This window comes from Neomonachus schauinslandi, chromosome X (genome assembly GCF_002201575.2).
Source record: "Neomonachus schauinslandi chromosome X, ASM220157v2, whole genome shotgun sequence".
NCBI classification, from domain to species: Eukaryota; Metazoa; Chordata; class Mammalia; order Carnivora; family Phocidae; genus Neomonachus; species Neomonachus schauinslandi.
Genome location: NC_058419.1, coordinates 108,022,597 through 108,166,775, shown reverse-complemented (window position 1 = coordinate 108,166,775; position 144,179 = coordinate 108,022,597).

Genomic DNA, 144,179 nt, shown 5'->3' with positions numbered 1-144,179 from the left:
TATGGGTAGGGTAGTAGGGGTGGTCATCATCAGAACACCCATCAACACAGCTCAGGGAGAACTGAAGCAGGTTTTGGGGTATGAGGCAGAGGCCAGCCCTGACATTCGTATTCAAATGGAATCAAGTAAAATTTAATCATAAGGGGAAAAGCTGCCACAAAGGGCTAATATCCTTCAGTGGCAGTGTATAAAAGAGGATGGGTTGTGTGTATATAAATCTCACCTAACAAAGCAGCTCATGTTTTAGAGTCTGTATCCCCAAACTGTGTCTTAGAAGCCAACCCAAAGACATAGATTCAAGTGCAAGTAGTTTACTAAGGGTGTGATCTCAGGAGGGAGACACAGTAGAGGAGTAGGGAAGTGAAACAAACAATGGAATCTTGATAACAAAGTTGTGTTATTACTACTGTGGGCAACTGGAGCTTAATCTCACTGGGAACCTTGGGATGTGGAGTAGAACAACACCTCAGAGACATCCCAACTGAAGGACAAGGGCACTAAGATATCTACACACCAAGTTCTGTCAGTCACTGGTCAAAGGCTGTTCTTATAGGGAGGCATTTAGTTCCTGGCATTTCTGGCCTCATGTATGTATGGGGGAGTAAAGGCGTTGAGGAGTGTAAGTTCAGAGAAAGGGGATGTCTGGGTGGCTCAGTTGTTAAGCGTCTACCTTCGGCTCAGGTCATGATCCCAGGTCCTGGGATTGAGTCCCACGTTGAGCTCCCTGCTCAGCGGGGAGTCTTCTTCTTCCTTTACCCCTTCCCCCTCCCATGCATTCTCTCTTGCTCTCTCTCAGATAAATAAATAAAATCTTAAAAAAAGACTAGGGATTACCTTCAGCTCAGGTCATGATTTTGGAGTCCCAGGATCAAGTCCCACATTGGGCTGCCTCCTCAGCGGGGAGTCTGCTTCTCCCTCTGACCCTCCCCCCTCTCGTGTTCTCTCTCTTTCTTTCTCAAATAAATGAATAAAGAATCTTTAAAAAAAATTTAAAAATTAAAAAAAAAAAACCAGTAAGTCCAGAGAAAGCCCAAGTGCAAAGACAGGCAGATGCCAGCAGTCGGCAGGATGGTAAGGGCTGAGGGGATACTGGTGTGGTGGTTGGGAAGGGGAGGATCTGCCATGCTTGATAAGTAACAGTTGTAATTAACTTTACTTAATAGGGTATCTGAAGTCAGGTTAAGGGGGAATTTAGGTTTTGTATGCCTTTTCTCCTTGTTTCAACTATCTTAACCATTACTGTGACCCTCCTTCTCCGTGGCTAAGAGAAAGCAGAGGTAGAGAGCCAAAAATTTCTTCTCCAAAATAATTTTTATAGTTCTCAGATTCTCAGCAGTATATCCTTGGCTGTATCAGAAGTAAACACTGAGGCTGTACCCAAAGACTGCAGCGCTACTTGTCTTCAGTACCAGTGGGGGTACAGTATGAGTGGAATTAAATGAAGGTTGAACATATAAGGCACTTAGAGAACCACCTCTCACCAGTCCGAGGAAGGAGTCTTCTGTTCAGCTCAAAGCTCATACTGTTCTCAGTCCTCTTGGATGACTCAGGAGAATGGATCTTTTCAAAGGCATTAAAGGAGGCTGTAAAAAGAAAAATGGTTTTAAAAGCATGATGAAATTAAAAAGAAACCAAAACAAAACTCCTGGCATCTGTGCCCTGAAACATCATCCAACTCCCATAATAAGTGCAAGCACAGTCTTTCATTTGGGAGTGCTTGTGGTCCTGGCATTTTTCCCTCCCTGAAACTAGAGAGAACCGTCTCTCTACCCAGGTCATTGAATAATAAAGTTTATGTTGCTACTACCAACACTGATTTTGCCCTAACCACAAGATGTTGTGAGAAAGAGCCATTTCTGTGAGAAGTCCCAAAGACTTGTATTTCAGAAGGTAAAAGTTTTTTTCTTTGAGTGATAATTTATCATTATTCCTCAAACTGATCTTTTCTTAAAGAATGTATGAAGCCTAGAAAACATTTTAATGCTGTAATTATAGAGGGCTAGTCTGTGCCAAATGGATTATGATAAGCCTTTACTGTGTAGCTGGGCCACCAAAGATTTGATCAGGTCAGAAGAGAAGGAATTAATCTGTGATACTTTAAAAATTGGGTTTTGAAGTTGATTTTTAAACTTAAAACAATTTTTTTTGTCTTCAAGACTATCCATGAAAGTCTTTTGAACATACTATGGACTCAGAAGTCAGGTTTCTTGTGAATGTGTGCGTCTAAATGTGTCTATCGACCTCTTTCCACTCAAGAATCACTAGAAAGAAGAACACCTTAATCAGAAATGGCAGAGATGATTCACAAATACCAATGGAGTGTTTTTTTGCTAATTGAAAATATTTTTATAGTGATCACTTAAACTCTTTCACATCTAGAGTTCAGAGATTGCCTGTTATTATTCCCTAACCTAATGCATCTCTGCAGGGAAGTACCTAGTATTTTAACAGGCTCTTTAGTTTGAAATGATAATGAGAAGACTTACTTTTTTTGAAGAAGAAAAGTCACTGATGATTTATTGGGAATTAGGAAGGCTTCATTTATCTGGGTGGTGATGCTGAAATGGGGAAAGGATATGAGGTATTTAATCCACAATGGCCTCTGATAATGTCCAGCTAATATCTAGCTGTCTGTCCAGGGGGAAACTGAGTATTTCACAGTACTTTCGGCTTTGTAATTTTTGTTGTTTTTTTTTTTTTTTAAGTTTTTTTTTTTTTTTTGAGAAGGGGGGAGAGAGAGAGAGAGAGAGAGAGAGAGAGAGAGAGAATGAGCGGGAGGAGGGGCACAGAGAGAGAGGGAGAAGCAGACTCGCGGTTGAGCAGAGAGCGGAACATCGGGCTTAATCCCAGGACCTTGGGATCATGACCTGAGCCAAAGGCAAATGCTCAACCCACTGAGCCATCCAGGTGCCCCTTTGTTGTGGTTTTTATTTGCATCTGCTTCTGACTACACATATACATGGATTTGACTCAAATGAGAAGATGGCTCAACCTGGCCTTGGAGAAGGCACTTGGTAACAGAGTAAGTTTGCTCACTTGTAAAATTATGGCTTCCATGAGGTCCTTTCCTTAATTACAGCCACTGTTCTGTCTATATTACATAACTTTGCACCTATCTCCTTGTGGATAAGCTAGTCAGAGGGAAGGGAAGCTCTGTGAAAGAGGAAGAAAAAGGAAACTAGAAATGAAGAATATTTCACTTCTTTCTTCTGGGAAGAGTTTTCTCAACTTAATTGTAATTTCCATTAAAAAAGAGGAAGCTAGTCTACTTCATTATTTCTTTTATACCTAAGAAAGCTGTATGAATGCTGTTTCTCAGGCTCATAAAGGAAAATAAGAGAAAAATGTCTTTATTCCTATCTCATTGCCTTCAATGACTGAAACACTTCCTCTAGGATTCCAAAACAGTATATGAATGGGAGGTTGAGAAGAAGATGTATTTGGAGTGGGATTCCAGCAACCTAGCTACAGGGACTAGACCTGCAGGGACATGCATCTCCTTTCCCATATTTCCTCAAAAAGCAGAGTGTCAGACATTGAAGACAAATTACCAGTGTACTGCATGAGTGTGGTAATGATTCAGCTGGTTGGGGCCAACACATTCTTCTTCTAATAGACTAGAAACATACTTTTGGTTTTAGGACTACTAGTTAAATGGTTTTCTTTTTTATTAACTCCATTTCAGAAGGTTCTATGCAAAGACCTTTAAATTAGTTGCACACAAACACAGATGCCCCTTTAACATGGATTTCTTACTTAGAAGTAAAATTTTACTGGGTATAAGCCTACAGATTGTTTCTGAAAATGTTACATAAATGGAATTGGGCACAGTTGAGAATTGCTCACTACTTCAACAAGAGAGAGATTATTAGTCAACTTTTATCATATTCTCCGAACCCCCAGAGAAATGTAATTTTAAAGATTGGGTCCTTAATGAAGACCAAGTTATTCAATATTAAACTCAACACAGTGAAAAACAGCACCCCATTAAGGTTTTAAAACTGTCAGCCTTGATTCTTTTTAATTTGAATTGTTTTCTTTCAGTATGTTAGCTATGTAATATGCAAACAACCTCAACATTAATATTCACTCAGTCTGATGCTTCTGATGTAGACAGATGCTAGCAGAGTAGAATCTCTGTAGACCTGAATACTCTCTGAATTAAGAAAACCATCCATAATGAGTCTAGCTACAATGCAGATAAAATGTAACCCCATCTTACATGGCCTTAGCATTTATAGGAAAATTCATTAAATTAGCTCCAGAAAGAAAGACAAAAGGGCACATTTCTCTACACTGATGGAAATCATAGATTTTTTTTTTTAATTGAGGCTCTAAGAACCAGGGATGGATGGTATCTCACTTTCTAAATGTCTATACATTGGAAACAGGATTGATAGTCTTATTAGTTTGTCCTTTGTGTACTTAAAACATCCCAAGTCTCTGGTGCTAAAAGATTTATACATCATTTTATATTTATAACTCATTTCTATTCATTACTCTTCAGGGTAGCTGCAAGAAGGTTGTTCTGGTACTGGCCCCAGGTTTTAGAGAGGACAACAACTACTGAGAGATTATGTGATGGGATGAAAGCTTGCAAGTGGCAGCAGTAGATTTATAGCAAACTGAGTTTTTATTGTCTCTTAGAATATGTGATCAGAAGTCAAAGAGAAGCTTTGGAGATTCAGAGGATTTTGCTCAGATAAAATAAATTCCCCTAAACCTAAGGTAGCTAGCACCTTACCTACCAATGCTAGATCCTTACAAGTTTCCTTGGGACTATGTGTTGTGGGTAGTAAATTAGGGGAGTAAGTAAAGATCAAGTAGATTGAGGGAGATGGTTGTTATTTATCAGCCCCAAATCATCTCTCCATGTCATCATTCTTGCACACCATATATATAAAGATGGAAAGAAGATGCCAACATAATAATATAATGTTAAAAGTTATCCATCAGGAAACAAAATGTAACTGTGCAATTTTCACCCCTTCTCAAGTAAGAGGAAAAAAGTGGGTACTACATTATACTCATTATCCTAAAATTAACTATGCTGGAAATTTCAAAGAATAGGAAAGTTAACCACCACCATTTCTTTGTGTAAGAATGGCTTTGCTCCCATGTATGTGCTTTTGGGAGCAACACACCATGAAATTGTCTTGGCACTATTTCTAAAAATATTTTTTCTGAGTACACTGTTCTGTGAAGTTTAAAAAAACATTAATTGCGATAAAAAACACATAACATAAAATTTACTACCTCAACCATTTTTAAGTGTACAGTTCAGTAATGTCAACTAAATTCACACTGTTGTGCAACCAATCTTCAAACCTCTTCATCTTGTAACACTGAAACTCTATATCCATTAAACAACATTTCCCTAGTCCTCTCTGCCCCTAGCTTCTGACAACTACCATTCTATTTTCTGTATCTATTAATTTGACTGTTCATATTCATGCTGTAATGTGTCAGAATTTCCTTTCTTTTTAAGGCTGAATAATAATCAATTGTATGTTTATACCACATTTTGTTTATCTATTCATCCGTAGACTGACAGTCGGGTTGCTTCTACCTTTTTAATATTATGAATAATACTGCTATGAATAAAGGTATACAAATATCTTTTTGAGAATCTGTTTTCAATTATTTTGGGTAAATACTCAGAAGTGGAATTGCTGGATCATATGGTAATTCGATTTTTAATTTTCTGAGAAAGTACCATACTGTTTTCCATGGTAGCTGTACCATTTTACATTCCTACTAATAGTGCACAAGGGTTCCAATTTCTCCACATCCTCACCTATATTTGTTATTTACTGTTTTTGTTTTTTTATAGTAGCCATCCTAACTGATGTGAGGTGGTATCTCACTGTGGTTTTGATTTGCATTTCCCTAATCATTAGTGATGCTGAGCATCTTTTCATGTGCTTGTTTTTATATATCTTCTTTGAAGAAATGCTTATTCTAGTCCTTTGTTTTAAAATCAGATAATTTCATTGTTGTTGTTGAGATGAATTCTATGAAGTATTGTGGCAAAAGGATCCCTGGTCGAAGAGTTTGGGAAACCCTGACTGTTTTATCACCTTCTTGAAGATTTGCAGTGTGCCTATATCATGTTAAAGGCTCTGAGAATTAGTAAAGAAAGATGATAACTTTGTGTAATAGAGTATTTTCCATACATAAATACTGTGGAACCATTTTACACTGAACACTTAGTCTCATCTTCAGCCAGTGGGTAGCCAGTGAATTCAATTTGTGAAAAGCTCTTCTAAGGGGCGCCTGGGTGGCTCAGTCGTTAAGCATCTGCCTTCAGCTCAGGTCCTGATCCCAGGGTCCTGGGATCCAGCCCCGCATCGAGCCCCGCATCGAGCCCCGCATCGAGCCCCGCATCAGGCTCCCTGCTCGGCGGGAAGCCTGCTTCTCCCTCTCCCACTCCCCTGCTTGTGTTCTCCTCTCGCTATGTATCTCTCTGTCAAATAAATAAAAATCTTTAAAAAAAAGAAAAGAAAAGCTCTTCTAAGGTTTAAAAAATGAACAGTTAATAAAGAAACATATCCATATGAGAAGGAATGCTTTTGTAGTAGGCTTCGTCATGCTGTGTCTCCCACGTAGACAAGCTTTTCTCTTACATCACTTTGCAAATATTGAGTGCTGACTCAGTGCTGGGGATTTAAAAAACCTAGGTTGTAGCTACTTAGTTCAACAATCTCTAGGGGAAGAAAAATAATTATAATGGAATTCGGTAAAGATGCTGTGATAATGCAAGACATAGTATCTTAAGTAATTTGGTCGCAAGTAAGAGAAAGCAAATCAAACTAGCTTTAGCAAAAAGAAAGGAAAGTGTAATAAGGATACAGAAGGGTATCATGAAACTCAAGGGCAGGAATGCAGCCAGCTTAGGGAAGACCTGGAAAGCAGCCAGGACTCTATCTGTCCTTTCTTTTCTCTAAGGGTCTGTATAAATCTTCTATGCACAATATTCTTTTTATATAACTCCCACAAAGCTTTTTACTTCACATGTTATAGTTGTATACAATTACAGAGAATTTTTTTTCAGTTCCAATTCTAAATTCCAAGGAAAGAGAGTGACTAACTCAGCATGTGTCAAGTATCTACACATGGTTCAGTCGACTGTGGCCAGTGGGATGGAGTCACATATCAAAACATGGCTGCTATGTACCCAACAAACTCTCCAACTTCATCTCTTTTCACTTCTTTCATACAACCCCATGTTCTAGTGATAACAGTAGTAATTGTCTATTGAGGAAACCCAAAATAATTAACATAAGCATTTGCTATTGATAAAGTAATTCTGGATAAACATTCAAAGCCATATCTACATATCAGCAGTAACTAATTACAACATACAATGGAGAAGTAAAAGCCATTCACACTAATAATAAAAAGATAATTCAAATAAAGATTATGCTTAAGAAGAATGTGCAAGACAAAAATTTTAAAATTTAAATGACAAGTCATTGATCTTGGCTAAAAATCTGAATTGGGCTTTCTAGAAGCTGAATTCTAAAATTCAATTACTGCCATCCTATAATGCCTTTCCCTTTATACCAACTTGGATAAAAAGTGAGAGTAGTCATTGAAGTGAACCATCCAGCCTCAATGAAACAGATAACAGATATCTACTGACTTATGCTGTCATCTCCCTTTATATATGTTAGCAACTTGAACTAATTGTTGAGGTAATGAATAAGTAAGAGAGGATTTAGGCAATTTCAGGAAAGACAGATTAGCTCCCAGAAGCCAGAGAACAATAAATCAAAGTGGAATCCAGGTCTGAGAAGTTGGCAGAGAGCAAATTTATTGCATACATAAAATATTTTAGTTAAATACTACTCACCTGAGATTCTGTCTTTTCCTAATTTGCAATATGAGAGGAAATTTGTAGATTCAGAAAGGGAAATTTTTGGGAATAATGTTTTACATGTTTCACAGGGAAGTATTTTCTCATTTTATGGGTTTGAGAAAATTTATTCTATCAATGATTTCACAAAAAAATATTGTATTTTTACTGTAGGCATTAGATAGTTTTAACTTAGGTAAAATCCTAAATTGGCTATCCTGTTCTTTAAATACGTTATATTACTTTTGTTGCTAAAATTTACGCTTTTCACTCACGTAACTTTTCCTCTTCAAATAGTTTAAATTCATGAGGTTAGATAGTGCTGTTTTTCTCTTCTATCCTGTGAAGCTTTAACTCTTTAACCTAGTGAAAGCCTCTTATTTTTTCAAGATGCTGATCTCTTGAGGGATACAGTTACTTGAATCCTTGGTGCTTAAGGTTTTATTACATTTCTTACTGCAAGCATTGGAAAATTACCATTTTCAAATTGTCATTAAATGGAAATAGCTCACTGTTTGCTTCGTATTTCTTAGACTCAATTATTATTTGGGAAAGTAGAGAGTAAAAGTAATTTCAGTAGAAAAGTAAGTGACTTATATTCCCCCTTTTATTCGAACTTGGGTATATATAGTAACTCCTATGATTAAAGTTGCAACAGCAGAAGTATATAGGTTATTAAAACTCTCCTACCTGATAATTTAAAAAGAGAAGCATATCTGTGACATCACCAAATTTCTTTTTTTTAAAGAAAGATTTTTTTATTTGAGTGGGGGAGCAAGTGTGTGTGTGTGTGTGTGTGCATGCACATGTTTGCACACTCGTTTTTTGAGCTGGGGGGGGCCACGGGGGAGGGAGAGGGACACTTGATCTCACCACTGACAGACCATGACCTGAGCCCAAATCAAGAGTCAGCCTGCTTAACCAAATGAACCACCCAGGTGCCCCATCACCACATTTCTTAAAGACATTTTAATATGCAAACAGATTCACTTATTTACTGATCCATTTAACAAATTCAACTATTAACCAATTTCCAGCTTTGAGGATTTTCAATCCATGCTTTAAATTAGGGGTCAGCAGACTTATGCCTACAGGTCAAAACCGGACAATTCCTTGTTTTTGTAAATAAGGTTTTAATGGAACACCACCAAACTCATTCATTTATGTATTGGCTCTAGATGCTTTGACACTACAACAATGGAGCTGATTAGTTGCAACAGAAACCATATGGCCTGCAAGGCTGAAAATATTTACTATATAGCCCTTTACAGAAAAACTTTGCAGGGAATTCAAATTTTAGCCCCAAAATGTAAAGATCTTGGAAGTTGTCAGTCCTGTCCTTATAACTTATGTCCTTTCAGTTGAGCAAATTGAAAGTCTACAACTTTTAAAGGACTCATCAGAGAATTAAGGTCAAAGTGCCATCCCCTAATCTGTATAGATAGGTGAATGCAGAGAGTCACTGTCAAAATTTGCTTACCTGGAACAGAACCCACTAGGGCCATTAACTGGTAGGAACAATTAAATGGTAATCATCACTAACTGCTGGAGCCTAAGTATGGACTAGCATGAGAGTAAGAAAATCCTGGGGACTTAGGGAGCCCCCACACTTTCATGGGATTTACTTCCAGAAACATCACCAGTGTGAAATGCTGAAAAAGCTGCCCTTGAGGCTCTGGCAGAGGGACGAGAAAAGTAACCACTGTGAAATATGCCTGGAGTGTTTTATATAACAAAGACCTTGTCCCACACTGGGGAGGAACATTCTCTCATTCTAGCTACCTCTAGCCTTCCTGTCTCACTGAAAGAGGGTGAGCTAAAAAATACTTGTGAAGGTCACCATCTAGGGACATAGATGCAATAAAAGACTAAGATTTAATCATAAAGTAATAGCATGCTTCCCCTCCTCCTCACCCCTTATCACCAAACAGGAATCCAATACAGCAAGAGTGAATGAAACTGAATGAGCTGTAAGACACAGACTCTCTCTGAGAAGGAGTATTCAGGGAAGCCTCAAATCTGCAACAGAGACTAAGACAAGAACACAAAAAGAATTTGAATCCTCTGGCCCCTACAAGTGCAGCGAACATTAAACACAGTCCAATTCCTAACCTGATTAACATAAAAAAACACACTAAAGACCTATTTTCCTCAGTTTCTATTCCTAAAAAAATCCTGTCCAGCTTTCAACAAAAAATTAAAAGACATTCTAAAAGGCAAGAAAACAAATGTTCTAAAGAGACTAGGCAATATCAGAAACACACTTAGAACAGATGTTGGCATTATCATATAGGGAAATTAAAATATGATTAATATCTTAAGGTTTCTAATAAAAAATAGACAAAATGCAGGAACATGGGTAATGTAAGCAGAGACATGGAAACTAATAAAAAAATCAAAAGAAAATACTAGAAATTTTTAAAAAGTACTATAATGGAAATGAAAAAGGCCTTTGACAGGATTGAGTAGACTATCAGTGAGCTTAAATATAGGTTAAGAGAAATGAAATTCAGAGAAAAAAATAATTAAAAAACAAAATAGAATATTCAAGAACCATAGGATAATTTCAAAATATGTAACATTATGTGTAACTGGAAAATGAAAAGGAGAAGAAAGAGAGAATGGAAAAGAAAGAGAGAATGGAGAAGAAATATGTGAAGATAAAAGACCAAAAATTTTCCAATATTGACAGAAACCAAACCACAGATCCAGGAAGCTCAGAGAACATCAAGAAGGATAAACAAAAATACCATGTCTATTTTTATGATATTTAAACTGCAGAAAACCAAAGGCAAAGAAATTTTTGAAAGAAACCAGAGGGCAAAAGCATCTTATCTATAAAGGAAAAAGGATAAGAATTATAATATACTTCTTGTCAGAAAACCATGTAAATGAAAAAAGTGTTGAAAGAAAAAACAACAAGCTAGAATCTACATCTAGCAAAATTATCCTTCAAAAGTGATAAAGACTTTCTCATACAAACAATAATTGAGAAAATTAATCACCAGTAGACTTGCCTTACAAAAAATATTAAAAGTAGTTCTTCAGGGAAAAGGATGATGATATAGGTCAGAAACTTGCATAAACATAAAGGAAGGAAGAGCATCAAAGAAGGAGTAAATGAAGGCAAAATAAAATATTTTACTTAATTAATTCTTTATTGAACAATAATATAACCATGCAAAGTACTACTAGTAACAGTGGGTAGTAGCAAAGAATAAGTAAACTGAATAACAGTAATATCAGAAGGGATGTGAGGAGGGCGCCTGGGTGGCTCAGATGGTTAAGCGTCTGCCTTCGGCTCAGGTCATGATTCCAGGGTCCTGGATTGAGTCCCGCATCGGGCTCCCTGCTAGGTGGGGAGCCTGCTTCTCCCTCTGCCTCTGCCTCTCTCTCTCTCTCTCTCTGACTCTCATGAATAAATAAATAAATAAATAAATAAATAAATAAATAAATAAATAAAAAGAAGGGATGTGAGGAAAAAATTGGGAGTATTCATTTTTAATGTCCCGGCACTACAACTGAAACACTATAGTGTTGTCTGAAGGTAAATTTATATTTGTTAAATATATATATTGCAAACTCTGGAAAAATGCTAAAAATGTATCTAAGTATAATTGATATGTTAAGCAAGCAGAAAAAATGGAATCATATAGAATGATCAATTAAAACCAGAAAAGGCAGAAAAAAATAAAAAAGAAACAAAAACAAACAAATCAATAGAAAGTAGTTATAAACATGGTAGATACTAACCCAACTGTATAAAAAATCACTTTAAATATGAATGGGATAAATATACCAATTAAAAGACAGAAACTGTCAGAGTGGATTAGAAAAAAGACTCAACTATATGTTGTCTACAAGAAACCCTCTTTAAATATAAAGATTTAGATAGGTTCAAAGAGATGATGAAAGATACACTATGCTAACACTAATAGAAACAGATGGAGTAGCTATATTAATTTTAGTTAAAGCAGACTTCAGAATAAGAAAATCATCAAGGATAAAGAAGGATACTACCTAATAATAAAGGAGTAAATACTCTAAGAAGACATAACAATACTAAACGTCTATGCACCCAACATGAGAGGGTCAAATATAGGAGGCAAAACTGGCAGAGTTGAAAGAAGAAAAAGAGAAATTCATTATTATAGTTGGAGACTTCAACATCTGCCACCTTGAGTAACTGATAAGCCAAGCCACCAGAAAATAGGTAAGGATAGGTTGTGATCAACTTGATCTAATTGCCATTTATGAAATATTTCTTTCAACAACAACAGAAAACACATTCTTCTTAAGCTCACACAGAACATTCAGCAAGAGAGAACACATTTTGGGCCACAAAACACACTTTAACAATTTAAAAGAATTGATATAATACTCTGAATTGTCTTACTCAGAACACAATGGAATTGAATTAGAAATTAATAACAAAAAAATAGCTGGAAAATACCCAGATATTAGGAAATTAAACAATACACTTCTCAATACCGCAAAGGTCAAAGAAGACTCAAGAGAAATTAAAAACTATTTTGAACTAAATGAAAATGAAAAGACAACTTGTCAAAATTTCTGGGATGCAGCAAAAGTGACAATTGAGGGAAATTTATAGCACTAAAAACACATGTTAGTAAATAAGAAAGATCTAAAATCAGTAATCTAAGTAAGCATCTAGTTTAGAAAACTCGAGAAAGAAGGGCAATTTAAGCCTAAAACAACAAGAAATTAAAAAAAAATTAGAGCTCTAATTTTTTTTATATTTCTTGTTTTAGGTTTAAAGAAACTGAAAACAGGTAAATAGAAATCAATGATACCAAAAGCTGGTTCTTTGAAAATATGAAAATTATTGATAAACCTCTCCAGGTTGACCAAGAAAAAAAGTGAAAAGGCAATAAATTACCAATTATAGAAATGGAAGGGGAAAATTCACTACTAATATCATGGACATTAACAGGATAATAAAGAAATACTATAAACAACTCTATGCCCCCAAATCTGATAACTTAGATGAAACCAACTAATCCTTTGAAATACATAAACTTCAAAAATTCACACAAAGAGAAATAGATGATCTGAATAAGCATATGTCTTCTAAAGAAATTGAATCAATAATTACTACTGTTCCCTCCTCCCACCCACCCTAAAAAACCCCAACAGGCTCAGATGGTTTCACTTGTGAATTCTACCAAATATTTAAGGAAGAAATGATATCAATCCTCCACAGTCTCTTCCAGAAAACAGATGTAGAGGAAATACTTCCCAATTCATTCTGAGGTCACCATTACTTTAATACCAAAACCAGATAACAACATTATAAGAAAAGAAAAACTACAGACTTTCTCTCATGAAAGATGGAAGTAGATACAAGAACCTTCAAATAATATTGCACAATGCTTAAAAGGAATTTAACACCATGACCAAGTGAGATTTATTCTATGTGAAGGTAGTTCAATATTAAAAAAAAAAAAAAAAACAATGTAATATGCCACATCAACAGACTAAATAAGAAAAATCACATTATTATGAGTATCCCCCCTTTCTGTAAGTTTGCATTATGCCAATTTGCTCTTACAAAAGATCTATATTAGTGCATGCTGTTGCTAAACAAAATATCTGAAGAGGATATTAGGTTTTATGAAAAAAGTTGTTACTGTACTAATATAAGTCTTCTGTAAAAGTGAAGTAGCATAATGCAAACTTTTGGAAAGTGGGGGATACTCTTTGCTTTATAACATTTGAGCTTATGAAAGGTTTCATAGGAATGCTTTACTTTCAGATAGTGGGGAAACCTGTACATCAACTGATACAGAAAAAAAATTAGATAAAATCCAATACCCATTCATGATAAAATCTCTTAGCAAATTAGAAACAGAAGGGAATGTCCTAAACTTGATAAAGAACAACAACAAAATACCTACAGCTAATATCATACTTAATGGTGATATACTAGATACTCTTCCCCCAAGACTGGGTACAAAGCAAGGAAGTCCTTTCTTACCTCTCCTATTTGACATCATACTGGCCATGCTATCAGTGCAAAAAGACAAGAAAACAAATAAATGTTATACATATTTGGAAGGAAGAAACAAAACTGCCTTTGTTGGCAGATGACATGGTTGTATAGAAAATTCCAAATAATAATAATAATAATAATAAAACCTGCTGGATCTAGGGGCACCTGAGTGGCTCAGTCAGTTAAACATCTGACTCTTGATCTCAGCTCAGGTCTTGATCTTAGGGTTGTGAGTTCAAGCCCCATGTTGGGCTCCATGCTGGGTGTGGAACCTACTTAAAAACAACAACAACAACAACAAAAACCCCTCCTGATCTAAAAATGAGTGTATATCGAGGTTGCAGGATGTGTGTTTAATACACAAAAGTCAACTGCATCCTGTGTGTGAGTAGTGAAAAATTAAAATTTGAAATTAAAAAAAAATACTATTTTCAATAGCACTAGGAAGAAAATGAAATAATTAGGCATAAGTCTGAGAAGAATTATATAAGTTGTACATGCAGAAAACTATGAAATTCTAATGAAAGAAATATGATCTAAATAAATGTAGAGGTATTCCATGTTCATGAACTGGAAGACTTATTATCATTAAGTTGTCAGTTCTTCTCAAATTGATTAACAGATTTTTTTTTCCCACCAAGTGAAAAGTAAATATTTGGAAAATACATGTTTCTAGGTACACACACATTTAAGACAAGCCCCATCAAATTCCCAAAAAGTCCTTTTGTAGATACTGACAGTTTGATTCTAAAGTTTATATAGATAGACAAAAGACCTAGAATAGTTAATGCAATACTAAAGAACAAGAACAACTTGGAGGACTCACACTACTCAATTTCAAGACTTACTACGAAGCCACTCAACATAGCATGGTATTGGCAAAATAATAAACACAAAGATGAATGGAAAAGAATAGAAATTCTAGAAATATACCAATACAAATATAATCAACTGATCTTTGACAAAGGATTAACAGCAATTCAAGGAAGAAAGGATAGTTTTTTTTTTTATGTTGCTGGAATAGTTAGGTATCCATATGCAAAATAGTAATAACAACAATGATGACAGCAATAAAGAAACTAGCCACAGACCCACCAACTTTCACAAAAATTAAATCAAAGTGGATCACAGACTTGGATATGAAACACAAAACTATAAAATTATAGAAGGAAACAGGAGAAAATCTAGGTGGTCTTGGGTTTGATGATAAGTTTTAAGATACAATATCAAAAATGTAATTTATAATAGAGAAAAGTTTATAAGTTGGACTAACTGAAATTAAAAACTTCTGCTGGGCTAAAAATCTGAAGACACACCTTAACAAAGAAGATACACAGTTGGTAAATAAGCACATGAAAAGATGTTCATTATCATTTGTCCTTAAGGAATTGCATATTAAGACAAAAATGTAATACAACTATACACCTACTAGAATGGCTAGATGAATAAATTCTGGGGAACCTAATGGACAGGAGGGTTAAATTCGTAAACAATACTGTACTGTACACTTAGAATGTGACTAAGAGAGTAGATATTAAATGTTCTCACCACATCAAAAAATTAAAAAGGTGACTATATGAAATAATAGATTTGTTAAATAGCCTTATTGCAGTGATTATTTCACAATATAAATGTATATCAAAGTATCATGTGTACACCTTAAACTTACATAATATTACATGTCAAGTACATCTCAATAAAACTGGAGAAAACAGCTAGAATCAGAAAAGACCTGACCATACCAGTAGCTATTAGAATGTGGAATAATAGGAACTCTCAATCACTGCTGAGTAATGCTATTGCCACTTTTGAAGACAGTGTCTTGCAAAGCTAAACATGGTCTTATAATATGCCTACACAAAAATGAGCATGTGTATAACACCCAGTACATCAAAAACTAATGATGTAATGTATGGTGATTAACATAACATAATAAAAAAAAGTGGCATCTAATTATATTGGAAATTTAGCTTTTTCTAAGAATAAAGTAAAAAAAAAGTTGAATTAAAAAAACGAGCATGTGAAGGTTCATAGCAGCTTCATTTATAGTTGCTAAAAAACTGGAAACAACCAGGATGTTCTTTAATAGGTAAATGATTAAACAAGCCTTGATACATCCATATAATAGAATATTACCCAAAGCTAAAAAGATATGAGCTATTCAGCCATGAAAAGACAGGATGAATTCTAAATGTGTATTGGTAACTGAAAAGGGCCAATCTTATTCCAGTACTATACAATTCCCAATTACCTGACTTTCTAACAAAGGAAAAACTATAGAGACATTAGATTGTCCCGTGGTTTCCAGGATTGAATAGATGAAGCATAGGGGATTTTTTTTTTTTTTTAGAAAAATGAAACTATTTCATATGGTATCATAGTAATGGATATTTGACACATGAATTCATCAAAATCCATGGAAATTTACAGCATAGAGTGAACCTTACTGTATCCAAATTAAAAGCAAAATCATTAGGAGGTCAAGGAATCCCAGGATGGAACGCATAATGTGACAAAATAAACTAACCGCATTACAAACATGTGAAACAACTTTACAGAAGGGGGAGGGGGTTAGTTGGTGACCTACGTAACTTTGGAAATGAGCAGAATTTATAAGACCAAAGGTAAAAGAAACTATATATACCCATTGTACTCTAGTTGATAAAGTTTTTTCCTGTGGAGCTATGGGTTAAGAATTCTGATGCCACTATACATGTGTACTAGGACTGAACAACTAAATAAATAGCTGGGAGATGGTGGGGGACAGATATCTCACTTGGATTGGGAGTTAACAGATAAGCAATGGAAGGAGGTTAGAATAATTTTCTGTGGTATTTGATTAAAGCTGGGGATATCAGTATGAACTCATGTTCAGGTTAAGATAGATACAAATGGTTACATATAGAAATAATTATAGCTATGTGTATATATGCAGATTGGGACACACACATATATTCCCTTATCTGTCAGTTGGGAGAGCAGAGAAGCAGTGACACCTCAGTAGCAATGAGCACACCTAGCAACCAGCTCCCAGTTTCTAATACCATTGTCCAATAAAAGGAACCAGGGCTCCTTAGAGAAATGGTTGAGTCTAGAACTTGGACAGGTAAAATAAAAGTTGAGGCTGGAACAACTTATTAGTGCCAGAAAGTAAGCAAGGGCTCAAGAAAAACAAACAAACAAACAACCAACCCACAGTGATTTGGATATGTCAAAGGGATACTGGAGCCAACTGAAAGAGCTTCAAATAACCAAAGCTGAAATAATCTGAGCAAATAACTAAGTAAATACTGGATTATAACCCAAAATATAATATAAATATCCGTAAGTCCACAGTGATTTTAAACACACACACACACACACACACACACATTAAATGAATGACTGAATAAATAACTAAACGGAAGAGACAAAACAAATATCCTATGCAGAAGAATTCCAAATAATTTATGCAGATATTCCAGCATCAATACTCCCCACTCCTTAAGCATGGATTATGCAGGGTGACTTCCTTCCAAACACCATAGTAGAGAGACAAACACTACCTCTGTCAAGTCAAGATCAGTATCAACAGTGATAAGTCATAGTGATAACATACTGTAGCCATATTATGTGATGAAAACAGCATTTTATCTCAGTGATCTTCCTTCCAAAAACCTGTAACCCCACTCTAATCATAAAAAAATCTGATAAATCCCAACTGAGGAACATTATCAAGAAATCTGATTATTAATTCTCAAGGTCATCAAAAACAAGGGACTCTGAGGAACTGTCACAATAGAGGAGCTCAAGGAGATATGACGACCAAATGTAATGTGGTAGGTATCCTGGATGGGATCCTGGAGCACAGAAAGGACATTAGGTACAAACCAAAGAAATCTGAATAAATTACAGACTTTAATTAATACGAACACACCAGTACTGGTTAATTAATTGTAACAAATGTACAAATAATGTAATATATTAACAACAGGGGAAACTGGGTGTGGGCATATGGGAAATCTCTGTATTCTCTCTGTAATTTTTCTGTAAATCTAAAATTGTTCTACAATAAAAAGTTATTTTTTTAAAAAAGAAAAGCTTTGCTGACCCTACTTTAAATGAAAGAAAAATGGAAGTGGTTGCTTTGTGGGAGGGTAAAAACGTGAATTTGTTAAAGGAAGATAACAAGATGGTTTTGGATTACCCCCAACTAGTTAAGAGTCAGTTTAGGTCCTAATTCTTCTTTGTGTAAAATTAACTATCTTTTGGAGTGGGAAGACAGCGTATTGCATGGCAAAGAAAATTGGAAAGAAATACACAAAATACTGTGATATTCAACCCCAAACAGCTACTTGCGAATATTTGATAGGGATTCATTACATATATCCTTTACTTTAAAAATTGCAATTTAAATTCTCAAATTTTATTATATTTAAAGAAGTATTTGTTTGTAGAAATGGGTTATCAAGAAATGGAATTAAATGCGAAGGAGCCCTTCTGATAAAAGGCGAAACTTGGAAAAAAAATTCACTGCTTTTTTGAAGCAACCCCACAGAATTAATTCCTTCATGGTGCTGAAGGCTTTTGCTTTGAAATTCATTTTATTGACCTAAAGCTTAAACTGCAGTGTGACTCAAGGATAATTGACAGGAGGGAGAGAACATCATGCTACCATTGTCCACGTTATGCCCTCAGTCATTCCCTTGTTAAAAGATGCATTATGTAAATGGATCCTCCAATGAATTTTGCTAGCATTTTTGTTGTTGTTGTTGTTCCTGGTAAAGTATAACTCATGATCAATTACCCATTCAGATGTGTCTATGTCAACCAAAACCTAAAAATCACAGATAGAGATATGTGAAGAGTTGAAAGTGGCAACAGCATGTTACGCTATTCATTAATCAGAATCCAGATTACTCTTCAATTAAATACTGTGCAAATTAGAGGGAAAACAGTGGTCTCATATCTTTGACGGAGTGGCTGTCAAGTATTTCTCAATGAAACAGATTATTTCTACTAATTGTTCTCATAAAACACACAAGAACTCATCGCTGCTAGAAGAAATAAAAAGTAGTGGGCTTTTATGAAAAACAGATACAAATGTTGAATAAATTAGAAATAGCTATGGTTTACCTTCAACCTGATAGTTAGCCATGCTTCAATGTCAGCCTTTATTAATGGGAGCCCCTGAAAAAAATGAATCTGTTTTAAGGCCATAAAGAGAACCTAATTGATACAAAGGGACACATAAAAACTAATTTGAAAAAATGCACTATGTCCTTGGGTTTTGGAAATAAAAGATTAGCTTTCAGTTCTCTATTGGTGGTATGTTTTACTAGCATTAAGAGGAAAAAAAGGAATCTTTTTAAAAAATCTCTCATATGTGCTCTTTCAGTATCAAAGTATTCCAAGAGAAAGTAACTTGAGCAAAATAAAGTTGATGGCCCTGATCTTAATTGATGTTTAACCTGTCTGTGTTACATTAAATACCACGTTAACTAAGAAAAATTCAACCAAGTGAATTTTAAAGATCTAATTGGCTTTATTAAATGATTCATGAATTGGACAGCATCCCATCTAGCAAATAGGAGGGCACTCTGAGGAGTTGCACAAAATGGAAGGTTTTTATAGAAAGAGGGTGGGCCAAGAAACCCAGTGAAAGAAAAAGATTGTCCAGGCAAGACTGCTTTCCCTTGGAGGAAAGGCAAGGGGTCTTTTCATACAGGCTACCTCATCTCCCTTTGGGGGATGGAGAGGGCCTGCGTGGCACATTCCTAAGCCTGATGGAAAAATTCCTGACTGAATGGTTAAGACTACATTTCTAGGGGAGCATTGAAGGCATTGAAGGAGGAATTACATTATGTACTAAGCCCCGGGTTTAGGGACTTGGCCTAAGTGACACCATTTTGGGCCTGTGGGTTTTTGTTGTTGTTGTTGTTGTTATTGTTATTGTTGTTTTAACACCCAGAACCCAGAGCTATCAAGCAAAACTGTTTGCTTTTAAACCTGAGCATGTTTCACATGAAACAGCTATCTATTAAGTGAATCAGAATCGTATCATTCTAGGACATCAACATTTTGGGGAGGGACCTGAAAATTAAAATACTGAATAAAACTTCTGACAGTTCCATTTGTATTTGAGGTGTCATTTGAACTGCTTTCTCACAGCAAAAGAGTGATTAAACCTCTTTATCTTCACTTTAAAAAGGGGAAGGGCTTTGACTACATGTGGGTACATGTTCAGTGTCAACACTGAGTCATCCAAGGAGGGTAGGTTTTATTAACCAGAGGTAATCGATACAGGCCTTAGTGTCACATAGGTGTGAAGTCAAGCCACTGTGCCTTTTCTGGGCATGATTTTCCCCTCATTTCTCAGTTCATTAGTATGCAGCTGGAAAATACCAGCAAAGAGCACGCCAAGGCAGACAAAAGACTCAAGGGAGATTTAAACTCCATGACTATACATATTCCCATAAAGTTTAAAGAATACAACCACTCACAGCAGGGCAAACCCCCACAGTTTCCTTTCAGTGCAACAATCCACATTATCCCTGTGGCTAGAATGATGAGAAAATGAATTTGAAAATCTCTGCAGAATGGTGCTGATATCTTTGGTCAGAAAGTAGTAGCAGGAATCCCTTTTATCTTCCTGGATCTACAGCTGTTTCCTGATAGAAAATGGCCTAGTGAGGTTGTGACCGAAACATTGGGCCAGAGAGGCCAGAGTTGTAGGCTTATATCCACATTTCTTGATCACGACTGTTTCTCTGCAGTGGAAGAAGACCAGAAGTTGGTGACCATTATCAGAATATTTAAATTCAGTTTTGCTTCATCTGGATATTTTGAGGAAAAAATGCTATCTTTTTTAAAAAAAGATTTATTTTATTTTATTTTATTTTTAGAGAGAAAGAGAGAGAGGAGGGAGAGAATCTCAAAGAGACTCCCTGATATGGGGCTCGATCTCATGACCCCGAGATCATGACTTGAGCTGTAACCAAGAGTCAGACACTCAACCGAATGGACCACCCAGACAGGCCCTATCTTATTTTTTAACTTCTTACCACTAGTAATAAACAATTACCATGTACTGAGTAGTTCTATGTGCCAGGCTGTGTGTTATAGGCTTTTGGTACATTATTCATCTAACCCTGACAAAACTCTAAGAGGAAGGGATGGGATTCTGATGTGCATTTTACAGATGAAGAAACAAGCTCAGAAAGATTAACATTCATTGTCACATGTTTAATAGTCAAAAGTGGCAGAGTCTTGCTAAATCCCAGGTGTGTGTGTCTATGTCTGCATCAAACAGTCTTCTTTCTACAGATTTCCGTAGTTGCCTAACTCCTTAGCATTTTCCCAAGTATGTGCACATCTGTGCAAAATGGAAAATGCATTTGTTCTAACTTGGTCAGGTAAAAACATTCAGGCCTGGACCACCAAGTTACTACAGCTTGATGGCGGTATGACTGATTTTCAGAAATACTGACTGAAATGAATGGCAATAACCATTGGCAAAGTCATTCCAATGGCTTTTGTGACACCATGGTCTCATTTTTGAAGATCATTGTGCATTAACCTTTTACTCACTGATTTCATCCAGAATGTAGTTTACCTCGTTGCCCCTGAACAATGAGCACAACCCTGAATTGTCTTCTCTTATTTCACTTCCTTGGAATGACTTTAGATTTATTTCTCTGGATTACAATGAGAAAGGGACAAAATATTTTTACTGGAGGTCAACTCTATTACATTTAGAACTAAATGGGTGACACCAGCATGAATCAGTAAGGGCTGGGGACCCTATTGGAGCAATAAGCAAATAATTTCCAACTTAATAAGGGAAAAAACTTGGCTTTAGTCATCCAAATACATGACTCTGTTATTTTAATCAAATTTACCACATGTCCTCTATTTTGCCGGCAGTATTATAGGAGTAGATTTCAATGGAAAACTTGGGCAAGCTACAAAACTAGCACAGAGATATTATAAGTTAATGTGGAGAAATTCATTCATTCATTCTGCAAATATACTTGAGCACTTTCTGTGTGGCAGGCACTGTTTTACATATTGAGTTTACACTAGAAAACAAAACAGAATAATCCTTATCCTCACGGAGCTTATATCCTGATGAGCAAAGGCATATATATATATATATACACATACAGTATTTTACTATATATACTACATATATCTAATATATATTATATAATACTAAGTGCTTTGAAAAGAGTCAGTCAGAGAAGAGAGAGCAGGATTATTGAGGGTAGAAATAATTCTAGATAGAGTACTCCAGGGGTTTTAAAACACATCTGCAAATTCTTTGACACATTTCCCATGGAAAGAACAATCTGTATGTTCCATCCACTTGAATCTGGGCTGGTCTCTGTGATTTGCTTGTAACCAATAGAATGAAATGAAAGTGAAGTTGCATCATTTTTGAGGTGAAGACATAAAAAAACAGTGCAGCTTACAATGGAGTCACTAGAGTTTTCCCAAATGCATCCTAAGAGGTAGTAAATCTTACCCCAATTTTGAGAATCACTGGTCAAGAACATCTATTAGTTTGAGTACAGTGTAGGTCATTTCTTCTTGACTTGAGTAAGGACCGTTGGTTTTCACCCACTTAGAGCAATAGTATAATGACTCTGTGTTCCTATCTACACATTTTTATGTAGACGACAAACCTGGGAGTGGAGGATAAGGAGCATTTAGGTAGAAATGGCTGTGGTTAGTTCTTGAGAGAAAGTCGTGCTCCATTATACTTATTAATTATACTTTGCTAAATATTCAGAGCCTTCTCCACCTGCTCAGTGGTCTCCTCCACTCCCGTGGGGTTTGGCTCATTCTCCAGATACAGATGTATACCTTGAAAGATATCAAGTCCCAATGGCACTTTCTTCTTTCCATGTACAGCCAGGAAAATAGAAGTTGCTCTATGTATTTCAAGTATGAAAGGTTTTAATACAGGAAAAGAGAAACATACATAAATTTTGTAAGATCTGGGGGAACAAAGTTCAGGGAAGTGGCCAGAAAACATCTCAGTATGAAGCATCCAAGCAGGTGGTTCTCAAGAACCACCTTGCAAAGCCCTGCAGTTCAAAGAATCTCTGGAAGAAGCCAGATTAACCACCTGAATCTGCAGCAGTGAGGGGAGTGTTTCTCAAGATTTTGCCCCCTGAGAACCTCTGTGAACTTTGTGTTTGTTCACAATTTCCCCAAATCTCTTCAGTCTCCCTCTTCTCAGACTCAGTCTTGGAACCAAACACGGAGAGAGGATTCTCAAAAATGTAGTCCCCATTTTCTCCTCAGCAATACACTAGAAGTTAGAAGGAGGTGGTGATGAAGACAAGTTGACAAGAGACAATCCAGCCCACTTGCTTTATACAGCCTTTGTGGTGATTAAATGAAATGATGCATATAAAATGATGGAAGAGCATTTAACTGGAATAAATGTTATCTATTATTAGTATTAGTATATTATCATTGGCAACTGTATGCCTGAGGAGGAAGATTGATATGATCCTGTTATGCTCTGATATCTTTATTCAGAACTAGAAATTTTGGCCAAAACCCCAGATTCTTTCTCTCTTAGAAATGTACCATTCCCTTTAGTCCAGATTGAGATTCCTTTCCAGAAGGGAATTTTGAGGTACATATATAGACAAATTAAATGTAACTCTTACAGTAAATTAAAATACCATCATCCAAAACTCTAACCTGATATAGGTTTGGACTTTGTATACTAATTCAAAGATAGGGAAACCTTTAAAGGGTTTACAAAAAAGACACAAAATTATAACATCACTTTTACTGACAGAAAATATTTTCCAGCATCTCTTTCAAACTAGCAAATAGGTATTTAATATACAGTGTTTAAACTTTTTAAAGCGATTTTAGTTATTTAAGCTGGGGCAATAACATTAAAGAAACACAAACAAATGTTACTTTTCAGCTGTAAAGGAAAAGATACCATAATGAATTAATAGGTCATTTATCTGCCACTGGACACTTTTTATGCTTGAGAATATATTTTATATCTCTCCATTAACATGAGGTAAGCATTAACTGTGGATTTAAATTGGAGCTTTCAGAATGCCTCAGTGCACACTTCGTACATAATTTAAAGGTATTCATGTAATCAAGCTTTGTACCAGAATTGTTCCCTCTCAGTGCTAACAAGGGCACGATCTGATATTTGTTTTGAAGAATATAACCAGAACGGTCAATACGGTGTTGCTACTTCTGCTCTTTTGAATCACTCTGTTACTTTTTTTAAAAAGTATTCAAAGCAACCATCAAATAAAATAAATGACAATTTGGGAGTTACAGGAAACCCTTCTACTTCAGTAATTGAAAGCATAGTGATGTTTTTCCTTAAGGCACTCTCTTACAGAAATGTTCCATGTATTTAATAGATGGAAAATATCTCCAGATTTCTTCTGGGATTCAAAAAAATTTAACATTCCTACCACTCCAACTGTATCAGGTCAGTCTTAAAGATTATTCTGTTGGCTGGCCAAAGAGTTACTTTGATGTTACTTGTCCATCTTGAAAAATATCTGTATTTAATATACTATAAAAATAAAAGGTGATGCAAAATGTTGCGTAAAAAATTCTTTTAAAAATACTAGAACTTAACATTCTTCATTCAAGTACAGAAACAATGCTACATGGGAATTATATTCTAAAGTTGCTTATGTTTAGTTCAACTGCTTTCACAATCACAAAATACCTCTTTCAAGTTGGTAGTTACTGCTAGAGATAAAGGAAGGGAATGTCTGTGAAAAGGGAGAGACATGCAGGAAGCATCACTTGTTTGGTAATACTCATTTTATTAGGCTGGATCATGGGTATATGGGTGTTTTTTTATTATTATATTTTTACTATAGGTATATGCATGTAATTTTCTATATTTGAAATATTTTTATGATGAAGTTTCTGGGCTATAGTTTATAGACATCTTTCAACTTAGTAGATAATGCCAAACTGTTTTCTAAAGCAATAATACAAATTTATACCTCCATGACCAGTGTATAAATGTTCCAGTTGTTTCACATTTTCACCCAAACTTGGCATGATCAAACTCTAATTTTTTTTTTGCCAGTTTGGAGAGTGGAAAATTATGTCTCCAGATGTCCTGGTAAAATGGCAGTTTGAACATACGCCTTTATATCTATTTTTCCCCAAAGTCAACTTAAACAGCAGTAAAAGATTTTTAAAGACATAAACCCATAGAAAAAAAGAGAATAAAATACAAGACAAGAGAAACAAAATTTTGGAAGTGTGAAACTAGAAAGATGAGTAGAATCTTTCTCAGCAGACACAGGAAAGCTGAGTCCTAGGCTGCTTGTAGGAAAAGCCAAGAAGCAACAGATTTACACTGAGTAATCAGTAATGCTGGTATTCCTGGAACTAGAAGTATAGTTGAGACTGAAAACAGAAGAACATGTTGAAATATAAAACACTTACGGTCCCTAGATAACCTCCATAGTCATTACAGTTGATCAAGTACTCCTTTGGCATTCTGGGAGAAAATTAAAGGGATTATTATCTAGGATTTGAAAAAAAATAAAACGTAAAACCTGGAAAACACTAGGCATCACTGAGAGCAAACATATAAAACAACCACAACAATACAGCTGGATTAAGTGAATGTCTATACACTGAAAAGGAGCCCCACACATCATTTCCCCAAAATTTGGCATCAAGGGATATATCCTCAATGCAATAGATTGAAGGATTATTTTCTGAGGTCATGCAGCAGGAAAAGAAGAAAGGACATAAAATCATAGTATCAAAGGGTTTCCCACCCAAGTGGCCCAACTAAGACTTGCATACCTTGAGTCCCACAGTCAATAACTGCCACCGTATCCCACCATAACTTTTAGTTAGTTCAAATGACTGAGAAGCACAGACAAGAATTACAAGATTTTGGAGGAAATTCTCTATCATGGAGAGACAAAATGAATAAAGAAGAAAATGACTTGTAGGAAATGAAAAATATGCAAGCAGAAGAAAAATTAAATAGGTACCCTATTTTGTATATATGAAATAAAAACAAGATGCTATTTTTAAAAATAAAAGAACATTCAGAAAATAAAAAATGACCTTTTGGAAATTAAAAATATAACAGACAAACAACTGAGCTCAAAGTACAGGTAAAGAAAATTTATCATAAAGTTGGGCAAAAATACAAAGAAATGGAAAAGAAGAAAATAGAGAGGAGAAAATCAGGTAAATAGAACCAACACTGCAATGATTTGAATTTCAGAAAAAAAAAATCAAGAAAATAGAAGGAAGAAAATACTCAGAAGGGATCAAGAAATTTCTTCTGAATAGAAGAACATGACTTCTGACTTTCCAGATTGAAAGGACCAACTGAGTCCCCAGCAGAGTGGGTGAATACTGACCTGCACAATCATAAAATTTCACAATAGTAACATAGGGAAGATCTCATGACCTTTGAGACAGAGAAGAAATGGGGATCGGAATGGCATTTGGTTTTTTACATATAAGATTGGAAAGTTGAAGACAGGCAAACAATGACTTAAATTGGTTTTAATTCAATTTCTTGTTTTTAGATGACTGTAGATTTACATGCAGTTGTGAGAAATAATACAAAGAAATCCTTTATATCCTTTCCCCAGTTTGCCCAAATGATAACATCATGTAACACCATAGTGCAGTATCACAACCAGGATATTGACATAGATATGATTTACTAATCTTATTCAAATTAATACTTGTACTCACTTGTGTGAATGTGTGTATGTGTGCTTGTATGTACTTCTATTCAAATTTATCATGTGTGGGTTTGTGTATTCACTACCAGAGTCAAGATACAGAACATTTTCATCACCACAAGGATCTGTCATGTTGCCCTTTTATAATCACGTTCATCTCCCCCTACCCTCCTCTCAGTCCCTGACCCCTGACAATCACTAATCTATTCTTCCATTATCATTTGAAGAATGTTATATAAATGGAATCTTACAGGATGTAATATTTTTGGATTGACTTTTTTCATTCAGCATAATTCTCTGAAGATCCATTTAAGTTGTTGTACATAAAAATAGCCTGTTTAAAAAAAAATTCTGAGTAGTATTTCATGGTATTAATGTACCAGTTTGTTTAACTATTCACTTGCTGAAGGACATCTGGGCTGTACACAGTTTTGGATGTTAATAATAAAGCTGCTATGAATATTTGTGTATACAGGTTTTTGTTTGAGCATAATTTTCATTTCTCTGAAGTGCCAAAGAAGGCAATTGCTGGGTTATATAGTAATTACATGTTTAGTTTTATAAAAAACTGCCAAACTGTTTTCCAGAGTGGCTGTGCCATTTTGTTTTCCCAGTAGCCATATAGGAGACGTCCAGTTTCTCCAAATCCTCACTGGAATTTGGTGTTGGCATTTTTAAAACTTTAGCCATTCTTATAAGTGTATAGTTATATCTCATTGTGGTTTTAGTTTGCACTTTTCTAATGGCTAGTGAAGTTAAACATCCTTTGATGTGCTGACTTGCTATCTGTATGTCCTTGGTAATGAAATCTCTGTTCATGGTTTCTACCCATTTTGTAAGTGGATTGTTTTTTCAATATTGAGCTTTGAGAATTCTTTACATATTCTGGATACTAGTACTTTATCGGAATATAGGGTTTTTTAAAAAGATTTATTTATTTTAGAGTGAGAGAGAGAGAGAGCAAGAGAGAGTTGGGGTGGGGGCAGAGGGAGAATGAGAGAGAGAGTCTCAAGCAGACTCTATAGCAAGTGTAGAGCCCGATACATGGCTCAGTCTCACGACCCTGAGATCATGACCTGAGCTGAAACCAAGAGTTGGACACTCAACCGACTATACCATCCAGGTGGTCCTTTATTAGAATATAGTTTAAAAATATTTTCTTCAGTCTGTAGCTTAACTTTTCATTCTCTAACAGGGTCTTCTGTGGAGCAATACTTTTAAGCTTGGTGAAGTCCTATCAATTTTTCTTTTTATAGCTCATGCTTTTTGTGTCAAGATTGAGAACTCTGGGCTTAGCCATAGACCCTGGAAATTTCTATTTTTTTTCAAAAAATTTTATAGTTTTAGGTTATACAGTTACGTCTGTGATCCATTTTGAGTTAATATTTGTATAAGATATAAGGCTTAAGATGATTTTTTTTGCATATGGATGTCCAAATGTTCCAGCATCATTTGTTGAAAAGGCTATTCTTCTCCCATTGAAGTGTTTTTTGCCCTTTGTCAAAAATATATTAGGCATATTTCTAGGTTCTCTTTATTATTCTGTTGATCTATGTTTCTATCCTTCTGCCAGTACAACATGGTTTTGCTTACCACACTGGTGTATGGTAAACCTTAATAGCAGGTGGAATGATTCTTCCCACTTTATTCTTTTTCAAGACTGCTTTAGCTAATCTACTTCTTGTGTTTCTTTATATCAATTTTAGAATAAGCTTGTCCATGTCTACCAAAAACCTTGGTGGGATTTGAATAGGAATTGCTTTAAATCTAAAAATCAATTTGGGGGGAGTTGACATCTCTACTATATTGAGTTTACCAATCCATGGATAATGATATGACTTAAAATTTTTGAGGGAAAAAATTTACAATCTAGGATCCTATGTCTAGTTTTATTTTAGAATAAAAAGACATTTTTAGACTTCTGGTTTCTGGTTCTTCATGGAAGGAACTTGGAAGTTACTACTCTGTCCTAACAATGGGTAATAAGGTAAACAAACTAAAAGGTTAACACTTCTCAAACCTGTAAGAGAAGTTAGGTCACAGGGCAAACTGCTGATACTCAAACTGGAGAGTCTGACAAGCAAATACAGAGAATCACTACTTACTAGAGTAGAAACTTATGAGCTGAAACCTCTTTGGGAACTACCGCTTAGGTAGGAAAACCAGAAATATAACTGATGAATTGCTAAAAGTTCAGAATGAACGAGTCTAAGAGGCTAAAACTCTAGGGGGACCCAGGCACAGGGGGCCTCCCACACTTTGATGAGTTTTACCTCCAGGATCTCAATCAGAAAATATCAGAGAAAAATACCTTCATGCTTCTGGCAGGGGATGAGCAAAAGGAACCATTTTGAAATAAGCCATTTTGAAAGATGCCAAGTGAACCAGTTTGAAATATACCTCAATTCTTAACAGGGTCTGTCCTCAGGACAAACTATTTCACCAGAGGCTAATCACTGGGGTTTTACCACAGCCTAGATGACTTGGGGGAAGGGAAATACCCAACTCCAGCCCACTCTAGCCTTCCATATGGGAGAAGAAAAATACCCACCCAGACCCACTCTACCCATCCTGTGCCACCTAAGTGGGGAAAAAACCTGAGAAGCACTTGTGAAGTTCACAGTCTACAGGCATAGGCTCACCAAAGGACTAAGACTATAGGACACTTCCACTCCTCCACACCTTACCGCAACATTACTGAAGGCCTACTTATAGTATTTCATTTTACCAAGTATATCATGTTTGGCTATTAAGAAAAAATTTTAAGACATTCAAAAATGAAAAAAAACAAACACAGTTTGAAGAGACAGAATAAGCATCAAAACCAGACATGGCAGGGATGTTGGAACTATCAGACTGGGAATTTAAAACAACTATGATTAATATGCTAAGAACTCCAATAGATAAAGTAGATAACATGCAAGAACAGATGGGCAATGTAAGCAGACAGATGAGAATAACAAGAAAGAATTTTTTTAAATGTTAGAAATCAAAAACACTATAAGAGAAATAAAGAATGCCTTTGATGGGCTCATTACTAGACTGGTAAGAATTTCTGAGCTTGAGAATATATCAAGAAAAACATCCAAAACTGAAAAGCAAACAGAGAAAGAAGACTGAAAAAAATAGAATATCCAAGAACTGTAAGAACTACAAAAAGTGTAACATATGCCCAATGGGAATGTCAGAAGTAGAAGAAAGAGAGAAAGGAACAGAAGAAAAAATTTGATATAATATGTAATATTAATATCTTATATAATAAATATTTGATATCAAATATTTTATGTAATACATAAGGAAACAATAATGTGAGCTAAGGGATAACTGTACCCAAAATAATAATAGCAACAATGTATTCAATTATGTATGTTTATGTATATATCTTATGTATGGGTATATATATGTTTATGTAGTATTATGTATAAATAAAATGAATGACAGCATTGATACAAGGGCCTGGTGGAGGGATTAGGATTCTTGCAAGGTACTAAAACTACCTGTGAAATGGTATAGTGTTATTTGAAAGTGAACTTAGATAAGTTGGAAATTTATATTGCAAACTCTAGGGCAATCACTAAAAAGAATTCAAATAAAAATGAAAAATTAAAAAAGAAGTATAACTAATATGCTAAGAAAGGAGAGAAAATGGAATCATACAAATGCCCAACTAAAACCAAAGAATCAGAAAAAGAGAGACAAAAAAAGGAACAAAGAACAAGGGCAACAAATGGAAAACAGCAATATCCAGTTATATGGATAAAATCCTCAATCCATAGATCAATGGAACAGAACAGAGAGCCCAGTAATAAACCCATGTAAATATGGTCAATTAATTTACAACAAAGGAGACAAGAATATACAATGTGAAAAGGATAGTCATTTCAATAAATGGTGCTGGGAAGAGTGGATAGCCACATGCAAAAGAGTGAAACTGGACCCCTAACTTACACCATACACAAAAATCAACTCAGGATGGATTAGACTTGAATTTAAGGCCTGAAACCATAAAACTCCTAGAATAAAGTATAAGGGGTAAACTCCCTGACATTGGTCTTGGCAATGATTTTTTGGACATGACACCAAATGTAAAAGTAACAGAAGCAAAAATAAACAAGTGGGACTATGTCAAACTAAAAAGCTTCTGCACAGAAAAGGAAACCATCAATAAATAAAAAGGCAACCTACAGAATGGGGGGAAATATTTGCAATTCATGTATCCAATATGAGGTTAATATCCTAAGTAAAGAACTCATACAATTCAGTAGCAACAAACAAACCACCACCACCAACAACAACAAAAACCCCAAAACAAACCAATTTAAAAAATGGGCAAAGAAACTGAATAGGTATTTTTCCAAAGATGACATATAGGTACCTGAAAAAGTGTTCAATATGACTACTCATCAGAGGAATTCAAGTCAAACCACAATGCAATATCACCTCACACCTATTAGAATGGCTATCATCAAAAATATAAAAGGTAAGTGTTGGCGAGGATATGGAGAAAAGAGAACCCTTAGGCAGTGTAGGTGGAAATGTAAACTGGTACAGCTACTTGGAAAACAATATAAAGGTTTCTCAAAAAATTAAAAATAGAACTATACTATGATCCAGCAATCCCATTTCTGGGTATATAAACAAAGGAAATGGAAACAGAATCAGAGATATTTGCCCTTCCATGTTCACTGCAGCAATATTCATAATAGCCAAAATACGGAAACAATCTAAGTGTCCATCAACAGATGAGTGGATAAAAATATGTGATATACAATGACATATCTGGTGAGGGTTAGTATCCAAATATATAAAGAACTTATACAACTCAACACCCAAAAAACAAATAATCCAATGAAAAATGGGCAGAAAACATGAACAAACATTTCTCCAAAGAAGACATACAGATAGTCAACAGACACACAAAAAGATGCTCAACATCACTTACCATCAGGGAAATGCAAATCAAAACCACAATGAAGTACCACTTCATACCTGTCAGAATGGCAAAAATAATAATAATAAAAAAAAACACAAGAAGTAACAAATGTTGGTGAGGATGTGGAGAAAAAGGAACCTTCATGCATTGTTGGTGGGAATGCAAACAGGTGCAGCTACTGTGCAAAAGAGTATGGAGGTTCCTCAAAAAGCTAAAAATAGAACTACACTATAATCCAGTAATTCCACTACTGGGTATTTACCCAAAGAACACAAAAATACTAATTTGAAAAGATATATGCACCCCTATGTTTACCACAGCATTACTTACAATAGCCAAATTATGGAAGTAGGTCAAATGTCCACTGAGAGATGAATGGATAAAGAAGGTATGGAATATTACTCAGCCATAAAAAAGAATAAAATCTTGCCATTTGCAACAACATGGATGGATCCAGAGAGCATATACTAAGTGAAATAAGTCAGTCAGGGAAAGACAAATACCATATGATTTCACTCATATGTAGGATGTAAGATACAAAACAAACCAAGAAGAAAAGAGACAAACCAAAAAACAAACTCTTAACTACAGAGAACAAAGTGATGGTTACCAGACGGGAGGTGGGTAGGGGGATGGGTGAAATAGGTGATGGGGATTAAGGAGTGCACTTGTCATGATGAGCACTGAGTAATGTAAAAAATTGTTGAATCACTATATTGTATACCTGAAATTAATACAACACTGTATGTTAACTATACTAAAATTATTAAAAAGTGATATATATACTATGGAATATTATTCAGTCATGAGAAAGAAGGAAATCCTGCCATTTGTAACAACTTGGATGGGCCTTGGAGGCATTACACTAAGTATACTAAATCAATAGAGAAAGACGAATGCTTCAAGGTTTCACTTATATGTGGAATGTAAAAAAAAAAAAAACATCAAACTCAAAGAAACAAAAAATAGAAAAGTAATTGCCTGGGGCTAGGAGGTAGGAAAAATAGGGAGAGGTTGGTAAAAGGGTACAGATGTTCAGCTAAGATGAATCAGGTCTGAGGACCTAATGTAAAACACGGTAACTATGGTTGATAACACTGTAATGTATAATCGAAATTTGCTAAGAGAGCAGAACTTAAATATTCTGACACACACACACACACACACACACACACACAGAGAAATATGTGAAGTGATGGATATATTAACTAGATGGGAAGTATCATTTCACAATGTATATGTATACCAAGTCACCATAATGTGTACTTACATATCTCAGAATTTCATATTTCATTTATGCTTCAATAAAGCTAAAATTAAAAATAAAGTCTCTAGGGGCACCTGGGTGGCTCAGTCGTTGGGCATCTGCCTTCGGCTCAGGTCATGATCCCAGGGTCCTGGGATCGAGCCCCACATCAGGCTCTCTGCTCGGCGGGAAGCCTGCTTCTCCCTCTCCTGCTCCCCCTGCTTGTGTTCCCTCTCTCGCTGTTTCTCTCTCTGTCAAATAAATAAAATAAAATCTTAAAAAAATAAGTCCCTACAACTGACTTAAAAAAAGAAACAAAACTGGCAGATATTAATCTAATTACATTAATAATCACTTTGAATGTCAAAATGTCTAAATGCTTTGAACTAAAGACAGATTTTCACAATGAATCAAAAAAGACCCACCTATATGTTGTCTGAATAAACCTGTATCTATCAAAGAAATTGCATCAATAACTAATAACATTCCCAAACAGTAAGCCCCAGGTCCAGATGAGTTCATTGGTGAATTCTACCGAATTAAGGAAGAAATTATATCACTTCTCTTTCAGAAGGTATTGTAAGGAGGGTGCCTGGGTGGCTCAGTCGGTTAAGCAGCTGCCTTCGGCTCAGGTGCATGGTCCCAGGGTCCTGGGATCAAGCCCTGCATTGGGCTCCCTGCTCAGCAGAGAGCCTGCTTCTGCCTCTCCCTCTGCTACTTCCCCTACTTGTGCTCCCTCCCTCTCTCTCTCTCTGCCAAATAAATAAATAAATAAAATCTTAAAAAAAAGAAGGTATAATAAGCAGAAGGAATACTTCTAACTCATTCTATGAGACCAGTATTACCTTAATGCCCCAAATAGAAAAAGACATTATAAGAAAACTAAAGACAAATATGTCTCATGAACATAAATGAAAAAGTCTTCAACAAAATATTACCATATTGAATCCAACAATGTACAAAGAAAAAAGAAAATACACCATGACCAAATGGGATTTAACCCAGGTATGTAGAGCTGGTTCAATATTTGAAAATTAATGAACGTAATCCATCACATGAAAAGATTAAGGAAGAAAAATCACACAATCATATCAAAAAATGCAGAAAAATCATTTGAAAATATCCAACACCCATTCATGATAAAAGTTCTCAGTAAACTAGTAACAGAGGGGAATTTCCTCAACTTGATAAAGCATGTCTACAAAAAACCTGCAGTTATTATAATTATTGGTGAGAAATTAGAAGCTTTCTCTCTAAGATCGGGAAGAAGGCAGTGATGTTCCCTCTCACTACTCTTTTTAAATAACATAATGGAAATACTAGCTGAGTATTTCTTGTCTTGCTAAAAGAAAAGGAAATAAAACACTTATTGGGAAGGAAAAAGTAAAACTGTCTTTGTTCATGGATGACATAATTTATTTAGAAAATCTGAAAGGATCAATTAAAATGAAACCTCTAGAACTAATAAGTGATTATAGCAAGGTTGCAGAATATATGATTAATATACTAAAGTCAATCCCTTTCCTATATATCAACAATGAATAAGTAGAATTTGAAATTTAAAAACACGATCATTTATATTAGCACTCAAAAACTGGAATATTTAGGTTTAAATGTAAGAAAATATGTCAAAGATCCTGATAAGAAAAAATACAACACATCGATGAAAGAAATCAAAGAAAAACTAGAGAGATAGTCCATGTTTATTAATAGGATGGCTCAATATTGTCAAGATGCCAGTTTTTACCAATTTCATCCATACATTCAATGCAATCCCTATAAAAATCCCAGCAAGTTATTTTGTGTATACTGATAAACTGATTTCAAATTTTATATGGAGAGGTAAAAACTCAGAATAACATATTATTGAAGACAAACAAAGGTGCAGGATTGACATTATTCAACTCCAACGCTGGGATTGGTGAAAAAAGAGACAGATCAATGGAACAGAACAAAGAGCTCAGAAACAGATCCAGACAAATGAGTAAAGGCAATACAATGAAGCAAAGATAGTCCTTTCAACAAATGTTGCTGAAACAACTGGATATCTGCGTGCAAAAAAAGCATCTAGACATATCTTACACTCTTCACAAAAATTAACTCCAAATGGATAGAGACCATTTGCAAAAATGCAAAACTATAAAAATTCTAGAAGATAACATAGAAGAAAAGCTAGATGACCCTAGGTTTGGTGATGGTTTTTTAGATAAAATACCAAAGGCATAGTCCATGAAAAAAAGAACTGATAAGCTGGAAAGAACTGATAAACTGGATTTCATTAAAATTTAATTTTTCAGCTCTACAGAAGACACTGGCAAGAGAATAGAAAGACAAGCCACAGACTGGGAGAAAATATTTGCAGAAAACATATGTGATTAAAGAACCATTATCCAAAATATACAGAGAATTCTTAAAACTCATCAATAAGAAAGCAAACAACACAATTACAGAACGGGCCAAAGACCTTAATAAACACCTCACCAAAGAAGATATACAGATGGCCAATGAGCATGTCATCAGGAAAAGATTTTTATTTTTTTATGCCAGGCATCTGTGAACATTACCACCCAGGACAACAATAATATAATTGCTTGGCCTAGGATATTCATACAATCTAGAGAATATAAACTAGGGCCCTAAACACATCTTAGGGGAAATTCTCTACCAGCACCCCACTCCCCACCGTCCCCATGACCATTCAGATCCAAGGTTTAGAGATAGGAAATTTCCTTGCTGTCTTCTTCTCTGACACATATTTTAATCTTTTTATTGAGGATATTAACCCTAAATATAGTCAACAACATCCAGGCTGCTTCCAAACATTTCATGGATCCTCAGCTTTGCCTCCTGCTCCCCATATGCCTGAAATTCTAATGCAAGCACTGGTTTGAGAGCTTGCTTACATCTCTAGAGTTATTTTATTTTGACCATCAAGGATTTCCCTTACTTCCTTTCAGACTCATTCACAAACTTTCAAAAAAAATATATAACTTATTCATTTTTGGTGTTATTTTATTGCTAGAATTTTTTTCTGGGTATTTAGTGTTACCCCCAGCCTATATTTCAGAGAAAGAATTTCAGAGAGATTATGTGATCTGGATCAGTGCCTTAAGACAAACTACATAACATTAGCCCCTTCTTTTTAAGCTTCCAGTTTCTGGGAAAGTAATTTCAGAAATCCAGTGAAAATTCCCAAAGTCAGTTTTTCCAGTGGCACAAATAAAACCAATCTGCTCTCAAGAGACTTCTGTACCAACACCTAGCCTGAGTGAGTGTGGAAGCTTCTGTGAGTGAAAAAGTGTTGGCGCATATTAACTTATCAGTTATAAAAGCAACCTTGGAGATTATGTTGAACTGAAAAACTTTGAAATGGATTCCATAGCATATTTCCGAATGAAAAAAGCCAATTACGTACATAATAAGATAGAATTGACTTTATTCTTAAATGCCTGTTGAGAATATCTGAATACTTTCTCCAGATCTGGGTGGGAATGCCTGCTTCTCCATATCCTTGCAAACATAGGATTGTATATTCTTACCAGATAAAACTAATGGACCTTTGATGTCAAATGACAATCTATGGAATTTAAAGCTCTGAAAAGTGACTCTGGGATTGTATAAAGTTCTCCTTTATCTGAATATACCAAAGGTTTATGTAACCATTTCCCTATAGCTGAACAGTTCGACATTTTTTACTGTATCCTTTTGTAAATAATGATGCAATAAATTTGTTTGTACCAAAAAAGTTCTCCTTTAGTAAATAAATAATTTCATAAATACTTGGCCTTATGTAGAGTGAGGAGATATCTTACTGTGGTATTTGTACCCTTACGGATGATTTCTGTTTTATTTTTGTTGAGATAATATTTAACTCCTGTCAATATATGAAACAAAATAAGAAGATGACAGAGAAGCTGTTTAAAAACTTTAGTTCTCTGTACACCAATTAAACTTCAATTAAAAAAACTTGAGTTCCAGAGTCCATTGACTTGAGTTTGAACCCCAGATTTGCTAATATTAGCTATATGAACAGGGGAAAATAACCTGACTCAGAGATCTGAAATGTTCATAAATTTCTTAGACCATCAAGTTAAAAATAAAATGTAATTTAGGAATAAGTTGTAAATTTAATTGAATCTAATATATTAACAGATTATTCTACTTGATATTTTTCTTCATATAGAAGAAATTAAGTTAGCAGGAGGTAGAACAATTTTTTACCTTTGTACCTAAAGATTAATTATCAAAAAACAAGGTAGACAAATATATCTCTGCTGTTTCAAAGGCCCTTGTAAATAAATTTGAAAGTTAACTTTATGTAAGAATTGTTTTCTTTGTCAAATCCCTTCAACTTTGTCTACTTAGATTTCCCTCAAGGATTCATTCATGAGGTATTTGTATACCTTCTAAAAGTGATTCATATCCCAAGTGGTATGATTCCCAACACCATATGCTTAGGCAAAAATGCTATACTAATCTAAATAATAGGATTCCCTTCCCACTGAGACTCTTTCACTAGCCCAACAACCAGCATTTTCTAAGTTTGCAAACTTTTTGTAACTAAACACTGGTTGTCTAACAGCTTCTATTATTTGCCCAATAATAACTCTTGTATACCCCTCTTTCTTAGGAGCTATGCCAATGTTTGATCACAGCTGTGAAGAATTTGAGTCAAAAAAGAAGATTATGAAGTAGGGGAACCAAGTCATGGAGCATTGAGTACTTGCCAGGGAATTGATAAAGGGCTTGGATTAATACCTGGGAAACACAGCTTTATCTAATACTTACAAAATCCAAGGCATAAAATATATAAAATATGACATGCTTCATGACTACAATGATCCCTCCCAGCCAAAAAAGGGTATTGAGACCGGTTTAAATAGGCTACACTCTGCATGGCTGGCTCTTAATGTAACAGGTGTGATGGGCCTTTGTGCGATAACTCCAGTGAAAACTGTATTTGGAACTTATTTCAGGATTCAGACTAATTAACTCTTTATTTTTTAATAAGACATACTTTAAAAATCTTACTGAAGCTACTTTTATGCAATATGAGGTGAACATCATTAAACATTCACCAACTTGTAGAACCATTTGGCAGGTGAAACCTTGTTTTACAACTGGGGAGATGGGTGTAAATCTCATTTTGTTCCCCAATAGTGGTCCCATGTATCATTGCCAAGTCAAGAATGGTCTCAGCACTTCTCAATTCTCCATTTGAATTACATTCTTCATATACTGGATAAATTTTATAGCAATCCAGATGTCAGTTACAGCCTAGAGAAGTTTGTTTACCTGTCAAATTCATGTCTTGCAGGAAGTTCAGTGCCATTTTCTAAACTTCAGAATATCATCAGGGAGGTTATACTCTTACGGTCAACCTCTGGCTTTACTGCCCTGTTTCTTTTGAATTAGTGCATTGTACATAAGTGTTTTACTATTCAGTGTATTTTCCATAGCATCACTTGCCCACTTACTCATTTACCAAATATTTATTGAGGGCCTATTATTTGTTACACCAAATTAAATGTGAGGCACTAGGCTGGTTTTAGGGGAGCCAATATGTTGGTGTGGGAAGGAGACATTTGTTAATCACAGAAATAAACAGAACTTATAAATGATAAGTGCTATGATGAAGAAGGGTATGTTTCCAAAAACACATAATAAGTGGATTTTATCTAGTAGGAGGTTAGAGACAGCTTCCCTGGAAAGAAAATGGCCATTAATATGTGATCCAAAAGAACTGGAGGAGTAAACTGAGCCAGAGGAGAGGGTAAGAAAGTTTCACGTTTCATTTAATGGTAATGCTTTAAGCCCTAATGTAAAGGGTTCAGGTCTATAAGACAGCTTGGAATAGGAAAATTATAAAAAGTAACAGAAAATATATAGTTCATGAGGTAGAAGGATTCACCCTGTAACAGGAAGAAAGGCAGCCATCTCTTGTCACAGAAGCAAAGAAGGATACCCCAAAGTTAGAATTTCTTTGGTCAGTATGTTAGTTGTGTGTATGTTGGGGGGAGATAAAGGAGTTACCATCTGATGCAAATAGATAGTTCCATATGGAAAGGCCCTCTGGTGGGAAGAAAATCATAAAGGAAGCAGTAGTGGCTGAAGTACACAAATCAGGAGGGAATATAATGTGAAATCATACTGGGAAAAGTGACCATGTCATATAAAAAATTTAGGTCATGTTATGGATTGTGGCCATTTTCCTAACAACAATGAAAAACCACTTGTAAATGTTCTAATCAGGTTTGCATTTCAAAATAGCACCAGAGTTACCGCCATTTGGAGTATTAGTGAGTGGAGAAGCCAAGAATTAAAGTAGCCTATTCCTGTAGTCCACTTGAGGGTTGGAGATAGCTTAGGTTAGGGTGGTGGCTGCAGATATGGAAAGGCACGGGAAATTTGACATATATTTAGGAGGCGAAACTGAATGCTTTGTGATTAACTGGATATGAGGGTTGACATTTATTTTTTTTTAAGATTTATTTATTTCAGAGAGAGAGAGTGCAAGGGGGAGGAGCGGAGGAAGAGGGAGAGCAAGATTCAAGCAGACTCTGTGCTCAGCACAGAGCCCGATGCTGGGCTGTATCCCCTAACACTGAGATCAGACCTGAGCCAAAACAGAGAATCAGACACTTAACCCACTGAGCCACCCAGGCGCCCTGAGGGTTGACATTTAAATAAGAGTCCATGTACTACTCCTAAGTTTCTTCCTTAAGTAAGTATTGAGTGATGATACCATTCACTCTTCACTATAAGAGGACCAAGTAGGGAGATCAGAAATTTGATTTTTGACATGGATTTGACACATCTAAAAAGAAATGTCAAATAGGCATTTGGAACTATCATTTAGAATTCCAAGGAGAGTTTTGTTCTGAAGAAACAAAATTTTCAGTCACCAGATGATGAGTGCTAATTAAAAGCCTGAATAAGATCACTTAGTGAGAGAACACAGAATAAGAAGAAAAGAGAACTTCAGTTATAGTTTTGAGGAACTGCAACATTAGGTGTCCAGGGACCAGAATAGTATAAGGCTGCAAGTAAGGCAGCCAGCAAGACATTAGAGCAGAGGGAAAAAACAATACAACAACAACAAAAAATAAAACAAAAACAAACAAAAAAAGGGAGGATAATGACTTTCAAGTGAAGGGATGAAACTTTTTCAGAAAGAGAGTGGTTAACAATGTCAAGTGCTGTGGAGATCTTGAATAAGTTAAGAATTTAAATTTTCTGTTGGATTTAGTGAGATGACAGTGATGGGCAGAGTCTGGATTAGAGTGGGTTGAGAAGTGAAGGGGGAACCAAAAGGAGAACAATTTTGCCAATTACTTTTTCAAGCAGTTAAGTAGCGAAGAAAAGAGAGAGAGGGCAGTTAATGGTGGAGACATAGGAGCAATGGAAGGCTTTTTTTTTTTTTTTTTTTTTAATGGTGAGGACTTAATTGCTGATGTGAAGGATTCAGTTCTACAGAGAATTTGGAATGTAAGAGTGGTAAGGGATAACAAATACTGTACTGAGGCAGAAGGATGCAGCTTACATAGGAGGAGAGGCAGCCTCTTTTTTCAAAGGAAAGAAGGATATCCCCAAGTTTAAGTTTCCTTGATTAGTATATTAGGTAGGGGGGAGATAAAGGAGTTACCATCTGATACTTCCTCTTTCCATCTAAAATACCAGGTTATTGTTCGATTAGTGAGGGATGGAGGAGTAAGCTTGATGCTTTGAGTAGAGTGCAGAAGGTGTGAAATAGCTGTTGCAGAGAGTCTGTGGGCACTGATGAGGACCCCTCTGAGGTTGGAGTTTTTTACTTATAACTGGACCAATCTTCCCTGTTAACAGGACTTTCTCTGGTGGTGTTTAACTACAGGAAAAAAGAAGACAGATGGCTGAGCTATAGAAGGTTGGGTTTTAATTAAATGCCACACACACAAAAAGAACTGGCCCAGACAAAAAACTTAGCTTCCTTTCTTAATTCCTCCTACTACCACACACACATCCTCAAAAGCCCATTCATAAAAGGTCTTTGATTTGTGCATTGGTTTACTTAATTTTTGTGGACAGTAGGAGGTTTACATTGCAGCACTGTAGCCCATTAACAATTGTTTAGACATCTTTTTCTTAAAACTCCTTCTGTCACCCCATTCTGTTGAATGGCTCTTCCCTCTTTCCCTTTCTTTACCTCTCCCTTTTCTCTAGTTTCTGTTAATTTCCAATGCAGAGTCACTGAGCCACCCTTTTTGTTTTATTGCTTCCTGCTAAACTCCACCCTCAGAATGTCACCTTCTCCCAGAAATAACTTAGCAACATGTTTTCCTAAACAAAGACAGTTCCCGCCCTAAGGTAAGTTCAAGTGCTGGTAGTTAAGGGGATAATTTTTTTTCATCCACGACAATAATATTATTATTTAACTCTCTCTGTAATAATTTGCTCTAAAGAGGTCTTTGTTGTTTTCAATGCCCAAAGAAACATGTTCATTCTATCTTTTATCCTCAACCACCAAATGTATGACCAAGGGAAAGTCATTTCATGGTTCTAGATGAGGGACAGACAAATCGCAGTCTGAGGGACAAATTAGAACACAGCCACAGTCGCTGTTTATTTATTATCTAGGGCTGTTTCTGTGCTACAATAGTAGAGTAGTTACGATAGAAACTGTTCAGCTTGCAAAATCAAAAATATTTACTACCTGGCCATTGAACGAAAAATGTTTGCCAACCTGTTTTAGATCCCAGTTTATCTTTCTGTACAATGAAGGAATCTGAGAATATGCTCTCTCATTATCTTTTCAGTTTTAATATTTGAAGGTGCTAAAGCTATAACTATTAGCTAAAAAGTCACCTCATCTGAGAGGATTTGACTACCATTGAAGAGTAGCAATTCTGGCCCCTATCATTCTCTATACTTTTACTTTGCTTTATTTTTATTAATAGAATATACTACTCCAGCATGATATATGATATATTTATCTTTCCGTTTCCCTTTATTGGAAGATACATTTCATGAAGGAAAAAGCCATTTTGTTCACTGCTGTACCTTAGTGCCTAGAATAATCTGGCACATGAGAGATGCTCAATTAATGTGTTAAATAAATGAATAGATGAGAGGATGAAATACTCATTGGAATTTCTTTCCAGTCTCATATACAGAGACCAGAGACATTTAGAAATAGATGAAGGTGAGTCCTCATTACTGAAGCTTTCATAAGTTGCTCAGGGTTCCTAGGGGATTTGTTATGGACTGAAGGTTTTTCTCTCTCCAAAATTCATATGCTGAAGCCCTAATTCCCAATGTGTCTGAATTTGGAAATGGCAAATTATTTTACCTTTGCACAGAAACTCGGACCCCAGCAAATACAAGAGAATACATATGGGGTTAATAGAAAACCTCCTTTCTTTCTCTACTTTTACAATTCCCCAGAGGAGAACTCAATCACCTGGTTGCAACAAATATTTTCATTGTCTTTCCTCAAATTGATTTCTTCAAGAACACACTATAGAAGGAATACAATGTCTCCATCATTCTGTTATCTGATTTTGATAAGATGCCTTGGCTTTTTTCTTTTAAGTTCAAGATTTTGTTTGTTACTAGCTACATGGATTACTGATTCTTTGTCGGGCTACATTAGTATGTATATGAAGGCCCCTTAACCTCATACCCCTCATATATTAACATTATTTGCAAATCTTGGCTTCCCCATGAATTTTATTCCTATCAGTTTTCTGAAGCAGCAAGTAGAAAGTAAAATAGCACTGTGATCATTATTTTAAAGAAAAATATAAAAATAGAGGCGTGCATATTGACACAAGTGTTAAGACAATTTGGTTCCAGCTCCTGATTTAACTAACTAGTTATACTATCTTGATCAATGTCACTTAATCTTTTCTAAACTAAGATTCTTTATCTGAAGAATTAAGGGAGTTAACTTAAACCTCACTTACTTCTTACCATACCATCTGGGGTGATAGATGTTCCCTAAACTCTTCTCTAAGTTCAAATATTAGCCCATGATGCTAAATCCTTGGCCCATAGTCATATTAGCATACAATATGTAGAAATTAAATTAGATTCCTCAATGTCATTTCAAGCCAATTTTCTAGAAGCTCAGTTGATTGGAATAAATTTAATTGCTCAATTGTTGGACTTTCTTATTCAAGTGAAACCAAATTTCACAATGCTGTGCAATTCACTCATCAATAATTATTAGCAAAATCATTTGAAATATATTCAGTCTGCAATTAAAAAAGAAAATGCCCTGTAAGTAACAAAGTCCAAGAATGAGAATGATTAATCCAAACCATTGAAGCTTGATTATTTGTCAGAGGCATCCTCATTAGAAATCTAATGATTAGAGATTCCAATGACATCCATTTAAATTTTCAAATCTCTATTTAATTTACCACATTGTTTTTCAAACAATGACATTAGTCTTTCTTTTTTAACTTGAGAAATCTGGTCAAAACCTTATGCAACTGATTTTTAAGTTAAAAAGAACCAGTTCCAAAATTTTTTTCCAAATATCTTTTCAGTATTTATTTTTCATCTTTAATAGACTAACTGGTATTTGTAATAAGTCACTTGTAATTCATGGCAAATTTTTCCCTATTAACCAATTAAAGGATTTTTGTACTGAAAGCATAGTTTATCATGATAAAGCACTGCAGAAAGTTTTCTCTCACAATGCCTATTTCCCTTTCCTCACTATAAATGATAAAAATAGCAAAGAATCAGTTCACCAACCTTCATGAAGCTAGAAGTGACCATATGACCCATGTTCAAGCAATGAAATGTAAGGATTTGTATATGAGTGTGCTTCTAGGAAAATTTTGCTTTTATGATAAAAGGGCCATGCATGGCAATACAAGACATTTCCCTTCTTCCTGTATTGATAATGAACTTCACAATGGAGCTGTAGAAATTCCACTGCCATCTTGATGTCAAGGTATGAAGATGAAAGGCCAACACACCAAAGATGGTGAAACACAAAAAGAGAAAGAATCTGAGTCCTTAATGACACTGAGGGGCAGCTGCACAAACAAAACCTACCATTATGCCTGTGAACATCTTCTTATGTGAAATTTTCATTTCTTTCAGCCAAAAACATCACTTGACAAAATAGTTGGTATGGTTTGTTTTGATTTGCATACTTAAAAAATTTATGCACTATCTCCCATTTGCTAAACTTATTATTTTTTCTATTGTAATGTTTTAATTAAAAGTATCTTTGTAAAACCAGTGGAATAAAAGGTCCTTAAGAGATTACTTAGATCTTTATGCCTTCACAGAGAAGCTAAATAGTCCCTCAGACATGATGATTTCACTTAAGGTTTAAAAGGAAAAATAGTCTGCATTCTATCATTAACCCCTTCTAATGGCTTTTGGGAACATTAAGAATATGGGAGAGGAGGTAGAGAATAGCCCAGCAAAACTTCAATTGACTTCTGGCAGTTGCTGTAAATCCTAAGAGAATGGTATAAAGTCAGGCAGTGTGAATTTAATAGCATCTCTGGGCATCCTGGGAATCTCCCACAGTGTCTCAATATGGCAAGCAGTTATTTGTTGCTAGTGCCCTTTACACCTGCACTTATTTTAACTGTGGATATTACGTTTATTTTTTTTTTCTTTTGAGTTGTTTTTCTCACCCTTCATGAGATCTGTCCTATATTGGGAAATTAGGTCAATAAAATTCAACAAGTGAGATATGAAAAAATTACAATGAATAAAAGTGAGAGATAAAGGAAAAGGGCAATATTCAAGGTCACATCAACAATGTTTAACATTCAGTTTCACACATAATCTAGTCAGGCATGCATATATACGATGTGATGAACTGTATCGAAAAGCAGACTCTTCTGGTTCCAAACATATGGGTGAGAAAACCTATAGGAGAACCTTACACCATCCTGATTTAATTTCCCTAAGATCTTCAATAGTTTTTCCCCTCATAATCAATAGGGCAATGTGATAATAAAATCTGGGCTACAAAGAAAAGAGTAACTTGGGTTGGGAACAAGGTGATAACTCTCAGAAAAGAGGGTTCAGGTTTCCCAAGACAATCATCTATCTACAGTCACATTTTGTAAATGTGGAAAGGAAATGTACGTGGGTTCACAGCATTTCATTGATGTGGCAGGTTTAAAAAGAACATGAATTATGTTTTTTTGATATCTTTCTTTCCTATATCTCTTATTTTATTACTTAAGCCCTATCAAAAAATATTCTCAATATTATCCCTCAGAGCCAGAAATAGTGATTTTGTCCTGTATTCATCTTTACTTCACCAAAACCTGCCACACTGAAGAAAATAAATATATAAACATAATCTGAACATATTATGCAAAGATAAGTTGGCTATGAATAGAAAGACACAACAGATACCCAGATAGGAATGGGTAAGGCACAAGATTCTCCCTTTTCCAAGGAGGTCATCGGGTGTCTTGTTCTTTGAGGAGAATAAAGAAAATAAAATGGCAGTCAGAGAATTCACTGAAGGCAATACAAAATATGAGCCATAGAGTAGACGCTACAAGCAGTATTTGAATAGTTGAAAGAAGGAATAAGGTGCTATTAATAGTCAAATGAAGGAATTAATGAAGTGATATTAAAACTATAACAACAGCCTTACAGTTTTTTTTTTTAAAGATTTTTTTTATTTATTTGACAGAGAGAGACACAGCGAGAGAGGGAATGCAAGCAGGGGGAGTGGGAGAGGGAGAAGCAGGCTTCCCGCTGAGCGGGGAGCCCGATGCGGGGCTCGATCCCAGGACCCTGGGATCATGACCTGAGCCGAAGGCAGACGCTTAACGACTGAGCCACCCAGGCGCCCCCAGCCTTACAGTTTTTGGGAATTAAGGAAATCTTATTTTAAAGAGCTTGTTTTGCTTTTAGAACTGTAGCAGAAACTATAAACACTATGAGTTGTGCTCTAAGATTAAAATACAGACACAGACATTTATTAAAACATGCATTTATTTAGCTAATAAAAGATATGGTTGTGTTCACCTGGGCAGCAATGTGAAAGGAGGGATGTTTTACATGAGTTTCGGAAGGAGGCACATTCTGCTGTTAGATGAAATACTCTATAGATGTCAATTAGATATAGTTGACTGACAATGTTGTTGAGTTCAGTTATATTCTTACAGATCGTCCATCTGCTAGATCTGTTCATTCTAGCCATTCATCCTCTAGGTAGATGGAGGTTCAAGTCTCCACCTATAATAGTGCATCCATCTATTTCTCCTTGCAGTTCTATCAGTTTTTGCCTTAGGGATATTAATGCTCTTTTGTTAGGTGCATGCAGATTAAGGATTGTTATGTATTCTTGGAGAATTAACCCCTTTACCATTATATAATGCCCCTCTTTATCCCTGATAACTTTCCTTGCATTCAAGTTTGCTGTCTGAAATTAATATAGTAATTCCAGCTTTCTTTCGATTAGTGTTAATGTGATATATCTTTCTTCATTCCTTTACTTTTAATCTATATATGTCTTTACATTTAAAGTGGGTTTCTTATAGACTACATATAGTTGAGTCTTGCTTGTGAAGATCCACTCTGAAAATCTCTTTTAATTAGTGAATTTAGACCACTGATGTTTAAATGTGATTAGTGGTATGGTTGGATTAATAGCTACCATATTTTTTAACAGTTTTTTTTCCTGCCTTTTGTGTTTAATTGAGCATTTCATATGATTCCTTTTTCTCTCCTGTCTTAGCATATTAACTGTACTTTTTCTGTTTTTTACTTAGTGGTTGTTTTTGAGTTTACAATATACATTTACAACTACTCTAAATCCACTTTCAAATAACACTGTATCACTTCATGGTGCAAGTACCTTACAATAACAAAGTATACCTAATTCCTCCCTCCCACATCTTGTATTACTGCAGTCATTCATCTTAATTATTCATAAAGTATAATTGATGAATACATGTTGCTATTATAATTTTGAATAGATATTATTATGTTAGGTCAATTAAGAATAAGAAAGATAAAAGCTTTTCTTTTACTTTCAGTGATTCCTTCTCTGATGTTCTTCCTTTATTTATATAGATCCAAATTTCTGAGCTATATCATTCATCTCTTCTCTGAAGAACCTTTTAAAACATTTCTTCCAAGGCAGGTCCACTGGCAACAGTTCTCTCAGTTTTTGTTTGTCTGAAAAAGTCTTTATTTCTCCTTCACTTTTGAAGGACAATTTCACAGGGCATGAATTCTAGTTAGGTGGTGTTTCTTGTTGTTGTTTGAGTCAACACAATAAATATTTCACTCCATTCTATTCTGGTTTCCATGGTTTCTGAGACGTCCAGTGTAATTCTTTGTTCCTCTATAGTAAAGTGTTTTTCCCATCTGGCTTATTTCAGGATTTTTTTCTTTATCTGTTTTTCTGCAGTTTGAATATGGTATGTTTAAATGTCATTTTGTTGTTTTCTTTTTCTTTTCTTTTTGGGGAGCATTCATTCTCTCAGCTTCCTTGACCTGTGATTTGACATCTGACATTAATTTGGGAAAATTTCCAGGCATTATTGTTTCAAATATTTCTCCTGTTCCTTTCTATCTTTCTCTTCTCCTTCTTCTTCTGGTATTCCCATATGAGTGTTACACCTTTGGTAACTGCCCAACAGTTCTTTGGATATTACATTCCATATTTTTCAATGTTTTTTCTCTTTGTTTTTCAGTTTGGGAAGTTTCTATTCACATATCCTCAAGCTCACAATTCTTTCCTAAGCTGTGCCTATTCTGCTAGTGAATCCCATCAAAGGCATTCTTCATTTCTGTTATGGTGTCACTGATTTTTATCATACGCTAGGGACTCTAATGGAAGTATTAGACAACACGTAAGAACAGATGGGTAATGTGTGAAGAGATGGAACTGTTTAGAATAAAAAAGGAATGCTAGAAAAAACTGTTGTGATACTCTACCAATTTTAGTTCTCTATAAATTAATACAAATTCAATAGAATATCAGTTCATATATTTTTGCCAGTATGATAAAAATCATTCTAAATTTCACTTTAATAATTTGGACTCTGACATATGATTACTTGGCCTAGAAGATAGAAATCAGATAAATATCCCAAAATCTTAGAAGAAAAGAGTAAGAATAATGACTTCTCTCTCATATTACAGACAACCATATGCTTTTCTCTGTATTTCCTCACTTAGTAGAAGACAGATTTTAGACAAGGCAGAAAGCCAAGGAATAGAATTTGTAGTCTGTGTGCCCTTTGAGTTTACAAGCTTGAAGCATATATAAAGTATTCAACAGTCAATAAATTATTAATGTTGCAGTCCATAGTAATGGTCATGTCACATATTGGTGCCAAGAGTCTACAATACTCAATTTCCACATAATAATCTTAAGCAGTTAGTTCCACTAGTGTTCACTGCACACACTGATGACGATTCTTTGCTTTCCTCAACTTACATTTCATGATATACCCTCTGGCCCTGAAAAATATTGCCTTTATTTATTTATCCCTGTGTTCATCATGTAAGAGTTAGATCTATTATTTTTTAAATTATTGCACTGAATGGGAGGCTTTAACATGGTGATACCAAAATGCATTTGTTTTTCAAGGAATTTAAAATTTAAGATTGTACTTGCTTAAGCTGTAGGTTAGAGCTGGTTGAGCTAGGGTGTATCTAATGTGTGCATTTTATCAATAAAGAAATGTTGGACCTAGTAAATATGATCACTTTGAAGCATGTGGGGTGAATGAAAGTACTCACATAGACATTCCATTTTATTCTAATTAAGGTGCCCCTTAGCATATATAAGGATGTATTTCAGAATAAAGAATGGACAGAAAAAGAAAATATGACAAAAAGGAAAAAAACAAAATGATCAATCCAGTAAGTCCAACAGTCTAGTAATAAGCATTTCAGATACCCATAATTAATATTATAGAGTGGGAGAAATAAATGGAGAAAGAGGAAAAAATTTTCCCTAATCTCAATATATAGTCTCAATTAAAAGTGTCCTCATTGTAGGTAGGAATGATGCAAGTAACTTACACATGACTTATTCTTGGGATATGTTTGAACAATGAAAAATAAGAGTGCAAATGTTTTCAAAGACAGAATGAAGAGTCACACAGTGTGTGTGTGTGAGAGAGACAGAAAGATAGTTGACGTTCAGAGGAATCTGGTAAGAATCAGATTATACAAAAGCATTACTGCAAGCGAGAACATCATGCAACAAGGCCTTCAACATGGAGAGATAAAATAAACTTAGAATTTTATAGCTAAACAAATTATGTATCAAACAGCAAACTAGGAAACTGGTAAGAACTCAGAAATTTTGACAACCATGCACCCTATCTGACAAAAAAGACAGTTATTTCCAGGAATAAGGAAGGCTAGAAGACTTGACCAATTCACACACTATAAACACAAAAAATGTTGACTAAAATAAGCAACCCACCCCCCAAAAAAAACCTTATATGCATTCATGAGCTGGAAAGACAATAAACATTCCATAGCTTTTAAGAAGTAAATGAAAGGTAGAACTTAAGAGGTAAATAGGGTACTGTTTCCCTAAGACCATTTGACCAGTACTCACAGCTTCTTTGTGAGCAGGGCAGAGGATGCAAAATGGAGAACCTGCCTACTAAGAATTAACAATTGTAAGTTATCTTTCACATAGTTTAAACCCATACTAGTTGGTCCAAAATATCTCAAGCTCATATTCACTTAAAAGTGATGTTCTGTAGGGGGAGTCCCTGGCAGAAGAAAATACAATTTGTTTCTGGGAGACTGAAACTTCAATACATGCCTCAGAATTCTAAGAAATATTAACTCAGAATAAAAAATAAATATAAAAAACTCCACAAAGAAATAGGAAATCACAGGCAATAGCTAGAAGAAACAACAAATAGTAGAATCAGAGTGATAATGACTTTAGATACTGAAATTTTTAGACCTGCATGATGAACTAAGTATATTTGATATGTTTCAAGTCATCCAACAGGAGACCAAAAGTATGAGTTAGAATATAGGAACTATTTAAAATAACAGAGAGCCTTAGAAAAAGGACCAAATAAAATTTCTGAATGTGAAAAAAAAGAAAATAAAAATACAATTTTAATTTTAAAAAGTTTGTTCCGTAGTCACATTTAAATGCAGAATTAGGCAACGAGAAGATGAATCAGGGGGCACCTGGTGGCTCATTCAGTTAACTCTTGGTTTCAGCTCAGGTCATGATTACAGGGTTGTAAGATCAAGTCCCATGTCAGGCTCCACGCTCAGTGGAGAGTCTGCTGGAGATTCTCTCTCTCTCCCTCAGCCCCACCCCCGCAGTCTCTCTTCCCTTTCTCTCTAATAAATAAATAAATCTTTTAAAAAAGATGAATCAGAAGAAATGACTGAAGGAGAAGAAACTGAAAGAAAATAGAATGGAAAATATGTAAAAAGGCATGGAGTACAGGTAGATGACAGGAGCTATCGTATCTCTACTTGGAATTCTAGGAGGAGAGAAGAGAGAGGTTTGTGTGAGGGAAGATTTGAAAAGACATGTAATAGTTTCCCAGAAACTAAAGACAACAGTTCCTAGATTTCAGAAGTCCAGTGAATCCAAAGGGATGGAACTTCACAGTGACAACCTACCACGGGGCAGGAAGGGCTTCAATTTCAATTTAATCAATGTCTTCAAGGTTGACATAATACTAGAATATTGATTTATATAATTAATAATTTCTTTATATTAATTTATATAATTATATAATTATAATTTATATAATTAATTTATGTAATATATAGTTAGAAGAAGAACAATCACGTAGTCATCTAATAGATATGGTAAAAGCTAGTAAAAATAAATACCATGTCACTATAATAACCTCTGGCAAAAAAGAACAGAGAATTTTCTTCATCTAACAAAGATCATGTACCAGAAACTTACAACAAATAGAGGAGGGAAGAGAAGGTGGGGGATAGGGTGAAAAATGACAAATTGCTTGTATGTTATGAGAAGGAGGGAGTGAGGGGGAGACTGAGTTTCTCTAAAGAGGATAAATCCTGACACAGGGACTATTACAATGAAGTGATAAAACCCCAAAGGTATAAAAGCAATACTTTTGATAGCAGTTTCTTCAGAAGTAGGGCTAAGAATGGAAAGAGGAGAAAAAGATACATTTCACTTTGTGTTCTTTTGCCCCATTGAATATTATCCCCTCAACATATGTGCACGTCTTTTATAATATAAATTTAACAAAACATAAGCAAATAGAAAAGAAAAAGAAGTTCAAGGCCTCTTTCTGTGTTGATTTGGACATATACTCTTAGATAAGTGGAAAAAGGAAGCTGTAGGTGAATATATGCACATAATATGCTCACATTCATAAATATGTTCTGACAGCATGTACAAAACATTGAAAATAGTCTGGGAATAAAGAATGAGGTTTAGAGTGACATATACTTTATACTTCACTGCCTCTTGTCATATGTGTACCTTTCCCATTGAGGTATTATTAATTTCACAGTGACAAAGTACCACAATAAACATTATCTGTAACTCTTCCTCCCCCACAACTGAAATTATTGTTCCAGTTTTTTATTCACTTAAAAAATATTATGCCCCTATTGTCCTCAGAATTCTTTCTATAAAATTGGGGATTACAGATGCTAGGCATTTTGTAATAGGCAGGACAGTCTACACAACAAGCAGTCACTCACCCAAAATGCCCACAGCACCCCCACTGAGAAAAACTAGTTTCAGCTTAAGGATGGACTTTGTTGGTTTCTCTGTGCACAGTGTTTCTCGTGTCTGATGTCTTCCTATTTTTTGGATTTTTTTTTTTTAAGTTCTAGATTGTACCTTTCAGTCATATTGTTTTTTTGGAAAAGATTACATCTAGTATATTTTCCAAATCCTTTCCATGTTTAAGAACCTCATTTTTTCCCCATGATTAAATGGGTCTAGAATTCAAGGTTCAGAATCATTTGCCCTCATACTTTTGAAGACATTTCATCATTGCCAACTAGCATTCCCTATTGGAAAAAAACAAAAGTCTAATTCTTCTTTATTATATAACCACTTTTTTCTCTTTTTCTAGGATGTTATCTTTTGGGCTCAGAAAAATCCCTAGCATGTGTCTAAACGTAGTTCTTATTTTATTATTTCTTTCTGCTATTTAGAGTCTGTATCCTTGAACTTTCTTCTTGCTATTAGAAAGAAGAAATAAAATCACAGAAGCAGGAAAATGTCTTGGTCTTGCCAATGCTAATATATTAGGGAAAGAACGGATCGGGAAAGTAAGTAGGTAAGATTAAAAGCAGTTATTTTGGGGGCACCTGGCTTGCCCAGCTGGTGGAGCGTGTGACTCTTGATCTCAGGGTCATGAGTTTGAGCCCCACGTTGGATGTAGAGATTATAAAGAAATAAACTTAAAAAAAATAAAAGCAGTCATTTTATATAACTTTCTTTTTGGACCAGTGATACTTAGTCTCTCATGGGTAAGAATATCACTTCTCTCGGAATTGGAGTTTCCAAAAGCAATGGACTATTTTTTGTAATTTATTTAATTGCCTAGAGATATAATTGAGAAAATTATCTGACAGAACCAGCAGTGCCTTGGTTTCATATAGGAATGGGTAAATCTGCAAATTAGCCTACTTGCACAAAAGCTTTAATGGGCATTTAAAGACTTCTGTAATAACACTTTTAATTCAGTCCAGCTATCTTTACCAAAGCAATTTGGAGATAATTTCAGAAATTTTATTCAAATAAAGGAAGGTTCAACTGGTTATCATTCATGTGATAAATTCCATCACCAGAATGCCACCCATTTCTACTTGCTTCTTAATAAACACCTATCACTTTATTAATGTTCATCCACTCATTTGTCATATTCTGGGAAGGATGAAATAAATCCTTACCTCCCCACTTTATAAAGGATGGGGCTGAAGTTCAAAAGAAAATAAATGATACCCTTGTTTGCATTAATTTATTTACTCGCTCAGTCAATATCTCTTGAGCTCTTACAAAAGCCAGGCACTACCACAGCTACTGATAATACAAAGATGACCAAGGATTTTTCAGTGTACTGTGTAAGATAGGCATATAAAGAAATTACTACAATACAATGTCTGTAGACTATTTGCAAATTAAACAGAAGTTTCCCTGTATCAAAATCTTTGGTATCCCAGTCAATGAGTCTTTCTTTTTGTTCAAGAGAGCCATGCTTTCTTTTTTGTCACCAGGTTCTTCCTTCATCCCAACCATCTTCAGTGATACTTCTTTTTTTTTTTTTTTAAGATTTTATTTATTTATTTGAGACAGAGAGAATGAGAGAGACAGAGAGCACATGAGAGGGGGGAGGGTCAGAGGGAGAAGCAGACTCCCTGCCGAGCAGGGAGCCCGATGCGGGACTCCAGGATCATGACCTGAGCCGAAGGCAGTCGCTTAACCAACTGAGCCACCCAGGCGCCCCTTCAGTGATACTTCTAAAGCTCAAGTCTAATAATGTTCTTGACTGATAGAAACACTCAAATTACCTTCTCAACCCTAGGAAAAGGGCGTGTGGGATCACACACAAACCCCAATCTCACTTTTACTCTACCATATCCCTTTAATATCTCTTTTAATATCTCCACCTCATTTAACATTTAAACCATACCAAAAACCTACTAATTCCCTCCCACTCCCCAAATTTTATATTTCTCTGGCTTTGCACACACTTGTATTTGCCTATAAGGTTCCTCTTGTACATCCTCCAAAGGCTTTTTAACTGTTACTTCCATTTAAGTAACAGTTAAATGAAGCCTGATGTAATGTCTAAGGAAAAAGTTACCACTGTCTTTTCCTCTGATTGTATCTTGTTTTACCTATATCATAGGCCTTACCATTTATTCATTTACTACATATGTGCATACATGTATCCTGTTAACTCATGAATTCCTTGAAATCACGGATAAAATCTTCTTTATCTTTTTATAAATACTACCTATAAACATGCTAAGGTATGGGAGATGATTTAAAAAAATTGTCAAACAACTGTGTTCTCAGCAAGAGTATTATGAGTGGAGAACATGGTAGATTGGCTTTCTTTTTTTCCTCAGTCTAAGGCAGTGGTTTTCAAAGTGTGGTCTCTGGACCTATAGTATAAACATCACCTGGGAATGTGTTAGGAAAGCAAAGTCTTAAGGCTTATTTTACCCTCCCCACACCCAAGACCTATTAAATCAGAAAATCTGGAGGTGGACTCAACATTTTGTGTTTTTACCAGTCCTCTAGGTGATTCTTATAGAGGCTCATGTTTGAGAACTACTGTTCCAAAGAAATTGTCCTAGTGGTGGCACTGTGTCTGGTGGCCATTTTATTGCTCCTCAAATGAAATAGATGGTATATATGAAGATAATGAAGTCCTTAACTTTCTATAAGATTAATTGTGGATAAGTTCTAAGAATTGGCCCATAGAAGAGAAGGCAAATTCTCAAAGGCCAGAATGTCACAGGACAATTGCATGAAACATGACATAAGAAAACAGATAATGTGCTAAGTAATAAATGATAGAAAGGGAGCACAGTATACCAAGGAGCCACAACAATATGACCAGAAAATGAAGATAAGTCATCAGGAGAGAGAAACTACAGAATAGAAGAGCATGTGTGTAGGAGCAGGAGAAAGGGAGCTGGCAGCAAAGTCCAAATACTTGGAAAACCAGTAACTGGAGACTAGATTACTATAAAAGGATAAAGAAGATATGGTGTGTATACACACACACACACACACACACACACACACACACACACACTGAAATATTACTCAGCCATCAAAAAGAATGAAATCCTGCCATGTACAATGACGTGGATGGAGGTAGAGAGTACTATGTTAAGTGAAATAAGTCAGAGAAAGACAAATACCATATGATTTCACTCATATGTGGAATTTAAGAAACAAAACAGATGGACATAGGGGAAGGGGAAAAAAGAGAGAGAGAGAGAGAAACAAACCATAAGAAACTCTTAATGATAGAGAACAAACTGAGGGTTGATGGTGGGAGGTGGGTGGGGGAAGGGCTAGATGGGGGATGGGGATTAAATAAGGCACTTGTTAGGATGAGCACTGGGTATTGTATGGAAGTGATGGATCACTAATTCTACATTTGAAATTTTACCAATTTTACCATATATGTTAACTAACTAGAATTTAAATAAAAACTTGAAATAAAAAAGGAATATTTAAGTCTTTTCCACATCCAGAAGAATGCTACAAAAGATCAAAGAGAGGGAAATGCAACACATAGAGTTGAAAGGTAACTGCAAGAGAGACCCAAGCACTCCTGGTTGGAGATAATTCACTTACTTCCTATGTGAAGAAGGACTGGGAGTTAACAGTAGACTCGTATCTACCATAATATCTACAACATTCTAATCAAGTGGTATAGCCAAGTTGTCAAGAGACTGGGCTTTGGCATTCAACACAATGAGATTCTAACACTGGCTTCCCCAATTATCAGCTGTGTGGTCTGAGCTTCAGTACACTTATCTAAAAAAAAAAAAAAAAAAGGAATAAAAATAGTCCATCACAACAGAGAAGTTTCAATAAATGATAAAATGGCAATAAAGCATCTTGTGATCTAGTTGACACAATAAAGTATTCAATACATAATGTTTATTATATTTAGTTTAAGAATTTGGTCCTAAGTTCTGCATATAATTGCCATAATTACCTGCATAAATTTCCCATAATATGATAAAGTGATTCTTATATAAACCCTCTTATGTCATAAGTGCAATCAGTAACCTTAGTCTAGTGTGGTGGTGGTGGTGGTGGTGGTGGTGGTGGTGGTGTGTGTGTGTGTGTGTGTGCATGTGTGTGTATATGTGCGTGAGGCAAAATTTCCAATTCCATGATGCCCCTTCAGTTCTCTCCTACTTATTTTGGGGTTTATATTCATCCCTACTCAAATAGTGGAAGAGGTTACTTGATTGCTATAGTGAAACAACTGATTACATATCATCAGAGCAAAATAAATTCTGTGGTATGATGCTATTAATTTGGCCAAAAATATATTTCATACATCATATTGTGGTCTACTCAAAAACAAGGTGTAATTTTTACTAAAACAATAGAATAAGGGGCCCCATGTCACGTCTTCCATCTTTTATTAAGAGGCTTCAAGGAATAAAGTGAAATGGATTTCCTTTACTTTGCCACCTGCTCACATTGATTTGATTAAGCCCAGAGAGATTCTAGCAAAAATCTAATTTGTAGGACTTTAATCATGATGTGGTGTAAGGTGCCAGTTCATGAGCTGTGAGATCTTAAGTAAGTCACTTCATCTCTCTGAACCTCAATATTCATGTGTAAAATGAGGATGCGGTCATGCACCCACTGTCCTTCACATGGTTATTTTGAGATGCAAAGGCATGGGAAGGCACCGCTTACAATGTGTAAACATTAGTTGCTATCTATTCCTAGTTGCTCTATTAGGAAGTATTTCTTCATATTTCACCAAAGGTTTCACCTAACCCTGCCTGAATGAATGCTGTTTTAACTTGCTAGGACAGATCTGTAGATGTGTTTTGGTTTTGATCTGTAATCAATTCATACAGAGAATAAACACCATAACCATCACCTTGTTTTGCTATATAATCAGGCATTTTAGTTCTGCCCTGTTAGAGAAACAAAAATTCCTTATGCTTTCAAATTGTCTACTGATGAGTGGACTGCACTCCCCCCAGCCCAAACTTTATAGTCTTTAAAAAATGGAGACACCAAGTACAGTGTTTATTACAAGAGGCATTAATAACAGCCTACTGAATAAAAGCTGTCTGTTATATGTCAAGTGGTTCCAGAGTACTGTGCCTCAGAGTTCAGAAAATAAAGCTAACCTAAAAAGCAGGTGGTGAATCCTAATTCAAGAAAAGATGTTTGTTGTAACAGGTTGTTCTTAGAGCTAAGGAAAGTCTTTATCATCTCTCTGAGCATAAGGTGTTCTGGTATTTGGGAAATGGGTAAATAAAGAGCTACTGTGTAAGTTGTAGAGGGATGGCCAATTACAGAAATAGAATACAGGATATGAATTAGCATTAGAATTGTATAGATGTAGCACTGGGTAGAGGAAGATTGGTTTAAAATATGAGAGATGGTTCCATTTCTAATTGTCTGCCTTATTGTGTAGGTTAGAGCAAGTCACTGAAATAGTGAACCTGTATTTTCTTATCTATTAAGTGAGGAACATAATCTCTACCCTGAGAAATTGCTGCAGACATATAATGAGAAGTTACATGTGAAAGTATTATATCCTGGTACCTAACATAGAGAAGGTACTAAAAAAAATCTTTCTATGACTTTTCTTGGATTTTTAAAAAAAATTCTTTTCCTTTTCTTGCTTTCCTTTTCTTCATCTTTTCTCTTCCCTAGGAACCAAATGATACCTTTTGGGTGGGTTTAGAAGACATTTTAGGAAATTATACAGTGACTTCAAGCTAGTTTAGTGGGTTTTTATTATCACTGTATTAGTTGTGAAAATGGCTGTTTCATAGACATTTCTGGATAATAAAATGCTTGTATTACCCAGATTTATATATGCATAAATATAAGAACTGGTGAGTGACCAGAAAGAGAAGAACAAAAGCCTACCTCAGAAAAATGGTTGATTCTATGGCTTGGGGAGGGAACGTAGAAGGTAGATCTAGAATATTTTGTGATGCCATTAAGTAAAGAGATCCTCAAAGAATGACCAAAACATGTTCATAGAACAAAGGAACAAGCTTGAAGGGGATAGCAAAACCTGGGACAAATGGAGCAGCAAAGTAAATTATGATAGTAACAAATGATAACTACTAAAATATAAATTCATTATTCCTTATAAATATAAATAAAATAAATAAGTCATGGGATGAAAAGTACAGCATAGGGAATATAGTCAATAAGATTGTAATAACTTTGTATGGTGATAGATAGTAACTACACTTATGGTGCTGAACACTTCATAATGTTTATAATTGTCAAATACTATGTTGTACACCTAGAACTATTATATGTCAACCATACTTCAATTTAAACAAAAATAAAGGGCCCCTGGGTGTCTCAGCTGATTAAGCCTCTAAATCTTGATTTTGGCTCAGGTCATGATCTCAAGGTCCTGGGATCAAGTCCTGTGTTGGGCTCCGTGTTCAGTGGGGAGTCTGTTTGATGATTCTCTCTCTCCCTCTCCCTCTGCCCCTCCCCCCCACTCCTGCTCTCTCTCTAAAATAAATAAATAAATCTTTAAAAAATAAATAAAAACAAAAAATAAAAAGATATAAAAATGAGTAGGAAAGAGGGGCGCCTGGGTGGCTCAGTTGGTTAAGCATCTGCCTTTGGCTCAGGTCATGATCCCAGGGTCCTGGGATCGAGCCCTGCATCGGGCTTCCTGCTTGGCGGGGAACATGCTTCTCCCTCTCCCTCTGCTGTTCCCCCTGCTTGTGCTCTCTCGCTCTCTCTATCAAATAAATAAATAAAATCTTTTAAAAAAATGAGTAGGAAAGAAGGCAAAGCTCTTCATTAAAGAATGCTAACTAATGAATGTAAACAAAATGGCAGGATTAGAAAATAACCATTTTGTTACATAATGATAATAATTCAGGCAAGAATCTTCACACTAAAACTAGTAGGTGACTATTTGTTGATGAACAGGATATTTCTATCTTCCCACAAAATACTTAGTAATTATAAAGGGAAAAATACTAACTTTATAATGAAAAAAATTGGTGGACACCACCTTCACCAAGTGATTAAAATTACCATCACCAGTAACAAAACAACCTAACATCATGGCCTCCTGATATAATGCACTTGAGAAGGACATAATATCCCTTTTGTGGTATTCTAGCCAAAAATGTACAATCTGAATTTAATCATGAGGAAACATCAGACAAACCCAAATTGAAAGATAGTCCTCAAAATAACTGTCCTGTGCTCTTCAAAAATGTCAGTCTTGAAGGACAAAGAAAGGCTGAGGAAGTGTTCCAGATTAAAGGAGACCAAAAAGACATGGTACCTAAATGAAACACATAATTCTGGACTTACTGGCTCTTTGAATAGAAGAAAACATATTTTTTACTAGAAAATAGCACATTATTGGGACAATTAGCATAATTTTAGTAAGTTCTGTTGATTAGATGGTAGTATTGTATCAATGTTAATTTCCTGATTTTGGTGGCTGTAATATGATTATACAGGGGGGTGTCCTTGTCATTTTGGAAATAAACCCTGAAGTATCTAGAGAGTGCCTTAGTTCCAGCTACTATGATAAAAATACCATGAGCTGGGTGGCTATAACAACATTTTTTCTCATAGTTCGGGAGGCTGGGAAGTCCAAGATCAAGGCACCAGCCAGTTTGGTGTCTGGTGAGAGCTGGCTTCTTGGTTCACAGACTGCCATCTTCTTGCTCTGTCCTCACATGGCAGAAGGGGCCACAGAGCTCTCTGGGGTCTCTTTCATAAGGGCATCAATCCCATTCCTGGGGGCTCTACCCTCATGATCTAATCAGCCACAAAGGCCCCCACCTCCTAATGCCATCACAATTGGGAAGTTATTATTTAACATACAAATTTTGGGGAAACACCAACATTCACTCTATAGCAGAGATAATAGGGCATCATGTCTAAAACTTACTATCAATGGATGCAGAGGAAAAATTATAAAAATCATCTATGTATCTATCAAGAGAGTACAAAGAATGGTAAAGCAAATACGATAAAATATTAACAATTGGGGGAGCCTAGATAAGGACATATAGGAACTTTTTTATGATCCTTCCAATGTTTCTTTAAGAGTAAAATTATTTCAAAATAAAAGGTTAAAAAAATAAGAAAAAGCAACACCTTGACAATGGACAGATTTTGACCCAAGCTTTGCCTTCAAAGCTCTGTGACAGTGAGAATCTTAAATTCTTCAGGCTCAAGTTTTCTCAAATGTAAATGGAGGAAATGATAATATCAATCTCCTAGGTCATTAATAGGATTAAGTAAAATGAATCATATTAGGTGCTTAGCACTGTGTCTGAAATGTATTAAGCACTCAATAAATTGCAGCTATTGTTGTTCTTACATTACAGACCTAAAACGAATTTAGTACATCATTTCTTTTTTAGACCTTTATTTGGAATTCCCCCATGTGTTCATAGGGCCTTATATCCAACTTCATTTTACTACCAGTTAATACTTTGCTATCAATATGTGTTTGTATGTCTGCTTTTCTCACTATAGAGGCAGCTCCTTGAGGGTGATAAAGCTATTTTCTCATCTTTGTGGCACTAGTGCCTAGCATAAAACTAGGTACATACACTCTGAGGAACCTTACAAAAGATAACACTCGCACATAGGTGTCCTATGACTATGGTTGACTAAATGATAGTAAGGAATACTGGGAAAGCACTGAACAAAGTCCTATAAACCAAAACATTTAGGATGATGCTGCTTTATTCGCACCAAGCAACTGTTTCTTATGTTCTATAAGGCTATATATATCATCTGTAATTGTGATTGAATTTGAGACTCTAATTTCATTAAGATAACCAACCAAAGACTACCGACTTCGGTTTGCAAAAGAGGCAAAAAGGAAGCAAATGAATGGATGCATTGTAAATATTGTCCTTTGAAATCTGGCAGCCTGGACTGCTCAAGCCATCATGATTAGTTATAATTCAAGACAAATGAGAACAAAGAGTGTTTACCTACTGGCTCAAAAGAAATTCCAATTCCTTGGGTTCTTCTTACTCCAAAATACAAAAATTTGTGCCAGGTCAGAGGGTAGTTTTGCAAAGCAGTCAGATGCGTCTATCACAAAGTCATTTATTTAGAATTCTGCTCGGTTTCAGCCAAGGAACCCATTTATTCTCTAATTTGCCTTTGTTTTTAATTATTGTGTTTTGCCTTCCTCCCAGATCCATTAAAGTATCACACAATGATAAAATTGAAAAGAGTTTTTTCCCAAAAGATTTATGTTCAGGGATGATTTTTCTTCATAGACTATTTGAAAGATTCTCAATATTTGCTCAAGAGTTAAACTGCCCTTCAAATATCCTTTTTCATTTTGAGACATATTCCCTGAAAACAGTCCCCATGATAATTATTCTGTGGTCTTTGGAAGAAATTTGTCATTCAATTCGAAGGCAGACTAAAAATGGTCAAATGTTTGTGCATCTAAATATGGTAAATGTTCCTACAAATAAATATTAGCTTCATTTTTACTTGACATATTTATATAGCTGTGTGAAATTGTTTTGTCTCTCTTTTCAAAATGTACAAAGGGCTGTTAAAGGAGATATTTGTCAGGATAACATTTAATGCCAAATGCCAAAGATCTCTGGGTATGTTTTTTTTGTTTGTGTGTGTTGTATGTTGCTTCTTATACCTTGAAAAACACACTGTATACACTTGTATAAGAACATGACTAGAAAACAAGGTATGGTTATACTTTATTTTAATAAAAAATGAAGTCAGAAGAGAAAAATATGATTTAAGAATATGAAAGAGGAGGTTAAAATTCTTTAATGTGAATAGAAACTGGTAGAAAAGAATGACTGAAATAATGCATAAATCTCTAAGGCACAAGAAATCTTGAGGTACTAGTTTGATTGGATATCAGAGACACGTGGAAAAAGCCCATCACTAGTTCAGGATTCACCATTCACTAGAGTAATTAGTATTTCATCTCCAAGGATTAAAATAATCAATATGTTGACTATATCCTTGTAGGGAGTCTGAAATGTACTTAGGATTCTCACAAAAGATAAGAAAATAACATTAAAACAAGTGTGTCTCACTCAGGGCATTTTTAGCTATCTTTCAAATAAGTATTTTGAATAAAAGCAGAAAAGAGAAAGTCCTAAATAATTTCCCTATAGGGTATGGGTAACTACCAACAAGTGTGGGAAAAAAAAGATCAGTCAACGGACTTTTGCCATTAGGAAATAAAGAATTTAGGAATTAAAGTGCCTGAACAACATGGTTTCATTCACTATACAGTTGTCTTTCCAAGACCACAGTATGAACTCAAAAGGCATCACACTCCCTGAGGTGTTTTACATCTAGATGTAAGTTGAAAGCACAGGTCCTCCATCAAAGAGTGGACTTGAGAGTTTTGAGAGGAGATGCAGCTAGCTCTCTACCAATGGAGTATTTGGATTTTCTTCTTTCATGCTCTGTTGTTGCCATCTTGAAATTCTTTATTTCCCAACTTTATTGAGATATATTTGACATGAAACATTGTGTAAGATTAAGCTGTACAACATGATTTGGAAGGCAGCTATGTTCACCTCTATATTACTAATACTGCACTACAACATGATGTTTTGATATATATATAGGGAAAGATTACCACAAGAAGGTTATTTAACACCACCATTACTTCACATAATTACCATATTTCTGTGTGGTGAGAACATCATAGATCTACTATCATAGCAACTTTCAACTATATAATACAGTATTGCTAACTATAGTCATCATGCTGTACATTAGATTCCCTAAAAGTTATTCACCCTATAGCTGAAAGTTTGTACACTTTGGCCAACATCTTATTTTCCCCACCACCTAGCCACTGGCAACCACCATTATACTCTTTTTCTATGAGTTTGGTTTTTTTAGATTACACATACAAGTGAGATTATACAGTATTTATTTTTCTCTGATTTCTTTTACCTAGCATGATGTCCTCAAGGTCATCCTTGTCACAAATGGCAGGATTTCCTCCTCTATTAAGGCTGAATAATATTTAATTATATATAATAAAATATTATACATTGAAATATATATTATTTATATAATGTATATTATGTATGAAATATACATAAATGTATAATGTATATTACATATTATACACACACACACCCCCATCTTACTTTTTAAAATTGAATGAGTTGACACACAATGTTACATTAGTTTCAGGTGTACAACATAGTGATTGGACAAGTCTAGATATTATGCTATATTACCACAAATGTAGTTACCATGTGTGACCATACAGTGCTATTACAATACTACTGAATAGATTCTCTATGCTGTACTTTTTATCCCTGTGACTTATTCATCACATGACTGGAAGCCTGTATCCCCCATTCCTCTTCATTCATTTTTGCCATCCTCCTACCCACCTCCTTTCTAGAAACCATCAGTTTGTTCTCTGTATTTATGGGTTGGATTCTGCTTTTTGTTTTGTTTTTTAAAATTCCACACATAAATTAAATCATATGGATTTTTTTCTTTATCTGACTTACTTCACTTAACATAATCCCTTCTAGGTCCATTGATATTGTCACAAATGGCAAGATCTTGTTGTTTTTTAAGGCTAAGTAATATTCCATTGTGTGTGTGTGTGTGTGTGTGTGCATGTATGTGTATCACATCTTCTTCATCCATTCATCCATCCATGGACACTTGGAATGCCTCCGTACCTTGGTTATTACAAACAATGCTGCAATAAAATATAGGGGTACATTTATCTTTTCAAATTAGTGCTTTCATTATCTTTGGGCAAATATCCCATACTGCAATTATTGGGTCACATGGCATTTCTATTTGTAATTTTTTGAGGAAACTCTATATAGTTTTCCACAGTGGTTGCACCAATTTATATTCCTACCAATAGGACACGAGGGTTTCTTTTTTTTTTCCCTACATCCTCACCAAGACTTGTTATTTCTTGAATTTTTCATTCTTGCCATTCTTACAGGTGTAGGGTGGTAGCTCACTGAGGTTTTGATTTGCATTTCTCTGATAATGAATGGTGTTGAGCATCTTTTCATGTGTCTGTTGGCCATATGTAGGGTTTTTTTTTTAATTTTATTTTGTAGGTCTTTTTTAAAAAAATGTCTATTCAGGCCCTCTGTCATTTTTAATTGGATTTTGTTTGGGTGTTGAGTTGTATGAAGAAAAATTAAGAAACAGTTCTATTTGCAATTGCACCAGGAAGAATGAAATACCTAGGAATAAACTTAACCAAGGAAGTGAAAGACTTGTGCTCTAAAAACTATAAAACACTGATGAAAGAAATTGAAAATGACACAACAAATGGAAATATAGTTCATGCTTATGGATTCAAAGAATTAATATTGTTAAAATGCCCATACTATCCAAAGCAATCTAGAGTCAACGCAATCCCTATCAAAATACCAAGAGTATTTCTCAGACAACTAGGACAAATAGTACTAAAATTTGTATGGAATGACATAAGACCCTAAATAGCCAAAGTAATCTTGAGAAAGAAGAACAAAGCTGGAGGTATCACCATCCCAGATTTCAAGATCTTTACTAAGCTATAGTAATCAAAAGAGTATGGTACTGGCACAAAAATAAATACATAGATCAATGGAAGAGAATAGAAAGTCCAGCAATAAACCCTTGCTTATATGGTCAATTGATCTACAACAAAGAAGGCAAGAATACACAAAGAAGAAAAGACTGTCTTCAATAAATGGTGCTGGGAAAGCTGGACAACTACATGCGAAAGAATGAAACTGGATTGCTTTCTTACACCATACCACAGAAATAAACTCAAAATGGATTAAAGACCTAACTGTGAGACATGAAACCATAAAATTCCTATTAGAAAACATAAGCAGTGACTTCTTTGATCTCAGCTGTAGCAACATTTTTCTAGATATGTCTCCTCAGGCAAAGGAAATAAAAGCAAAAATTAACTTGGGACTATACCCAAATAAAAAGCTTTTTCACAGTGAGGGTAGCCATCAGCAGAACAAAAAGGTAACCTACTGAATGGGAGAAGGTACTGGCAAAAGGTATACCCAAAATCTAAAATATATAAAGAACTTAAACTACCCCTGGAGTATGGGATCATCATGCATTTGGTTACATTCTAGTAGGCGAACCCAAACAGCATTCTTCTGCAAAGTAATTGCTACCTATATTATGTGGTCTTCTTAGGTTGAACAATAGTCTAAATTTCTTACTAGCTGGATATAGACCTTAATACATTTCAAAGTTGAATGATGACTTGAGGAAGTAATAAATAACTCTACATAAAGACCATCCTGTGATCCTTAAAAGCCCAAGATCATCCCAAGACTACTGTTATTTTTGAAAAATTTAAGGAACTGATCAGGATCTATATAAAGGGTCAACTTGTAAAGATATAAAATATATAAACCCAAGGAACTTCTGAGAAACATGACATCGTCCTTAGTTAAGTGGTCTTTCCTTTATTTTGCACAGTAGATCATTTTCCTGGGTTATGATGCTTACCAGACTTCTTATTCTGTTTATCCCTCAAGTGTGAATTTCTTCGTTCAGAATTTACCTTGAATATCTTACATACAAACACATACAGGATTAGAACAGAGAAATGCAAAGGCACTTTAAGGCACAGAATATAGTTTCTTGGTCAGAAAAAGATTGTTTCAAAGGAAACAAGAAATACAAAGAAAACAGGGTATCAATCTGAAGAAGTCATTCATTCATTCACTCATTTTCTCTTCAATTATTATGGAGATTGTTTTTGAGCCTCAGGGCATGCCCGGCAAGCACTGGGAATACAAGGAGAATAAGGAGAGTTTGAGAAGTCAGTGCTAATCAAGCTTTTCCAAATGCTTAGCCACAGAAAGAGTGCCCGGGGAAGCAAATGCTATACTCTTGCCCATATGGCAGACGTATCCCTATTATGGACCACTGAGACTGATTTAGGAAATCCTTGAATCACTTCTCTCTTTGTTCTGATTTCTTACTCAAAAAGAGGCCTTATAAAAATTTGCTTTCCCATGTAATATGGCAACAAGGATAAAATATATTTGCTCTATGAGCACAGTCAAGTATCTACCAGGGGAAGACTGGGTGGTTATATTTCACACTGCAATATAATTGATTGGTATTTCAGTTTGTAGACTTCAGCCTTAATGTAGTATCACTGTGAGCAAGTCTCACCAAATTTTCTACTTGAAGGCCTTTATATAATATAGTTTCTGTACCTTCAAGGCTAAGGACTACAACTTAGAGGTGGAGCTCTTTTAATAATATCTCAATTCATGCCTTCCATTTATATTGCCGCTCGCAATGCTAGCTTTTTTCTAGGTTTCTTGACCATCTTTATCCTTGTTTCTTGTTCGTGCAATATAACAGAAGAACATGAGTTTTCCACTATTTTTTTTCTGTCTGGTATTCTAACTAAACATGCTTATTTCTGCCTCAGAGTCTTAGCATTTATTACTTTTCCTGGAATGTTCTAGATGGCTTCTCATTATTCAGGTCTCAGCCCAAGTGCCACCTATTAGCAAGGCCTTCTCAGACCATGCAATCTAAGGTAGTTGCATCTCTGTCATCACTCTTCATTGTATTAACCTTGGTTATTTTTTTATGAACTTAGTTTGTCTCCTCCCACTAAGATATAAGCTCTCTGGGGGTAGGGGCCTTGTTTGTCTTGACTCCCCAAGCTCTAGAACAACATAGGAGCTTCATAAATACTGGTTTCTATGAACAAATGAATGAATAAATGAACATGACTCACAGATTTAGGCCAGGATTCTACCTAACATCCTGAAGCAAGCTACCTGAGGAAGCAACTTAGCTTTCCTGAGCCTGATGCACCATCTGTTAAAGAGGGATGATGATTCTTTTCAGAGAGGATTAACTGAGATGATATGTGTGAAAATGTTTTCAACAAGATAATTGTCAACAAATACTGTTTTCCTTCCTATTCCTTTTTAATGCATTTTTTGAAATGCAAAGAAAGTTATTTTTAAATTCATCTAATTAGTAAGTAACAAAATTATTTTTGCATTTTTCTTCTGCACCCTTAAAAAGTCTGGGCTGATCAAAAGGAATGAGATCTTGCCATTTGCAACGACGTGGATGGAACTGGAGGGTATTATGTTGAGTGAAATAAGTCAAACAGAGAAAGACATGTATCATATGATCTCACTGATATGAGGAATTCTTAATTGCAGGAAACAAACTGAGGGTTGCTGGAGCGGGGGGTGGGGTGGGAGGGATCGGGTGACTGGGTGATAGACACTGGGGAGGGTATGTGCTCTGGTAAGCGCTGTGAATTGTGCAAGACTGTTGACTCTCAGATCTGTACCTCTGAAACAAATAATGCAATATATGTTAAGGAAAAAAAAAAAAGAAGAAGAAGGTAGCGGGAGGGGAAGAATGAAGCGGGGGAAATCGGAGGGGTAGACGAACCATGAGAGATGATGGACTCTGAAAAACAAAGTGAGGGTTCTAGAGGGGAGGGGGGTGGGAGGATGGGTTAGCCTGGTGGTGGGTATTGAGGAGGGCACATTCTGCATGGAGCCCTGGGTGTTATGCACAAACAATGAATCATGGAACACTTCATCTAAAACTAATGATGTAATGTATGGGGATTAACATAAGAATAAAAAAATAAATAAATAGAAAAAAAAAGTCTGGGCTGCAATCTCACACACCTTGCTTTATAATTTTTTTTTGATTCAAATCCAATATTCTCATTTCAACAGAAGTGAGCCTAGAACATTGACTTTGTTTTTATCAATGTTTTATTTTTTAATTCTTCATCCTGAGAAATATACTGTAGCACAACATTCTTTCCTCATTATTGATTGTAGTAATAAAAATAGCTACAATTTACTAAGTACTTCTATGTGCTTGGCAATGTACTAAGTAAGCATTTTACACATATCATTTTACCTAATTCTATCTGGTAAATATTATGACACTCATAATATTTAAGTGAGTACTATGATAATCACTGTAGATGATAAAACTGAAATTCAAAGGGACCTGCCGATGGTCACACAATTACTGAGGAGAATAGAAGAGATTTGAAGCCAACTCTCTGACTCGAGTCTTTGCTCTTAACTACTGTATTATACTGCCTTCTCTACTGGGCCTTTGAGATCCAAAGATCAGTAAGATACTGTCTTTATCACTGAGAAGTCTACTGTCAGATGGAGAAATGCACATAAACAATTAACACACGTGTGATGAGTATTATAATAGAGTATATACAACTGTTCTCACAAAGAATGAATAACTTTGTATATGGAAGTTTTGGCAAAGCTTCACAAATGAGTAGAAACTTTCATATAGAAAATGGATGAGGGGAGGGTAAATTTCCAAATCACTTGGAACCATGGGTGCAAAGCAGAGAGGCATGGGAGAGCACAGTGTGCTCAGAAAAGACTGAGTTTCCATGAAACTGAGACCTAGAATGAATTTGTGTAGGGGGTGGGAAGGAAATGTGGCAAAATGTAGGAAAAGACTGATGAAATCGAGAATAAAGTTTTGAGGTAAATTGTTAAGGAGTTTGGATATTAGCCAATTTTATTTCAGAGAGAAACATCATCAGATCTGCATTTCAGAGAGATCATTTTAATTCTGATCTTACTTACTTGAATAGTAAGAGCACAGCTTCATTTGTAACTGTCATTATTACTCAAAATGCAAATCCAGGGGCGCCTGGGTGGCTCAGTCGTTAAGCATCTGCCTTCGGCTCAGGTCATGATCCCAGGGTCCTGGGATCGAGCCCTACCCACATTGGGTTCCCTGCTCAGCGGGGAGCCTGCTTCTCCCTCTCCCGTTCCCCCTGCTTGTGTTCCCTCTCTCGCTGTGTCTCTCTCTGTCAAATAAATAAATAAAATCTTTAAAAAAAAATGCAAATCCAGCCCCTTTCCAATAGTGTGTTTCATCATTGTTTTCAGACCCTACTGACCCAAACCAGCCAATTTTCTTTTTCACTTTCCCTAGAACCCTTCAACAATTAATGATTATTCATTACAAAAAAGAAACACGTGTCCCTAACATAAAAAAACAGAAGAGTTTCTTTGAACCATTGCTCTATTTAAATCTGTAATTATACTTGCATATATGTATTTGGGATTTTCCCTGCTTTATCCTACCTTAGCTACCTGTAGATAAATGCTGACGTTTGGGGTTTCTTTAGCAACTTCTGAAGACTTTCTCTTCATTTAAAAAGAACTGCTACCCTCTCCTCCATCTCCCCATATTTATCCCAAATAATTACTTTTTAAATTGTTCTTAACCTGGTGCTTACAATAGGCTGGTAACAGCATAGCCTAAACCCTTCTGTTTTTTGGCATGACATGTATATAGACCTGGCAGGCACTCTGTGTCCTTGATTAGATGGTTGCTAATCAGGAAAGGAGGACATTCCAACTGTGCTCTCTGGTGACACTAAGATTTGTGCTCAGGAAGAAGCTTATGTTTTTTGCCTCCCTCTGTCCCTTCAGTGATCACATCCAAGTTATTTTCCAATTCTTGTTGCTGTCTGCTACCTATACTAAATGAATACTAATAGTGTTTATAAAAACCTTTATACCCATCTAAGCTGTTAGCCTATTAAGGTCATTTTCTTTGGAAACATTTTCTTTTTTCAGGCTTATGTTTTCCTCTCATCATTCTGTCCTTGTCTCTTTTGAAAATGTACCATATTTTTTAGCATGTTCAAAGGCAATGAAGTCTTTTTATTGGTCAGTTTTGGTCATTATAGGTATGGATGGATCCTCTGGTGTCGAGGTCATCAAAGATCCTGAGAAACGTCTTAAAAATGAATAGCCTGGGACCTAAACCAAAGCAACACAAAACCCACTGGCTTAACTGCCCCAAGAGAAGGCTAGACATGTTTTCCCTTAAGAATACTTCTGATCAGTCCCCAACACACACAAGATGATAAATGATTATCAGGGTAAATTTTTATATTACAAGTTACCACATGATCTGAAATCAGCTACCCAGTACCCACAAGCTTGAACTGAGAATATTTTTTATGCACACACTCCTACAAAAGTTAACTTGTTTTTTTTTTTTAAGATTTTATTTATTTATTTGACACAGAGAGAGATAGCTAGAGCAGGAACACAAGCAGGGGGAGTGGGAGAGGGAGAGGCAGGCTTCCTGCCGAGCAGGGAGCCCGATGCGGGACTCGATCCCAGGACCCCAGGATTATGACCTGAGCCGAAGGCAGACGCTTAACGACTGAGCCACCCAGGCGCCCCCAAAAGTTAACTTCTTACTGAAGGATGCATCCTTGGGAATTATTGTCTCTGATGTAGAAGGGGAACTTGTTGCTAGGTACAATGCCATCACTGGGACTCAAGCCAAGTACATGCTAGAAAGCCTCAACTGTTGATCGATGGCAAGTACATCAGCTTGTTTAAAATACCATGGGGTTCTTCAGGCATTTCATTTCCTAATTGTGAACAATTATTTGCATTTAATTGAGATCTCATCTTGCTGCCTGGATGTCAGATGGCAACACCACCAGAGCAGAGGAAGTAATTACATAATCTCCAATATCTTTTCATCAATTAATTTATTTGGATAAATTTAAATGGTAACATAAGGAAGTGCTTGATAACGTTAGCTACAGGCAGGCAAGGAGGGGGGGAGGTGATCATAAAATGAGTCATCTACATTCTCCAGCTCAACCATATTATGGTGAGCTCATGCTTATTAAAGCAACACTGCAATCTTGAACTTGCTTTTCAGTAAAGATTAATGGAAATTCTGGTAGGGCTTGGGAATGTATTAAACATTTTTTTCTGATAATTTACCAGTGTTCTTACTCAGTTTATCTAATTATAATCTGAAACTCATAAGTTAGGGATAATAATAACCCTGTTGAAAGTTTTTTTAAGTATAAAATGAGATTATATATGAAAAATTATGTCAGTTACTGGCCAATGGCTGTAATTTCTCAATGCACGAAAGTCACTGTTTTTGTTTTTGTTACTATGTCAATTTATTTCTAGAAAAATACAAGGCAACAACTTTATGAAATACCTCAGTAACAAAATTTTGTTACTAGAAATGAGTTAGGAAATGGGAAAGAGTTCTTTCTTCTCATTCTTTCAAATGCTAAGAGGAAGAACAGAGGCCCAAATGACTAATCTTGGATTTGATGAGTTATTACACATTTCATGGAACTGTGGTTCTCAAACTTTTGGTGTCTGTAGCCTGCTTTGTTGAAACAAAAGACCACAAAGACATCTAGTCAACCTACTCCCAGATGCCAACCCCAAATAAACCAGCCTAAGAACGTGGAGATTAGAAAGAGCACGTGTGGTAAGATAGGAAGAGAACTAGTATCCTGTGTGCCAATTATGTGCTTGGAGCTGAGCCAGACACTTGACATGGGCAGGTTTTAGAATTCATCTCAATTACTGCTATTAAGTTGCATTATCCCTTTTTCTCAGTCAGCTATACTACTAACTCTTGCACTTGTGCATTAAGGTGGGTAAGGAGGATAGGGAAATGGTGATGGGAATAAGGACAGAGTAATAAACAATGGCAATACCAGACCATCAGAGAAGATGCTCTCTGATGCCTGCTGCCTCTCCTTCTACCCATGCCTTCAGGTGGCCTTCCTACAGTTATCCTGAGATGATGGAAATAAACTGCATTGCTTATCAGCACCATGTGAGCAGCAGTGCAGCAGCTGTCCAGACCTTCCAAGCTGTACTTGTGAATTTCCAGTCACAAAGTAATTCAGATTAAAGGGACTTCTTTTATCTCTTCTGTCCCTTCTCCCTCTGTTGACAGGGAACATCATCCTGATACCATAGGCGCATTATCTCATCTGCTTTTCAAAAAGAAAACCTTCCTAGCTTACTGAGGATTATGAGGCAACCATATTAATTCCATCCTTCTTAAGTGGTTTATCTGTATTGATATGGGTTGTGACCAGGGGTGGATTTCACCATGCACACCCATTTGCTTACAGTGGGCAAGAAATGAGAGGGAGCACAAAATGTATGTGTTTACATAAGTACCTATAAGAGGCAGTGACCTCCAAATGTATCCCAAGGATAAGTACAGATTGAATGTTTTAAGATTATCTATTGTTTTAAATTATTAACCATTATTTTTCCCTGTAGTAATAGAAATATTCACAGATCAACTATCTTTCCTTAGGCACTCTTTAATGTACAATGTTCTGAAGCCATTACTCACAGTATCTCTTCATGGGAATTACAAACAGTTGAACAACCTTTCAAAAAAATTCTTCCTTTAAGTCTTCCTCCCATTCTATATGTATTTTCCCCCTGCCCGTATTTCTGATTTTTCTTATCTCTTTCTCATAGCATCTCATCTTTCCTTTTCAATGCTTCTTCTTTTCACTGTATTATATTATCCTAAAGGCTCTTTGTTTTCCATACAGATTAGATTATCCTGTCCTCCTCTAATTCAAGAAAAGTAGTTTTTGTAAACAAAAATTTCCATACTCAGAAGGCATCAGGAAAGTTGTTTGCTTCTAAGCTAAAAAAGAAAACCCTTAACATGTTTTTAAGTGCAATTAGGAGTTTCAGAATCTCAGGATACTATTCTGAACCTCTCCATCTTTTGAGATGCATCAATGTCTAATAAATATATCATTTGCAAATTCTATTAAATGACACAAGCTCTATATGCAATTTGGAATACCTAAACAGCCATAGTGCCTTGACATTCATTTTCAGGCATTTCAAATTGTCACCTGTAAAATGGTAGTGGACTTACAAATTCAATACAGGCATAAGCAACTCAACATATCTTTGGGTTGCCAGAAGCTAATTCCAAGGGCTGTTTAATGCACATCACAGAGCCTGTTCTCCAGACTTTTCTCCCTTTAAAGTTTGCTTTCCTGAGAGTGACAATAATGAGGCATCCATAGACAAGTAGGCACAGTGAAAGTATTTCCCATCTTACACTGCCTCAATAACCTAATCTCTCTGGCAGAGTAAGACTAAAGAAAATGTGGAAAATGTGGCAGGGAAACACTAGAATATTTCCAACCACTGCCTCCAGTTAGAATTACTTTCTTCTAAACTAACTTGTTCCTGGAAGCTTAAAAGTTGAGTTAAGCATCATTATTGATAACATGAAATTTGGAGTTAGAAGAACCTGAATTCAAGTAATGACTCTGGAATTCACTTGCTCTAGAACCTTGATTAAATTTCTTCTCTATCTAGACTTTGAGTTCCTCATAGGTAGACTAAATAGTACCTTTTTCATAGCATTGCTATGAGCAACACAGTAAACATTGTTTAAAAATTATTTGGCACATTGCCAGGCAAGCAGAAAGGGGTCAGTCAATGGTATTTGCTATTCTTTTTATAGAGTTTTATCTTATACCCCTTTCCAACCTCATGAAACTATGTTGGAAATGTTCCTCTGTGAAAATATGATTAAAAAGAAAGGAAAAAACTTCAAAGGAATGTCCTTCAGGTCCTGACATTGCATTCTATAACATTTATTGATGATAGTAAAGATAAGAATAGGTGAGATTATGCTCTTGTGACAAACAGCTCTAAAACGTAAGCAACTTGTAGGTAAAGGTTTATTTCTCAGTTATTTTACAGCCTAGTGTCAGCTGGACAATTGACTCTCCTTGACAGGTCTCCTCCTAGTATAACTTTGGCATCTAGGGCCCTTTCCTCTTATATTATAGCCACCTTGGGGGATTTTTATGGAGGGTATGTATGGTGAAGCCTTGGAGAGGGATACATCATATCTGCCCACTTTCTGCTTGCCAGAATCAGTCACATGGCACCCAAATAACATAGAACCCAAGATAAAGAAGGACCCATGGGTAAACATGTAGGCAGCCTATGCCACTGTGATGATCACAGCAAGGAGAGAATGATGGTATGCTAAGAAATTTTGTTATTGTTAGGTTAAGATGATGCAAATATTAGGCTGCCTTCTCATCTAGATACAATATGAACTTGTCTCAAAAATCTAGGTATTTTGACTGAGTCCTTTAGAACAGAAATGAACACATTTGTGAATTTTTCTTTACCTATGGATTATAAATGCTTTTAAATCAGTTTCAGATTTTCTTGCTTTTGCCCTTTTTTTTGTTCACTATACTCTGGAAACTTCTGAGGCAAGTGAGGATGTTGCATTTGCCTCCCAACAATTTAATTAATCAGAATAGAAGCTGTGTAAAAGGAGGAGAGAACTATAGCTACACACATCAACATGGATGCATCTCAAAAACATACAGTTGAAGTTGAGTTGAAGAACTAAGTGGTAAAAAATACGTAGTGTATGCTTTCATGTTCAAATCCTGGGGAAAAAAGGAACATACTTTTTTCAGGAAAAGTATGTGAGGAGGGGTGACATCAGCATCATAGTAGCATTAATTCTTCCTTTTTTCTCTTCTCTTTGATTGATTTATAACTACTCAGATATTCATAACAGGAAGAAAACCCACCTTTGCAAAGCATACTGGGGTACTGGAAAAATCTATCCATCTATACACCCAAAAGTAGGTGGGCCAGACCATGGAGGAGGTCTGAGTGAGTGAAGTGGTAAAGCCATTAGTAGCAGAGGAGGTAAATGCAGAGAAGGCACGGGCCCTTCCAGCAGTGAGCTAGCACAGCCTTTCTGGCAGAGGACATGGAGGGTGAAGGCCCAGTCACATGTGCTGCAGCTGGAGAGACCAGCTGCTCTCTCTGAAGACCACAAAGACTGCGGGAAAAGGAAAGGAAAGTAGGCAAAGAGAACTGAAGGAAAGCATCTTCTGCGGTCTGCCCCAAGAGGCAAAAGGACCACCCATAGGCCTCTGGGACCCCACCCCCAACTTGAGGATCTCCCTACAAGGCTAAGGGCACACCCAAAGCCCCAAGTGCTAAGTACACGCCTCCCCCTGCTTTGCAGCCCCCTATTGCCTTTTTTTTAATGCCTGCACTCTTTACCTTAGCAGTAAGTCAGCTCCAGTAAGAGAAACTATAAACTAGTGCTATAGCATCACCTTCTGGAAAACAAAAGGAAGGTTCCTAACTACCAACCTGTTGAACAGTTAGAATCTTTCCTGAATAAGAAAGGAGTTTCATAGTTCAAACGTGGTGGCAGAGGCGCTTCTCATCAGACATCATGAAAAATCATAGTAATATGGTATCACAAAAAGAAAATAGCAATTTTCCAGCAACTGGATATGGAATATTGAAATCGAACTGATAAAGAATTTAAAATAGCTGGTATGAAGAAATTCTACAAACTACAAGAAAACTCAGAGAGGTAATATAATGATCTCAGGAATAAAATTAAGGAAAAGAAGGAGTACTTTACTAAAGAGATTGAAATTCTAAAAAAAAAAAGACCAAACAGACATTCTGGAACTGAAAAACTCAATTAAATGAGATGAAGAATATACTAAAATGCATTGGAAACAGAGCAGATCATATGGAAGAGAGAATTAGTAAGCTCAAGGAGAGAAATACAGAAATGACTCAAGTGGAAGGGGAGAGAGAACTAAGATTTTTTAAAAGTGAAGAAAACCTATGAGAACTCTCTGACTCCATTAGAAATCCAACATGAGAATAATGGATATCTCAGAAGAAGAGAGGGAGAAGGGAACAGAAAGCATATTTAAAGAATTAATAGCTGTGAATTTCACAAACTTGGAGAAGGAACTGGATATACAAGCCCATGAAGTGAAAGAATACATTAGTATCTCTACACGAAAAGACCTTCTCCAAGACATTACCACCGTCAAAAGTCAATAATAAAGAATTTTAAAGGCACCCATGGAAAAAAGACAGTAACTTGCACAGGTACTCCCATCAGGCTATTAGCAGATTTCTCAGCAGAAACTCTACAGGCCAGGAGACAGTAGAATGACATATTCAAATTACTGAAAGATAACAACTGCCAGCCCAGAATACTCCATCTGGCAAAGTTATCCTTCAGATATGGAGAAATAACGGCTTTCTCAGGCAAACAAAAGCTGGAATCACTACCACTATACTTGCTCCACAAGAAATGTTGAAAGGGCTCTTCAGTTGAAACAAAAACAGAAAATAATACAAAACTCTGATTAAGTTTACAGTCAGAATTAGAACACTCTCTTTTTAAAAAACAGCATATTAAACACTTAACTACAGCATAAAGGTTAAAGGAAAAGGCCACTAAAAAGAAGTATAGCTACTGCGACACTGTAACAAAATCACAGCATAAAAAGAGGTAGATTTTGATATCAAAACTAAGAAAGGGGAAGAGTAAAAGGATTAAACCTTCACAGGCAAATAAAGTTAATTACTATTGGCAAAAAGGACTGTTGTATCTATGAGATGTTTTATGTAAACTTCATGGCAAACACAAAGCAAATATCTAGAGCAGAAACAAAAAACATAAAAAAGGGGAAACTGATCAAATGACCCCGGAAAACCACTACATACAAAGGTAGAAGGAAAGAAAAGTGATAGGCAAAATAACCAGAAGGCAAAAGATAAAATGACAGTAGTAAATTCTTACATAACAGTGATCACCTTAAATGTAAATGGATTGAACTCATCAGTCAAAAGGCACAGAGTAGTTGGATGGATAAAAAGCAAGACCCAACTACATGCTTGCCTACAGGAGACTCATTTCAGCTTTATAAACATGCATAAGCTCAAAGCAAAAAGGTGAAAGATGATATTACAAGCAAATGGAAATGCAAAGAAGGAGAGCGTAGCCATACTTCTATCAGACAAAATAGACTTCAAGGCACAAAGTGTAAAAAAAGACAAATAAGGTCATTCTATATTTAGAAGTCAATACATCAAAATGTTTTAACAATCATGAATGTATATGCTTCCAACACCTGAGCACTGAAATATAAGCAACTAATAATAGATCTTAAAGAAGAAATAGACAACATTACAGTATTTGTAGAGGACTTCAGGATCCCCATTATCAGCAATGAATAGATCGTCTAGACAGAAAATCCAACAAGGAAATGTTGGAATTGACCCACCATTTAGAACAAATCAACAATAGGAGGAAAGGGAGAAGGATCTACACATATGTGGAAACTAAGCAACACACTTCAAAACAACCACTAGGTCAAAGAAGAAATCAAAAGGGAAATAAAAAATTATCTCAAAACAAATGAAAATGAAAATACAACATATCAAATATTGCGGGATGCAGCAAAAGCAATTCTTCTGAAAGGAAAGTTTATACATAGTGGTTCAAAGGGGCACATGAACCCCAATGTTTATAGCAGCAATGTCCACAATAGCCAAAATATGAAAAGAGCCCAGATGTCCATCAACAGATGAATGGATAAAGAAGATACGGTATATATACATACATACAACGGAATATTACTCAGCCATCAAAAACAATGAAATCTTGCCATTGGCAAAGACGTGGATGGAACTAGAGGGTATTATGCTAAGCAAAATAAATTAGAGAAAGACAAACATCGTATGATCTCACTCATATGTGGCATTTAAAAAACAAAACAGATGAACATAGGGGAAGGGAAGGAAAAATAAAATAAGATAAAAACAGAGAGGGAGGCAAACAATAAGAGACTCTTAACTCCAGGAAACAAACTGAGGATTGCTGGAGGGGAGGGGAGTGGGGGGATGGAGTAATTGGGTGATAGGCATTAAGGACGGCACTTGATGGAATGAGCCCTGGGTGTCACATGCAACTGATGAATCACTAAATTCTACCCCTGAAATTAAAAATACACTATATATTAACTAAATTGAATTTAAATAAAAAAAATTTTTTTAAAGAAACAAGGCAAGGGTGTCCACTCTCACCACTTCTATTCAATATAGTACTGGAAGTCCTAGCTAGAGCAATTAGGCAAGGCAAAAAAATAAAAGACACCCAAAGTAGAAAGGAAGAACTAAAACTGCTATTATTTGCTGATGATATGATCCTACATACAGAAACCCCCCCCAAATCAGTTAAGAAACTGTTGGAATTAATCAACAATTTTAGTAAAGTGGCAAGATAAAAAATCAACATACATAAATCAATTACATTCCTTTACACTGATGAAGTATCTAAAAAATAAAAAAATCATCATATTCACAATAGCATCAAACACAATAGAATACTTAGAAATAAATTTAACCAAGGAAATAAAAGATCTACACAAAGAAAACTACACAACTGTGCTGAAAAGAAATCAAAGGTGATGCAAATGGAAAGACACCCCCATGTTCATGGATGAGAAGAATTAATATTGTTAAAATGGTCATACTACCCAAATCCATCTACAGATTTAACACAATCTCCATCAAAATACCAAAGGCATTCTTCACAGAAATAGAACAAACAATCCTAACATTTGTGTGGAACCACCAAAGACCCCAGAAAGCCAAGGAATCCTGAGAAAAAAGAACAAAGCCAAAGGTATCATGCTGCCAATTTCAAATTATACTATAAAGCCATATTAATAACAATATAGTAATGGCACAAAAGTAGACATGTCAACCAAATGGAACAGGACAGAGAGCCCTGAATTAAACCCCAACATATACAGTCAACAATTATTTGGCAAGCTAGCCAAGAATACCCAATAGAGAAAGAATAGTCTCTTCAACAAATGGTGCTGGGAAAACTGGAGAAACACATGGAGTACAAGGAAATTGGACCTAGCTCATCCCACTCACAAAAATTAACTCAAAATGGATAAAAGACGTAAACATAAGATGTGATGCCATAAAGCTCCTAGAAGAAACCATAGGGAAGAAGCTCACTGACCATGGTCTTGGCAACAATTTTGGGGGTATGATGCCAAAAGCACAAAAACAAAAGAAAAAATCCACAAACGAGTAAATCAAACTCAAAAGCTTCTGCAGAGCAAAAGAACCAATTAACAAAATGAAAAGACAGTCTACAGAATGGGAGAAAACTTTTGCAAATCAGACATTGCCTAAGAGAGTAATATCCAAAATATATAAAGAACACAACGCAGTAACAAAAGCAAAACAGTCCAACTTACAAATGAGAAGAACTAAATAGATATTTCTCCAAAGAGGACATCAAAATGGCCAAAAGGCACATGAAAGGATGTTCAACACCACTAATCCTCAGGAAAATGCAAATCAAACCACAATGAGCTATCACCTCATGCCTGTGAGAATGGTTACCATCAAGGAAGCAAGAGACAACAGGTACTGGTAAGAATGTCGTGGAAAGGGAACCCTTATACATCATTGGTGGGAATCTAAATTGGTGCAACCACTATGGAAAACAGTATGAAGGTTCCTCAAACAATTAAAAATAGATCTAGCATACGATCCAGCATTTCCACTTCTGTGTATATAACCAAAAGAAATGAAAACAAGTTTTCCACAACAGATATGCCCTCCCACGTTTATTGCAATATTTTTTTAAAAAGATTTTATTTATTTATTTGACACAGAGAGACATAGTGAGAGAGGGAACACAGCAGGGGGAGTGGAAAGGGAGAAGCAGGCTTCCCGCCGAGCACGGAGCCCGATGCAGGGCTTGATCCCAGGACCCTGGGATCATGACCTGAGCAGAAGGCAGACGCTTAACGACTGAGCCACCCAGGCGCCCCTGTTTATTGCAATATTACTTAAATACTCAAGACATGGAAACGACCCAAATGCCTATCAGCAGATGAATGGATAAAGAAGATGTGGCACATGTGTACAGTGGAATATTATTTGGCCACGAGAAAGGAAGATATCTTCCCATTTGTGATACAGATGGACCTTGAGCATATTAGGCTAAGCAAGACAAGTCAGACAGATAAAGACAAGTAAGTACTGTATGACAGCACTCATATGTGGACTCTAAGAAAGGTAAACCTGTAAAAAACAGAGAGCAAAATGGTGGTTACCAGGGGATGGGAGTGGGGGAGATAGAGTGATAGTGCCCAAGGCTACAGACTTATAATGATTAGTAAATAAGCCATAGAGATCTAATGCACAATAAAAGAAATATAGACAATAATATTGTACTAGAATTATGTGATAAATATCACTACATGAGCAATCATATGACAATATATAAATGTAGCAAAGCAACACACTGTATACCTTAAATTTATACAATGTTACACATCAATTTTTTTCAGCAAAAAAGTGGAAAAAATAGAAAATTCAAATTTTGGCACAGTGGTTACCTTTCGGAAAGAGGGAAAGGAGGCAATTCAGAAAGAGAAATTGCGGGGGTGGGGGACTTCAAATGTTTTAGTTATGCTCAAGTTTTGCAGAAATATTCATTTTGTTATCAGTTTTTAAGCTAAAAAGATATGTTTGATATACTATTCTCTATACACATTTAACAAAAACACGTAAGAGATAAAATCTGAGCTGAAAAAAGCCAATAAATTTATGGGTTGGTACTTTTTTAACCGAATTATGTCATTTTACAGGTTTATATTTAGATAGGGGGTACTTAGATGTATTATTTTTTGTAGTCTCAAGATTAGACTTGAATTTTAGACAGTTAATTCTCTATCCGTGGTCTAGTTTTCACTTTCAAAAGAAGGCAAGTGGACCCACAGCACTCCAACTTTGCTATGTCTGACCTAAATTCCAGGGGTTCCATTTGTCTTTTGTTATGTAACGAATCACCCCAAAACTCAGAGCTTAAAAAGAGCAACACTGTGTTCTCTCTCATGATTTCTGTGGATCAGGATTCCAAAGAGTTTGTGGCCAGATAGCTGTGGCTCAGGATTGCTCATGCAGTAGCAACCCGATGATGACTAGAGCCAGACCATCTGGGGGCTGGCTAGGCACCTCTCCCTCCACACAGAAGCATCTCAGGGCTTCTCCCCATGCATTAGCTTGGGCTTCCTCACAGCACGGCAGCTTCGGGGCAGCTAGACCATTCCCACAGTGACTAAGGGCTCTAGGGTGGGTTTTCCACTGAACGAGGTTGCAGCAGAACTTCTTCTCATGGCTTCAGCTGGGAAGTGAGGGAGCATCCCTGTGTTGTATTCTACTGGTTACAAGCGGGTCACAGGCCCTCCCAGATTCCAAGGAAGAGAAATTCAATTAGACTACATCTCTTCATGAGAGACTGGCACATGAATGGGAAATACCTGCTGCAACCCCTTTGGAAAATATAATCTGCCCCACACGGGTAATTGCGATGGTGACCATATAGTTTATTATACAAAATGGGACAATTCTTGAGACTAAAAGGGGGTGTGATTAATAATTACACAGAAATAACAGGTGCAAAGCTGGATTGTACTGAGCATATCATGACATATGGTCACCGTGGTAACTAAACTTAAGAATTAGATTGGGTATTTCCTACCTGAAGATATTAAGAATATATCACCTTTGAGACCTGCCTCATCAGAATTCACAGGCTTTATCTCACAGAGACAAAATGCACAGACATATATTTAAAAGAGTAATAAGAATGGAAAAATACTTTGTAATTGCTCTCTCTCATTTTATCATGGCTAGGTCATCCTTCCCTCCCACAGGCAGTCAAATATTTAAAATTGCAAGTTGAGAATATTATCAGTGAAACACACAACAGAAATTTCAATGCCTTTCAGCAACAGGCACTTTAAGCTTTATGCAGATATTCTTCTTGTTTTTAATAATCCTACTCTTGCTGGGGCTTTAACCCAGCGTTTCACATAGTGTGTTCCATGGAACACTGTGATAGCTAGCTTAGCTGACAAAAAATATTTTCCATGGTGAAAGCAGTTTGAAATCCCTGAAAAGTATTTTCCTCCTCTTGGGTTTCACAATTCCTAGTATGAAAGATTCTAAGAAGTCCCACAATAAGAAAAACTTGTTAAACTCTGTTCTTCGATCTAATTGAGCACTTCTAGAATTCATTTGGCCACAGAAACAGTTTTTCTTCTCCTGAACATCACCAATTAACACTTGTAGGATTAGTATTCTGTGAAATGAACTTTGGGGAACATTGCTTTAACCTAAGCCAGAACATGAGTCTTTTTAACATTTATCAAGAAAGTTGGAATGATCAAATACAATTAAATCAACCATTTTAAGTAGAGAAGAACTGAGAAGGAAGTATTTCAACTGTTTTACTAACAGATTGATTAAGTGTTTTAAAAAGTTTGTTGCTTCTAAGTATAAGGGCTTAGATTAATAAACCTGCCCTGGGCTAATTTTTAATGAACATGTTCATCAAATAAAACTTAACATCTTAAAAACAGACCCTTATTAGCACCAAATACTAAGGAGTACACAGATCAATGTTATTCACATTCTATGTTGCCATATGGAAACTGGAGCACAGGTTTAATGACAACTGTAGACTCTTCCTTTTTCTGCACATTTTAAGATGTACTAAATACAGACAGCCTTCCAATATTAGTGTAAGATGTCTAATTTGGGCAGGGCACTGGTAGGTTAAAGAAAACCTCAGTATATGGAAGAACACCAAGGGAGTAGAGTTTTTAACACATATTATAGAATTCCAGAAATTTAATGAGAGGGTATTTTGAAATTTTACATACCTCAAGGATAGACTTTTTAAAGAAACTGAGTAAACTATTCTTCTACATCTGTAAGTACTCTCATGCGACAACCATGACACAAAGTCCAAACTCACTTCAACCAGTCTATTTTAGTTGCAAAAGGATGCTAACAATGAATTAATACTAATAAACTGTACAGAACACTCCAAAAAAGACAACAAATGATGACACAGAAAGTGAATTGTATGTTCTAATGGAAACACGATATGATTATCTCACCTAGTATACTTATACTCCATAGAAGTACACTCACTACATATAGAGAAAAAATTGTCTTGAGAAATTTGCAGAGATGGTAAGATAAACCAGATAATAGCACATTTATTAACAACTCTGAAGGGGAAATTTAATTACCAAACCAAAAAAATATGCCATATCATAGAAGATGGGTTTTTTTCTGCACTGAATATTTGAAATTATCTAGAAATAACTGAACTCTGGTTAGACTTCACAAAAAATTAATATTGGGTAAATGTATTCAAACTGGCCTGTTTAGGAAATATTCTTGAACTTCTGAGAGGCAGTTAAGCATAATGGTTAAAAGTGCTGTCTCTGGAATTGGATTGCCTGGATTTTATTCATTCAATGAATATTTGTTGTAGGCTTAAAACATGTCAAGTGCTGTCATAGCTACCGTAGATACAGTAGTGAACAAAAGAAGACAGAAAATCCCTGCCCACATGGGGCTTACATTCCAGGAATGGAGACAGATGAAAAACACCTAAGAAAGTAAAATGCATAGTGTGTTGATAAACGATGTGTGCTAAGGAGAAAAACAAAGCAAAAGTAAGGAATAGGAAATACCATTGGGTTGGGAGCACTATAATTTGAGACAGATGATCCGGGAAGGTCTCCTTGAGAAAGGTAAGTCTGAGTAAGGATCTGAAGGTATCTTCATATCATCACATACCTTCTCCTCCATCCAACTCACTCTCCTTCCCTGGACCCTATGTACTCCATGCTCATTCTCTAAGTCTTGGCTCATACTCTATCTACTGTTGAGAATTCATTCCTACTTCTTTTCCTTTCCTCCTAACTCCAGGTTAAAATCAAATTCTACCTCCTCCACAAAACTTTATTCTTCCTCCCTTGATAGAAATTAGTAACCTCTCCATTCTTCAATAATATCCAACTTTCTCCCTCTCACATTACCCGTTTGCATGTGTTTGCTGCCTTTACAGAAAGGTGCTAGGATAGAGAGGGAGTTGTGGTGTTAATCATCACACCAGACTATGAATATAGACCCTACCTACTTGGGCTGGGTTGCCTTGTCTTGGTCAACTTATTTCATTTCTTCTCCTGTAAGATGATAGCAATAACTCCGTGTCTGAAATTGTCATGAGAACTACACAGGATGACCTATGCACCTTGACTGTGATGAGTGATGAATAAAACAAATACTTGTTTCCTTTTCCTCTATGTATCTTATTTCTTATTAGACTGTAAGATTCTAAAGGTGAGGGATTATATGTGGATTATATTCATTTGTATCTATTTTAGGAGCTAGTACCATGGCTTTCAAGCTATTGTGATGATAATTTATAATAAGAAAAATGCATTTATATTATGTCTTAGTCCACTCATCCATCTCATAATACAACAAATATACATCTACATATAAATGGACATATAAACACATATTCATATATATATATCAACCCACACACACCCATTAACTGGACAAAGTTTTGTAAAATAATACCCTTACTGAATGAGATGCATTCTGCTGTACTTTATTTTCCTTCACTCCATTCTATTCTTTTTTATTTTGTGTCATTAAAAATCCAGTTGCTATCTACAGATTTGATTTTCATGACCCACTAATGGGTCTAACTATGAGTCTGAAACAGTGAAAAACACTGGGCTATCCCACAGTTGATAACACATTTGCTAAACAAGTACTTGGGACGTGGAAATTTGTTTCAGAGTCCCTTGCCCTCGTCTCCCTGGAAATCTCCCTGCCAAAAAGGATCAGACAAATGAGATGTGTGTTTCCCATTAGATAACTTGGACTCTGGGTCATTCTGCATTTGGGATGCACCCTCTTCTATAATCCGTACAGCAGAAATATGCTATGGACTCTGACATCCACTTACAATTTCAGCGGGTGTTACTACGCACTGGCCTTCTGTTGGCATATGACACTGAGCCTGGGCAGCCAGCTACATAAAGCCCTTAGGCTTCTGGGCCAGTACTGGGCAGTGTGTCCTCTGTACAAGCATTTGGCTTTTTTGTTTTCCCGGGACCATCGCTGACTGATTCCCTGCTTCTCCCCTGGTCTCTCTTAGAGGTTCTGACAAGCATGGAATAAATTTGCTCTTTTCATTTTTAACCCCAATCAAATTGAAAATCAATACTCCTTCACAAAATACAAAGGAAGCACAAGAAAAAAGTGCTTTCACATGGGGCATGCATACTCTTTTCCACATCATAATCTCAGGCACATGAAACCCCTTCCCAATTCAAATGACTCAACTCCAAGGAAAATCTGAGTTTTCTCCAGAGTTCATCCAAAATCGATCAATGTCTCCAAATGAAACCACCTCCAAATCTTCCGCCTGAGGCTTTGCACAGTACAAAGTGAGAAAGAAAGCATTTCAGGCACACCCACTAATCTCTCCCACACATTTTTAAGAGTTCTGCTCTTATAAAATTACAGCCCCTGGCAGGGGGACCCTGCACTGTACTGAAAAATGATTGGACTAACTGAAATTAAAGCAATGTGTGCCTGGAAATTAACTGCTTCTCGCTGTGCAATAGAAATACGTAGAAAATTACTGCCCACCTGGCCTATACCCGGCGAGGTATATCAGCCGCCGAAAGAAACATGGGCCACAAACTGTAAATAAGATTTTGGTGTACATCTGAAAGAGGTTCATTTTGACGCCAGAAATAGTGTTACAAAATGTAGGATCTTCCAAGCAGGGATTCATACACAGCCCCAGCTTGTATAAAACAAATTAAACAGACTCCATCATTTACATGTTTCTTGCTGTTTATCACACATGAGTAAAATGAGATTAGAAAGAAAGATGGCTTTTTCTCAACATCCACAAGAGTTACAAAAATTTAATCAAACCTGGGTTGACTGGGTAGAATTATTAGAAAGGAGAAAAACAAGCTTCCACATAGAATTGTGCCTTTCAGTGGTGCTTATTTCCCCACTTTCATTTCTGGATCTACTTCTTGCTTGGCACATAGTAGGAAGTCTATCAATCAATATTGGCTGCCTCGAATGGGCAAATTACTGTTAATTTAAGCCTCTATCAAAAAACCCAGGCATTAGCCTTTTATTGACATTAAGTGAGGGTCTTCTATGTTTCAGCTCTTTGCTTGGGTTGGGGGGCAGTGCACACAAAAATGAAAAGACCTATGTTCTCTACAACCCAAGAAACTCTCAGTTAGCAAGAAGGGTGAATAGAAACAATTACAGTGAGGTATGAGAACTGTTCTTGTAGAGCCATAAAGATAAGTCTGTAGCAAAATATAGACAAAATGATGACAGAATCAGGGAGTACTTCATAGAAGGAGGGGCATTTAGGATGCATCTTGCCAAAGACAACACATCCCACTCTCCCCCATGCAGAAGTGCAGTCTTTAACAATATGGTCTATTTTGTCATGGACACTTGATTTCAATCTCAACTCTGCCCTTATAAGACACTTACAGGCTCTGATCTCCTATTTTCTTATTGTATAATAAAGATAGAAACGTTCACCTCATAGGGTCGTTGCAAGGATTTAATGAAATGATTGCTACGTGGTGATGTCGTTGCTATCCCACCCATATCCCCTCACCTGTACCCCTTCAGGACTGGGTGGCCTAACTTCTAACCTGGGCTTTTTTGCTGGAAGGCTTTGCTTTCTCCAGCCATCAGAGTTTACTCTGCCAGCCCACATGTAGGTGAGAAGTGCTGGGGAAGTAACATCTCACGGGAGTGCCTATGGCCAGTGACTGATGGAGTTGTGCCAAAAATATCCCAGCTCCCTTGACCCCTAGGTGGGATAAATCTGAGGCACATGCAATATATAGTTTCTGAGAGTTTCTCTGCGGGATTAAGCTCCAGTCACCCACAATGGTATCTGGCTTTAGGGTATACCTTCTACGGGCTACCCACCTTTTCTTATACCACGTCCCTACTTCCCTACCAACACTCCCGGAGACTTTCAAATAAACTGCTAACACCTGAATCCCTGCTTCAGGCTCTATGGGATCATAGCGCCTGGCACACTGAGAAAGAGAAAGTGAAGAGTGAGTGCTAGGTGCTGGAAGAACCACACCTTGTTTCCTTCTGGTCAGGTGGCTCATACAGCCCTTCAGCTGCCTCCACATTAGAGCCGGAGGAGAAATCAGGCACAGCACAATGGACATACGCTTTCAGTTTTCTGTACCTTGCCAAGTTGCTATGGGTCCTTTATAAGCATGGGCATAAGGCTGCTCATGAATAATGCAAACAGCTAGCTCTCTCGCTTGCTTTTTCTCATTTCTCATTGTGAAGACTCTTTTGTGGATTATGTGCTCAAACACAAAATCTCATTACCATTTTTTTTTGTTTCCTAGCTAATATTCAAGAATAAAGAAACTGACTGGATTTTATCATTTACCTCTGTTACCATATCCATGGGCGTATATAATAAATGGAATCAATGAATAATATGATCCTAGAACTGAAAAGAACTTGGAGAACATATAGTCCTAACCTATTATTTATCAATAGGAAAACTCTGATTAAGAAAAGTCAGTGACATGCCCATGACAACATGGCCAGCGAATTTATTCTGTGACTCTCTGTCTAGGTAGCAGGGAAATAGTGAAGTCAGCTAGGCCATGATGCTGTTCCACAATCTCTTCTGTCTCCATCACTGTCCCCATTGGTCCTCTACCTTTTTTCCCATTTAAGATGATCAATCTGTGAATGCTTCCCTTTCATCTGTCAGGTCTGTTTTTAGAAAAGGACCTAAGATCATTCATAGTAAAAAATGACTAGAAACAGCTTCCACTGTGACATACACTAAGGATAATTTTATTTTAGCAGGAATCAAACTATTAAGCTCAAGGGATGAACTGTTTCAGAAATCTACAAGTAGGCAGGGGAGGTAAGGGAGGTAAATGGGATTCTTCTTTGCATGCCTGAAATCTCTCCATTTATTATGTTCTTCTATGAGTATGTTGCCCAATATTAGGCATAATATGCTTAAGCAGTAATGCTATGAGATACTGTGGATAAGAAAACATTTAATATAATGACCCAGGAAGTGCCCAAGGAATTTGTAATGGGGCATCCATTTCCAGCTCACTTCCCAAGGGGGAAGTGACCTTTCCCACAAAATAGATTTTCAATACTCTTATTGCCACAGTCCAGACAATGGGAATCCTGAAGAGACAATCCACCAAAGAATAACAAGAAAAAAAGGAATGGGGAAGAAAATGCAGAGATCCCAAACACAAAGGCTAACATTCCCGAATGATCACTTAACATCTTTAGACTTCAGTTTTCTCATTTGGCCACTGGGGCTACGCACCCTTGCCCTCTCTACCTTACAAGCCTATTGCAAGGATGACATTAATTAAAGGATGAGAAAGTAAAGTATATATAGTGTCTGTATATGAGTAGACAAATGTTTTCTTATCCACAGTATCTCATAGCATTACTGCTTAAGCATATTATGCCTAATATTGGGCAACATACTCATAGAAGAACATAATAAATGGAGAGATTTCAGGCATGCAAAGAAGAATCCCATTTACCTCCCTTACCTCCCCTGCCTACTTGTAGATTTCTGAAACAGTTCATCCCTTGAGCTTAATAGTTTGATTCCTGCTAAAATAAAATTTGTCCTGTTTTCTGAAAAGAGCTTTTTCAGGGATTTTCAAAGTATATCTAGAATAATGAATTGCTCCCTTTAAGGTTTTATTTTGCTATCAAACAACAAAGAAACTCAAAACTGGAACTATATGCTGGGAAAGAATGTAATATGTGACTTCCCATTACTATCACCTTTAAGTATTTCCATTATCTAGGTGGAAACTCTCCCCTATAGTTTGGAAAGGTGTTAAGAAAACCACAAATTGGTCACTATTGGCAGTTATAAATTTCAGATACCTCTTTCCAGGCCCAGATGAAAAGCTGGGGGAAAAAATGAAAATCATAGAATTTTTTTTTTAAGAGAGAGAGAGTATATGCATGCAAGGGTGATGAGGGGAGAGGGGGAGAGGGAATCTTAAGCAGGCTCCATGCCCAGTGCGGAGCCTGAGGTGGGGTTAATCTAACAACCTTGAGATCATGACCTGGGCTGAAACCAAGAGTCAGATGCTTAACCAGCTGAGCCACCCAGGCACCCCCAAATCATAGAATTTTATAGCTGAAAGGATGCTTTGTTAGATTCTGCAATTTATTACATGAGACTGAATGGTTGGCTGACCTTATGAAGGCCAATGACTATGTGTTATTTTATTTTGGGTTCCTTCAGAAGCAAAGGTGAATCAAGGGGAAATGAGACACAAAAGGGTGGAAAGCCCATATAGGGTGTATTATCAAGGCAGTTGACCCTGTGGGAGACTGGAACTTAATTTGGTGGGGAAATTCTGGAAACCAGTATAGGCCATATGTCTCAGAGTTACCCTGCTTAGGGAGCTGGAGTTTTTATATCCTCATTGTTTGAGGGCTGCCCCCAGGAGGCAATAATACCTCAGCACTTCCAGCCTGCTGTACTGGCAGTGAGGTAAGCTACAGCAGCATGAGAATGCTCTCACAGAGGTGCAGATGTTGGTAGATGCTGGGTACTGAGGTGGTAGAGGCAAGCAGACACGGGTAGTTCCCCATGAGTATCTGCTATACACTGTGAAGTGGCTGAGCTAGAACTTGAATCCAGGTCTTTAGATGCCTTGTCCAGGCACATTCCTCTCTGGCCATGCTGGCTTCTACTATACCTCATCCCTGTTGCCTACTAACCATGTTAGGTTCTGTATTAAGTAATGGAATTGAAAATATAAGGTGATGGTCATACATTGGAATAGCTTGGTGTTTTAAAGCATTTATTTTCAAAAGTTACTTCCAGTCAGTCACACCATTTGGGAATTTATAGTTGAATTGTAATAAATAATTCTATGGTTACTCTATTGACTAAACAGAATGTATTTTTGTTTCTTCAAAAGAATGCTATGTTGGGGTGCCTGGGTAGCTCAGTCGGTTGAGCGTCCAACTCTAGATTTTGGATCAGGTCATGATCTCAGGGTCGTGCAACAGAGCCCTCCCTCGGGCTCTATGCTGGGCATGGAGTCTGCTTAAGATTCTCTCTCTCGGGGCACCTGGGTGGCTCAGTGGGTTAAGCATCTGACTGTTGATTTTGGCTCAGGTTGTGATCTCAGGGTTGTGAGATCAAACCCTGTGTCAGGCTGCATGTTTAATGCAGAGTCTGGTTGTCCCTCTCCCTCTGCCCCCACCCCAGCTTGCACTCTCTCTCTTAAAATAAATAAATAAAATCTTTAAAAAAATAAAAATAAATAAAAGAGTGCTATGTTTGTAATAAGAACAGGCTTAGGAATTTGGTAAAGCTTTAGCTGTATTTGAGGTACACACACAATTTTTAAAAATACATACATTTCTGCCAACGTCAACATGCTTACTGCTAGGAATGGCAAGCCCTGCATCACCAATCCCAACTCCACCACTGTTTATCATCTATATTCATAGGGAATTTATCATCTATATTCTGTAAAGACATAGCATGGACTTTTGGATTTATACTACTTCATATATCACATAGCTTCAAGTCCTAAGTCAATTTTCTATAGGGAATGTAGATGATATGGCAACCCAAAGCTCAGTGTGATTAAAAATCATGAAAATGGGACATATAGCAACTTAATACTGGGATTAAAATAATAAAAATAATAAAATAAGAAGATCTCATTTTACCTACCATATTTAATAATATCAACCTCTCCCTAACAAGTAATGTGAATGATTTTTGGTATTTTCAATCACTAGCAGCCTTAGCGTCATCCCTTGGTTACCACCACTGTCTCTCCTCTTACTCTGAATCTTTATTATTGTATTAAAGTCCTACTTACACGTATCTTTCAATTCTTACCCTTATTCTATAGTATCCCAAGACCAAATTTCTTAAGGCATTCTTCTAATTGAAGTTGTCCCTTAACTCAAGAACCTATTTCCTACCACATCAAAACCAAATTTGTTTAGTTTGAAATGTTATTCAAAATCTTGCCTCTCTCTGACCAAACTTGATCTCCTCTACACAGTAAAGTGACAACTTTTCACTTAAGCTTCCCCATTTAAATGTCAACTAAAAATTAAACTGTGAGGTTTTAAAGGTAACTAAGATACAGAAATGAGCTAGAAAAGTAAGCTGGAGAAGGATCATATAAGAGTCTTGTGAACAATATTAAGGCATTTCCTTTTTTATCCTAAAATGAATGAGAAACTACACAAGAATTTTAAGTAAGAGAGTGATATGATCACATATTCTTTTTTTTTATTCTTATGTTAATCCCCATACATTACATCATTAGTTTTAGATGAAGTGTTCCACGATTCATTGTTTGTGCATAACACCCAGTGCTGATCACATATTCTTATAAAAGTATCTGACTACATTTTAGAGAACAGAATTGAAAGGTAAGACAGATTATCTCTTGACAACTCAGTATTACTACAACCTCTTCTAAATTCTCTTCACCATCACTACATTTCTCAGAGATTTCTTCTACTTACTGTTTTACATTATAGTACATTAATGAGAGGCAGTAGTATACGATTTTTGAAGGCAGAAAAGGAAGCAAAGACATTGTTCTCTTGAAGCAGTTGCAGTAAGACCAAAGGGAAAAATGTGACATTCACAACAGCTTCCTGGTGAGCTACCAACGTACCAGCTTCAGGCTGAGTCTTTAAGTGTCAGCTTCCCTGATCTTCAATGTCAGCTTCCTTATCCTTTGCTCTCCCAGTTCTTCCAATAGTTATGGAGCACCATTTCCTACATTAAACCTTTTATACCTGCCATAAAGACAGTGACTTCCATTCCCCTAATCTCACCTTGACTGATAAAGACATGTCAAAAAACCAGGATGAGAGGTGGGTAAGGAGGTTGCAGCTGTGATGCAGGTGAGACAAGATGCTAGTCTGAATTAGCTTAATGGCAATGGGAGTAGCAGTGGTGGCAGTGAGAGATGTTCAGGAAGTGGCACAGACTGGGCTTGCTGGTTGAATGGACAAAAGGGTGAGGAAGAAATCGCAGATGACTGCCAAGTTGCTGCCTTAGCCATTAGACAGACGGAGTGTTATTCACTGTAAGAGGCAACAAAGAAGGAGAAGCAGGTTTGGAAGAGAGCTGATGAGAATTTCATTAGACCCATGTGGATCATCAAAGTACAGATGTCTGGTAGGCAAAGGGCCACACAAGTCTGAAGGTAACAAAAAGAGCTAGAGCAATGGACTTAGGAGTTACCAGCATGAAACAATAAAGCTATGTTTATGGGTAAACTTGCCCATGGGGAATAAGAAGAAGACAGAAGACGATGCCCAGGTATAGCTGCCAAATGATGAGTAATTAGAAATGTAATACAGAGTGATCCAGACAGGAAACTGAGAAATAGCAGCCAAAGAAGTAATTGCCCAGAAGCCCCACAAAAAATGGAATCAGAACTTTTAACCATGTGGAAAAGACACATCTTCCATGGTAAAAGTATGGGAAGAGGAAAGAAACAGAGGGACTATAGGGTTGATGGCCAGAAGAGGAGGTAATTTCTGTCTGATGCCTATGTTTTCTGTGAAATAAGGGACTAGATCAGCTGCAGAGGGTGAGTGGAGCAAATGATGAGGTTACAGATCTGAGGAGAACAGAGGTTTGAAAAAAACCCTTTGTGGAGAACAAAACAGAGACTTTCCTTGGAAGAAAGAGAGGACAGAGATTGCTGGCCCAGCTGTGCCAGTAACCTGCTGGGAGACACTGCAATTTTTTTTAATTCCCTTCTAAATCTCCTTGTCTTTATATCCAAGTAGATGAGGGAGCTGGGCTACATGACCTTCCAGGTCCTTTGAAGTCCCACGGTAACATTCTTATTTCCTTTCTGTCTATCCAGATGATAGCCATCCTTCAAGGCCTAGTGAAAGTTCTATATGCTCTGAGAAGAATTCCCCAAAGCCCCAGGTTTAGGGATCATTTGTAGCTCATTTTCTGCTACATTGTGGTCTGCACATAATTGTACACAATGGAAATAGGATTTCAATTTTCAATCACACGTTTAAGCATCTGATTCTAGTGCTGAAAAGCTTATAACAAAAAATAGCTATCCCTTTCCCATTTAATTATTCTGTTCCCTAGATGTAATTATATTCAGCTCTTAGCTATTCCTTTTGGTATTTACCTTAATATTTCTAAATTACACAAGGCCCTTTAATTCTCTGACCTCAATACCTATCTGTCCCCTTTACTCTTCTTCTACAGTGCAGTGGCTTCCTTGCTCTTCCTCAAAAACACGAGGCATTGTGTTCATCAAAAGTAGCAGGCAGGCTGTTTGGCTGACCATACCAGGATGCTCCCAGCAAAGAACCTTTGCACTAACCATTCCCTGTGCCTGGAATGAATGCTCTTCCTGGTACCATATGCAACACTCACTGTCTTACTTCCTTGAGGGCTTCACTCAAAATTCACTATCTCAATGAAGACTTTCTTTTCTAGCTAAAATTGCAACCAGCACTTACTGAGGCAATGCTTTATATTTTTATTTCCTGTACTGTCCTTATCATTACCTAATACCTTTTATATTTTATTTATTTCTCTTGATTAATCTCTTTCCTATACCATTGTGCAAGTTTTACAAGGGCAGGAATTTGTGTCTGTGTCACTCACTGGAAGCCCCTGTGCCTGGAATGGTGCCAGATACATAACAGGCATTTAATAAATCTCTGTGCAATAATTAATCATGACTGTTGAAATTTATCACTGACTTTTTTTTACATAGTAGATGAAACTTCAACTCTTGTACAGCCTTCTGCTTTCTCCCATTCTCCCACTATTATATACATATAAAAACTGCTGTTTATGTAATTATGACTACATAAATATTGGTCACTGCTAAATCAGTGGAGACCATTGTAGTTCAGGCTCTGAGAACAAAGGTAGAAGAAACAGGGGTGAAGGGATTTATGGTAGTTGACTGGTCTTCCCAAAGTCTCCCTCTGAAAAAAAAATCTCCCAATTACCTGTCTCTGATACCTGAATTCCTTGCACTGACCACTTACTTCTTGGCGTTATGCATCGCCTTTCCTCTTGATCTTCTTTGGAAAAATCAATGCACACGGGAAAGATGACTGACTCATTTGTCCCACAGTTCCTCAGTATAAATTATACTCCCAGTAGACACAAAGCGCTGGTGGCAGAGTGGGAGTATAGCTGTTAAAATGGAGGAAACGGGTGCAGAATCGAGAAGAGGGAAGATAAGAACATTAATATTTCAATTTTGTCCTGATGTTGGGGAGGTTGCAACCCAAGGATGAGCACAAATCACTAAACAGGATTCAACATACATGTCACAGAACTACATGACAACAAGTTCTCAGAGGTGGGAGTTTCTAACAGAGCACAGTGACCAACTACCTCTTTCTAGATATGGGGAAACTGAGACCTGAGGTAGCTGAACACCACACAGTGGGTTAACAGCAGATTTGGTTCCAGAACCTAGTTTTTCATTCTCCTAGTCTGCTTCTGAATATTCAGTGCTCTCTCATATGCCCTTTCTTTAATGAATGCTATTAATTCTTTGTGGGCAAATCCATCCCTCCTGACTAATTCCAGTAAAGCACACCGTTGAAGAGGGACCACACTTTTTTTTTCTAGTTTTTATTCCAAAGAGATTAAATAGAGCATGTCAACTTTCAAATGTTGCTCTTACCAAACTCTAAGCACAAAAGCTACTCTCTTGCTGCTACCAAATGCAAATATTTAGCTACTTGCAAAGTTACATATTCGGTTTTTATCCAGCCAAGAGATGAATAGTTGCCAACAAATAATGGTCTTTTCAGCATCCAATTCCTCAGCTTGCATCATCTGACAGTGATTTCTGTCCATCATTCTTGGTTTTCAACCCTGTAATTGCTCTCAAGCCATTTATTTAATGTTATGTAAATGTGTATATGATTGTCATCACTTATTAATCTTTTGGGTGGAATGGCATTAAGCGTTTAGGGGATGAAGATGAGGTCTCTTAATTTGCTTTTATCTTGCTTCTTGCATTGTACTTATTAAAATAACACATGCTTATCAAATTGCAATTTCATTTTATAAATCAGTAATGACTTGTTTACCATTACGCATTTCTTTCTTTTTTTTTAAGATTTTATTTATTCATGAGAGACACAGAGAGAGAGGCAGAGGGAGAAGCAGGCTCCCCAAGGAGCAGGGAGCCCAATATGGGACTCAATCCCAGGACCCTGGGATCATGACCTGAGCTGAAGGCAGACGCTTAACCATCTGAGCCACTCAGGTGCCCTACCATTATGCATTTCTAATGCAACATAATCCTTTTCCTGAACACTCTTTCATGTCTCTTCATGATTTGGGATGGATCTTCTGATCTCTAAACTTCCTGAGTTTGCTTTTGGCCTTTCTTAAATGGGATAAATTCTAGTCTTTTCTCACAATATACTGTTCAATCATGTGCTGTTTGGCGTGGTAGTATGGTCCCAGTTTTATATCCCAGACCCCATATCTGGCCTCCCGTGGGGCAGAACAAGGGATAAGGCGGCAGAGGGAGGGGCTGCACACCAAATAATCAGGGGCCCAGGTATTAAATAAGGTAATGAGGGGACAGCCAAGAGTGGTCAAACTGTGAGATTAGAGGAGCCTGGGGTCAAAGTAAAGAAGGACTAGGTGCTAGTTTAGAAGGCTGTCTGTCAACCTCCTGTGGGCTTACAGCAGTGGATACAGAGAGAACAACAGTACAGTGCACCTCTCAGACAGAACCCAGCCTCATGGAGAAAAGGTGTGAATCAACAAAGGACTCTTGAATCCTGCTAGGAAAACTAGCAGGAACCAAAGCAAAGCCCTACACAGCAAATGACAAAATCAGCAATTATTAATTAAAGAACAGTGCAAAGCCAAGATTCTTGAACTCTGATTCAAAGTCAGAGTTGGACACAAGGTCGAAAAATATGGAGCTTCCAAACTCATGATCTCGGATCCTTAATTTGTCCCTGACTTGAGAACATTTTGCTTTCTGCCTTCAAGTGCCCATGCTTGGCTGAGTCTGTAGGTCAGGGTTAGAAGGCTCCAGCTGTGAGACCTGGATGACTGCCGAAAAGAGAAGAGGACTGGCTGGGATTATGAGTTATAAAAGGATTCTCAGCCAGATGCTCTTTAACCTCCCTCAGTGCATTCTTTAACTTTCACGGAGGTAATTCATCTGGATTCAACGGTTTATTGGCCCCTAATGGTTCCACAGGGTTAACTATCTTCTCCAAAGTAAATAAAAAGCCTTTAATATCTTTTGCAGAAAAGAAAATGATTCTAAAGTCCCAGGTATGACCTTCAGTTTTTCCCCCCTTTGGCAATTCTATAGCAAAACCTCCCAATGGCACAGCCTCTCTGTAATAGAAAGTGGATGTTATGATCTCTCAGTAGCCATGAGATCTTTGATTTGAAGACTCCTAAAAGGATATTTAGATTCTTAAATATTGCCATATGTCAACTATGCACCCCTTTTGCATAAGTAACATTTTCTAGAAAGCGTTACTTTACTATTTACTATTTTACTATTTGATTTCTACCTCTCTTGGCTTGATACTTAGTGATATATCTACACTGTTAAAGGTAGAATAACTCCGAGATTAAAGAGGCTTCATCGGAGATTTTGGCTTTTTGTGGGCCAAGATACACTTTCAGAAGCTGGTCCTTTCTTATCTAAAAATGCACATATGGATACCACATTTATAGTCATTTTCAGAAGCTTCAAAGTATCCCTGATAATTATCCACAGACACCATGTTAAGGAACTCTGCCTGGGCTAAACGTGTCAAATGAAAATGGTAAAGCTGGGATCCACAAAGGTTAAATGATCTGAAAACCTTAAACCCCACAGCTGGTGAGCTGCTCCCCCCACCCCCCACCGCCCCGTCGGGCTCCCGTGTTACACTGGGCCTAGCCTGTCTTAATCCTACCACATGACACTGGCCCCTTCCCTTATTGGACTGTGAGTAGCTTGAGGCCCAAGTCCACATCTTGATTATTTTTATAACTCTAGCACTCTCAAGGCCTTGCACACAGAAGGCTTGATAAATGTTTGATAAACAAGTCCATATTCAATAATTCATGAATGAGAACTCAGAGTGCTAGGCTCTCTGACCACTGGGGTTATTAGTTTCTTGTGTTGTCACCAACACTAGACAGGTTCTGGGGTTCTCACTGGCTCCCCGACTTTCTCAGAAACTTTGTGCCAGTTACTTAACATTCTGACTTTGAGTCTCTTCATCTTATAAATAGGGATAGCATTTACTTGCACTGTTGCCATGAATACAAAATGAATGCGGCATGTGAAGCCCTATACACGTACTAATTATCTTTCTTGTGATCTAGCAGTTAAACATTTGGGATGCAATTTATGTATGAGACTTTACTGTGTGGTCTGAGAACTCATGCCTTAAGGCCCTATGGAAATAAACAGCACGGAGATTAGAGAAAAAAAGAAAAGAAAATGTATCTTGTGGATGACTCCTGCAGGTTTCTGAGACAAGCGTCAAAACCAGGCTAAGATTAGAATTGGGTCCCAGAGGCTCCATTTCGTATTCCCCAGCCTTTCTGTTGGCTAGAGTCCTCCTTGAGCTTTTCGTCACGACTGGCTCTGTATTTGTCCTGCTGCTTGTAACTCTCACCTCACTGATACAAGCAGAAGAAAAACAATAAAAACAGTTGACATTTACGTAGCACTCAAAAGTTTCCTATCTACAGAACTAGTTTTTAAAAGGCATCCTCTAACAAGCAGTGAGGAAGTGAAGCAGCAGAAATAGCTATTAGGTTAGGTATGTGGGTGAGGGTAGCATCCCCTTCTCATCATCTTAACTGATCCAAATGATAGCTTTTGTTCTCTCTGCACCATTCATGACAACTTGGCGGCTGGGAATGCTGAAACAGGGGGACAGCCAATCAGATGCTTCTGCCTGTGGACTTCAGCATCTGTGACTCATCAGCAACCAATTAGATGCCTTCAGTCAAGGAAAACTCTTCTCACCAGGGTAGAAACAAGCTCTGCACACTGCTGACCTTTATATCAGAAACTCGTGTTTCTGATCACGATGCTGAAAGGCCACCAGGGGAAGCCCCACCCTGTCACACGGAAAGAGTGCCTTTGCTTTGCTTTTGTGCAAGGGAGTGATGGAATTTGGTGCTGTTTGTGCTTTGCTCTCTTTGCCTTAGAGGCAGTTCTGAGCTGTCTCTGAAAACCTAAATGCTCTTTGCAGGGTAGATTTGTTGGTTGTCTTTTTCTCTGGGGAGTCCAGAGCTATGCCACAGTGTTTAAAGCTGGGACTCACTGTGCCTTTCAGGAGAGGTTTTTTTGCTCATCCCATTAGAGACTGCATATCCCCCATCTACTCTGTGCCCTGGGTTGAATGAGGTAACTGAGAGTTGTGTATAAAGCACGGGTATATTAGCCACTATCCTAGCATCTGTGGATTTGAGCTGAACTCCAGTATTTCTGTCTGCTTTTCTCTTCTCTCTCTCTCTCTTTCACTCTTGTACTAGTGTGTGTGAATGAGGCAGGGAAGGAGAGGGTGGGGAAGAGGGAAGGAAGGAGGAAGACAATCTAACCCTAAACCTGCATTTTTCCTGGTCAGAGAATAAAACCAGACCTTTTACTGCAGAATTTAATTCCTTCCAAAGTTTTCCTTTTGCCTATTTCTTGACCTAGAGCTTCTTTTTCAGTGGCCCTGCATTTTACAGTCCCCAAATAATGCAGAATATTTGAAGACAAGCGTGGTCCACAGAATCCTAAAAGTTTTGCTGATGTCATGCAACTTGCCTCATTCTGAAAGTTTGTGATTCAAAGGAATCCCCTTCCACAATGAACTCATGTAACTTACAGGAAAATGCTTTTAGATGTCATCTCTTACAATGCTTCCCACCACAGCCCCTCTCATCACCATCATAATCAGGCCTGTCACTGTAGGAGAAAGAGGACAGAGGCTGTATTTTAGCTCATGTATATTTTTTGTCTATCATCCAAAGCTCAAGTAGGCCCTCACACAATGCTTGTTTATGAACTGATTAGGATAATGTAGAATTAATTAACTTTTGTCCATAAATCAACTTTATTAGTCAGGGTTCTCAAGAGAAACAGATCAATAGGGTATGTGTGTGTGTGTGTGTGTGTGTGTGTGTCTGTGTCTGTCTCTGTGTGTGCCTGTGTGTTTAAAGCAATCGGCTCATTAACTGTGAAGGTTTGGAAGAGGCTGGCAGGCTGGAGACCTAGGAGGAGCTAATGTTGCAGTCTAAGTCTGCAGGCTGCTGCAGAATTTTCTCCTGCGTAGGGGAGATCAGTCTTTTGTTCTATTTGGGCCTTCAACTGATTGGATGAGGCTCACCCACATTGAGGAAAATAATTTGTTTTACTCAAAGTACAACAATGTTGTACATAAATCTAATGATTTATGTCCTTCTGAATTGAAAATAGGGAAAAAATGAGGTGAAGAAAAAAAAATGGTAGGTAACAGAGGTGGCCAAAAGTTTTCTATCTCAAAACACTAAACTACAACTTGTGCCATAATTTCTTGTTTCCCAGTGTGTGAGGATTCCAAATAGTGCATGGACAAACATTTTTAATTGTTGGGCACTCAGTATAAGGGATAGTAGAAAAATATAACCAGCATGTCAAAACTGTGACAATAGATATTATTTCTTAGGATGAAGCTATGTATAAAAAAGTATCCATTCAAAATTTATCATGGAGATAATAGTACAGGGGTAACAAAAAAGCCAAACATTCTAGAAGAATTAATAATAATTATGCTCAAACTTCCAAAAAATAGAAGAGAAGGGAACACTTCCAAAGGTCAGCATTACCCTGAGATCAAAGCCAGACAAAGATGCCACAAGAAAAGAAAATTACAGGCCAATATCCCTGATGAACACAGACGCAACGATCTTCAACAAAAATGTTAGCAAACCAAAATCAAGAACACATTAAAAGGATTATACACCATGACCAAGTGGGATTTATCCCTGGGATGCAAGGATAGTTCAACATATGCAAATCAATAAATATAACTTATCATACCAATGAAATGAAATAAAATGAAAGATAAATAACACATGAGTACCTCAGTAGATACAGAAAAATCATTGGACAAAATAAAACATCCTTCTATGATAAAAGCCCTTAACAGATTGGGTATAGGAGGAACATACTTTGACATAATAGAGGCCATATACAACAAACCCACAGCTAACATTATACTCAGTGGAGAAACACTGAAAACTTTTCCTCTAAGATCAGGAACAAAACAAGGATGCTCATTCTCACTATTCCTGTTTAATATATTACTGGGAGTCCTAGCTGGAGAAATTAGGCAAGACAAAGAAATAAAAGGCATCCACTTCGGAAAGGAAGAAATAAAATTGTTGCTATTTATTGATGTGATTTTATATATAGAAAATCTCAAAGACTCAACCAAAAAAAATTGTAACTAATCAACAATTTCAGTAAAGTTCCAAGACACAAAATCACTGTACAGAAGTCTGTTGCATTTATGTACACTAATAACAAACTCCCTGAAAGAGCAATTAAGAAAACTGTGTTTTCTTTAAAATTGCATCAAAAAGAATAAAGTAGGAATAAATTTCATTAAGGAGGTGAAAAACCTATACATTGAAAACTCTAAGACGCTGATGAAAGAAACTGAAAAAGAAACAAGAGAAAAGATATTCCATGCTCGTGGATTGGAAATATTAATAATGTTAAAATGCCTATACTACCCAAAGCAATCTGCAGATTCAATGCAATCCTGATCAAAATTCCAATGGCACTTCTCACAGAAATAGAACAATCCTAAAATTTGTGTGGAACCACAAAAAACCCAAAATGACCAAAGCAATATTGAGAAAGAAGAACAAAGCTTGAGGCACCAAGCTCCCTGGTTCTAAACTACACTACAAAGTTATAGTAATCAAAACAACATGGTACTGTCATAAAAACAGACAAACAGATCAACCGAACAGAATCAAGGGCCCAGAAATTAACTCACACATATAGGGTCAGTTAACTTATGACAAAGGAATCAAGAACATACAATGGGGAAAGGATGATCTCTTCAACAAATGGTGTTGGGAAAACTGGACAGTCACATGCAAAAGAATGAAACTGGACTACTATCTTATGCCATACACAAAAATGAATTAAAAATGGATTAAAGACTTGAATGTATGACCTAAAACCATAAAACTCCTGGAATAAAACATAGGCAGTAAGCTCCTTCACAAAAGTGTTGGTAATGATGTTTTAAATTTGATACCAAAAGTAAAGGCAGCAAAATGGGGCACCTGGGTGGTTCAGTTGGTTTCTCTTGGTTTCAGCTCAGATCACGATCTCATGGGTCATGGGATCAGGCCCTGCGTCAGGCTTTATGCTTAGCAGGGAGTCTGCTTGGGGATTCTCTCCCTCTGCCCCTCCTCCTACTTGTGTGTGCACATGTGCATGCTCTCTCTCTCTTTCTCAATTTTAAAAAAATTTAAAAAAGCAAAGGCAGCAAAAGCAAAAATAAACCAGTAGGAGTACATCAAACTAAAAAGCTACTGCATGCCAAAGGAAACCATCAACAAAATGAAAAGGCAACCTATCAAATAGGAGAAAATATCTGCAAATCATATATTTGATAAGAGGTTAATATTTAAAATATACAAAGAACTCATACAATTTAATGGCAAAAATACAAACCAATCCAACTTAAAAATGGCAGAGAATCGGAATAGACATTTTTCTAAAGAAGACATACAGATGGCCAACAGGAACATCAAAAGGTGCTCAACATCACTAGTCATCAGGGAAATGCAAATCAAAACTACAATGAGATATCACCTCACCCCTGTTAGAATGGCTGTCATCAAAAAGACAAGAAATAACAAGTGTTGGTGAGGATGTGGAGAAAAGGAAACCCTTGTGCACACTGGTGGGAATGTAAATTAGTGTAACCATTATGGAAAAATAAATATGGAGGTTCCTCAAAAAATTGAAAATAGAACTACCCTGTGATCCAGCAATTCCACTTCTGGGTATTTATCTGAAGCAATCAAAAACACTAATTCAAAAAGATATATGCACCCCATGTTCACTGAACCATTATTTACAAGCCAAGACATGGAAACAACCTAAGTGCCTATTGAAGGATGAACGGATAAAGAAAATTTGCTCTCTCTCTCTCCACACACACACACACACACACACACACACACACACACAAATGGAATATTATTCAGCCATAAAAAAGAATGAAATCTTGCCATTTGTGACAACATGGATGGACCCTGAAGGCATTGTGCTAAGTGAAGTTTGACAGAAAAAAGATAAATGCCATATGATTTCACTTATATATCTTTTTAAAAAGATTTTATTTATTTATTTATTTAACAGACAGAGGGAGACACTGAGAGAGGGAACACAAGCAGGGAGAGTGGGAGAGGGAGAAGCAGGCTTCCCACGGAGCAGGGAGCCCGATGTGGGGCTCGATCCCAGGACTCTGGGATCATGACCTGAGCCAAAGCCAGCCGCTCAACGACCGAGCCACCCAGGTGCCCCTATATGTTATATCTTAAAAAAACAAGAAAGCAAAATAAGCAATCAAATGAGCTCATGGATATAGAGAACAGAGTGGTGGTTGCCCGAGGTGGGGGGGGGGGTAGTGAAATGGGTGAAAGGTGTCAAAAAGCACAAATTTATAGTTATAAAATGAGTAAGTCATGGGGATGCAATGGATAGCATGGTAACTATCAGTAATACTGTATTGCACATTTGAAAGTAGTTAGGAGAGTAGATCTTGAAAGTTGTGAGCACAAAGAAAAAAATAGTAACTATGTATGGTAATAGATGTTAACTGGACTCATTGCAGTGGTCATTTTGCAATATATACAAATATTGAACTATTACATTGCATACCTGAAAGAAAAATGCAACAACTCTTGTTGAAAAGTCAAGACTCTGGGCCCAAAGAATGAGTCCTGTGTCAAACTTTTCCTGCCTAGCAGGGAACCTGATCCAGCATAGGGCTTATGGTCTGGGGGATAAGACTTGGAGGAGAAAATCCAGGGTAACTTTTTTTTTCTTAACTGAAAACTGCAGTCTTTGTGGCCCATGTTGAGAAAGCAAAGTCTCTGAGGTCCTCTGATTGGCTTGCATCATGTGGGTTAACCCGTTGGGCCATGTGTAAGTGTTGACCTATTTTTAGTGGGTTTTCCAAGGAGCGGTCTTTGCTGTATGACAGATTTGGGAAGGTGGTACTTTAAATGTTCTCACTATACACTTGTGACTCCTGCCTTCGAATGATACTTCTTTTCAGCTGTGTACACCCACCTCTGCCTGTCTCCACAACTCTTGGTAAATTTACTGGGTAATGAAGACTGTTCCAGAGTCTTCTTCACTACGTGAGATATACCAAGAAATCCTGTTGGAAAGGAAGAGGGCAGTAAAGTAGAGAATGGTTGTGTTGACACCAGGATCACTATGCTGGGCTACACACATATCACCCTGACATGGGAATTAGTTTTCTTTATTTTGTATGCAGATCCTTCCAACTCCAGTCCTTCCAGTCTCCTCAGGCATAGGTAGCAGGAACAAATTTCATAGTTACAAACATAAAGTGTGCAAATTGTAGCATTTCATAATTTACTAAAATTACAGTTATTTTTTATTTTTTTTTTAAGATTTTATTTATTTTTTTGACAGAGAGAGACATAGCGAGAGCAGGAACACAAGCAGGGGGAGTGGGAGAGGGAGAAGCAGGCTTCCCGCGGAGCAGGGAGCCCGATGTGGGACTCGATCCCAGGACCCTGGGATCATGACCTGAGCCGAAGGCAGACGCTTAATGACTGAGCCACCCAGGCGCCCCAGTTATTTTTTTTTTTATCTCAAACCTCTACTACAGCTAGTGGCAGCAACTTAATATTAGACATTCAGAGTAACCGAATCATTTCAATATTTTTAAGCCAATTTAGAGTTTTGTCCCTTCTTTTCCCTCTCCCTGAAATGGCAGCTAGGTTGTAGAAATGGAGGGGGGGATGGGTGACAAAGCTTTTACACATGAAGTGGGGTTGGCATTTTATCTGCGGCCATCTCCTGTCATCCACGGTCTTTGGCTGGTGTGTAAAGCATTTGCTCTGATCTTGAGCACTAGCTTTAAACCCTGCTTTATCCACAGAGATGTCTGTTCTCCTGGGTTCTGATTCTTAATCTGAGTTTTCCACACCTGTCAGGTCTAATGGCTGGCTGACATGCATGTGTGGCTCTCTCTCTCTCTCCAGCCCCATTACATCCATGCCTTTGGGAGGAAGGACTTAGGAAGCATTTACATGTATTTTCATGCTTGCTACTCCAGAAAGCCAGGGAGCAGGGCCACCTTCTCAGGCCCTTTCCATTTAGGTCTGGCCTGGGATCATTTCTACTCTCCAGCTGACAGACCATTTTGACAGAGGTTCTTCCACATGAGGACCACCAACCCTTCATCTCCATGATCTCCATTCAAAGAGATCATACTTGTCCTCCTCCAGTCGAACTTGTTTGGGATTTCTGTAATCCACCTCCCCACTATGACAAGGAATTTACGGTGATGAGGACACTGGACTTCTACTTAGGTTACAAAGGTAGTTCCAGGGAAAATATAAGTTGGCAAAAAGGGTTACAGGATTTTTATGCAAACTCATGGTTGCACAATGCAATTTTTTTTTTTCCTGATGGTTTTGCCATAGGGCAGGAGAAATAAATGGGAGTCAAAGGAGGTGATCCAAAAGCTACTGGGAGCAATAAGGAAATATAATATCTTCTCTGTGATAACTGTAAACAGGCAGTTAAAGACAGGGAAAGAGAAAACAGGAAAGGCCAAGAATTCTAAAGCCCCAAACTGTAAGAACTAAAAACATTGCTGCCTCTACCTGTATAGCAAATGGGATTCTGGTTCTTAAACTGTTCTAGGCTAAATGACAAATACAAATTTTACTTTAACTTGGCAAAAGAATAGAAACTAAATTAAGCAGCAATGAAAAAGGTTAAAAGTTAAGCAGAAGGGGCACCTAGGTGGCTCAGTGGGTTAAGTGTCCAGCTCTTGATTGTGGCTCAGGTCATGGTGTCAGGGTTGTGAGATCAAGCCCCACATCAGGACCCACACTGGGCCTTAGGATTCTCTCTCTCCTTTTCCCTCTGCCCCTCCCACCTCCCTCACTAAAAAAAAAAAAAAAAAAAAAAAAAGTTAATCAGAAAAATTGCTCCGAGGGGTGCCTGGGTGGCTCAGTTGGTTAAGCGTCTGCCTTCAGCTCAGGTCATGATCCCGGGGTCCTGGGATCAAGCTCCTAATCGGGCTCCCTGCTGAGCAGGAGAGCTTCTTCTCCCTCTTCCTCTGCCTGCTTCCCCCCTTGCTTGTGCTCTCTCTGTCAAATAAATCAATAAAATCTTTAAAAAAAGAAAAATGGCTCCCAGAATTTCACATTTCTGTAATGATGTTCTATAGTTTGTTGTGACATTTAAGCACCATATTTTATATGTTGACAGAATTACATTTTTGTTTTTTTGTTTTTTTTATTAAGATTTTATTTATTTGACAGAGACAGAGACAGTGAGAGAGGGAACACAAGCAGAGGGAGTGGGAGAGGGAGAAGCAGACTCCCTGCCGAGCAGGGAGCCCAATGCGGGGCTCGATCCCATGACCCTGGGATCATGACCTGAGCCGAAAGCAGACGCTTAACGACTGAGCCACCCAGGCACCCCGGAATTATATTTTTGATAGAAAAAAATTATTCATGTGTGAATTTAGCACACCAATTTTTTAAAGTTTACTTATTTATATTAGGGGATGGAGAACTATGACCAAAAGAGGACAAATGTGGCCCACCACCTGCTTTTGTAAATAAAGTGTTATTGGAACACAGTCGCATCAATTTGTTTACATATTGTCTATGACAGAGCTGAGTAGTTGCAATAAACTGTATGGCCCACAAAGTCTGAAATATTTACCGTCTGGCCCTTTATAGAAATACTTTGTTGGCTACTGCTTTACATGAGGAGGCCACAATCCAGGCATCATCATCCACCTGGTGGCAAATTACATGAATTACTGGCATAGTGTTTATGAGAATTAAAAAAGTTCTGCAGCACTGGTCTAATAAAATCACACTTGACATTGACAGGAAATACAATTTGTTAGAGAGGAAACATTCACCTCTTTTCTCCTTACTGCAAATGAAATACTCTAATTAATAAGAGCATATCTTAGTTTCCTTTTCCTTAGCTGATTATATTGAAAAAAATAAATCTTTAAAAATTATCAAAGTGAGCTAGCGCGGTGATGGGTATTAAGGAGGGCACATATTGCATGGAGCACTGGGTGTTATACGCAAACAATGAATCATGGAACACTACATCGAAAGCTAACGAAGTACTGTATGGTGACTAACATAATAAAAAAATTATCAAAGTGAGACATAAAAAATAGTTAAATCCACATTTCTCTTAGTGAGGACTTGCTCTGAGCACCAACCCTACTTGTGATTGTTACCATTTTCTTTGAATTTTCCCATTGCTGACATTAGCATGGCCTGGTATGAGTAGTTTATATCTAAAATTTTAATCTTTTCCTTCCTGACAAAGAATATATTATGCTATTATTTGATACTGTGCCTATCATACCTAAACCACTGGTTCTCAACCCTGACTGCACATTATAATCATTTGCAGAGTTTTCTCAAAGTGGCAAAGCCCCAGCACCACCCACAGTAATAAAATAAAAATTGATCAGTGAGGAGACCTAGGCATCCATAAAATACTCCCCAGCTGATTTTAATGTATAGCCAGAGATGAGAACCAGAGACCTAAACATAACTAATCTGTGCTCATGAAGTGCATTTCATGAGTTAGACTATAACCTTCAGCATTTCCCAGAAAAAGCACAACAACATCAAAATGGGAACTCACAGAATCATTTTCTAATGCTCCCAATGGCAAACTACATGGGTATTCAGACACACTAATATGAAAATATAAATGCCTAGGAAAAGAATGGAGGATATTATCAATTAGTAGTGAAAATGAGAAAAACATTTCCGTGAATAAATAACTTTCTTGGAAAATGGAGGCAGGCATGGTCGTGTGGTTCCATCTAATATTTGTGAATATTAAAAGGAAAAAAAAAAAGCCCAACTTCAAGGAGTGGCTTTTGTTTTGTTCGTTAATTGCAGACATGGCTTGGACACAGCCCGGTTGTAGGCCCTCCTTCCCCAAGTGCTTCTCAATCTCCTTGGGCACTTCAGGCAGTCATCAGATAACCATCTCCAGCTTTTCTGTAAGCTGTGATTGTAGAAACAGGGACTTATCTGCTCTGATTCAAGAGTTCTTGAAACCCTTCGTGCCATGGGTACCTGAAGCTCTCCTTTACACATTTTCCTTTCCTATCTTTGCACTTCAGTGGTTCCGTTCCACAGCTTCTCGATGTCTTTCTTTACCCAGGCCTCATTCAGATTCACTTGGAGGTTCTTGTTGTCAGCCTCTTGGCTTGCTTATTTCTCTAGCTCTTCTCCCTTCTGCTCATTCTGACATGCTTTACCTCATCTCAAAGCGGTAAATTGTCTTCTTCAGACATTTCAGACAGATCAGAGTTTAGGTTTCTTTTTTTTTTTTCATTCTCAAACTAACACTTTTCTATCATATATATACTTGATTGTATTTTTCAACTTTTCTCTAAGTAAGCCCCATGCTCATCTTCAATCTATAGGACTCTGTCTTGTAATTGATAGTGATACCTGGGCAAGAAACATCTTAATTGCTTTCTATTATTTGCATAAATCTTCCATAAAATACAAAATGGGTTTTTAACCTTACTAATGAATAAACGTGTTAGCCCATACAGGTGAAGTGTTAATTGCTTTTCTCAGTTAACATTTTGAATGACAGCCCAATACAGGTGAGCTGTCAAATTTGGGCGTGTCTCTGAAATTTGGCTTCTTTACCCATTCAATCCCTCATTTTCCAAATGATCTAACTTGTCACAACAGCAGTTTTGAGAATTTTCATTCTTAAGGACAGAATATTTTTCCACAGAGTTCAGTTAAATTTATTCAAGAATTTTAATAAATCAAATATATATCTTTGCTCATTCAATCCAGCATAGACAGATCTTAAAGCCTTGGTTAATGGCTCAGGAGTTGCTAAAGGGCTTCACAGTACTCACCTGTATCTTTTTACAGCAGAAATTTTACACACACACACACACACACACACACACACACACACAAACCATATATAAATTTCAAGTGCCTGCTAATTACATAATTTGACTTTGAAGTATTCTTTACTGCATCTGTTTAAGATGATATCAAACTAATAATAATCTCAGGACACACACAAACTGATACCAGAGGAAAGCAACCCAAAGCATAATGAAGGATAAATGAGTTTCTGAAAGATCATCTACAAAGTAGGTTCGTTATGTACAGATAATGGAAAGTTGCAGGTGAGCTGTTAAGCTTTCCTGTATAGAACATATGAAAAACATGATTCCTGCCATTACCATTATAACTGTAGAACCTTAGGGTTGGAAATAGAACATTTACACTCACATGTTTATTTGCCAGAACCGTATACATTACTCCAAGTACAATGTGCCCACATCTCTCATCTCACATATTTTAGTGGTCATGTTGCATCACACTGTATTTGAAGTAAACCAAACTGCATTAAATGTTTGTTCATTTGTACTTCCCCTAAGTTATTTTTTGCCCATCCTCTTTTTGTGCAGTTGTCTGTTAGTTCCCTGGTGTAATTTCCCTTTATTCCTAACACTCATCATTATTAACCTGTAGGGGGAGCTCTTCTACCCTCTACCCTTGCTACTGAACATGTGGTCTGGAGACCCACAGCATCCCCACCAACTGGGCACTTGGGAGAAATGCAGAACACGTGGTCCCACCCCAGTCAACAGAATCAGGACTTTCGTTTTAGGAAGATCCACAGCTGACTGATTTTCATATTAAAGTTGGAGAAACGGGTTGTCTGGCTGGCTCAGTCAGTGGAGCATGTGACTCTTGATCTCTGGTTGTGAGTACGAGCCCCACATTGGGTATAGGATTGCTTAAAAAGAAAATCTTAAAAAAAAAAAAATAAAGTTGGAGAAATGCTGCCAGCTATATTCCACCTTTTCTCTAGTTCTTTCAACATTCCAGCAAGGAAAGACAACTTAAGAGTCATAGCATTTGATTGGTTATTCCTTTAGTAATTAAAATTCTTCAACGGGAAGAGTAAAATAACTAGAGAGTAACATCCCACGTGATAATAATCTCTTTTTGGATGAACTTCCTCCAATGGTACAGGAGGCAAGATAGCTATGTGATAACTAGATTCTGAGTTTCAGGCATAGTCCTTTCATTATCTTACTGTATAATTTCAGGCAGGGGCACTTTGCTGGGTTCCTGTGACACAAAAAAAACGAAATGAAGAGATGTAGTTTATGAAGTAAATTTAAGTTGAGATACAGTATAGCACAGTAGTGAAGAGCATGACCTTTGAAGAATGACTCATGGACTTAAAATCTGGCTCCGTTATTCATTCGCTTTGTGACTTTTGGCAAAATGCTTAACCTTCTACATGTATTGGGGAAGCTATTAATAATACCTATTTCATGGGTGTGTTATAAGAATAAAGGAGTTGATGTATAAAATGCATAGAAACAGTGCCTAGCACATGATAATTACTTAAAAAGGAAATTACTATTATTGGGCATCAGAAAACCTCTGTTTCCAAGAGTGCAAATAAAAACTATAAAAATACTCTTAGGAAACCTCTATGTTCACCTGGAAGCCAGGTGCTCCCAGGAACTGGAAGGTTGATAGGCAGCCCTTTTAAAAATTAAGATATTAGGGCAATTCCCAAGATGTAACAGCAGAGATCCTATGGGTAAAATCACAAACTACTTATGATGCCAAGTGATTAGAGATAAGATATTAAATCAAGGGTTTGGAAACTATGATTTAGATCTTATCAGAGTGCACTGTCAACTGCCTATTACCACATGGTTAAGATTAAGTTTACAATATATTTACCTCCATAAAGAATGGGTTGGTTTTGTTCTACCACAAGATCACCAACCATAGTCTAAACCCCAAGCAACCATCTTGAAAGTGTGCATTAAGGTTCACAACTGTGGCATGAGAACATTTCCACTCCCATTATTGAAAATGTTAAGAGAGTAAACACATTGTTGGCAGGGCACAAGAATCTGAGAATATAGCACTGAAATGGTTGTGATTGACACATGGCACACAACTGCTCCCCATTCTCAGTTACCTGTTCCCTGCTCCGTTTACTTCTCCATTTTGGGACACCATTTGTTAATTTAAATGAATCAAGGACTCTCTAAACTCTTCGTTTTGACAGAAAAGCGACAGAATCATGTTGGGGTGGACACTGTGTAGCCCCAGCTGCAGAGGTGCTGTCAGAATGGAGCCTTCCACTCTCAGCCCGTTCGGGACTGCCTCACTTTCAGAGAGATGCCTCACTCGAGACTACACCCCTTCTCACAGTAGCAACGGCGTTCTGGTAAATGCTTAAGAACTGGCTTTCCCATAAAACAAATAAACAAACCCTGATTCGTAACCTTGGCTGATGGTTTCTGATTGGCATGATGTAAACATTCCCTCCATTGCTGATTTCAAGCTACCCATGTGACTGACTTCACAGAATCCAGAATTGGGAATGCATACAATCAGCTCACAGAAACCAGGATGAGCTAGCTCCAGCACACCACTACATAGTGGCCCAGATCCAAATACTGATTCTGTGAGCGCACAAAGGTCTGGCTAACTCAGGACAACTCAGAAGGGACTTCCCTGGGGTTGGCTGGGGCTATTGTTAGGTTATCATCATAGCTCAACCCTTCTATCCACCCAATTCTGCTTCCTTGTCCCCACACCCTCTTCTACGAGGACTGGTCCTAAAGACACTCCTACTAGGCATCCTGCATCTTAAATTCTCTTTCCCAGGGAACCAACTGCAACAGTCATTTTTTCTTTCATCTCCATGGGTGCTGCCATAAATTCCCTTCTGTTCTGAAGAAGAAACTAAACATGCTTTTATACTTTTTGTAAAATGGATAATCTAATTTACACATTAATGGCAGGGTATTGGATTTGTAAACAAGACAATTAGAATTGCAATTACAAATTTTTTTCATCTAACAGAAACCTTTATAGGACACAGAAACATTCTCTTAAGTCTAAGTGTCTTTTGAGACTCCTGAGTCAGAAATAACACTTACAGATTACTTTTAAAATGCAAACTACCGTCTGCCTCTCTGCAACTGCAGAACAATTTTCTTCTTCCTGTTGTGCTAGAATTTATTTCACAAGCAGTTAGAAGGGCTTGCTATGTCAAGGCTGACCACTGGAATTACATGAACTAACATCATGGAGGAAAACATCAGGCTGGAGTAGCCCAAAACTTTTAATATGAGAAAAAAAGGGTAGGGGCGCCTGGGTGGCTCAGTTGGTTAAGCGACTGCCTTCGGCTCAGGTCATGATCCTGGAGTCCCAGGATCGGGTCCCGCATCGGACTCCCTGCTCGGCAGGGAGTCTGCTTCTCCCTCTGACCCTCCCCACTCTCATGTGCTCTCTCTCTCATTCTCTCTCTCTCTCAAATAAATAAATAAAGTCTTTAAAAGAAAAAAAGGGTAGAAAAAGAATTTTACCGAATGGTTTGTGGCGCATGTAATGCTATACACCTATGCTTTGACACTGTGCACAAGGCTCTTTGGGGCCCGGGTGCCAGTTCCTGCCACGTCTCTGTCACCTATGAGAGCACAGATCACTCCACTCACAGGAAATGTGTTGAGATTGTCAGAGATTCTCTCCACCTAGGCATGCCCTGTAGCCACCTATACTTCCGTGCCACTCTTGAGCACACATGTCCTTCTGGAAACTCTGTGTCGCTGTGGTCTCATAACACTAAACACACTCTGCATCTGCACAGACAGCACACTGTTACTTTTATCACAGTGGTTCGCTGCCGCACTAGGACCCGTGAGGCCTATGGACTACCAGATTCGTGGGCTCCCTTAGATTTGTTCACAATCCTGCTCATCCTCTACTCCACTCAATCACACTATTATAAATGAGGCCATTGGCAGAACTTGAGGACATAAAATGGCATAAGAGAAAGCAAGCTAAGGATATAAATAAAATCAATGCACAGAAATCAGCGGCATTTCTATACACCAACAACAAGACAGAAGAAAGAGAAATTAAGGAGTCGATCCCATTTACAATTGTACCCAAAACCATAAGATACCTAGGAATAAATCTAACCAAAGAGGCAAAGAATCTATACTCAGAAAACCATAAAATACTCATGAGAGAAATTGAGGAAGACACAAAGAAATGGAAAAACGTTCCATGCTCATGGATTGGAAGAACAAATATTGTGAAGATGTCTATGCTACCTAGAGCAATCTACACATTCAATGCAATCCCCACCAAAATACCAGCAACTTTTTTCAAAAAAATGGAACAAATAATCCTAAAATTTGTATGGAACCAGAAAAGACCCTGAATAGCCAGAGGAATGTTGAAAAAGAAAAGCAAAGCTGGCGGCATCACAATTCCGGACTTCAAGTTCTATTATAAAGCTGTAATCATCAAGACAGTATGGTACTGGTACAAAAACAGACACATAGATCAATGGAACAGAATAGAGAGCCCAGAAATGGACTCTCAACTCTACAGTCAACTAATCTTCGACAAAGCAGGAAAGAATATCCAATGGAAAAAAGACAGTCTCTTCAACAAATGGTGTTGGGAAAATTGGACAGCCACATGCAGAAGAATGAAACTGGACCACTTTCTTACACCACACACAAAAATAGACTCAAAATGGATGAAAGACCTCAATGTGAGACAGGAATCTATCAAAATCCTTGAGGAGAACACGGGTAACAACCTCTTTGACCTCAGCTGCAGCAATTTCTTCCTAGAAACATCACCAAAGGCAAGGGAAGCTAGGGCAAAAATGAACTATTGGGACTTCATCAAGATAAAAAGCTTTTGCACAGCAAAGGAAACAGTCAACAAAACCAAAAGACAACTGACAGAATGGGAGAAGATATTTGCAAATGACATATCAGATAAAGGGCTGGTAACCAAACTCTATAAAGAACTTATCAAATTCAATACCCAAAGAACAAATAATCCAATCAAGAAATGGGCAGAAGACATGAACATACATTTCAGCAAAGAAGACATCCAGATGGCCAAAAGACACATGAAAAAGTGCTCACCAAACCTTGGAATCAGGGAAATCCAAATCAAAACCTCAATGAGATACCACCTCACACCAGTCAGAATGGCTAAAATTAACAAGTCAGGAAACGACAGATGTTGGCGGGGATGCGGAGAAAGGGGGAACCCTTCTACACTGTTGGTGGGAATGCAAGCTGGTGCAGCCACTCTGGAAGAGTATGGAGGTTCCTCAGAAAGTTAAAAATAGAGCTATTCTAAGACCCAGCAATTGCACTACTGGGTATTTACCCCAAAGATACAAATGTAGTGATCCAAAGGGGCACATGCACCCCAGTGTTTATAGCAGCAATGTCCACAATAGCCAAAGTATGGAAAGAGCCAAGATGTCCATCAGCAGATGAATGGATAAAGAAGATGTGATACACACACACACACACACACAATGGAATATTATGCAGCCATCAGAAAATGAAATCTTGCCATTTGCAATGATGTGGATGGAACTAGAGGGTATTATGCTAAGTGAAATAAATCAATCAGAGAAAGACAATTATCATATGATCTCACTGATACGTGGAATTTGAGAAACAAGGCAGAGGATCATAGGGGAAGGGAGGGAAAAATGAAACAAGACGAAACCAGAGAGGGAGACAAACCGTAAGAGAGTCTTAATCTCAGGAAACAAACTGAGGGTTGCTGGAGTGGAGGGAGGTGGCTGGGTGATGGAGGAGGGATGGGGCAGCTGGGTGATGGACATTGGGGAGGGTATGTGCTATGGTGAGTGCTGTGAATTATGTAAGACTGATGAATTATAGACCTGTACCCCTGAAACAAATAATACATTATATGTTAATAAAAAAAAGAGAGAAAGCAAGCTGGAGGACTAGTTGAGCTCAGAGGGTGCCTGTGTTGAGATGCATTAAATAAAACAACCGTGAGTTACCCCCTAAAATCTTGTTCATAATGGCTGTGAATATCTGTAGGGGACCCAATAGGTGTTGTATATCACCCATGGGGACTGTCCTCCAGAAACTAATGTCCTCAAGGGACATATCAGATATATGGGGACACTCAGGTACACAAAATAACACTGTTATTTACTCTGTCCCAATGAGTGCGTGCGTGTAAGAAACGTGCTTAAGACTCAGGTTAAATAACTGGAGTGGGGGCAGCAGGAGACATGTGTGATAACATTTCAGACTGTTGGACTGAGTGCAGTACCTTTCCCCGCAGCTCCAAACTTCACCGCCATCTTCTCCACGATTCCCCAGCGAGCAGTTATTCATGCCCTTGGTGAAGATGAACTCCACTCTATTTGTGCTTCTCTAAGACAGGTGCATTCCTATCTTACACAATATTTAAGAATTTACGCTCTTTTGTCCTTACTCAATGATCAGTTTCCAAGGGCAGGATTCATATATGATTCTGTATGTCTCAATTCCCTCACCTGGTATCTTGCCCCTTATATGTAATCAATGTCCATCTTTGAAGACATGAAGCAATGACAGTGGTACTTTGGGTCTAATCACAATGCAGCTTTCAGGAAGAGCATGCAGAAGGGATCTCATAACTAGAGTCAAAGCACTTTTCCACTGTGAGACTGAGGCCCTGGAGTGCGAAGACTCATCACTGCTTTAAGGTGGAACTGTCCATTAGAAATGAACCAGGCAAACAGTGAAGTCCTGTGTCCATCTGAGTTCTAAATATTTGACATGTGCTAATTTATTGACCTAGTTAGCAGCGATGGAAAACTAAAAGAAGTACATGCAAACATATATATGTTGATAAAGAATGCATTTAATGTCATGAGTATCCATTTTCAGAAAGGAAAAAGGGAGGCTCACTTAACAGTGGCAACAGTCACCATGTGGCCATCTGTTCTGAGCACCTGCAATGTGCTCGACAACTTATAGCCTAGTTCATTAACTCTCAAGAAAAAGTTATAATAATAATAGTTCATCTAGTAATACAAACATCCCATTGTAGACAAGATGGCCTGGGTTTATGAGACAAGGGTTTGCCAAGAGAAAGGGAGTCTGGATTACTAATGCAATCCTCTCTTACTGCCCTCGCTCGAGACTGGTGTTTGCCTAGAACAAGCCTGCCTTGTGGGGCGAAGGGATCACACCATGCTTAGGGGCTGCAATACGATCCCTACAGAAACTCTCCACTTCCTACAAGCAGGACACCACCTCGGATATGGGGCCTAAGTCGATTCTACAGCAAGAAATTAGACACAGCAGGGCTGTGTGTGGATAACTGAGAAATAGGAAGATATAACAATACAGATGCTCATAATTTATTTAGATCAAAACTAATAAATTGATGTGCATTCAGCTTACAAACCTGAGCATATCCACAGCAATACGACAGCTAAGAGCAAGGGTAACAATACTCCTAGGTACAACTAATGTACTTGTTATTAACTCTTTTAATAGCACTTTTCTAGTCATCCTTTATTTTTATTCCTCGCATGGTTGGCCTCCAGTTTGTTTCTGCCCAGGTTTGGCCCACTGCTCCTGCTTACACTGTGCTGCTTTCTGAAATGTTAGCTATTATCACCGATTTCACACAGTTCTGCTACTCATTTCCTTGATACTGAAGCAGTTCTTCATTTTTTTCTCCTTTGCCAATTTTGTCCCCTAATATCAAAAATATTTTGGAGGTTTCCTGACTTGAGGTCTCTTGCTCTAATAGCCGCGGGCAGGTGATCGTGACACAAATAATGTGTTGAGTCACTGCGGAGGTTCACAGAGGCACAGTGCAGTGACTGGCACGCAGGCCTTTAACACATGTTAATCTCCCCTCCCACACCCTCATTTTCCTGTTATATAAGTTATCGTTCTTACAGTATCTGGCCCTGGCTAATCTCACCTCACTGCTTAAGAACAAAATTCCTCAGGTGAACACATCATTCCTGCTGTACTGGTTGTACCCATCCAACAGAGCAAGACCTAACACCGACAGGTTTGCTGTGTAGTTACATCATTTCCGCAACGCTCAACAGTCCATACGTCATTTTCCCACGCACTGTTCATTACCCCCTAACAAGCCCCCGAGGAAGGCAATAATGGTAAAGGAAACTGAGGCACAAAGACATTAATGGCTTGCTTGAAGTCACCCATCCAATTAGAGGAAGAGCTGGAATATGCTACTTTCCTGTTTCTGAGCTGCTCTTTCCACTAGAGGAATGTTCCTCAAGGAAATGCTCGCAAACAATCCTTTAAAAATTAAAAGACATGTAATACATACAAAATCGGCTAACTTACCAAGTCTATACTGAGCATGGGGGGTCCCTGTTCTCAGCTGGAGAGACTCCATTCCACAAAAGACCACAGTATGGCATTTAGCGTAAACCTAGTTTTAAAAAACAATACATCTAAATACTTCTCAGTCAGAAACAGCCAGGCAACAGCCCACTTGACCCAAAGCCAATTTCAAGAGCCAATTTTTCCCAAACCGCAGCAAGGCAGGACAGAGCAGCCATAATTATTTCTATGAGATAATCCTCCCCCCTCAGGTCTGCTAAGGTGCAAGTGAATGCACTTAATTGCTCAGCTGTGTATTTGCTTGAATGTAATCAACCACTTACTGGGAGTTGCTGTCTAACTATTAGGATATTGGCACAAGAAAAGCTAAATAAATTAGAGTGAGTTCACTCTTTATAAAGCTGCCCTTGGAAAGAAAGTGTCTTCCATGTTCAGAGCCAGGGGGAATTGGAAGGGAAAGGGGTTGGAAGTCAGGCTCCAATCACAACAAAATGCTTACTCCTCATGGGTACCGCTCCTCCCTCTTAACACAGAGCATGGCCCAGAGTCGCTGACCTCTGGAGACTGCTCATCTGTCATTCTGGAGCAATGGCCAGGTGATCAGAGGGACCTATTACCCACAGAGCCAGTACCAGTGTGAAATGAGTTGTGCTTGATGAGCAAGGAGGACAAGAGGCTTGCTTTTATAGCATGAATAACATCTGTTCCTTCAAGCATGAACAAGACAACAAGGGGAGGAGATGGCCAGACAAGGCAGAAAAACAAATATCACGATGTTTAGTCTCCAGGGTAATTACGCTGATATCTGGGTGTTTATCTTTTGTCCACAGGGCCTCGTGCAGTACAGCCTGCCCACACTCTGCCCAAGGGCTGTAGCTGTGAGAAAAGCTTCAAGTCCATGGGTTGCTGCAGTGAAGGGTCCACAGATTCATTTAAAAACATAATAAAAGGGTAACTATGCTTTTCTCCCAAGAAGAGACCATTCTAACAAAAGACTGGTAGGGGAAGTTACCTCAGGTGACAGCTACCTTTAAAGGAAAGTCTCTACATGTGAAATGATGGGTCTTCTAAGATTAAAGGAGGTTTTAGTTTTAGATCTTGAAGTGACTCTGTAGCATTGTGAAGGCTCTACTAAATACAACTTTCTTTCACCTGGAGTCCCAGCCTCCAGTCCACCTCTACTTATCATATGCTATTCACTGCTCCAGAATGTAAAGAGCTGTTGTGCTGGCTCTTTGCTTGCTTGTTTGCTCCACTATTTACTGGCTTGTTCAGCTGGCTTGCTGGCATATTGGCATTTAGAATGAGATCTGTATTTAAAACTGCGTCATTTGTATGTATCATAATTTGTAGTAGAAAATACATCCTTTGCCCAACAATGTGCTGGTCCCCTTGGCTTTTTGTAATAAATTATTTTCTTTCAAGCTTGGCCTTCAAAGTTCTCTACTCATGTGCTCATATCCTCGTGTCTCCACTCCAATCAACTTATTTCCTGATGTGTTTTAGCCAAGAAGCTCACTTCTATGTTCCTTCCTGTTTTCCACCCTCAAGCAGCACCACATGCAATTTGTGGGGCCCAGTGAAAAATTAAAACATGGGAGATCTGATTCAAAAAGCAGGAAAAAAAAGTGCTATTAAAGATACTAAAATATAAAGTTTCTCCTTTCTTCTGTGGTCTCTCAACTTGTCATGGTGTTTTTTAAATTTCCTGTTTAATGTTATTCTAGGAAAAACAAAATTAAAAACTTTAATCATTAGCATGTATTTTACTATTCATCTTTATATAGAGCAATGCCAGTTTTATTCTTCTAGGGTTTTATTTAAATTCTAGTTAGTTAACAAATAGTGTAATATTGGTTTCAGGAGTAGAATTTAGTGATTCATCACTTACATATAACACCAAGTGCTCATCCCAACAAGTGGCCTTCTTAATTCCCACCCCCCATTTAAACCACCCTCCTGCCCACCTCCCCTGCAGCAACCCTCAGTTTGTTCTTCATAGTTAAGAGTCTCTTATGGTTTGCTTCCCTGTCTTTTTTTCCCCTTCCCCTATGTTCCTCTGTTTTGTTTCTTAAATTCCACATATGAGTGAGATGATATGGTATTTGTCTTCCTCTGACTGACTTATTTCGCTTAGCATAATACCCTCTAGTTCCACCCACATTGTTGCAAATGGTAAGGTTTCATTCTTTTTGATGGCTGAGTAATATTCCACTGTATGTAAATACCACATCTTCTTTATCCATTCATCAATAGATGGACATTTGGACTCTCCATAATTTGGCAATTGTTGATAATGGTGTAAACATCAGGATGCAAGTACCCCTTCAAATCAGTATTTTTGTATCCTGTAGGTAAATACCTAGTAGTGCAATTGCTGGGTCATACGGTAGTTCTATTTTTTAACTTTTTGAGGAACCTCCATACTGTTTTCCAGAGTGGAGTAATGACAGTTTTAAATGAAGATAAAGGAGCATTCATTTACAGAATCACCAAAATTACACAAGTCATTTTCCTAGCTTGTACATTTTTTACCAAAAGAGTGGAAATGCTGCACAAAACAACTCAACTGTTTTTGTTTCACTTCTTGATATGAGCACATTTACCAATACTCTCTACCTCTGGCTTACTGATGAGTGAGGAAGGACTGAAAGGAAAAGGAACTATGGTTTGCCCTATATTTCCCCTTTCTTCTATGTCATCATTTTCACTGTATATGGTTGGCTAATACCACATACCAATACCACAGGTAGTGACTGAATAGGGAAGCAAGCCGAAGAACCAATGCCAACCTGGAACAGACAGAGCCAGTGGGAACAGAGAGGAAGTCCAGAGCCCCAGGGACAGGTAAGCTGAGGCACTAAGTGTGTGCAGAACCAATGTGGGAACTGTGAGAGCAGGCTGGGAGACAGGATCGACCACACACTAGAAAAATTTAGGGAGACACAAAAGCAGATCCCAGTAACTACTGGGCCACCCACAGGGACAAGGGACCTAAAGGAGTATCAAATAAGAGAAAGGGGTAATGGTATGTGCATTGAGAGCTAGAAAGACACCATCAGACAGAGAAATACTATTAGATTTTTTTTTAATATCCTCCAATATGGATATTAAAACATTAAACATTAAAACATTAAAAACATTAAAACATTAAAACATTAAAAACATATTAGCCAATATGTTTCACTGTTCAGTGAAAGCAAGGCAAATGAGATCAATGATAGGATAAGTTTAATGAGCGCAGGGACCTCACACAACCTCACACAGGTATAGTGCAAACATTCCATAAATTATTATTGAATAGGAAAGAAATGACTATAGCTTGACAGAAAAAATCACAGAAATAAAGAAAAGAAGAAGGAAAACCACAGCTACTACAAGGAGTGGAATATTAAGAGCACTGATTCTGAAGTCATTATTTCTTGGGTTCAAATCTCAGGTCTACCACATACCAGTTGTATCACCTTGGGTAAGATGCATAATTTCTCTTGGTCTCAGTTTATTCATTTGTAAAATGGAGACAGTGATGACAATACCTTCCCGCAAGGCTCTTATATTAAATGACTCAATGCATGTCAGGTGTCTAGAAGAGTGCTTGGCACATATTAAGCATTACTGAAGTGTGAGGTAGTATTATTATTCATCAGTGTCAAGTCACTGTGTCACATTTTTTCCAGAAGTTCTCATTTACTCCTAACAACAATGCTGAGAGCTATGCATTTGTACATCCCTTTTACAGATGAGAAAAATGAGACTCAGAGAAATGACACTTATCATGTGAAAACCGCCAGTAAGTGGGTATACAAGTGTTTAAACTCTGTCTATATCCTGAACCATATGTTGATACCACATTCTAAGGTAACCTTACTATGCTCCTCTTGTTTTTCCAAATGGCCCCATTTTTTTTTCATACAATCTATACCTTCTAATAGCATGCCTCAGTTTACTTAACAGGTGTGTTTCTGAGAAAAATGGCAAATAAATATTTGCTACTCTAACCACTTAAAATATGAAGCAAACTTCTTTTTGGAGTCAAACAGAGAATGCTTTTGTAGACTAAATGATCACCTCACTAAAATTTTTAAATTACAACTATTTACCAGAATTTGCTGAAAAGGGAAATGACATCTACTAGTATAATGTCAAAGGAAGACCAAAGTTTTCCTGTTCATGTCCATCTCTTTGTTTCTCCAAAGAAACACTGCAAGGGAAACCAAGGACTCCTTCAGGTCACCAGGAAACAACACAGTAAGACCTAACTCTTTTATTCAAAAGAACATCAACTTAGAGATAACAAACTTGCAATCAAGATGGCTTTAAAAATCTGGCCACTGAGACTCAACTTGACACATGTGAGAGATCCAGTCAGAGTCAAAGTCTCCCAAGGATGGGATCAGATATATACTATCCTTAATATACCGCTTGTTTTGTGGTGGTAAACATGAGAGTATTTTTAAAGTGTTTCAAAAATTCACTCCCAACCTTGATGCCCAAGTCCCATTTATTTCAACAATGTTCTTCATTGGGGTACTTTCCTTCCATGGGGATTTGGGTCTCAAGGTCTAACCTGACAATTGGAGAGCAACTTATTGACATGTTAAGGCAGAAATTATTAAAAGAAGAAAGCAAGATACCAAACACGTCCAGTGCGATCTAATTTTGGTAAAAAGCAGCTACAGGTTTAAGTAGATATCGGTAGAACCTATTTTGGAAGGATATGCAATAAAAGGTTAATAGTGATAATCTGGGTTTTAGAAATAAAATGTCTTTGTTTTCTTTTATTGCTTATCCATATTCTCTAATTTTCTACGGTGCACGTATAGTGCTTTTGTTAACGATATATATTATTCTTAAATAAAATATTTATTGGAAGGTATGCTGTAAACGTAGGAGGATATTAAAAAAAAAATCTAATAGTTTTTCTCTGTCTGATGGTGTCTTTCTAGCTCTCAATGCACATACCATTACCCCTTTCTCTTATTTGATACTCCTTTAGGTCCCTTGTCCCTGTAGGTGGCCCAGTAGTTACTGGGATCTGCTTTTGTGTCTCCCTAAATTTCTCTAGTGTATGGTCAATCCTGTCTCCCAGCCTGCTCTCACAGTTCCCACATTGGTTCTGCACACACTTAGTGCCTCAGCTTACCTGTCCCTGGGGCTCTGGACTTCCTCTCTGTTCCCACTGGCTCTGTCTGTTCCAGGTTGGCATTGGTCTTGATAATATCTCTTTCTATTCTACAGCAGCCCCGGCTCAAGGCCTGGAGTGAAGTGTCTTTCTACATACATACACACACACACCATTCAATCACTTGTGGCAGAATAGGCAAATGCATAGAGACAGAAAGTAGACTGGTGGTTGCTGGGGGCTGGAGGAATGGGGGGTGGGGGGAAATCTGCTAATGGGGATGGGGTTTCTTTTTGGGGTGATGAAAATGTCCTAAAATTAAATTGTGATGACTGCCCAAATCTGTGAATATGCTAAAAACCACTTAATTGTATACTTTAAATGGGTGTATTGTATGGTATATTAAATATGTATCAATAAAGTGGTAAAACATCTGTGGCATTATTTTTTTTTACAACAGATTAATTTTCCTTCAAATCAATATGTTTATTTATTTATTTATTTATTTATTTTTTTTTTTTAAGATTTTATTTATTTATTCATGAGAGACAGAGAGAGAGAGAGAGAGAGGCAGAGGGAGAAGCAGGCTCCCTGCAGAGCAGGGAGCCTGATGTGGGACTCGATCCCAGGACCCTGGGATCATGACCTGAGCCGAAGGCAGATGCTTAACCATCTGAGCCACCCAGGCGCCCCAAATCAATATGTTTATTGTTCACCTCTTGATGCTGTTGTAAACTTCAAAAATACACATGGAGGTTGACCTAATGGCCTTTATGAATTCTTCTGTTTCATTCTTAACATTACCCTAAATAAGGATTGCTTCTCAGAGAATCCCAGATTATTTCCAAAGTAAATGAATAGTTGTAGGTATGGCTAGTGTTCTGTTGTGGAAAGAGTAAGGACAAGGAGTCACAAGTACTGAGTTCCTGTAGTGACTATTACTTCCAATTTTTGTAAACTTTGGCAAGTCATTTCACCTCTTGGACTTTGGTTTCCTATCTGTACAAGGCCGGGGGGGGGGGGGGCTGCACCACATGACTGCCAACTTTGCTTTCATCTTAACATTTCTGTGATTCTACATACATGGTCAAGTATTTGACTGTTTTTGGAAATTAAATTAACCTTCTAGAACATCACTACTAAGTATTTTCTAAATAAAATATCTTTGACAAGTTGAGACTATGTTTTCAAGTCTTGAATAGCCTCACACACATCTCAGTAAGTAAAATGACTAAAACACAATTAAGTGCAAATGTGGGATATGGGAATAGTAAAATAAGTGTGTGTGTGTGTGTGTGTGTGTGTGTGTGTGTGTTTACTCTTGGTTTCAAGCATAAAAGCTCTGGCATCTCTCCAAAAAGCATCCATTTGCTTTTTACCTAATGGCAAGGACTTTTTCGACCAAGCTGCATTTTTCACGCCTTCCCTCCCAAAGACAGGAAGCAGCAACCAGCTCAGCGGTGCTAACCCCTAATGGCCAGCATTGTAGTTTGTGATCACAGGCAGCAGAAAGCCATGGCTGCAGAAGCTGCAGGAGATGTCAGTTCTGACACATGGTTCCCTGTTGTGCCCAGAGCTTGCTCTGGCTGACACAAGCCTTGCAGGTGCCCTCAGTTATGAAGGCAGAAGCTGGACTCTGGGAAGCAGTCTGTGTTTTCAAGGCCCCTTGGGGACCCTGAGTGGTGGGGCTGGGACAAGGCAGGAGACAGAAACTTTGTAAGGAAAAAGAGGTAAACAAGACGTCTTTTTTTGAAATTTTTGCATGTGGGCTTAGTATTTGGAATGGTTCCAACACTTTCAAAATAAGATTCCTATGTTTTCCATGCCAGAGCTTTTAAACATTTTAAGCAAAAGTGTGGGGTGCCTGGGTGGCTCAGTCGGTTAAGCGACTGCCTTTGGCTCAGGTCATGATCCTGGAGTCCCGGGATCGAGTCCCGCATCGGGCTCCCTGCTCGGCGGGGAGTCTGCTTCTCCCTCTGACCCTCTTCCCTCTCGTGCCGTCTCTCATTCTCTCTCGCAAATAAATAAATAAAATCTTAAAAAAAAAAAGTGTGTATGATTATGAGATTGGGCTCATCATGTTTAGAGGATTAAGTAATGCAGCACTATCAAAGAATGAAAAATAATCCTAAAACAAGCCAAACTAAAACTGTAGGCTGTTCTATTCTTTTCTGTCTAATCTCCTCATCCCCCATCCTTTCCACTTCCATTTCCAATGAAAACAAATAACAACACGAAAACAGGTATTGCCTGATCATGTTAGTTCTTCAAACTGTCTTTAATACTCTGCCTAGTCTGTGACTTTCTAACATATTCTAGTAAATTCTTAGTATTTTTCCTTTTCCCTCTCCTAACAAACTCTCCCTTTTTGAATATAATTCCTGATGACAGCAGCTCTGGTAGGATGTTGGCTAGACTGCTGAATTCAATTTCCAGGCTTTCTAGAACAAGGCACAAAACACTCAGGGATATAAAATTACAGGCAAGAGAATCTAAACATTTATCATTTTAAAACATAGAACAGAGATAATTACTATATTACTGTTCAAAGATCAACCTACACAATTGTCCAAATTGATTAAAATTATTTTGCTTGACTCTTAAAAAGAGGGGAAGAATGATTTCAAATTTCATTGAATCATCACCACTTTTGTGGTCAAATGTACATGGAGGCTTTTCATTTTGTTTCTTTGTGTCTATTACCAGTTAAACGAAACTGTAACATGGTTTAAGACAATCTCACAGAGCCATGTTAGTGGGCAGAAAGAACTGGCAGGCAGACTTCTGGGTCAAGTAGCTACTAATGTCTTAAAGAAAAACATCCAAATGATATCTCTGGCTGGTCAGTTGTATTTTTTTAGCATCCTGGTGGTCACTGCTGAGAACTACTCTTAGTAGTATGAAAAGATACAATAGAGACAAAAAATACCATCTGGAATATACTGTAATATTGTTCACAAATATTCAGAACTTCTACCTATAAGACAGTTAAACATTTCTACACTGTTGAACTCAGGCATGGCTGTGTGAGTTACTTTGGCCCATAAAATGTCAGCAGAATTGACATGTAAATGGACAGAAACTTTAAAAGCCAGAACATGGTTCTCCAGTTTCTTTTTTTGCTCCCTCTGGAAGCAAGTATCTGGAAGGCTCCATCAACCCGGATCAGTGAGAAAAGATGAACAGAACCCCCCCACCCCTGCAGAATTATAATAGACATAAAATATGAGTGATTAATAAACATTGTTCTTTTAAGCTGCTGCTATTTAGGGGTTGTTTGTTACTAGATCACAACCTAGTCTGTCATGACTGATACATCATCCCTGACCTTGAGACTTTTAACTAATATAGCAGATAGGAAAATAAATACATAGAGACACTTACATAAATAATACATGCAAAAATGTTTAAAGGTACACATTCAAATCCTACAGTACAGGGACGCAGATGAAAGTTTTATTAAAGGAGGAAGGATAAAGAAAGCAACATGTACACAGAGAAAAAATTTCTAGGTGACATACAGCCAGGTTAAGCTACTTCAAAATATCCTGAAAATGAACCTTGAAGAAAGTTTTGAAGATGAAGAGGTAAGTGATTCATGGGAGAGGCTGCTCCAAGGAGGTGACAATTTGTAGGAACTACAGTAAGAATTTCAAGAACTTTCTTACCAAGTTGCTGTGTTCTCATTCCTCCATCCCACAGTCCTTCAGATCAATGGGTTCTTTCTGTTCTCTCTCATAAGTGGCCATCTCTGTTCAAATTACTATAGGGGCCAAAGGCAGGAGGCCCCAAGATATGCCATGTTGGTATGGAGATTATTTTGAGTTGAAAACAATCAAGGACCAGAACACTCAGGAAGAAATTTTGGAAATTCCCCCACCACACACACCAACTGCCTCAAAGAATTTAGATAGAGAACCTGCTCCAGGAAAACAACTCTCACTGTGGATAATTACATTATAATACCAACTAGGTATAGTAGATAGGGAGGAACCTAGAAAGACCTGTTTGATCAAATTCCTCTCTGTCTCATTATTTCTGAAAGGCTCATCAAACATTTGTTTACTAAAGATTTACTCTTTTTCATTTTCCTGTGAATTATTTCCCTTCCCTTTGAAGTTCCAGACCACTACCTGCTTCTCAGTTCAGGATGACCTATATATCTCATTCTGCCTGTGTCTGGAATCTAATGTCTGTGTGGGTTCCTCATACATATGAAATTAAGTTTGATTTTCTCCTGTTAAAATCAGGCCTATTTAATTCTTAGTCCAGCTGGAAGAACCTCAAGGGGTAGAGGAAATTTTTGTTCCTCCTTAGCACTGCACACCTTTGTTAAATTTCATCCAGATTGCTGTCCTATAAAAAAGTAAATCTTATGCATACTTAAGGAAAGGTGTTTATCCAATTAGCAAAATTGTGCCTCCCTTGGCATACCCTAAAGCACAGAGGAGAACATCTAAAGGTGAATCTCATCATCAAAGGAAAGAGGGAATACTGCTGATCTACTTGATGCCTTTACTTTGGGGGCTGGCTTTTGCACTTTAATGCTGGAAGTTTCTCTTCCTGTGTTGTTATATCACGTTTCCTCATCTATATTCCAGAAACTTTCATTTCAGTCTATTATTTCCTTCAGCCCTAATTTATTTTCTCACTTTTAAATTCACCATTAAAATGAAAAGCAAAGGCACGCATATTTGCCAGGCAATTTCTCTGAGGTTCTTAGAACCCTAATTATGATATGAAAACATGATTTCCAACTTTGCAGATGATGCTCAATTGAGAGAGAATAAAAACAAATGAGGAATAATTAGGTGGTGCAGCCAGATATAAAAGGATTTACATCATTTATGTTTCTGGACTAATAGATGGCAAATGCAGGGCTGCACAGATAAATGGAAGATAATTAGCCCCTGCAAAGTATCAGAAATGGGGATCTCTGCTAAATAGGAAGGTGCTGACGAAAAGTGGTGTGAGTGAGGAGAAACACAGTGGGATGCGTGGGTCAGCGAGAGTGATTACAGCCTGGGGATGATTGCATCATGGAAAAACTCCAGAGATCTGGTACATTCTCCAGCTACCCTTTTGGTCTGCATCCCTCCCTCCCTCTCTCACACAGAGGCATTCTGTTGTTAACAATGTGTTTCTTTAGAACCTTACATAGAGTCTGGCTCTGTGCAGTATTTGCATTGCACGCAGGCTCTGCAAGAAGACGGTTAACTTTAGAGGAAGAACATCTTCTTTAACCAGGGAATTTTACCCAAAAAAGTGATTTTCTGTTGCTTTAAATTTCTCTGATGCTCAAGCTATAGTTGGTAGGTCATTTTTATTCTTAAAATATAAAACATATCATTGCAATAAAATGAAATACTGGAGATATGTTCCTCCTTTCCTTCTGTTAATATCTAAATAGATTCCTACTTCAGGAAGATAGCTGCTTCTCATAACCTAGCTCCCATACTCCGATCTAAATGTCCTCATGGGTACTGAATTAAACTCTTCCAATTTCTTTCTGCTCTCTTCCCAACAGTTTCTACAAACCACTGAGAAGAGTGACTCATTTTGAGTGTCTCCATGCCCATCCATCCCTAGTCCCTAGTCAGGGTTTAATTTCTTTTCCCCTCAGTGTGATTATTTTCATATCTCTACTACTGCCTCAGTAGATCAACTATTCAATTTGGTTCCTTTAGGATAGCTTTCTATCACAACCAACTGAAGTAGCCCAGTCTCCTTTTGTCCCTCCTACATCCAGCTAATTCTGAAGCTCCTCAAAGCTTTTTGCTTTCCCCTTGCCAGTGCCACTGCTGGTACTCTCACCATCCACGCAACTACTGCTCCTATTCTTTCTCAGAGATGTTAAAACATTTTGTCCCCTTAATTTTCACTATTTTTGTATTATAGCAGAAAATACACAGACACACACATGCATCACCACCACCCCAACCCAAAACAACAATTCCAAGACATACGCTGGAATGCTGTCACCCCTAACCATACGCAGCCCCTCAGGTTGTTGATAAAACAAGGTATGGCTTTTGTTGCAAAAATTCTGTTGTCTGTTTCTGTGGAGAAGGTGGGCTAACACAAGCAGTTCAGCTCTCAGCACAGAAAAGCAAAGCAAATACATCTCCTCTCAGATTTGCAGCACAGTAGACATGGGAAGTGTACTAGGTCTAATGTAGACTTAAGGTTACTATTTAGTAGATTCTTTTCAGATACTGAAGCATGGGACAATTTTTCTACTCACCCAAACTGCCCAGGCTTTCAGCAGAAGGAGACATGCCCTTTCCCACCTATAGTCATTCATAGCCTGTAGTCTCAGGGTCTCTAGACATGGGCTGATAACCAGAGGACTTACACCTGAAACAGATCAGTATCTCCAGATTCCTGGCACGGTGCCTTGTATTAGAGTTGTTTGAGGATGATTCTTATCTCCCCAAGCCATTTGTAAGGTCCTAGAAGGCAGGATGTTGTCTTATACATTTAATTAAGCCTGCCTGCTCTTAACTCAAATTCTTAATGATAGTTACTATAAGGACATCAGGCTCGAAAGTGCTGGGCTGCCACTCTACTAAGAGGATGTGTCTTCTTTTACTTTGTTTTCTACTATTTTTTATCATGACAATTTAAAAACATACACAAGAGTGCAATAAATATCTCAACTCCCACGTACCCATGAGCCTTCTTCAATATTCGGGAACAATCTGCCAATCCTGTCTCATCTATACACTCTATTTCCCCTTCTACTTGAATACCATGTAGCAACTTGAACATATCAGATGTATGCCTAACCATAGTTTTTTTTTTAATTAGGTTTTAAAAAATAATTAAGAGAACTTACATACAAGAAAATTCATCCATTTTATTAAGAGTATTTTTAAACATACCCTCAAATATGATTATAACTCAACAAAAATTAACAATAATTTCTAAAAATCATCTAATATCTGATCCATATTCAAATTCCCATAATTGTCTCCAGACTCTTTTTACAGTTGATTTGTTCAAAGGAAGAGCTCAACATGGCCCACATATTGTACTTGGTTTTCATGTCTCTTAAGTCTCTTTTATAACAGTTCCTCCATTCCTTTTTTTTCCTCCATGAAATGAATTTATTAAAGAATGCTGGTCATTTTTTTCCTGTAAATTTAACTATGCTCTGGATTTGGTGGATTTTATCAACCAGGTACCATTTAACATGTTCTTCCAGCCTTTGTATTTCCTGCAAACTAGAAGTCAGATGTAGGGGCATGATTAAATTTTGTCACCTCCCTCTACCTTTTTGTGGTCAAGGGTATTTCAAGAGTACTGTATTATTTCCTGTTGCATCCCTTCAGGCATCACATGAAGACTGGCTGCCCACTTTTAGTGATGCTAAGATTGATTAGTAGGGTCAGGTGTTTTCAGCCTCATCTATCAATTTTAATTTTCCTCATCTACCTTTCACTTAATAATTTTAGCAGCCTTAGATGATTGCTGCCTAAATCTAGCACTTTATTAGAGACTGTAGAGTCATAATTTTCTAATACTGCCATTCCTTATGAATGTATTTAGTTGGAGTTCCTCTAAAAGGAATGTTCCCCTATAAGCTATTTTGTTTTATTTACTAATTTTCAAAATAAGAAGTGATTCTCTACTGAAGTCCAAAGGAGCTAGACTAATTTTAGTATTATTCATTTTCTCCTATTCATGTGTCCATTGCACCTCTTAGTCCTATAATGGTCAAATTATTCCAACTTTGACAGCAGGATTTCCCTTACATTGGCTTATGTGTTCCTTTAGCAGGACCCCAATAAACACTGTTTCTTAGATTTTCCGGCACTAGATGTCCCAAGTTCATCTTGTACATTTCCTGCCTCAGACCTGAAATCACCCATTTCTCTAAGGAACTCTGGTTAATTAATAGGATTTGGTATTTAAAGATGACAATTTTGCTGCTGTAGTTAATCGTTACTTCTATGCTCTCTTCTGAGAATTGAGGCTGGAAATTTGTAATTTTTAGAACAAGAAACCTAAATCCTTAGTTCATACTAGTATTTCAAATTCACATGTAAGATTGCAGGGATTGTATTTAACTCCTATGATTATATAGTTTTATCTCTTTTGTGTTATGAAGAAAATTTTGGTCCCTAATGACAATTATGTATTTTGCACGCGCTCTCTCTCTCTCTCAATATAGACTCAAAATTACAAAACCCATATTATTTCTAATGATCAGATTTCTGAATGAAGTTTAAGATTTATTTTTGGTTCTGCACTGAACATATGCTATATATGCAGTATCAAAATACTGTGTTTTACAGTCACTTAAAATAATTCTTCCTTATGTGTTTATGGTGTGATTTGATATGTAAAACAAGTTTTTTAGTATGTTTTAAATTTGTAAGTTTAATTTTAACATAATATAAGCTATTTACATATTTCCAAAGTCAAAATTACAGGACAAATTAGTTTCAGAGGAATACAGAATCTATCTTTTTCTGTTCTAATCTGTACCCTTCCTTTTCTCTTACAAGTAGTCATTTTTATTAACTGGTTTACTTTTCCATTGTTTCTTTTTAAAAATAAAATAACACATATATGAATGAAATATATAGACTATTCTGCCCCCTGCATTTAACAGTATGTCCTAGGCAGACCACTCCACAGGATATACAGATCTTCCTCTTGCCTTTTACAGTTACATAGTACTCCTTTGGGCAGATGCCCTATGGTCTATTCATTCAGTTACCTCTTCATAAACATTGGCTTATTTCAAATATCCTATTATTATAAATGTGTTATAATTAATAGCAGTTACATGGATCATTTTATATTTTGCCACTTCTGCCTTGAGATAGATTTCTCGGAGTGTAGTTGCTGTAAAAGGGTAAATGTATATGTAATTTTGTTAGATAGTGTGAAATTACTATGTGCATTCTTAGGTAACTCATCTCTGTGTGCCTGGTACTTCATTTGCAAAATAGAAATAATACCTCCTTCCAAAATATTGTGAGGATTAAAAAGACAATGGAAATCAAAGTACCTTGAAAAAATTGCAGAGCAATAGGCAGATTTAAGTGATTGCTACTTACAAATAACATTTTATTGGTAGAGGGGACTCATGTAGCCACACAAATGTCTTAACATCATATCACTGAGTCTCAGAATGAAGGAGAGAATCATCCTAGACATAGACATAGGGAGCGAGACACAAAAATTTAGATATATGTAAATATGATGGAACCATAATAGAACAATTATGTCCCCAGGTGTGGAGATGTTGAAGAAGCCAATAATGGAGCTGAATTTGGAAGGAGACAAGCAGTTTACTAGATGGGGATAATAAGACACCATACCATCAGAGGTGGAGAGACTGTATCAGCAACATAGGAGTGAAATATTCATTGAAGGGTAAGAATTCTGGCACACAGGATCTTAGAAAACATGTGGAGGAATTGTACAAGGAGATGTTAGAGAAATAAGTCAGAGCCAGAATGTAAAGGGTATGCATGCCATGCAAAGGAGTTTTCACTTTACAATACATGGTGTGTTGGATGTGCTTGACATGAAAGTTTTCTCAAATCTCAAACTTTTTATATATCCTTCACAAAAGGTCAGTAACTGATTATTATTAAACACTACATATTATATGATATTCAATACTATGCATAAAGAGTGCCTTTTGAAAGAAATGTTCCAATGGCTAACTGCATAAAAAGAATTCTCATTGGAGAGACTTCTGCGAAGAGGGCAGAGGAGAATCCTAAGCTCATCTTGTCCCATGGACACACCTAGATAACAGCTAAGTCAGTGCAACTAACCCAGAAAAGAACCCAGAGACTGACAGAATGAATTTTCCTTAGTCATATAGAGAGGAGACCATATCCAAAAGGTTGGGGCAAAGATGTGGCCGGGAACTGAACTCTCAGAGAGACTAACCCCACATTGGAGGGACACTGTAAGTATGAAGGGAGAGGACTGGACTCCACACCAAGCACCCCAGACATGGGGGACCTGCACTGAGAAGACAAGTCCCCATAACATTTGGCTCTGAAAAGCAGCTGCGCTTAACTTCTCCTACTTTAAAAATGAACCACAAGAAAAAAAAAAATGAACCACAAGAGGGGTGCCTGGGTGGCTCAGTCAGTTAAACGTCTGCCCTCAGCTCAGGTCATGATCCCAGGGTCCTGTGATCAAGACCCACATCGGGGTCCCTGCTCAATGGGAAGTCTGCTTCTCCCTCTCCCATTGCCCCCCCCCACCATTCATGCTCTTTCTCCCAAATAAATAAATAAAATCTTCTAAAAAATTAAAAAAAATAAATGAACCACAAGAAAACATCTCGGAAGAACATAAATACATGGAAGCAAAATGACATGCTACTAAAGAATAAATGGGTCAACCAAGAAAACAAAGAGGAAATAGAAAAATACACGGAGACAAATGAAAATGAAAACACAATGGTCCAAAATCTTTGGGATGCAGCAAAAGCTGTTCTAAGAAGGAAGATTATAGCAATACAGGCCTACCTCAAGAATCATGAAAAATCTCATATAAACAATTGAACCTTAACAGCTAAAGGAGCTAAAAAAGAACAAACAAAGCCCAAAGCCAGTAGAAGGAAATAAAGATTAGAGCAGAAATAAATGAAATAGAAACTAATATATCAATGAAACCAGGATGTGGTTCTTTGAAAAGATTAACAAAACTAATAAACCTTTAACCAAATGCATTAAAAAAAGAGAGAGCAGAAGGTGATGGTTAACTTCGATGCATCCCTCAAAGTAGAAAACCTATAGTGTTCTACACCAGCATCTCTCAGCTTCCAATTTACTATATCAGATAGGCTCAGGGGCACTGGAAAGGCATATTAATTCTACCTATAACCAATGATATATGGGACAAGGATGGAAGACAGAACTAACATGGCAGTGACTTCTGGAAACAGAAAGGTCTTGAGTAATTTGTAATAGGTAGACACTGAAAGAGTAGGAAAGAGAAAAAGTCCACTAGAAAGAGTGGAGCAAATAATGTTTCAAAGGGAAAGGAAGATACTTTTTCAGATTTGACTAGGTTAGGCCTGATGCTGCTGACAACTGTTCATGACTTGTGACCTTGAGCAAGTCATTTAATTTTTCAGTCTTAATTCTTCTTGTTTGTAAAATGAAAAGTTTGGGTTAAGTGATGTGTAGTGATTCTTCCAGTTGTAACTTTTAAAAATAGTTTTAAATATTTGCTTAGGCTTTGTATTATTTTGTCTGATGATATACTATCTGTGAAAAACAAAGATCTTATTACTGCCTTGGGGAAAACTACAGGAAAATACTGACTGGGTAGTGAAATGGCTCATAGTGTTTGAGGTTTCACATGAGATCTTTTATTTAGTCATGTCGTAAAAGCATATTTTTATATTTGATAACCAGAAATGTCATTAAAACAGTGCCTGGTGGAAAACAACGCCACTCAGTTTTTTAATATTTTTCTCTCTCAAGTTAAAACCCATTCAAATAATCGCCTGCATATTACTCCTATCCTTCCTACTTTAATGTCTTTCTCTTGAAGTGCTGTAAAGAGAAGTTTATGGCAGCAACCGATTCATCTGACCTTGTAATTATGTGGCTTATAGCATTCTCTCCAAAACTGTAATTATTTCTTACTAAGAGTAACTTGTTCTGCAAGCTTTATTCTTCTACTAAAACTCTGATACACACACCACCATAAAAAAGGAGGAAGAGGACTCAAATAAATAAAATCAGAACTGACAGAGAAGAAATAAACATTGACACCACAGAAATACAAAGGATTATAAGAGAATAGTATGAGGAATTATATGCCACAAATTGAACAACCTTGAAGAAATGGATAAATTCCTAGAAACACATAAACCCTGAAAACTGAATCAGGATGGGGTGCCTGAGTGGCTCAGTCAGTTGAGCGTCTGACTCTTGATTTCAGCTCAGGTCATGATCTCAGGGTCTTGCGGTCAAGCTCCATGCTCAGTGGGGATTCTGCTTGAGGATTCTCTTTCCCTCTCCCTCTGCCTCTCCCCCTCTCAAATAAAAACTGAATCAGGAAGAAATAGAAAATTCAAATAGACTGATTACTAGCAATGAAATTGAATCTGTAACTGAAAAACTCCCAACAAACAAAACAATCCAGGACCAGATGGACTCAAAGGGGATTCCTACCCAATATTTAAAAGAGGAGTTAATACCTATTCTTCTCAAACTATTCCAAAAAAATAGAAGAGGAAGGAAAACTTCCTAATTCATTCTACAAGGCTAGCATTACCCTGATACCAAAACTAGATAAAGACACTACAAAAAAAGAAAACATCAGGCCATTGTTTCTGATGAACATAGATGTAAAAATCCTCAACAAAACATTAGCAAACTGAACCCAACAATACATAAAAAAAAATCATTCACCACCATCAAGTGGAATTTATTCCAGGGATGCAAGGGTGGTTCACTATTTGCAAATCAATCAAAGGGATACAGCACACTAACAAGAGAAAGGATATAAGCCATGTGATCATCCCAACTGATGCAGAAAGAGGATGTGACAAAGTACAACATCCAGGGCGCCTGGGTGGCTCAGTTGGTTGAGCGACTGCCTTCGGCTCAGGTCATGATCCTGGAGTCCGGGGATCGAGTCCCGCGTCGGGCTCCCTGCTCGGCGGGGAGTCTGCTTCTCCCTCTGACCCTCACCCCTCTCATGCTCTCTCTCTCTATCTCATTCTCTCTCTCAAATAAATAAATAAAATCTTAGAAAAAAAAAAAAAAAAAAAAAAAAAACAAAGTACAACATCCATTCATGATAAAAACCCTCAACATATACATAAGATAATAAAATAAAATTAAAAAACCCTCAACAAAGTAGGGTTGGGGGAATATACCTGAACATAATAAAGGCCAAATAAAAATCCATAGCTAACATCATACTCAATAGTGAAAAAACTGAGAACTTGTCCTCTAACATCAGGAACAAGACAAGGATGTCCACTCTCATCACTTTTATTCAATGTAGTACTGCAAGTCCTAACCACAACAATCAAACAAGAAAAAGAAATAAGAGGCACCCAAATTGGTAATGAAGAAGTAAAACTTTCACTATTTGCAGATAACATGATACTCTATATAGAAAATGCTCAAGACTCTACCAAAAAACCTACTAGAACTGATAAATGAATTCAGTAAGGTCCCAGGATACAAAACCAATATACACAAATCTGTTGCATTTCTATACACTAATAATGAAGCAGCAGAAAGAGAAATTAAGGAATCGATCCCATTTACAAATGCATGCAAAATAATAAGATACCCAGGGATGAACCTAACCAAAGAGGCGAAAGACCTATACTCTGAAAACACTGATGAAAGAAATTGAAGATGCCACAAACAAATGAAAAGGTATTCCATGATCATGGATTGGGAGAACAAACATTGTTAAAATGTCCATACCACAGAAAGCAATCTACAGATTTAATACAATCCCTATCAAAATATCAACAGCATTTTTCACAGAATTAGAACAAGTAATCCTAAAATTGGTGTGGAACACAAAAGACCCTGAATAGCCAAAGCAATCTTGAAAAAGAAGAAAAAATCTGGATTTATCACAATTTCAGATTTCAAGTTATACAAAGCTGTAATCATCACAACAGAATGGTACTAGCACAAAACAGACAAATAGATCAATGGAATGGAATAGAGAGCCCAGAAATACATCCTCACTGTTATAGTCAATTAATCTATGACAAAGGAGGCAAGGATATACCATAGGGAAAAGACCGTCAGTTCAACAAATGGTGCTGGGGAAACTGGACAGGTACCCATAAAAGAATAAAACTGGACCACTTTCTTACATTATACCAAAAATAAACTCAAAATGGACTAAAGACCTAAGGGTAAGACCTGAAGCCATAAGATTCCTAGGAGAAAACATAGGCAGTAATTTCTCTGACATAAGCTATAGAAACATTTTTCTAGGTATGTCTCCTCAGGCAAGGAAAACAAAAGCAAAATTAAACTATTGGGACTATATAAAAATAAAACTCTTTTTAAAAAATATTTTATTTATTTATTAGACAGAGAGAGAGACAGTGAGAGAAGGAATACAAGCGGGGGGAGTGGGAGAGGGAGAAGCAGGCTTCCCGCTGAGCAGGGAGCCTGATGCGGGGCTTGATCCCAGGACCCTGAGATCATGACCTGAGCCAAAGGCAGACACTTAACCAACTAAGCCACCCAGGCAGCCCGTCAAAATAAAACCCTTATGCAAAGTAAAGGAAACCATCAACAAAACAAAAAGGCCACTTACTGAATGGGAGAAGATATCTGCAAATGACATTTCCAATAATGAGTTAATATCCAAAATATATAAAGAACTTAAACAACTCAACACCAAAAAAATCAAATAATCCAATTAAAAAATAGGCAGAGGACCTGAATAGACATTTTTACAAAGAAGACATATAGATGGCCAACAGACACATGAAAAGATGCTCAACATCAGTAATCATGAGGGAAAAGCAAATTAAAAGCACAATGAGATATCATGTTACACCTGTCAAAATAGCTAAGTCAAAAAGACAAGAAACAACAAGTGTTGGCAAGGATGTACAGAAAAAAGAACCCTGGAGCACTGCTGCTGGGAATGCAAATTGGTGCAGCCACTGTGGGGAAAGGGGTAGAGGTTTCTCAAAAATTAAAAACAGAATGACCATATGACCCAACTGTTCCACTACTGGGTATTTACCCAAAGAAAAAAAAAGAGTAATTTGAAAAGACATAGGCACTCCTTATTGCAGTGTTATTTACACTAGCCAACACATGGAGGCAACCCAAGTGTCCACCCACAGACGAATGGATAAGGAAGATATGGTGTGTATACACACACACACACACACACACACACACACACACACACACACAATGGAATATTACTCAGCCATCAAAAAGAATAAAATCTTGCTAAATGCTAAGTGGAATAAGTCAGTCAGAGAAGGAAAAATATCATATGATTTCCCTCATACATGGAATTTAAAAAACAAAGCAGACAAAGAAGAGAGAAACAAACAAAACACACTCTTAGATACTAAGAACAAACTGGTGGTTGCCAGAGGGGTGGCAGGTGGGGAGATGGGTGAAATAGATAAAAGGGATTAACAGTACACTTACGTTCATAAGCACTAAGAAATGTACAGAATTGTTGAACTATATTGTACACTGGACACCAATATAACACTATACGTTAATTATAACTGAATAAAATATTTAAAAGAAGAAAAGATAATTCTTAGTTTACCAAGTCACAGTTTGTCTTTGGTGACACTTCCTAAACTGAGGGATAAAGCAAAACTGCATCCCCCTTCCTTCCTCTTGCTCCCGGGGACAGTCAACAAATGCAGGGTGGTTGCCCACCAATTCTATTACCATGTACCTAGCTAAGCCATCTTACAGGTACCCATGGAGTTCCAGAAAATCGACTGGGAGGAATGGAGGAACATGACTGAGAGTATAGCCCAGAAAAGCCAGATCCACTTTCCTAAAAGCTCTACTGCATTCTCCTTCTGAAACATTCTCCAGTCTGAGGCTGCCGAAAGCCTGACTATGTGACTACATAGAGAAATTAGGAAACTATGTCCTGGGAACTGAGATCTTAGGAATATATTATGTGTTACAGTTTTACATAGTTAGTTTTTAGAGTGAAGTAATCTTTAGCTCCAAAGTCAACAACAGATGTGCAATACCAGGCAATTAATCCCTCTTTGCCTCAATTCCCAAGAAGCTTACAAACAAATTTATGGTCTTTTCCTGGGAACTGTACAGGAATTGTTACATTTGAGATTTTAACTTCTTTTATTTTATATTCCAACTCTTTATTTTCCTGTTGTTCTGTTTTCTACCATTGTTTCTTAGATTTCTATTTACCATATTCTTCTTGCAATGTTAATAAGAGAATATATGTAACACACACGTAAATCATGTTGCATAATATATGTAACATTTAAGAAATAGATCATTACCCACACATTGCATCTACATATGTGCTTTCCCCAATCCCACCTCCTTATAACTCCTATCCTGAATTTTATCATTCCCTTGTTATATTTTTAATAGTTTTAGCACATATTTATGCATGCCCAAACAATAACACATTTCTTAGGGGTTTTTCTGTTTTAAAGTTTTTTTCTATCATTCTGTATATATCTGTTGGGACTTGTTTTTTTTTACCCAACATTATACTTCTAAGATTAATCTGTGTTTCAAGTAGCTGTGCTTATCCCTTTTTCACTACTGGATACTATCCCATTATGTGGGGAAAAAATGAATGTATATATATTTGAGATTGTATACAATGTGTGTGTGTGTGTGTGTGTGTGTGTGTGTACAGTTGCCCCTTAAATACAGGGGTTAGGGGCATCAGAAAATCCATGTATAACTTCTGCCTCCCCAAAACTTAACTATGAAGAGGTTACTGTTGACAGGAAGTCTTACTGATAACATTCAGTTAATACATATTTCGTATGTAATATGTATTATATACTGTATTCTTACAATAAAATAAGCCAAAGACAAGAAAATGTTATTAAGAAAATTATAAGGGGGGGGGGTGTCTGGGTGGCTCAGTCAGTTAAGCGTCTGCCTTTGGCTCAGGTCAGGATCCCAGGGTCCTGGAATTAAGTCCTGCATTGGGCTCCTTGCTCAGCGGGGAGCCTGCTTCTTCCTCTGCCCTTCCCCCATGCTTGTGCTTGTGCTCTCTCTGTCTCTGTCTCTCTCTCTCTCTCTGTCAAATAAATAAAATCTTAAAAAAGAAAGAAAATTATAAGGAACAGAAAATATATTTGTAGTACTGTATTGTTTTTCTAAAAAAAAAAATCCATATATAACCATGCAGTTCAAACCTGTGCTGTTAAAGGGTCAAGTGTATATTTGTCCATCCACCAATCTCTAGGCATTTGGATTATTTTTAGTTTGGGATCGTTACAAATAGTACACCTATAAAGATCACTATATGGGCTTGGGGGGCGGAGCAAGATGGCGGAGGAGTAGGAGACCTGGATTTCGTCTCCTCTCAGGAATTCAGCTGGATAGGGATCAAACCATTCTGAACACCTACAAACTCAACAGGAGATCGAAGAAAAGAAGAGCAACAACTCTCTCATCAGAAAAGCGACCACTTTCTGGAAGGTAGGACGTGCGGAGAAGTGAATCCGAGGCGATATTCGGGAGGATAGACGGCGGGGGAGGGGCCTGCGGCGGCCGCTTCTGGCAAGTGATAGAGCCGCGGGGCACAAAATCGGAACTTTTAGAAGTCGGCTCCGCTGAGGGACGTCACTCTGGTGGCTAAGCGGGGGGTGGAACCCTCCGGGACAGTGTGGTCTCAGGACCCTCGGGGTCACAGAGGGACCGGGGGTGCCTGAGTGCGGCAGAGCTCCCAGGTAACGGAGCAGGGAAGCCGGCTGCAGAGGCGGAGCCCAGGCGCGGGCTCTCAGCTCGGGGTTGCCATAAACTGTGATCCGCGGCACAGTCGGGCCACTGCTCCTCCAGCAGGGACCCAACAAGCGGCAGATCCGGGGAGACTCACCTTCCTCCCCCGGGAGGAGCCGCGCGGGAGCGCACCACAGGGATCTGCTGGGTTTGGAGACTCCACCCGGGGTCGGGTGCCTGAGATAGAAACGCGCGGTCACAGGCCGGGTGAGCACGGAGTGCGGCTGGAGACCAGGGAGACGGGAGTGACTGACGGCTTTTCTCTGGGGGCTCACTGAGAAGCGGGGCCCCGAGTTCTCGGCTCCTCCGCGGCGGAGATTGGGAGGCCGCCATTTTCACTCTCCGCCTCCAAAGCTGTACGGAAAGCTCGCAGGGAACAAAAGCCCCGGAGAGCAAACCCGAGCAGATCACTTAGCCAGGAGAGGGCGAGGGCGGGGCAATTGCGCCTCCGGCAGAGACATTTGGAAACCACGGCAACAGGCCCCTCCCCAGAAGATCAGCGAGAACAGCCAGCCAAGACCAAGTTTACCGATCAATGAGAACGGCAGAACTCCAGTGCTAGGGGAATACTGCACATAGAATTCATGGCTTTTTTACCATGATTCTTTAGTCTTTCAAAGTTAATTTTTTTTTAACTGTCTTTTTTTCTTTTTTTTTAACTGTCTTTTTTTTTCTTTTTGAATTTTTCTTTTTCCCTTTTTCAAGCAACATCTTATCAATCCCTTTTTTAAAAAAAAAACCATTTTTATTTTTCATTTTTAGAGTCATATTCTATCCCTTCATAGTAGTTACCCGTATTTTTGGCTTATATATATAAGTTGTTCTCTCTTTAAAATTTTGAGATAGTTTCTTCTAACAGATTAAAATATACCCTAAATCTCTAGTATATGGTGTTTTCTATTCCCCTGCCTGATCATATCCTCTCCCTTTTTTTTTCTTTTTTCTTTTTTTAAATTCTCTTCTTTCTTTTTTCAAACAACTTCTTATCAATTCCTTTTATAAAATTTTTTATAATTTCCATCTTTACAGTCATATTCCATCCCTTCATCATATCAACCCTTATTTTTGTACATATATAAGTTTTTCTTTCTTTAAAATTTTGGGAGGCACTTTCTCCTAAAAGACGAAAATACACCCCAAATCTAGTGTGTGGCACTGATCTATATACCAGCCTGATCATATTTGATCACATTCTGTTTTTTGTTGTTGTTGTTGTTGTGTTGTTTTGTTTGTTTTTGTTTTTATCTTTATCTTTTTCTTTTTCTTTTTTCTCTCTTTCCCTTTCTTTTCCCACTGTTTCAGGTCTTTTCTGATTTGTTTAGAGTATATTTTCTGGGGACGTTGTTACTCTGCTAGCATTTTGTTCTCTCATTAATCTATTCTCCTCTGCACAAAATGACAAGACAGAAAAAATCACCTCAACAAAAAGAACAAGAGGTAGTACCGACTGCCAGGGACCTACTCAATACGGACATTAGTACGATGTCAGATCTAGAGTTCAGAATCATCACTTTAAAGATACTAGCTGGGCTTGAAAAAAATATGGAAGTCATTAGAGAAACCCTTTCTGGAGAAGTAAAAAAACTAAAATCCAACCAAGTCGAAATCAAAAAGGCTATTAATGAGGTGCAATCAAAAATGGGGGCGCTAACTGCTCGAATAAATGAGGCAGAAGAGAGAATCAGTAATATAGAAGATGAAATGATGGAAAATAAAGAAGCTGAGAAAAAGAGAGATAAACAACTACTGGATCACGAGGGCAGAATTCGAGAGATAAGCGATACCATAAGATGAAACAACATTAGAATAATTGGGATCCCAGAAGAAGAAGAAAGAGAGAGAGGGGCAGAAGGTATAATGGAGCAAATTAGAGCAGAGAACTTCCCTAATTTGGGGAAGGAAACAGGCATGAAAATCCAGGAAGCACAGAGAACCCCTCTCAAAATCAATAAAAATAGGTCAACACCCCAACATCTAATAGTAAAACTTACGAGTCTCATAGACAAAGAGAAAATCCTGAAAGCAGCTCGGGAGAAGAGATCTGTAACCTACAAGGGTAGAAACATTAGATTGGCAACAGACCTATCCACAGAGACCTGGCAGGCCAGAAAGGACTGGCAGGATATATTCAGAGCACTAAATGAGAAAAATATGCAGCCAAGAATACTCTATCCAGCTAGGCTGTCATTGAAAATTGAAGGAGAGATAAAAAGCTTCCAGGACAAACAAAAACTGAAGGAATTTGCAAACACAAAACCAGCCCTACAGGAAATCTTGAAAGGGGTCCTCTAAGCAAAGAGAGAGCCTAAAAGCAACATAGACCAGAAAGGAACACAGACAATATACGGTAACAGTCACCTTACAGGCAATACAATGGCACTAAATTCCTATCTTTCAATAGTTACCCTGAATGTAAATGGGCTAAATGCCCCAATCAAAAGACATAGGCTATCAGACTGGATCAAAAAACAAGACCCATCGATATGCTTTCTGCAAGAGACTCATTTTAGAACCAAAGACATCCCCAGATTGAAAGTGAGGGGGTGGAAAACCATTTACCATGCTAATGGACACCAAAAGAAAGCTGGGGTGGCAATCCTTCTATCAGACAAATTAGATGTTAAACCAAAGACTGTAATAAGAGATGAGGAAGGACATTATATCCTACTTAAAGGATCTATCCAAAAAGAAGATCTAACAATTGTAAATATCTATGCCCCTAACATGGGAGCAGCCAATTATATAAGGCAATTAATAATAAAAGCAAAGAAACACATCGACAACAATACAATAATAGTGGGGGACTTTAACGCCGCCCTCACTGAAATGGACAGATCGTCTAAGCAAAAGATCAACAAGGAAATAAAGACTTTAAATGACACACTGGACGAAATGGACTTCACAGACATATTCAGAACATTCCACCCCAAAGCAACGGAATACACATTCTTCTCTAGTGCCCATGGAACATTCTCCAGAATAGATCACATCCTAGGTCATAAATCAGGTCTCAACCGGTACCAAAAGATTGGGATCATTCCCTGCCTATTTTCAGACCACAATGCTTTGAAACTAGAACTCAATCACAAGAGGAAAGTCGGAAAGAACTCAAATACATGGAGGCTAAAGAGCATCCTACTGAAGAATGAATGGGTCAACCAGGAAATTAAAGAAGAATTAAAAAAATACATGGAAACCAATGAAAATGAAAACACAACTATTCAAAATCTTTGGGATGCAGCAAAGGCAGTCCTAAGAGGAAACTATATAGCAATACAAGCCTTTCTCAAGAAACAAGAAAGGTCTCAAGTACACAACCTAACCCTACACCTAAAGGAGCTGGAGAAAGAACAGCAAATAAAGCCTAAACCCAGCAGGAGAAGAGAAATAATAAAGATCAGAGCAGAAATCAATGAAATAGAAACTAAAAGAACAGTAGAACAGATCAACGAAACTAGGAGCTGGTTCTTTGAAAGAATTAACAAAATTGATAAACCTCTGGCCAGACTCATCAAAAAGAAAAGAGAAAGGACCCAAATCAACAAAATCACGAATGAAAGAGGAGAGATCACAACCAACGCCAAAGAAATACAAACAATTATAAGAACATATTATGAGCAACTCTATGCCAGCAAATTAGATAACCTGGAAGAAATGGAGGCATTCCTAGAGATGTATCAACTACCAAAACTGAACCAGGATGAAATAGAAAACCTGAACAGACCTATAACCACTAAGGAAATTGAAGCAGTCATCAAAAATCTCCCAAAAAACAAAAGCCCAGGGCCAGATGGCTTCCCAGGGGAATTCTACCAAACATTTCAAGAAGAATTAATACCTATTCTTCTGAAACTGTTCCAAAAAATAGAAATGGAAGGAAAACTTCCCAACTCATTTTATGAGGCCAGCATTACCTTGATCCCAAAACCAGACAAAGACCCCATCAAAAAGGAGAATTACAGACCAATATCCCTGATGAACATGGATGCAAAAATTCTCACCAAAATACTAGCCAATAGGATCCAACAGTACATTAAAAGGATTATTCACCATGACCAAGTGGGATTTATCCCTGGGCTGCAAGGTTGGTTCAACATCTGCAAATCAATCAATGTGATACAATACATTAACAAAAGAAAGAACAAGAATCATATGATCCTCTCAATAGATGCAGAAAAAGCTTTTGACAAAGTACAGCATCCTTTCTTGATCAAAACTCTTCAGAGTATAGGGATCGAGGGTACATACCTCAATATCATAAAAGCCATCTAGGAAAAACCTACAGCGAATATCATTCTCAATGGGGAAAAACTGAGAGCTTTCCCCCTAAGGACAGGAACGCGGCAGGGATGTCCACTATCACCACTGCTATTCAACATAGTATTGGAAGTCCTAGCCACAGCAATCAGACAACAAAAAGAAATCAAAGGCATCCAAATCGGCAAAGAAGAAGTCAAACTCTCACTCTTTGCAGATGATATGATACTTTATGTGGAAAACCCCAAAGACTCCACCCCAAAACTGCTAGAACTCATACAGGAATTCAGTAAAGTGGCAGGATATAAAATCAATGCACAGAAGTCAGTGGCATTCCTATAGACCAACAACAGGACAGAAGAAAGAGAAATTAAGGAGTCGATCCCATTTACAATTGCACCCAAAACCATAAGATACCTAGGAATAAATCTAACCAAAGAGACAAAGGATCTTTACTCAAAAAAACTATAAAATACTCATGAAAGAAATTGAGGAAGACACAAAGAAATGGAAAAACGTTCCATGCTCATGGATTGGAAGAACAAATATTGTGAAGATGTCAATGCTACCTAGAGCAATCTACACATTCAATGCAATCCCCACCAAAATACCATCCACTTTTTTCAAAGAAATGGAACAAATAATCCTAAAATTTGTATGGAACCAGAAAAGACCCCGCATAGCCAGAGGAATGTTGAAAAAGAAAAGCAAAGCCAGCGGCATCACAATTCCGGACTTCCAGCTCTATTACAAAGCTGTCATCATCAAGACAGCATGGTACTGGCACAAAAACAGACACATCGATCAATGGAACAGAATAGAGAGCCCAGAAATGGACCCTCAACTCTATGGTCAACTCATCTTTGACAAAGCAGGAAAGAATGTCCAATGGAACAAAGACAGTCTCTTCAACAAATGGTGTTGGGAAAATTGGATAGCCACATGCAGAAGAATGAAACTGGACCATTTCCTTACACCACACACAAAAATAGACTCCAAATGGTTGAAAGATCTCAATGTGAGACAGGAGTCCATCAACATCCTAAAGGAGAACACAGGCAGCAACCTCTGACCTCAGCCGCAGCAACTTCTTCCTAGAAACATCGCCAAAAGCAAGGGAAGCAAGGGCAAAAATGAACTATTGGGACTTCATCAAGATAAAAAGCTTTTGCAAAGCAAAGGAAACAGTCAACAAAACCAAAAGACAACCGACAGAATGGGAGAAGATATTTGCAAATGACATATCAGATCAAGGGCTAGTATCCAAAATCTATAAAGAACTGATCAAACTCAACACCCAAAGAACAAAGAATCCAATCAAGAAATGGGCAGAAGACATGAACAGACATTTTTCCAAAGAAGACATCCAAATGGCCAACAGACACATGAAAGAGTGCTCAATATCGCTTGGCATCAGGGAAATCCAAATCAAAACCTCAATGAGATACCACCTCACACCAGTCAGAATGGCTAAAATTAACAAGTCAGGAAATGACAGATGTTGGCGGGGATGCGGAGAAAGGGGGAACCCTTCTACACTGTTGGTGGGAATGCAAGCTGGTGCAGCCACTCTGGAAAACTGTATGGAGGTTCCTCAAAAAGTTGAAAATAGAGCTACCATATGATCCAGCAAT